The sequence below is a fragment of the Pituophis catenifer genome, unplaced genomic scaffold, assembly GCF_029215685.1.
Source record: "Pituophis catenifer annectens isolate HBS135680 unplaced genomic scaffold, rPitCat1.0.hap2 SCAF_10, whole genome shotgun sequence".
In the NCBI taxonomy this organism is placed as follows: domain Eukaryota; kingdom Metazoa; phylum Chordata; class Lepidosauria; order Squamata; family Colubridae; genus Pituophis; species Pituophis catenifer.
Genome location: NW_027256890.1, coordinates 29,809,004 through 29,930,899, shown reverse-complemented (window position 1 = coordinate 29,930,899; position 121,896 = coordinate 29,809,004). Strand labels below are relative to the sequence as shown.

Genomic DNA, 121,896 nt, shown 5'->3' with positions numbered 1-121,896 from the left:
CAAACTATGTTTTCAGATGTGTGGACTTCAACTCCCAGAATTCCCTAGTCAGCATGGAGAATTCTGGGAGCTGAAGTCCAGAGGTCTTACAGTTGCTGTGATGGAGGAACTCTACAGTAATGCATTCAAAACCTTCTGGATGGTTCTAGGGAAGGAAGGTTGCATGAAATAAAAAGCAGTTAAAATTTCTTACTTTTCCCCTCTGTCAATAAAAATCACTTTTCAACCAGTTTCACGTTGTACATATATGTCTCTGCATGCATTTGTACATTTGTTTGTGTGTGTGTGTCCAGCCTGTGATCTCCTATCCCTGGTGAGATGCTGATTTTACTTTAATATGTTTAACCCAAAATAAATAAATAAACACATCTATTTTAAAATTATTTTTGTATTTGTTTCTTAGCCAGCTCAGCTGCTTTTATGGGATGCAGGGAGTGCCTCTAAAACGTTTGGCTTAACTCTCTGGCGGGGCGGGCAGGTGCTGTGAGTGCAACCACAGTGGGTTAGTCGGCTGGGGGTCACCTTGGTGCATTGTGAGAATCCCTCTCAGGTGGTGGTCAGTTCCTCCTCCTCAGGGATTCAGGGAGACCCTGGGCGTTAAGCCCCCCTTCTTTGCCTCCCAGAAGCCTTCCAGCCCCTCCCCCCAAGGCTCACCTGTCTGGCCCCCCTCCTTCTGCTCCTCCTCCTGGGTGCCAGGGATCTGGGGGGGGGCAGTGCCTTCCCCCCTGTTGCCCCCATCATAGGCGATGAAGAGGATGCTCCAAGCACAGAAGCCCCCCCGGGAGGGTCACTGGGGACACCCAGGAGGCCTCCCCCTGCAGGGACTCCAGCTGCGGGTTCTGGGAGGGCAGCTGCTGCTCCCAAGGGGGCTTTGGACCCCCCACCAAGAAGGACATGAGCAGGAAGAGGAAGATGTGACCAAAAAGGCTTTGGGCAGCCATGATGGCACTTTGGGCAGGAGGGAGCTGGCCTGGGTGAGGAGGGCTGGGTCTTCCCTGACAGTTACAGCCCCTCCTGCCCCCTCCCCAACAGGTCTCTAAGCAACAGCCACTGGGTGGGCAGGCACGCCCTTGGCAGGCAGGTTGCTAGGAGATGCCCCCTGGGCTCAGGTTCTCTGAGAGTTGGGAGAGGTTGGCACCTGCAGTCCCTCTACGTGGCAGCCAATTTTGTTTAGAGGGCAACCTAGCGAGCTAGAAACCCCAAGATGGGGAGTTCTAGTCCTGTAATAGGCAGGAGGGCCAGAGGGAGAGCTCTACTCCAGCAATAGGCACCATGAGTTCGAGTCCTGTGTTAGGTCACTTGGGGAGTTGTGTTTCCATGCCCCTAAATACTGTGTGGAGACGTGGTGAGTGCAGGAGTCAAGGACATCCTTTATCTCAAAACGTTGTAATGGGAGTTGGAGGTGTGGGTAAAGGGGGCCTGATGTTTGAAATGGTTTCTGGTTTGAGTAAGCTGCAGTGAAACGCTGGATGAACCCGTCTAAGTGTTTTAGGAAGGAGCAGCTCTACAGTGAGGGGGTTAATGATTCTTGTGATGGGGAATGGTCCAATAAACTTTGGTCCCAGCTCCTTAGAGGGTTGAAGTGATTGCAGGAACTTTGTGGATGAATATACATGGTCTCCAACCTTGAAAGATGTCAGGTATGCTTCCTTCAGTATCCAGGAAAGAAAACCCCAAACTCAAATTTTGAAGAATTTGGTACTTTTACTGAATATGAAAAGATTAACATCCCAGTGAAAAGCTGGAAGTGACCAAAACGCGCGAAATGCATCTACTAAGCTTCTTCCCCCCCTCGTGTTTATATTTTCTCAGCCAATCTAAAGGTCTTCCAAAGGTCAGGTGGCAACACGTCTGGCAGCGTCATCCATCAGGAATGTCGAGACAGTTGGTCGCTCATCCCCTTCTGAAATCCAGTTTCGATTCCCACGAAGTCCCCTCCTACAAAGACAAACCCCCTCCTGCTCTCTTCCCCCCCTTTGGTCCATACCTAATCCCTCCCCGTTTCTTATGGCAGCTAAAGCAGGAAAGCTGATGCTGACATTCGGCCCCTCTTGCAGAAGAGACGTTAGTCCTAATTAAAAGGAAAAGAGAAAGAGAAACAGAATATATACAATGATCAAGGTTTATCAGGGTATTTGGCATAGAACTGTTGTACTTTCTTGGGAGCTCGGACATCCCGTTTATTCACCCATTCAGCCTGAGATATTGGAAAATGTTTCCAGGCAATCAGATATTGGACTTTACCATGGTGTTTTCTAGAGTCCAAGATTTCCTTAACCTCAAAATGTTGCTCCCCTTCTATGAGGATGGGAATTGGGGGGTTGCTATGATCAACCCTTAGGGGAGATGAGTGTTCAGGTTTCAATAAGCTAACATGAAATACAGGATGTATCCGTCTCAAGGTTTTTGGTAATTCTAATTCAACTGTCACTGGATTTATCAGTCTAATCACCCGGAATGGTCCTACATACTTAGGCCCCAGCTTTTTAGATCTCTGGGTGGTTTGTAAGTATTTGGTAGACAAATAGACTTTATCCCCCACTTTGTAAATGTGAGCTGGGGACCTTTTCTTATCGGCTTGTGCCTTATGAGCTCGGTGTGCCTCATCTAATGCCTTCCGAGTCACTGTCCAGGTGCTCCTTAATTGTTCCATCCAATCTATCAAAGAGGGATTTTGGGGATCATCTTGAGGTAACTCGGGAATGGGTACAAAATCCTGGCCCGTTGCAACCTTAAAAGGGGTGAATCCGGTGCTACTATGCACAGAATTGTTATACGCCACTTCTGCAAATGGCAACAAGTCTACCCAATTGTCCTGCTGGTAATTCATGTAACACCTAAGGTATTGTTCGAGCACCCCATTGGTTCTTTCACAAGCACCATTTGTCTGAGGGTGGTGACTGGAACTCAACCCCTGTGCGGAGCCTATCAATCTTAAAAATTCTCTCCAGAACCTGGAAGTAAATTGCACACCCCTATCAGAAATTATTCTTTTCGGAGACCCATGTAGTCGGTAAATCTGCCGAATAAATAATTTTGCGAGGGTTTTTGCTGAAGGGATCTTTGAGCAAGGGATGAAATGCACTTGTTTGGAAAACAAATCAGTTACTACCCAAATGACAGTGCAGCCTTCACTGTCGGGTAAGTCCACCACAAAATCCATAGATATTTCCTTCCATGGGGCGTTCGGTCTAGCCACACTTTGCAGTAATCCAGGGGATTTTCCTGGAGGTCTTTTAGCCGAGGCACATACTGGACAGCTAGCCACATATGCCTGTATGTCCTTTTTTAGTGCAGGCCACCAAAACTGTCTCTTAACAAGATGTAAAGTTTTGACAAACGCAAAGTGTCCTGCGGCTTTGGCATCATGCGCATATTGCAATACGGTTGGTCTTAATGTGGCCGGAACATACAATTTTGATCCAACCCAAGCTAGTCCATCGCGAAGTGTGCATTCATTCGAGTGGATTTTAAACCACTCGTCAGCTTTTAGTGCTTCTCGTAACTTTTCGAGTAAATCCCCTGAGAGTTCTGGATCGGTTTTACTCTGCGCTCTGGTAGTGACAGGTGTTGCCAATTGCAGAAGTGGCGTATAACAATTCTGTGCTTCCAGCTTAATGTCAGGTATGCTTCCTTCAGTATCCAGGAAAGAAAACCCCAAACTCAAGCATTTTGAAGAATTTGGTACTTTTACTGAATATGAAAAGATTAACATCCCAGTGAAAAGCTGGAAGTGACCAAAACGCGCGAAATGCATCTACTAAGCTTCTTCCCCCCCTCGTGTTTATATTTTCTCAGCCAATCTAAAGGTCTTCCAAAGGTCAGGTGGCAACACGTCTGGCAGCGTCATCCATCAGGAATGTCGAGACAGTTGGTCGCTCATCCCCTTCTGAAATCCAGTTTCGATTCCCACGAAGTCCCCTCCTACAAAGACAAACCCCCTCCTGCTCTCTTCCCCCCCTTTGGTCCATACCTAATCCCTCCCCGTTTCTTATGGCAGCTAAAGCAGGAAAGCTGATGCTGACAAAAGGTCTGGCTTCACTCTGCTTTTTATCTGCTTGAGCTTTAAAAGCTGCTCTAGCCTCCTGCAGGGCTAGTCTGACCACTGGCCATGTGGGTTGTAAATTGTTTGTCCACTCCTTAAGGGAGGGGATGTCAGGTTCCTGAATGGGCAGTTCTGGCATGGGGTTGAATTCTTGCCCTGTGGTGACCTGGAACAGGGTGAAACCTGTGCTACTGTGTACAGAGTTATTGTAAGCTACCTCAGCAAATGGCAAAAGGTCAGTCCAATTGTCCTGTTGGTAATTAATAAAACATCTTCAATATTGTTCCAACACTGCATTCCCTCTCTCAACCTCCCCGTTCATCTAGGGGTGGTGCAAGGAGCTTAAGCCCTGGGTGGAGCCTAACAGATTCAAAAAAGGCCGTCAAAATTTGGAAGTGAATTCAACAGCCCTATCTGAAATAATCCATTGGGACGCTCCATGTAGGCAATAAATGGGTACTAAAAACATTTTTTCTAGTGCCTTAGCTTTTGGGATCTTTTGGTAGGGTATAAAATGGACATGCTTTGAAAAAAGGTCCGTGACAACCCAAATGACTGTGCTTCCTGCAGTTTCCGGTAGCTCCACAATAAAATCCTTAGAAATATCTCTCCAGGGTGCTGAAGGCTCTGCCAGAGTTTGTAAAAGTCCCGGGAATTTTCCTTGCCGTCTTTTTGCAGCTGCACAGGTGGGGCAGCTAGCAATATAGCTTTCAATGTCTTTTTAAAGGGATGGTCACCAAAATTATCTCTTAACGAGGTGTAGAGTTTTTACAAATCCAAAGTGTCTGGCTATTTTGGAGTCATGGCATTATTTCATGAGGTCCAGTCTTTGGCTGGCAGGGACATAAAGTTTGTTCTCCACCCAGGCTAAACCATCTTTAAGTAAGCAATTGTTTTTTTTTTTTTTTTTTTTTGAAAAAAAGTTTTTATTTTATGATCAAACAAATATACAATATAAGCAATTATTCAATATATCATCCTTATCACTTATCATTTAATATAACATTTTTACTTATCTGTTTAAACATTTATGAACCCAGCCTTCAACCCCCCCTTCCCACCCCCCCACCCCCGACTTCCCAGAACAAAAACAGGGTATAAATTTTACCAAACATACGCTAAAATATGCTAACTTAATGCAAGATTTAAAACTCCCTAGACCCCTTAACTCCCCTTCTACAGATTATTCATCAGCCTCCCTTTTTATAAACTCAAAATAACATATAATCCTTTAACCCTAAGAATTTTAAAAACATTAACAAACACTAATAGATCATTCAAACCCTAAAAATCTCGTAATACATCTGTAAAATATTCTTAGTTCATTTACTTAATCATTTTACTCTTCCTCCTACTTTTATTCTCAAAATTCAAATATTTTAAAAATCTTAATACAACAATAAGTAAACCTTAATTAATCATTAATTGAATTTCTATATTTTCTTAATTCATTTACTTAATCATTGTAATTAATCATTAATACATTAATAGTTAGACCAGAAAAAGTTAATCTTCCATTCTTCCTTTCTTTCTGTATTTTTTCCAGTCTTTCTTCCTCCCTCCTGCTTTTATTTTGAGGAGGTTTTGAATTTTAACTTGAGGTTGATGTATCTTTAAAACTTGTCCCTTTCTTGGAACCATTTCCTCTGATCTAGAGCCCCCATATCGACTCTATTTGCTTATATAATCAGCCAGTTCAAAGAACGAAGAATTAACTCGATAAGATTTATCAGTTTGCAAAGAAAAGTCCAAAACCTCGTAGGGCTGGTCAGTTTCTACTTCTTTCTGCTCCAAAATATATTTTTGAAAAGTTCTGTCAGTTAATTCCAAAAGAGCAGGAAGAAAGTTTGAAGATTCTTGAGAGCCAGCCAATTCCAGGTTCTCTGTTTTGGTCAAAATGTCTCCTGCATTGTCATTGTGCTTTCCTTCAAAAACATCCTCAATTGCTTTTATATCCTCCACCAGTTCTGTAAATTTTCGTTCCATGATTGCTGTTTGGTTATTAATAATTGCAATTTGGTTATTCATGGCTTCCTTTATAAATTCTGTAAGTTCTCTAAAAAAAATCCTCCTGGCTCTGTGAATCAATTCTCTGTATCATTTCTGTCACCATTAGAGAGCCTCCACCACTTTCAGGAACTCCTTGCTTGGAAGCCATATTATTATAAAAGAATTTTTCTTTTCACAGACATAAAGTCTCTTGAACAGCTTTCTCAAATTTATTTGTGATTTATCAAGCAAGATAGTCTTTTCTACACCCAGCTCTCAAATCCCAGCAACTTAAATCCAGTCTCTGAGCACAAATCTGTTAACAGGCACTTTCATTTCTAACTTTCACTTTTACACCCACAACGAGGACGCCATTTCCACCTCCAGCTCAGAAAAATCAAGTAGAAACAATGTATCCCAGGGGTTAAGCACAATACTTGCAAAAGCTTGTTCTCCTGCTTCCGTTCTGTCTGCTTTTGAATTCAATTAATCTTCTTTTTGACAGCAGAGTTGGTCGTGACATCTGGCTCTGTTTAAAACGGAGTCGCCTCGGATCCGGAGCTTCAGTGGGCTGAACGGGGAGCTCTCACCCTCCAAGCCCCTGGAATTGTTCCAGGGGCTTCTGGGGAGCTCTACCCTCGCCCACCGGCTCTCCTCTCCTTCTTCTCCTGAAGGAGAGGTTTTCAAGCCATCTGGCAGCAGATTAACGCTGTCAGAACGGCTCCAACGGAATCGTGGGGCTGGCGGTCCGAAAAGACCGTCCGCGACACCAACGGTGCCAACCGGAAGCCAGTAAGCAATTATTTTTGTGTGCTTGGAACCAGTCATCCTTAAATAGTGCCTCCTTAATCTTTGATGCCGTTGTGTTGTTAGCAAGTGGTTCATCTTTGGCTTGTGCTTGGGTGATTACTTTAGCAGCTAGCTGGGGCATTTGGAGCATATGCATAACAATTTCAGTTCTTTTGCTGTTGTATTGGGGTTTCCTGGACAAGGCATCAGCTAAGAAGTTTTTTCCCCCTGGTAGGTACTTGAGGGTGAAGTTAAAACATTTAAAGTATTATGCTCAACGTACTTGTTTGGGGGAAAGTTTTCTTGGGGTTTTTAGAACTTCTAAGTTTTTATGATCAGTCCAGACTTCAAATGGGATTTTGTTTTCTTCCAGGAAATGTTTCCATGTAAGAAGCACCCATCGTTCTGCATATGCCTCTTTTCCCCATATCACCCATCTTTGCCCAGTTTTTTAATTTCTTGGAAGTGTATGCACATGGTTGCAATTGTCCCTGTTCATTGTTTTGGAGTAGGACCGCTCCTACTGCCACGTCGCTGGCGTCTGTTCCAGTTGAGGGGTTGTCTCAGTTTTGGTCTCCCCCCATTTTGTTTTCAGCAAGTTTGTAATGGGGAGGATGATTTTCACAAAAGCCGGAATGAATTGGCTGTAGAAGTTAGCGAAGCCCAGAAAACTTTGTAGTTGTTTGTGTGTTTGGGGTGGCTCCCAATCAATGATGGCTTTTACTTTGGGGGTCCATCTCTATGCCCTTGTGGGATATTCTATATCCAAGGTAATCAATTTTTTCCTGGTGGAACTCACATTTAGAGAGTTTTGCATAGAGTTTGGCTGCTCGGAGTTTTTGCAGAACTGCTTGGACTAGTTTTATGTGCTCCATTTTTGTTTCTATGTAAATTAAAATGTCATCAAGGTAAACTAGGACCCCTTTGTAAAAAAGTTCATGGAGCACCTCGTTAATTAGTTGCATGAATAAGGCAGGGGCCCCTTGCGGTCCAAAAGGGAGCACTTTAAATTGGTAGCACCCCAATGCAGTGTTAAAAATGGTTTTCTGTGGCAAAAATGGTTGGCTCCCCAACCACTACTGTTCCGTTTAGTTGGCAGAAAGCGATGGGGGTTTTCATTTTTCTCAGGGGTATTCCCAGTCTCCCCACCAGGGTTGGGCTGATTAGGCATCGGGTGCACCCTGAGTCCAGTAATCCCCCCCTTCCTCTCAACTGGGGATAAAAAGTCTGAATGTGAGCAGTTTGATTCAGTCACTTACCAGCAGGTTGTCCTTCAGGTTGCTTTTGGACTGGCTCAGGTCTTCTCCTCGGGCTGCCAGAGTTCCTTCCTTCGCGGTTGAAGGGGAGTGGAACTCCATGGCTTCTCGGCTTCTCAGCATGGTTTCTTTTCCTTGGGGTGTGGTTTTTGCAGGCTTTCCCTGACAGGTGATCAGGCTTCCTGGTGGGGGATTTTGAACAGCACTCCGTGGTGTGGTGCCCCTCCTTTCCACACTTAAAGCAGCCTGACGGTCTTGGTGTTGTGGCAGTTTGGGGCTTGAACGGCTCCCGTTTCCCCTGGGGTGGGGATCTTCTCCAAGCTTTGCTGGTGCAGTACTGGTACCACTTGTGTAGGAGGTTGGGGGCCCCACGGGCCAGGCATGCAGTGTACAGATCATCATTGAGCCCATCTTTAAACCACCACACCAATATATTTTCTGGCCAGTCTACTCACCCGGCTAGAATTCCTCAGTGTATTTGGGTATGGGTTGACAGCCTTGCTTTATGACTCTAATGTAGTCTCTGGCTTTGTGATCGATGAGGAGGTCTTCAAAGCAGTGACTCAGGGCTGTCATGAATTGATCAAAGTTTCACAGCTCTGGAGTGTTAGCGTTGTGGAGGGTTACCATCCACCTGGCAGCTGCCCCTTCCAGAGCTAGGGTGATGACTCGCACTTGCACCTCCTGGGTTGGGAAATTCTGCCTGTACTCTTGCATATAGGTGAGGAAAGCCTATAGGTGAGGTGAGCCAGGAAAAAGCCCAACTTCAGGGGGTCTCCATCGAATTTCACCCCAAGGGAAGGGGTTTCCCTCTCCAGCTGCGGTCCCCTGGGTTGGCTGGGAACAATCGCCTGGGCTGGAATGGCAAGGGGCTGGATCCTGGGCATGGCTGCTGCTCTCCCCGCTTGGTTGGGTGCTTGGTCCGCTGCGGCTGGATCAGAGCTGACTTCTAAGCTCCTTTAGTGGCTTGTGGCTAACCCACTCTCCTCCATTGGCACCCCAGCTCACCTCGAACGTTGAGTTTTTCCAGGGCTTCTATCATGAGATGATGATGATGATGATGATGATGATGATGATGATGATGATGATTATTAATTGATTAAGTTTGTATACCGCCCTACTCCTGAAGGACTCAGGGCAGTGAACAGCCAAATGATAAAATATATATAATACAAATGTTAAAAAACCATTAAAATACAATTAAATAATTTGGCCCAGAAAAACAAAATTTAAAACACCCCAAATTTATAAGACAAATTTAAAATTTAAAAATCTAAAAACAGTTTAAAAAGAGGTTAGGCCAGGCCGGCCTGCTGAAATAGGAATGTTTTGAGGGCACGGTGGAAAGCGCGCAGGTCTGTAATCCTCTGTATCTCCGGGGGGAGCTCATTCCAGATGGCAGGTGCTCCCACAGAGAAGGCTCTTCCTCTGGGGGCCGCCAGTCGACACTGTTTGACTGACGGCACCCTATGAAGCCCCTCTCTATGGGAGTGTACTGGTCGGTGTGAGGCTACTGGTGGCAGAAGGCGGTCTCGTAGATACTTTGATGTGCCACGGACGATCCCGGACTAGCGAACTTTTCGCTGGGCCCTAAAGACTTTCTTATTTCATCAAGCTGGGCTGGCCTAATTTTTAAATTTTTTAAATTGTTTAATTTTAATCTGAATTTTAATGGGGTATTTAAACTGTTGGGCCAAATTATTTAATTTATTTTAAATTGCTTTTGAATTTTGTATTTTGTGTTTTTACCTTTGGCTGCTCACCACCCTGAGTCCTTCAGGAGAAGGGCGGTATATAAATTTAAATAAATAAATAAATAAATGAATAAATAAATAAATAAATTGGTCATTTCCCAGTGGTTCCTCCTGATCGGACAGGGCTGCCAGTTCCATTTTCCACCCAGGCTTGTGGCTACTGCGGGTGGGGATCACCTCCCTGGTTCTTCCATCCCAGATGTCCCTTTTTCCTATGCCGACTGGCTTTGTGGAGCTTTTGACGTCCTTGATGGGACCTATGCAGCCGGTGTCAGGCTGGTAGTTGTCCAAGTTTCTCCCCAGCACTCAGCTTCCCCTTGCTTGCTGCTCTGTTTGGACATTGTTGCAGGGCCCCCTCGGTAGAGTAGAAATGAAAAAGGAAAAAAAATCCTCTCCGGGTTGACGACTTTTGCAGAGCCTGCTTTATGTAGGGCCCAGCCTCGCCCCCTTATCCAAGAAAGTGAAGACTCTTGAAACTTTGTATTTCAAAAGGAACCTTTTATTGAAAAGGGGTGAAAGCAGGACAGACTCAGAGCATGCAACTAGGATAAAGGAAAGTAGGAACCCCTCCCAACAGTCCCATGTGGATTCCGCCAATCCCCAGGTGTTAACATGTTATTGTACTGGCCTCTCTGAGAAAGAGATAGGAAAAGTTTCTTAGGGCCATCTTCTGGAGTTGCAATCCACATGGCCCTCCTTCCCCTTGCATTCCCCAAGAGGTGAGAATTTTACAGGCATCTAAGGCGCCAGGCAATGCTTATAAATCAGGTGAAAAGTTATACAAAGAGAAGGCAAGAAATAGAATATCATGGGTACATACCAAGGAAAGAGAAACTAAATGTATCACAATCCAAACTCCCCCCACCCTTCCCCCGAAGAATGGCAGATAGACAGATCTGTCAGTTTCCTTGATTTTTTTTCTTGTTTTTTTTCTCCACGTTAAATTTCATGCTGTTGGATAGGCCCGTTGTTCAAGTCTGTCAAGATCTCTTTGGATCCTGAACTTGTCTTCTGGGGTGTTGGCTATTCCTGCCAGGTTAGTGCCATCTGCAAATCTGATGAATTCCCCTTCTATTACCTCATCTAAGTCATTTATGAGGGTTCCACCCTCTGGAACCAACTGTCCCCAGAGATAAGGAGAATCCAAGACCTCGGTGCCACCCGCCGTGCCCTTAAAACCCTCTTTTTTCAGCAAGCCGGGCTGGCTTAACTTTTTTTTTTTTTCTTAATTTTTTAAATGTTTTAAATGGGTTTGTTATTGTTCTTAAATTACGGGGCCAAATTTATATATATTCTTTTAATACTATTTTAATGTTTGTAATTTATGTTTTTATTCGGCTGTACACCGCCCTGAGTCCTCAGGGAGAAGGGCGGTATATAAATTGGATATAAAATAAATAAATAAAAATAAAATAAATTGGGCCTAAGATGGAGCCTTGTGTTACCCCACTACTTACTTCCCTCCATGTAGATGTAGTACCATTAAGGACTACTCATTGAGTGTGGTTTGTCAGCCAATTAGAGACCCATCTGGTGCTGGGATAAATGTGGTTTATCCCACATTTTCCTAGTTTACCAAGAAGTAGGTTGTGGTCTTCTTTGTTGAATGCCTTGCTCAGCCATGGAAGCTTCCTCCGCCTCCCTCACAGGGACATGGTGGGGGAAAGAGCAGGAAACACTGTATGGGAAAGAGCAGAAGACTTGAGCTCCTGGATATTAACCAACCAAACAAAGCAACTGAACATGGGTTTCTTTGGGGCCCAGACAAGGCAGCAGCAAAAGCAGCTTGTGGGGATGCAGGAGAGGCAATGGGAAGGCCACAGGGAAACCACATGCTTTGTGCCCCTCACACTAGGCAGATTGAGAATAGAACTTGTTGGGTAGACCACAGAAGCTCCCTTGTTCCAAAGATTTGTCTCAAAAGCCAAGAGGAAGTCCATGGAAGTGAAGTCCTGGAGTCTAATTTCTGGAGTCCATCAGTTTCGGCCAATGTGGGGCTGGGACAGCTGTGGGCTCTGACCTTGGGAGGTGGAGATGGGCTCCTCGGGCAGGAATCGGACCGGAAGCCTCTCTCCTCCAACTGCTGGGAAGGAAACCAAGGAGACCGTTGAGCTTTAGGAGACAGAAGGAAGAAAAGGCAGAGGTCCAAGGGGCTGCCAGATGGAAGAGGACAGATGGTGCAAAAGGAGGAGGGGGAGATTGGTCACAGCAATCATTTATTTATTTTGAATCCATGTCTTCCTACTACTGTGAAGGAGGTGGGCTCAAAGTGGAACTCTGGGTTGAACCTAAGGATTGACTGAAATGGCTGAGGTGACAGAGGCTTTGTGTTGTGGGGGTACTTGGGATCAGCCTGAGCATGTAGATCCTGAGAAAAAGAGAAGATGCTCTGGGCTCTTAGCTGAGCCATCTGTGAATTCAAGCCCAGACTTACTGGTTGGCCAGAGTGATCAGGGAGAGGCTCGGGGGCTGGACGCAGGTGATGGTAAATACTCTCCAACCTTCCCTTTCGGAGATGCCGAGATGGTGTTTGGGCAGAGACCTGGACAAAACAGAACATCAGGATCTCTAAGTCAAGAGTCAGAACTGGGTGTGGGACTGAAACCACACCAGTCACGCACCGATGACCTTTGGTGAGGCCAGAATGGATGGAGGGCAACCATACTGGATCACTTGGCATCTTCAATTCTAAGGCTACTCTCCTGGACTGACCAGGAGGCATCTTGGGATCACTTTTGTCCATATCAACAGACTTATATTGCAAGATCCTGTTCTCTGGGCTTCAAACCTTCTGCCAGGAACTGAAGCCATGGATCTCTGCACTTAGCTCAGATGATTAGATAGGAACCATCAGCTTTAAGAGCTGTCCGTGTCCTGGTGGCCAATGGCTCTGCAGCAAGAGACAGACGTCTTGGAGGATTTCTCCAAGGGGGTGGGATGGATATCAAGCAAACCCTGATACTTTGGGATAGGAGATGGCATCTGGCAGAACAACCTGGCATTCAGCAGCTGGGGGGACCAGGGGAGCTGAGGCTCTGATGACCAGGCCTTGCAAGTGAGCACAAGGGGCAGGATTGTGGCATGGATACTAAACCTGAAACCCTCAACCCTGGGTTCTAGGTTGCCATAATTGAAATGACCACTGGGTGGCAGCAAAGGGAGTCTGATAATTCCAATAGCTACTCTGATCTGTTTCTAGGTCTGGCAATGCACTGCAAGGCAAGCAAGGCAAGTCAATGCCAAGGCCACATATTCAGCAGCTCTGGTAATGTCTATTCTCTATTCTTTTTTAGTGCAAAGACAACTCCACCCAGTTCCCCTGGATAACCCATTGTCCCTCAGTGAGCTGGAAAAGAACAGAAGAGTTCATCTTCTTAGAAATCATCCTTAGGAGGGTACCTTTCCTGGATTTCACCACCAAAATGAGCCCCAAACAGCCAAGAAGGAGAAGACTTCCCACTTTGCTAAGGCACAGCAGGGTCAAGAGAGGCAGCCTGTAGAAGTTCTTGGTCTGACCTGTGAAAAAGAGCCACAGAGCCTGTTAATCCTTTCAGAAGGTCTCAGAGTATGGACAGTTCATGGACCTCTTGCAGCAGAAAAGCCACCAGCCCTACGTGGGAGCTGATTCCTTCTCTTGGGGCTCAAAAGGAAGATCTGCCCCACTAGAGAGAGCTAAAGCTCCCACCAAGCCTCAGGCAGACCAGGCCACCTGAAAAATATATATGGAGGACACTTGAGTGTCATTCAAAATACCCCTGTCAGCTGTCCAGCTAGAGGGATAGGGAGGGAGAAATAGAGATAGCTGGGGTTTTGTAGTCAAATTAAAATAGTTTCCTGTGGGAACCAAGGACATTCCAACAGATGCCTGAGAGAGAGGAGGAGCAGAGTAACTAAGTAACCAGCCAGCACCCCTATTGGACAATGTGACTGATAACTCCAAAGCTTCTTGGGATTTGTGAACTTTTACAGACAGTTCATCCCCTATTTTGCTAAGATCACCCTCCCTATTACGGAGTTTTTTTTTTTTTTAATTTGATTTATATGCCGCCCTTCTCCAGAGACTCAGGGTGGCTTACAATGCGTTAAGCAATAGCCTTCATCCTTTTGTATATTTATACAAAGTCAGCTTATTGCCCCCACAAACTGGGTCCTTATTTAACCTACCTTAGAAAGAATGGAAGGCTGAATCAACCTTGAGCCTGGCGAGATTCGATCTCACTTTAATTGCAGACAGCTGGTGTTAAATTACAGAGCTCTGTCTGTTGAGCTATCCAGGCTCCTATTCCAACCTGGAATCCAGGTTGGAATAGAAGACCTCTAGGATCCCTTCCAACTCTGTTATTCTCTATTCTAAATATTCGAACCTGCAGTAATTGCAGGCAGCTGTGTTAATAACAGGGTGCTTTAAACCACTGTACTACCAAGGCTCTGTTGCTAAAAACCAGAGGTGGGGGGAGTAAAACCATGACCAAGTCAACCTCTAAAGTGGACCCTAGAGTGCCAGAGGGCTTTTGAAACACCTGAACCCAGAGCAGCCCTTCATCATCCAAGCCAACACCAGTGATGTGGCTGTGGCTGCAGTCCTTCTCCAAAATAACTCAGAGGGTAGCCTGCAGCCCTGTGCCTACTACACCTCCCAAAAATGATCAGAGATTGAAAGGAGGTGGGCAGAGTGGGAAAAAGAAGCCTGTGCAGTCCGATGGGCTCTGCTGACTTGGAGCCACTTCCCTTAGTGCCCTTCGAAGTATGGACCAACCACAAAAACCTGGAGGCACTAAGTCCGGTGGGCACAATACTTTAACCAATTCAACTTTACACTAAAATACATCCCTGGGAGGTGGGAGGAACCTCCTAGCCGACACTTTGTCATGGAAGCCGCAGTACAACAGTAAACGTGAAGAAGTGGTCCATGTCATGCTTCCCCCTCCCAACCAGCATACAAGTCACCACCCGAGGACAACCGCAGTGACAGAGAGCCAGGGAGGGAGGAGGCTTGACTCAAAAGCTAAAAACAGAGCTGCCAGCTGACCCACAGTACAGGGGCAACAAAGGGGTCTTAACCCTCAAAGATGGATTAGCCTGGAAGGGCTCTAAACTGTATGTTCCCGCTAGCTGCATCTACAATACTCTAGAGAAGCCACGACTCCAAGCAGGGAGGACATTTTGGCTTCCTAAAAACCTTGCACCTGGCAAGGAGACAATTTTGGTGGCCAAAAATGAAAATGGACATCGGGGACTATGTCAAAAGCTGTGTGACCTGTGCAGCAATGAAGAAGAGACCAGGAAAACCCCCAGGATTACTCCCAAGAGGTGGTCGGTCTGTCCCAGCCATGGGAAGAGATTGCCATGGACTTTATAGTGGAGCGCCCTGACAGCAGGGGAAACATGGTCATTTGGACCATCATAGACCTGTTCTCAAAGCAAACCCACTTCATAGCATGTTCAGGTCTCCCATCAGCCCATAAAGTAGCCAAACTATTCATAAAACACATTATAGCACATATATATGGTGTTCCTTGCAGGATCATCTCTGACAGAGGGGTCCAATTCAGGGCTAGGTTCTGGAGAGAGTTTATAAAGTCCATTGGATCCTCACAGGGGCTTAGTTCTGTGTTTCATCCGAGTACTAACAAGGCTGCAGAACGTGTGAATGCAATGATTGAGCAATATTTAAGATGCTACGTAAACTATCAACAGACTAATTGGGCAGAATTACTGCCTTTTGCTGAAGTGGCATACAATATAATAATGCAGTGACAGTAGCACCGGTCTAACTCCTTTCCAGGTCATCAGTGGCATGGAATTTGTCCACATGCCTGAGCTCCCTAGGAAGCCACCCTCCTCTATGTCTTTAAGTGAATGGATGGAGCCCCTGAAAAAAGCATGGGAGAATACAAAGCGAGCCCTTCAAGAAGCGGCAAAAACCCAGCTGACAAACACTGAACTTCCCAAAAACCTTTCCGAATAAGAAGCAAGGTTTACCTTTCAACCAAGTACTTGAAGCTGAGACTCCCCCACAAGTTCATAGGTCCCTTCCTAATAGTGCAAGTAATTAATTCGGTTACAGTGCAGCTGAAACTCCCCCACCTATTAGGGAAAGTGCATCTGGTCTTCCACAGCAGCCTGTTAAAGCCGGCGATAGACTCCCAGCTAAGGCCAGTGGACTGGGCAGCCCTGAAACCAATCGTAGTGCAAGGGGAAACACATTATGAGATCAAAAGGGTTTTAGATTCCAGGTTGTACAAGGGAAGGCTGCAATACTTAGTACAGTGGAAGGGATACCCACTTCCTGAAGCTATGTGGGTAAAGAGCTGGGATGTAAAGGCAGACAGACTAGTCAGGCAGTTCCATGAGAAATAACCTCAAAAGCCAAATGGACCCCTGGGGGGGAGGAAGAGCGGGTTGATTGAATGCTAATTGACCTCTATCTGATTTTCTTTTCTTTTTCAGAAGCTCCTCACCAATTAAGGGGGAAGGTCTGACTGTCAACCCTGAAATGAACCTGGCTGAGGCCATCTTGGAGGCTTCAGGGTTGCCACAAGGCAGACGAGGGGATGGGGGGGGGGAATAGATAACGGGGTTTGGTCACCAAAACAAAAAGTTTTCCTGTGGGAACCAAGATCATTCCATCAGGTGCCTGAGAAAGAGGAGGAGCAGAGTAACCAACCAACCAGCCAGCACTTCTATTGGACAATGTGACAGATGACCTGGGGGGGAAAGGGGGGAACTTTCACTTTTTAATTAGGTGAAAACCGCGGGAACTTTCAGAGTCGGTTTTCACCAGTTGTGCCGATATGATGTATCCAATAAAGCTGTTCTTTGAGGAAGCTACCTGCCTCGGAGTTCTGCGGTTCCAGGTAATGGGTGCATTACTTGGAACGCTGACAGTAACTTTGAATAGTGAACGAGTGACCTGTTGTAAGTCGAGGACTACCTCTATAGGAGACTTATTAGTTTTAGTTCCTCCTCCCCCCTCCCTCCTTCAAGGGTGGTCACGAGGGGTAGAATCCTTTGGAAAACTGCCAAGAGGGAGGGGCAAGGAAGGGTAGAAGCTAAAAGGAGGGGGTGGAACTCAGCGTTCTCTTGGGGGGCCTCCATCTCAGGTGTCTCCTCTGGGGTTCAACATGATGGCATAAGGGTCTTGGGGTTTTTAAAAGCAGTTCCTTACACTCTTTTTTAATTAGGTTTTTAAGGGGATTAGGGAGAGGGAGGGGTTATGATACCTGGTGGGTGGCTGGGGGGGCTTCCCCAGGTAGTTGTCAGTCCAGGTCAGGGGAGGGTCGCGGTGAGGTTGGAGCGGGGTTGGGGTCCCCTGGGACTCCGAGGGAGGGGGGAGGGGCACAGATCCCTGTTGTGATGGGGAATGGCCGTGGAACGGAGGGCCGTATTGGAGGTTGGGAGCGCACCCCCGCTGTTGTCGAGCGGTGGCCCGCTCTGGCCCTCCTGGTTCTGCCTGCCTTCCTGGGGGTTTGAGAGATAGGGCCTCTGGGCTCAAGCTGGTTTAATTTAACGCCAGATCCATGGTTAACAAAGCTCCCCTCATCAGTGAGCTGATCGAGGAGGAAAATGCGGACCTGGCTTGCATTATAGCTGGGCTGGGCTCGGAGGGAGGTGTCCCCCTGACTGAACTTTGTCCGCCAGGTTTTCGGGTGCTACACCAGCCGAGGACCCAGGGGAGGGGTGGGGGGGGGTGGCGGTTGTTGTTATTAGGGAGGCCCATAGTCCGCGGGAGGTCACTGCTCCCCAGATGGACGGGTGTGAGTCTGACCGAGCACAGTTAAGATCCTTTACGTGTTCTTATCTAGTGGAGATGGAGGCAGCGAAGCGTCTTTACTTCTCTGCCCTCATCGCGTCTGCAGATAATCGCCCAGCTGCCCTGTTTAGGGTGTCCCGCTCCCTTTTGAATCAGGGAGCGGGGGATGACCCTATGTGTGGGCGGGCCGAGGAGTATAACCAACATCTGCTGGACAAGATTGCTCAGATTCGGGATGGGCTGGACTCTGACTGGGCAGGGTCGATTGAGGGGGTGACAACGGGTCTGGTTATCTGGGACGAATTCGATCCTGTTACTCCTGAGGAAGTGGACAGAATCATGGGGAAGCTGAGTACCATCACGTGTTTGTTGGACCTGTGTCCCTCCTGGCTTGTTTATTCGGCTCAGGAGGTTACACGTGACTGGATCCAGACAGTGATTACTGCTTCCTTGGATGAGGGGAGCTTCCCTGCCACCTTGAAGGAGGCGGTGGTGAGTCCCCTCCTCAAGAAACCTGCCTTGGATCCAGCTATCTTGAACAACTTTCATCCTGTCTCCAACCTTTGCTTTATTGCGAAGGTTGTTGAGAGCATGGTGGCACATCAGCTCTCGTTGGCCCTGGAGGAAGCAGTATACCTGGACCCGTACCAGTCGGGCTTCAGGCCCGGGTATAGCATGGAGACGGCATTGGTCGCACTGGTTGATGATCTTTGGAGGGCTCGGGACAGGGGACATTCCTCTGTCCTGGTCCTGTTAGATCTCTCTGCTGCTTTTGATACCATCGACCATGATATCCTACTGCGAAGCCTTGAGGGGTTAGGGATGGGAGGCACTGTTTTACGGTGGTTCCCTTCCTACCTCATGGGTCGTTCACAAGCGGTGTTGGCAGGGGGAAAGAGGTCGGCCCCGAGGCCCCTTACATGTGGGGTGCTCCAGGGGTCGGTCCTCTCTCCCCTTTTGTTCAACATCTATATGAAGCCGCTGGGGGAGATCATCCATGGTTCTGGGGTGGGGTATCATCAGTATGCTGATTATACCCAACTTTTTCTATCCACCCTGAATCAGCCCAGTGATGCTCTTGACGTGATGTCCCAGTGCCTGGAAGCAGTGCGGCTCTGGATGGGGAGGAACAGGCTTCGGCTCAACCCTGCCAAGACGGAGTGGATGTGGGTACCGGCATCTCGGTTCCATGGGGATGCTCCACCGCTGGTTATAGGGGGTGAGGTTTTGCCCCCTGTTGACAGGGCACGCAACTTAGGCGTCCTCCTGGATTCACGATTGTCTCTGGAAGATCATGTTATGACCGTGACCAGGGGGGCATTTGCCCAGATTCGTCTGGTGCACCAGTTGTGCCCCTACCTGGACTGAGATGCCCTACACACAGTCACTCATGCGCTGGTCACCTCCTGGATTGACTACTGCAATGCTCTCTACATGGGGCTGCCCCTGAAGACCACTCAGAGGCTTCAGCTGGTGCAGAATGCGGCCACGCGGGTAGTGATAGGAATGTCCCGACGCTCTCATGTTACACCCCTCCTGCACGACCTGCATTGGTTACCGGTTGCCCTCCGTGTGAGATTCTAGGTGCTGGTGATTACCTATAAAGCCCTACATGGCTTAGGACTGGGGTATTTGGCGGACCTTCTGCGGCCAGCAACAGCTCCCCATCGCCCGGTGCGTTCCCACAGAGAGGGCCTACTTGGGGTGCCGTCGGCCAGACAGTGTTGGCTGGCGACCCCTAGGGAGCGAGCCTTCTCTGTGGGCACACCTACTCTCTGGAATCAGCTCCCCCTGGAGCTCTGGATGGCCCCCGACCTTCGCTCTTTCCGCCGCAAACTAAAAACGTGGCTATTTTGCCTGGCTGGCCTGGACTGATGGGGGTTTTTAAAATGGATTTTAATTGATTTTAGGGTTTGTATGTGTAATTTTTAACCCGGAGTTTTTGTTTTATTTTTCTGTTTTATTGTTCTAAGCCGCCCTGAGTCCTCTCGGAGAAAGGGCGGCATATAAGTCTAAACAAAAAAATAAATAAATAAATGATGGACAGAATGCAAGAGCAGATAGAAAGGAAACAGAGATCAGGCACTGAGAAATTGGGCATCTCTGGTTTGGTGAAGCCATCCGATTAACAGCTACCAGGCGTGATTAACCCTCTCTGAAGCATATTGTTAAACCTAGTTAATTTTACAATCATTTTCTCAGGTCTTTTAACAGATTAACAGAGTTGGAAGGGACCTTATAGGTCATCTATTCTAACCCCCCACTCAAGCAGGAGACCCTACACCATTTCTGACAAATGGCAGTCCAATCTTTTCTTGAAAGTCTCAAGTGATGTAGCTCCCACAACTTCTGAAGTCAAGCTGTTCCATTGGTTGATTGTTCTCACTGTCAGAAAGTTCCTCCTCATTTCTAGCTGGAATCTCTCCTTGGTCAGTTTCCATCCATTATTCCTTGTCTGGCCTTCAAAGGTGCTTTGGAAGACAGCTTGACCCCCTCCTCCTCTCTGTGGCAGCCCCTCAAATATTGGAAGATGGCTAGCCTGTCTCCCCTGGTCCTCTTCACTAGACTAGCCAGGCCCAGTTCATGTAACTGTTTTTCATAAGTTTTAGTCTCCAGTCCCCTCATCATCCTGGTTGCTCTCCTCTGCACTTTTTCTAGAGTCTCAACATCTTTTTTATCGTGTGGTGACCAAAACTGGATGCAGGACTCTAGGTCAAAGCGTCTTTCTTTACTACAAGCACAAAACAATGTGCTTGTCAGAAGGTTGCAAAAGGGGATCACATGACCCCGGGGACCGTCATAAATAGGGATCAGGTGCCAAGCATCTGAATTTTGATCACGTCACCTGCAAAGATTGTAAGTGCGTAAAATGGTCATAAGTCACTTTTTTCAGTTGTAACTTTGAATGATCAATAAGGAACTGTTGTAAGTTGAGGACTACCTGTATAGGAGACTCATTAGTTCCTCCTCCTCTCCCCTCCTTCAAGAATGGGTCTATTAGGTGCTTTTTTTGGGGGGGGGGCTTTGGAAAACTGCCAAGAGGGAGGGGCAAGGAAGGGTGGAAGCTATAAGGAGGGGGTGGAGCTCACCGTTCACTTGGGGGGCCTCCGTCCCAGGTCTCTCCTCTGGGGTTCAGCATGATGGACAGAATGCAAGTACAAGAGAGCAGATAGAAAGGAAACAGAGATCAGGCAGTGAGAAATTGTGCATCTCTGATTTGGTGAAGCCATCCGATTAACAGCCACCAGACCCAATTAACCCTCCTTGAAGCATATCATTAGGCCTAGTTAATTTTACAATCATTTTCTCAGTCAAAGCATTTTTCTCTATTCTTTACTACAAGCACAAAACAATCGCAAATGAAAACTGGAGGAAAGAGAGCAAAAGTAGGGCAGGAAATGCACGCAATGTGATCATTATCATGTGTCTGAGTTAAGGCTTGCAAAATGAATGGAGTAACTGCATTAGTCAAATGCCACTCAGCAGCCTGAAGCATTAATATCCCTGTCAAGTATTTGCAAGCCATTGGCACGTATATCATACAGAACACTAGTGGAGGCAGAAAGTGCCCCCACCCCTATGTGGAGAGGAGGGGCTTACACTGAGTATAAAACCCCCTCTAACCTTTCCACCACGCTCTCTTTTACGTTTGTTCTCCATGAGACATGATCTTTGATAGGGGTGGTCACACACGCTGTGTGCCCCCTATCCTAATGGATATTAAGACAGCCTTTGTATATAGTTAATATGTTTTGTTATATGAATAAATACATTTATCACATTTATTCATGCATCTGCCTTTGGACTCTTCTATGCTCCTGGGTGTTTCTACGATCCCAATTTCCACAGAATGGTAGCAGAGGGAATGGTAGCAGAACTCCATTCCAGGAGCTGTTGAAAAGGCGAGATGCCCTCCAAAATAACCTGTGAGAGAAGCTCCCCTGTTGTGACCAGAGGCCTTCAACGGAGGAGAACTTCACAGCAGCCCCAGTCTGAATCAACGATGGAAAACATTGAAGGGGGTTTCCATCCAGCTACACCCTGGCAGCCAGAGGCCACCCAGATGCAGCAAGAGATCCCAGGGGCCGAGCCAGGCAATGTTGGAGAAGGCTTCTTCAGCACTGACGAAGAGGGGGCAGAAGGACCGGATGAAAGCCTGGACAGGCAAGTGGCTGAGATGTCAGAAGAGGAGTGCCGAGCAGCGCTCGCCTTCCTCCTGAAGACAAGGGCAGCAGCCAGAGAGAGGCCTGAGGAGGCAGCACCAGAGATGCCTGCCATCCCGGTAAGGACTCCCCTGCCTGATCTCTCCAAGATGGCGCCTGCCACCAGAGAGACTGCCCCCCCACCCAGTTTCCCGCCAAACAAAATGGCCACCAGGCCACTTCCGGAGGCAACTTCCTCCAAGATGGCTGCTCCCCTGGGCACTTTGCCAGCACCACGAGCCAGGCCCTCCCCAGCTCCACAGCCCAGGCCTACAACGCCAGCCAGTCAGTTCAGCATTCCAGCGGCCCAGAGGACCACTCCGAACCCACAAGCCCCTTGCCAGGCCCCGCCTGCCACGGCAAACATCAAAGAGGCCATAGAGGCCCTGGTCGCTGCCCTGCAACTTATGGAGCAACCACCCACTGGCCCTCCCGAGGTCCCAGACCCAGCTGCCCACTCAAGGAGGGCCCCAAATCCAACCTCCCACCCCCGGAGGAACCCAGATGGACCTGCAGCCTCCCACCCCCCACTGCAGAGGCGCTCACCATTCACTGAATGCTCCAGGGAGGCCCAGGCTGAGGCCTCCGCACCTTTCCGGCCCTGCTGGGATGATCCGGAGCTGCAATCCTGCTCCTCTGATGGAGAAGAGGAGATCCAGAGACATTTCCAGGCCTACCCAGCCCATGGACCTCATCTGATGGGCCTCCAGTCTCCAGAAAGATCTCCAGGCCTTCTTCCCACTCCTCCAAGGCTTCCCCGCCACCCAGATGATGTTCGGGCCTACCCTGAAGCTCCAGCCAGACCTGACTTCAGAGCTCAGAGAGGGAGATCGGAGCTCCAACAAGAAAAGGCTTTGGACCATGCTCCATTTCCTGCACGTGCCCAGTTGCTTCAAACTACAGAAGGACTACAAAAAGGAGCCAGACCTAAGCAATCGATCCCAGGCTTAGGGATCCCAATGCCATTCACAACAGGCTCTTTTCAGCCATTTGAACAACTCCCCATGCAGTTTAATGGCAATAATTTTGTAACTTTGCCAAATAATTTTGAAAAATTACATTTAAGTGGTCAGAATTTTAAAAAATGGTGTAAAGAGATTCAGATAATTCTCTTAAGAGAAAATACTCTGGACATGATCAAAAGACCATCCCCTTTACCTTGGAGCCCTGAAATTGAGTTCCTGCATAAAAGAGCTTACACAACCCTGTTAAGTTCTATAGACACAGCTCTGTATGCCAGTCTTTCAGATGGCCTCACAGCTCAGGAAGTTTGGACTGCCCTATATAATTTGTTCCATAGTGACAATATGGCTGCAACCAGCAGATTGTCAAGAATTTTCCACAACTATAAACTCAAACCTGGTGTCAAAATGGGGGAACATTTGGCAACGCTTAAAGCCATGAGGGATGAGCTTATACAGAGGGGGGAGCCTGTTTCTGAATCCACTTTAATTAGTGTGATGTTGAACTCCCTAGACAAATCCTGGAGTCCCTTTATTATTTCTCTAGAAGGGGTTTCTAGGGAACAAAGAAATATTGAATACTTTTCTGGCCACTTTATTGAGGAAGACTTAAGGCGCAGAGATGAGGAACAACAAGAAATGAAGGAGGCATATCACAGGCCTAGGCCTCAGAGGAGGCGCCAGGACACAAGTGAAAGGATTAATACCCTTCCCACCTGTTTTGACTGTGGCATACAAGGTCACTTTAAAAGGGAGTGCCCTCGCTCTAGGGCCAACACGGCTGGACTTAAGCACAATAAAAATAAAAGAGGCCGTGGAAGAGGGGGAGGTGGTCATAAAGGATACCAATTCTGTAGTGTCACTAGTGACAATCACACCTCCCAGGTAAAGGATGCTGAGGGGCTGTGGCTTCTTGATTCAGGTGCATCAACGCATATAGCCAACATGAAGCAACGATTTAAGGTTTTACACCCACTCAAGTCCTCAGTAAAAGTTGCCACTGGGGACAAGGCAGAGGTAACTGGGGAAGGCGTGATCAATGTGCCTGGTATAGGAGATGTCACAGGGGCACTGTATGTTCCCTCAATCAAGAACAACCTTTTAAGCATCTTAAAATTGACTGAGGATAAAAATGTAAAACTGGTTTTTGAGAAGGGTGGAGGTTATGTTTCCGAAAATGGGGGTGTTGTTGGCGATATTGTAAAAATCAACAATTTGCCTTATTTTTCCCCAAAAGCACAGGTCAAAAGGCACAAGAAACCTAACAAGAGGGCTCAGGGAGCTAACGCCCAGATAGAGCAGAAAGCTTCTGTGCCAGCCCCCAGGTTGTCCAAACTCAAGGACCCTGGACCTAAAACCAATGAAGTTTTTAAACCAGCTCCTAGGACATCCAAAGCCATTAAGGCTGAGCCCATTAAGGTCACAACTCCTCAGCCAACCCTGAGGAACTCTAAAGTGACCATTAATCCAGTGCCTACTCTCATTACTGAACAGACCAAGGCTTGTAATGGTAAGATACATAAGGTTGACAAAGTATGCATGGGTAAACCTTTACATTTGGATTGTGCTCATATATTACACCGCAGGCTTGGCCATGCCAGCTTCCCGGTTATCAAGAAAATGCAAGATTTTTCTGATGGGCTTAAGATAAAGAATTGTAATACCTATTTGGAATGTGCCATCTGTAAGGCAGCAAAATCTAAAACCGCTGCTATACCTAAGGTCTCTTCCCGTCGTGCAAGGTACCCTTATCAGCTGGTACACATGGATTTGGTTGGTCCTTTTAGACCCTCCCTTGGTAGGGGGCGTTATTTTTTAACGGTAGTAGATGATTACTCTCGTTATGGCCATGTATTTATTTTAAAGGACAAAACTGAAGTCTTTACCAACTTCAAATATCTTTACAACCAGATCCAAACGCAACACAAGGTGTGCATTGCTCAGGTGCAGAGTGATAGGGGGACTGAGTTTACATCTAGAACTTTTGCAAAGTGGATGAAGGAGAGAGGTATTCTCCATTTTAAATCATTGCTGCAAACACCTTCAGAGAATGGCATTGTAGAAAGGAGAAATGGCATGCTGCAGAATGTCATGAACTGCCTACTTGCAGATGCTGACATGAGCCAAGTTTTTTGGGCAGAAGCGGTCAAAATGGCTAATTATCTAGTCAACAGGACGTGGAGTAGTGCCATTAACCAAACCCCATACTTCCTAGTCCATGGAAGGAAACCTAGCCTCTCACACCTGAGAATTTTTGGTTCCTATGCCTGGGTCCATATTCCCAAGCACCTCAGAAGAAAGGGGGGCAAGGCATCAAGGAGGCTCAGATTTATAGGTTATGCAACCGGCAGCAAGGCCTCTAGGTTTGTAGACAAAAATAACTTTGTCATTGTCTCTAGATCAGCTTCCTTTGAGGAGGGGTCAAATTGGTCAAAAATTCATTCCAATGAACCCGGTTATTCCCCTATTAGAAGCGACACTGAACAAGCAGCACCACCTGAAGAGGATGAACCAACAAACTCCAAGCAACTGACCAGCGAAGATCCAGATGGTGATGAATCCCTACCTGACTCTGACGATTCAGACAAGGAATCCCTGGGTGACTTCACACCTCCTGCCTCACCTAAACGACCATATCTTCGCAGCGCCTGGGACAGAGGCCCGCCCCATTTTGATTGGAAAGATACCTCCGGCAGCTCCAATTCTGACACCGATGCTCCGGATGACAACGATGATGGTGAGTGGCAATTTCCCAGACGATCAAAACGTTCCAATAAAGGGGTGCCACCCAAAAGGTTGGACATTGGCTGTGTTGCCTCGGTCAACAGCGTTACCATGGCCCCTAAAATGTACTCAGATGTCCTCCAGCTTCCCGAGGAAGAACAGCGCAGGTGGAGGGTGGCAATGGAGCGGGAAATGGACAGTCTCAAAAAATTGAAAGTCTTCATCCCCATGGAAGTCCCCAAAAAGAGGAAAGCAATTGGCACCCGTTGGGTCTACAAGTTCAAGCCAATGCCCAACAACAAACTCCTCTATAAGGCCCGGCTGGTAGCACAAGGCTATGCACAGCGCTACTTGCAGGACTTTGATGAAACATACTCCCCCACCATGAGAGCGGAAAGTGTGAGGGCTGCTTTGGTCACCGCAGCAGCACATGGGGAACACATTTTTCAATTTGATGTGCAAACTGCTTATTTACACGCACATCTAAAACAAGAAATTTACATCAGAGGTGCCCCTGGATTTCAACGGCAGGAAGGCCACACCTGGCTTCTGAAGAAAAGTTTGTACGGCCTCAAGCAATCAGGCAGACTGTGGTACAAATGCCTGACTAAAACTCTCAAATCACTGGGTTTCCATCCATCTCCAGCTGATAAATGTACCTTCACAAGGAATACCAAAGGGGGGCTGGAGAAAGTCCTAGTGTATGTCGATGACCTTTTATATATAGGGCCTGACAAGGGGGGAAGTATTATATTTGCCAGGACCCTACAAAAAAAGTTCACTCTAAAGTCTTTAGGATATGTGGACAAGTACCTAGGCGTACAAATCATCACTACACCAAAAGGTTTTGCTCTCTCCCAAAAGGAAAAGATAGAGGAACTCTTGGTGAAATGTAAAATGGAAGATAGCAAGCCAACGGCTATCCCAATGCAGACCGACTATTATGGATTGGCACACAAGGATAGCCCAGAGTTCCAAAATAATACTCTATTTAGGTCAGTGATAGGCTCATTACTATATATAAGTAACTGGAGCCGTCCAGATATTGCCCTGGCCGTAAATCTGCTATCTAGACAAGTGGAACATCCTACCCAGTTCCACTGGTTGGCCATTAAAAAGCTATTAAGGTATCTCAAGACCACAGCAGATTACGTGCTTCGCTTAGAACCTGAGAATAGAGACAAGGCCCAATTAAAATGCTTTGCAGATGCGGACTGGGCCGGAGATACCAAGACACGTAGGAGTACTTTGGGCTTCTTGGTACTATTAAATGAGGCACCCATCCATTGGCATGTGGGGCAACAGAAATTTGTTTCGTGCTCCACCGCTGAGGCCGAATATGCATGCTTATCAGAGGCAGGGAACGATCTGATATGGTTTGATGCCTTAATTTCTAGCATCTGGACACCACCGACTTTGCCCATCCAAATTATAGAAGACAACACCGGGGCCATAGGCATTGCCAAAGCCTATGCGGTGGGAAAAAGGTCCAGACATATTGATATCCGCTATCAAAATGTTAGGCAACTAGTAGAGATGGGGTTTATATCTTTATCACATTGTCAGACCAAATATCAAACAGCTGATATTTTCACAAAACCTCTACCAGCAGATAGGCACAAAGATCTGTGTAAAAAGTTATGTCTCACAGGGTAAAATCTGTTGTGCATTGCATTTGTATGTTTGCATGCCATTGGCTCGCAAGGAGGGGAACTGTCAAGTATTTGCAAGCCATTGGCACGTATATCATACAGACACTAGTGGAGGCAGAAAGTGCCCCCACCCCTATGTGGAGAGGAGGGGCTTACACTGAGTATAAAACCCCCTCTAACCTTTCCACCACGCTCTCTTTTACGTTTGTTCTCCATGAGACATGATCTTTGATAGGGGTGGTCACACACGCTGTGTGCCCCCTATCCTAATGGATATTAAGACAGCCTTTGTATATAGTTAATATGTTTTGTTATATGAATAAATACATTTATCACATTTATTCATGCATCTGCCTTTGGACTCTTCTATGCTCCTGGGTGTTTTCTACGATCCCAATTTCCACAATCCCTCTTACTTTAAATGAGCCGAGGTGACACAGTGGTTAGGGTGCAGTACTGCAGCTACTTCAGCTGACTGCTAGTTCAGCAAATCAGCAGATCAAATCTCACCCGCTCAAGGTTGACTCAACCTTCCATCCTTCTAAGGTGGGTAAAATGAGGACCCAGATTGTTGGGAGCAATATGCTATTTAGTATACTGTCTTTGGTATAAGCCACCCAGAGTCCTCGGAGAGTGGGCAGCATAGAAATATGACTAATAAAAATAAATAATAATAAAAAAATAAACATGAGACATATGCATCATTAGCTATCTTGAGGTAAAACCATCTTCTCTACCAAACTGTAAAATATATTTCTATCCAACAGCTTTGCAATTTTGGAAGTAGATTTAACTAGGTAACATATACTCCCAATAACTGGAATGTCTGTACAGGGTCATCGTCACCTCATCATCCAGAGATCTGTCCAGCAAAGAATCAAATGAGAAATTTTGACTCCTTGTTTGACAATCCTTCCAGGTTCCTAATCCCCCTGATTTGGTTTCCCTGTTGGAGAGCCACTGTCCCTGTTGGGAGGGGGCTCAGGTGGGGAATTAGCCTAGAGTAACTCACTACAAAAACACAAGAAGGCAAAGGTCTGAAGCCTTCTCTGTCCTTTCCCAGGTGAAAGCTGCCAGTCAGGGGAGATTCCTGTATTATAGGCAGAGGACAATAAAGTTGCTAGCTTGAACTCTATACGTGTGGGTCTGGTTGCTCGCCATGGACCCTACAATCAGGGTAAACCAAAGGAATTTGGCTACATTCTCCCAAATTAATTGGTCAGCTTGGCCGGAAGCTTGTTCTGCATTCCATTGGCTGTATTTCTTTTGCTTAGAAATGGCCTGTATGGGATTTGCTTACAGAATCATCCAAATGAACCTTTGCAGGTGGGGCTTCTTCACCCACAAGGGAAAGATGCACCTGGTGTGCCTCGATTGGGAATCTCAGAAGAGCTGAGTGCTGAGTAGCTTCAGAGACCAGAGGAATTCAGCAACCAGCTGCTTTCTTAATGCAAAGTATGAGGTCAATGGAAGTGGAAATCTAGAGGGCCAAATAAGATTTCCAGTGCCAATTGAAGATTCCTCCCCCTCCATAAAAAGAGGAATTATAAATTTAAGGAATATGATTGGTGATGGTGGTTAATGGCTGTAATTTGTATGTTTGCACTGAATTCTTATTTTTCTGATTTGTTGTGGCAGCCCAACCCCTTTCCAACTCCCAGGGAAGTTCTGCCTTCTGTAGGACTTCTTCTCTTCCAGCTAAATGTCAGGTTCATCTTTGGTCCCATGGACTCTTTCAAGAAGAGGAAAACTTACCAGCACAAACTTGCTTTAAGGACACTGTTGTGGATGCCTTGCTAACCGGATTTTCTGCTGCACAGGTGACATTGAGATTAAGATCTTGGGAGGTGAGGATTGAAGAATTCCAGAGGGGGAGATCCTTGCTTTGGACAGCTGAGGTCCAACTGAATTTCACCCCGTCTTCCCAAGTCCCTGTAGAGCAATTCAGCTTCCAAGTTCCATTTCCAGCTGCATCAGGAGTGCAGGTCACTCTCATCTCAGAGTCCAGCAAATGTCCTGAGAAGAAGACAGACAAATCACATTGTGGAAGACCACAAAAGCACAGTGAGGCCAAGGAGGAAGGAGAACAACAACAGCAGTGGCTCAGTCAATGGTTTTGCTTAGGTTAGAGCAGGGAAAATACTTCTAACCTGTTTCTGTCGCAAATAACAATCCCAGAACAATCCCCCTTCTTACATGGGAGACAGATTGTGAAGGGAGAGGCCCCCCAAGATAGAGGAGAGCAAGCACCCCTCATCCTCTGCCTTCCCCCAATTCCTCTTTACACCAAACCATGGATTGAGGGGAAGAGGATGAGGCTCCAGGCTCAGCTCCTCAAGGACTCCCTGACTCTTCCCCAAAGAGTTTGTGGATCCAGCTAGTCCCACCAGATCCATGAAGAGTATCCTGAACTGCCTCTCTGGAGATTCCAGCCTCAAAGGCCACCTGCTTCTCTCTTCCTCTCCTCTCCATCTGGGAACCCACTTTTGGCTTGGCCCAGTCCAGCCCCAAGGAGAGGGAGCCTGGAGGGAGCTGTGATGGGCCTCCACAAGCCCCCTTCCAGAGAGGAAGTGTGTGCAGGACATGGCTTGAGCTCCATTCTAACCCATTGCAGAAAGTCCTCAGATATGTCAAAGCTCCAGGCATGGACGATGATGGGCAGGGGGGAACAGGGGGGGAATTTGGGGAGGGGGGGAGGGCAAATGTGAGCAAGACTAGGCCTGATGAGAACATGCTTAAGCTATCAGGTTAATATGTTTGCAATTTAATATTCATATCTGCATTTTTTTTTAAATCCAAATTCTGCCCATTTGAAGGGAGATTAAAAAGGAGGGAGCAGCAGGTGAGAAACTCATGGCTGCCATTCTGCTAGCATCACTTCGCATCCTGCCAGGCTGACATTTCTGGAATTGGGGGAGGGAACAGGTTTGGAATGGGGTGGGGGGAAAGGGAGGGCTGAGAACCCAAGCAGAGCTGGCCTGGGGAGGAGACCTTCCCATACAGCCCAAGGTCACCCAAAGGAATGTGCAGATGGAGAAGGTGCGAATTGAGGTCCATTACCCAAACAATGGTGATACTTCTGCCTGGACAATGACTGATAACAAGGGGGAGGCCTGGGAAAAAGGAAAAGTGAGCTGTATCTTTTGTTTTGCACCAAAGCAACAGACTCCATCCTGCTACTTCTGTAGTCACTTCTGCTCCAGTAAAGTAGACTCTTGGTCAGATACCCTTGGTCACCCTAACCTAAGTGGGATGGATGCTACTGGGCTCCATCCAGAAAGTGCATCATTGCTTCAGATACTGGACACCCAAAGCTCCCCTGAAAAGCCTCCCATCTCCATATGGCACAGTGGTTAGAGTGCAGTACTGCAGGCTATTTCTGCTGACTGTTGGCTGCCTGCAATTTGGCAGTTCGAATCCCACCAGGCTCCAGGTTGTCTCAGCCTTCCGTCCTTCCGAGGTGGGTAAAATGAGGACCCAGATTGTTGGGGGCAATTGGCTGACTCTAAACTGCTTAGAGAGGGCTGGAAAGCACTGTGAAGCAGTAGATAAGTCTGAGTGCCATTGCTATTGCTATATCACTCTGGGCAAAGGAGGGAGGCCTGGAATTTACTACCATGATGGGTGGGATACTTACGGAATATTTGCAGATCAAAGGACTCATCCACCTTCTCTGCATCTGATGGAATAATCACTGCTATGAATCTGCCAGTATCCTCTTTCCTGAGATGGCTGATATTTAATCCTTTGCAGTCCTCGGGGATGGTCACTCGCTTTTCATAGGCTGGGTCGGGGACCAGACGGCCACAGGGCTCCCCAAAGGTCACCACAGCAATAGTTTCAGATTTACTGCTGGCAATTTTACTCCAGGAAATTGATTTAAATGGTAGAGAGGACTTCACTTGGAATGTGACAGAGTGTCCCAGAATGCCATTCACTTTTGCTTCAACGTCTTCTGTAAAGTCAGAGAGAAGAGAGAGGAGGCCTTCAAAATTGGGTTACAAGAACCTTCTGACAGACATTTAATTTCTCACCTTTTCTGAGAAGGGACAAAATGGCTCCAAAGGACATGGTGGGGCCTCTCTGGGCAATGGCCTGCCCCTCTTAGAGTAACAGGAGGGGTTCAAATGTCCTCCCTAGGAACTGAGTCCTTCCCTTGGGGTTCAAAAGGAGGATCTACCTCACAGGAGAGACCCAAAGCTCCACCAAGCCTCTGGCCAACTGAAAGACTGACTTGCAGGAGATCCAATGGGGTCCCTCAAAGTATCAGTTGGGTTTAGCCTCTCTCTGTCACCAGGTTGGTCCCTTCAACTGTGACCCCACGTGATGCTGCTTTGATTTCCTGCCACTAATTTGTATTTCCCCCCTTAACCAGGATGGCAAGAGTGGATTTAGGACCTTCAGGTTCCCAACCTTGGCTGCACCTCCTTTGCCTCCCGCCTCCCACCTCAGCCCATTTATAGCCAGTTTTCCTCCTCTGCTGGCCCTCCCCTGGCCATTCTCCTTGGCGAATGGACCTCCATCCCTCCACCCCATGCCTTTTGGCACAGCTCATTTGCCGAGACACTGTTTGTCCCAGACCTTTGGCTGTGCAGGACAGTTAGCTGCCAGCCAATTGGGTGGAGGTCTGCCATGGTGTTGCGGGGGCGGCATACAATTGCCGATAGGTGATCGCAGGGGCTGTGGTGCTATGGTAGGAGGTGTAGCAGGAGAAAGGCAGTGACACGGCTTCTGGGGCGGGGGTGGGTGTGTGTGGCAGCCCAACTGCCCTGTAAGGTCCTGCCTCTCCAGCCTTCTCAAAAAAAGCAGAACTCTTGAAACAAATGGCATTTCAAAAGGAACTTCTATTGGAAGACAGTGATAGCAGAGAGAGTGTAGCAGGGGTGAAATGCTCCTGGTTCAGACTGGCTCGGGCGAGTATGTAGCGATGGCGGCGGGCAGTTCAGAGAACCGGTAGCAAAAATCCCTGCCCCCGCCCCCCATGCCCAGCTGAACCGCGCGATCATCAGAGCCTTTTTTTCTTTTAAATGGCTCTGACGAGCCAAGCTGATTTGCCTGCTAATCGGTAGCAAAAATCCCTCCCCCTCGCCCCCTCATCTTGCTTACTTTAGCTGCTGGTCGCAATGCCTTGCTGTAATCCCTGCAATCTATTGCATCAGCAAGCAACTGAATCTCCCTGCCTGCAATCAAGCAGGCAGGGAGTTGTGGACTTCAACTCCCAGAATTCCTCAGCCAACAAAGCAAAGCTGGCTGAGGAATTCTGGGAGTTGAAGTCTACAAGTCTTAAAGTTGCCAAGGTTGGAGACTCCTGTTCTATTGGGTAAGTTTTTTTCCCCTTTGGGAGCTTTAAAAAAATAGTTAATTGAGGTGTTTTTTTTAGTTGTTCTTTTTTTAGACCTAGCCACTTTTTTAAAAATTTTTTATTTTTTTATTTTTTTATTTGATTTATATGCCACCCTTCTCCGGAGACTCAGGGCGGCTTACAATGTGCTAAGCAATAGTAATTTAATAATTTAAAGTTTAGGAAGTTTTAAATTTAACTGCTTTAATATAAAAATATAAATAAATTAAAATAAAATAATATTTGTGCAGCTTTCTAAGATTTACTGTGTTTCTGTAGTGTTTCACTCTAACTACACAAACACACAAAATCTCACAAAGCTGTATGTGGAATTTTGTGTAAAGTGTGAAAGTTGGTTTTTTGGGCTTTGTGGCTGTGTGAGGTTCCTGCTTGTTGCAGGGGCCATTTTGGGTCTAGCACAGCTGCTTTTATATATACCCTCTTTTCTAGGGTATACAAAGAGTTGTTCAAGAACATTAACAAACCATAGTCCAATCTGGATGGAACTGGAGTATGGAAAGGGGCTTAGGAAGTCCTGGAGGTTAAATGATAATTTGTTTAGATATGAAGAAAATGTTAAAGAGTAAAAAATTTATGAAAGAATTTTTTGTTATGAATATGCAAAAGGGTACATCGATGGAAATGGTGTGGGATGCAAGCAAAACATATATGCGAGGTATTTTGATATATTTGAACAATAAGTACAGAAAAAAACAGGGGGAAAAAAGAAAGGAACTAGAAGAAGAGATTAGAAAACAAGAACGAGCTTTGATAGTTAATCCAACAGATAAGAGAATTAAAGAAGCAATTAATTTACTGAAAGGTCAATTTAACATGTTAATAGCAGACCAAGTGGCAACTAATTTACAATATGCTAAACATAATACTTTTAGTAATGCCAATAAACCTGGCAGATGGTTAGCATATTTGTTAAGGAAAAAGCAGAAATCAAGGACTATAGAGAAAATAAAATGCAAGGGTAAAGAGGTTTATGAGCAAGAACTGATTAAAAAAATCTTTTCTAGAGTTTTACTCAAGGCTGTATACTGGTGATAAAATTCAAGATACAGATATAGATAGATATTTGCAGAAAGAGAACATTTATATAACTTCAAAAGAACAGAGGGATAGTTTAAATGAATTGATAACTTCTGAGGAAATTTTGTTTGCAATTAAGCAGTTGAAAGTGGGTAAAGCTCCTGGGACGGATGGTTTGACAGGTGTTTATTATAAAAGTTTACAGGAGGAAATGTTGGAGAGGTACCTCCAACTTGGAAGACAGCTTTTATTTCTTTGATCCCAAAAGAGGGTCAAGATCATACAGATCCAAAAAACTACAGGCCGATTTCACTTTTAAATACAGATTATAAAATTTTTGCTAAAATATTAGCAAATAGATTAATGATAGTTATGCAGCAAATGATTTGTTGTAGCGCGGGAATAACGAGAGGCACAAGGTGGCTAGTGACAACAGCTCTTTAATTCAGGGTGAGACTTCAGCAAAAACACACAGGCAACAGTCCTCTTTATATACTTTAAAGGGGCGACCAAGAGCCAATCAGGATTCAAGGAACATTTGAATTTCCCACACAAATTAGATACATACATAACACCCCTCCACTCCCAGAAGGCACTTATCCTATCTATTTACATATTTACATACAAAATCATGCAGGTGACCAGGGCGTGTCTTAGTCCTGGTGGACCTGCGCAGTTCAGTTGTTGGCAAGGCGTCGAGCCGGTCGGAGGGACCTCCTGTCTCTCCTGGCTCCACCAATGGAACCTCCTGGATTTCTCCGGAGGTGTGGTTATCCCCGGCTGGGAGTGTCGACTCGCTGGGGCAGTGCTGGAACTCTGGCTTGCTAGATAAGTATTCTGGCTTACTCGGGCTTGAGGTAGCTGTGTCAGGAAGACTTGGATAGTTAGGATTTACAGACAAAGAATTTTTGTGTTGCAATCGTTTACGCAATTGATCAATATGTCTCCTCCAAATTTTACCATGCCCTATATATCATATACCATGTATATGACTTTGGACCAGTAATTCCTACGATGGTTCCCTCTACCCACAAGGGCTCATTAGTGTAGTTTCTAGCAAACACTGGTGTTCCCACTTGGAATTGCCTTAGGCCTCCCCCTTCCCCCTTGAAGTTATCGGGGGAGTAATTGGGATGCAATCGATCGAGAATGCACCTTAGTTTTCTGCCCATTAGGAGCTCGGCTGGGCTGTGGCCCAAGGTTGGGCACGGGGTGGCGTGCTGTACAGCTAAGAACTCATCTATTCTGGCCTGCCAGTCCCCTGCATCGAGCCGGGACAGGGCTTCTTTTGTCATTCGCACAAATCTCTCTACAAGGCCATTTGAAGCCAGATGAAAAGGAGCGGATAATGCATGTCTTATGCCTAACTCGGCTAGATAGCCCTCGAATTGTGTTGCCGTGAATTGGGGCCCATTGTCGGATAGCAGGGTATCTGGTAACCCGTGTGTTACAAAAAGTTTTCTGAGTACTCTGATTACGGCCTCAGAAGTGGTGGAGGACATTAGGGCAATCTCGAGCCACTTGGAGTATGCATCCACAATTATTAAGAAGTTTTGGGCATGGAACGGGCCGGCGAAATCAATGTGAATCCTCCCCCATGGTCCCTTTGGTTTTTCCCACTCCCGGACGGGGGCTATGGGAGGATCTGGGCGGGATTCCTGGCAGGACCTACACTTCCCCACCCACTCAGTAACATCCTGGTCGAGATGTGGCCACCACACATAGCTACGAGTTAGGCCTTTCATGCGAACAATACCAGGGTGTCCCTCATGCAGCATTTCAAGAACCCTGTGCCTTAACCACGAGGGAATGACCACCCTGTCTCCCCACAACAAGCAACCACCCAACATTGACAGTTCATTTTTCTTGTTAAAATACAATTGAAATTCCCCATTGTCCACCTTGGTAGACCAACCCCGCATCACCCAGCCCATTACAGTGCGCAAAACAGAGTCCCTGGCAGAAGCCTTTGCCACCTCGCTTGATGAAATGGGCCCTGGGGATACAACGTCAATGAGTAGCACTGGGGTTTCCGGGGTTGGGTTGTCCAATAGTTCAGGCAAGGGGCATCGGCTGAGGGCATCAGCATGTCCCAGAGTCTTGCCCGGCCGGTGGAGCAGTTTGTAGGAATATGCGGCCAAGAAAATGGACCATCTGGTCATCCAGGGAGAAAGTGCAGCCGGGGTTGGTTTATCCCCAGCCAAAAGTCCCAAAAGAGGCTGGTGATCCGTAACGAGTTCAAAGTTGCGGCCAAACAGGTACTCGTGAAATTTTTTGACCCCAGCTACAGCCGCTAAAGCCTCCCTGTCCAATTGGCTATAGTTTCTTTCAGCACTGGACAAGGTGCGAGAGTAATAGGCGATAGGCACCTCTAACCCGTTCGGCAGTCTATGGCCTAAAACCGCGCCTACGCCAAAGGGGGAAGCGTCACACACTAATACAAGAGGTAGTTCAGAATTGTATTGAATGAGGAAGCTGTCCTCAGACAAAAGTCTTTTTACTGCGCTGAAAGCCATCGCTTCACGCTTGCCCCACACCCAGGGAACGTTTTTTCCGAGGAGCCTGTGCAGTGGCTCCGCTATGGTGGCTTTGTGCTTCAAGAACATAGTATAGAAATTAAGCAGCCCCAAGAAGGCCTGTAGCTCGGTCTTCGATTTAGGTGTGGGCACATTCTGGATGGCCCTGACCTTGCTTTCTGTGGGGTGGATTCCCATGCCGTCGATTCTGTACCCTAAGAATTCCACTGATGGGACCGCTATCTTGCATTTTGCTCGTTTGAGTTTAAGTCCTGCTTCACGGAATCTGTTTAGGACTTGTCTAACTCTCTGGCCTAACTGAGTCTCGTCTTGGCCACTAATTAGAACGTCGTCGAAATATGGGACGACTCCTGGGAGGCCCTGTAGAAGGCGCTCCATGGTACTCTGGAAGAGCCCTGGGGCAATGCTAACCCCAAACTGTAGTCTAGTGCATTTAAAAGCACCTTTGTGAGTTACTATGGTCTGTGATTCTGCCGTAGCATCATCTACTGGCAGCTGCTGGTACGCCTGCGCAAGGTCTAGTTTTGCAAATAGCTTGCCAGGCCCCAGGGAGTGTAGTAGATGGTGGATGATTGAAACGGGATAGGCGCTCTGCTGCAACGCCTTATTGATCGAACACTTATAGTCAGTGCAAATTCTAATTGATCCGTCCGATTTAACTGGCGTGACTATTGGGGTCTCCCACTTGGCGTGATGTACGGGAACTAACACCCCTTGTTTAATGAGCTTGTCGAGCTCTGCATCAATTTTTGGCTTTAGAGCGAATGGAACTCGTCTTGCTTTTAGTCTGATTGGTGCTACGTTGGGGTCTAAATTAAAGGAGATAGGGGTCCCCACGTACTTGCCTAGAGTCTCTTTGAAAACGTCCCAAAATTCGTGTAGAATGGTTTCTTTGAGGGATGAACTGCCGATGCTGTGAACGCCGGTGAAGCCCATGCCGAGGGCTCGGAACCATTTCATGCCCAGAAGACTCGGTAGTGGCTTGCTTACGATGGTCAGGGGCAGCTCTCTCTGGAACTCACCGTAGGTGACCCGGAACGTGCCCATGCCTTCTACGGGAACTCGGTTTCCCTGGTAGCTGAGGAGGCGAATCTTCTGTCAGGCCAGCTGGGTTTTCTGGAATTTGGGCAGGAGTGCCTTGAGTGTTGTCCAGGACATGATCGATAACGTAGATCCGGTGTCGATTTCCATTTCGCACGATCTGCCATCGATCTCTACTTTCGTGTAGACTTTCTCATCATCGGTTGTGCTGGCTTGGCCGATTCTCGTGCTGTAGGTTTCCCGCTTTTGAAATTCACGCCATTTTCATGCAGCGTCATCTTTGATTGGTTGTTTTGAACGAGCCGGTTCTGGTTGGTCGCGGTAGTCACGTGGCTTGCGACTATGCGGAAATTGTGCTCTGCAAACTCATGCTAGGTGGCCTTTTCTCTCGCAACGCCTGCAAATGGTGTCTCTGTATTTACACGATTGTCTCTCATGATCTCCGCCACAACTGAAACAGTTCTCGTGGTGGTGGCTTTGCTCGCTCTTTTTCTTTTCTGTATGGAAGACGTCCTCCTCCGACTCTTCCTCTGTGCTGGTTCGCACCTCTTCTCTGTGAACAGGGGCTGTTTTCAGCCTGTCTTTGCTTGATAGTGGTCGCTGCAGTGCCTCAGAAGCTTTCGTTGATGCTTTGTGTGCTCGGGCTTCATCCAACGCACCGGCTAGTGTTAGGTCTGGCTTGGCCAGGAGGCGCCTCTGTAAACGAGTATCTTTAACGCCGCAAATTAATTGCTCGAGTAATGCATCGTCTAAGTCTCTGTAGTCACAATGCGTTGCGGCTTTTCGAAGCGCGGCCACATATGCGCTGACCGGCTCTCCTTCTTTTTGTACACGCTGTCGGAGTTCGTAGCACTGTATGAATTTCGAAGGTACTGGAGCGTAGTGGGCTCTCAGGTTTGCTTGAAGGACGTCCCAGGGGACCGTCTGGACTGGGGTTGGCTCGCATAGGGACTCGGCCATCTCAAAGACGTCTGGCCCGCAGTGGCTTAAGAACAGGGCTCGTTTTCGGTTCGCTGATAGCCCTTGCATCTCGCTAGTTTCCAGGGAGCACTCGAACCTGGTTAAGTACGATCCCCATTTTTCTCGGGTCGGGTCGAAGGGTTTAGGCGGAACGTAGGCAGACATGCCGTGTCTCCGTGTTTGCTAGTCACCCTGGCTGAAACTCCGAGCTCTTTTGGTTAGCTTCTTGTGGCCTCTATCCCATCTTCGTCGCCAATGTTGTAGCGCGGGAATAACGAGAGGCACAAGGTGGCTAGTGACAACAGCTCTTTAATTCAGGGTGAGACTTCAGCAAAAACACACAGGCAACAGTCCTCTTTATATACTTTACAGGGGTGACCAAGAGCCAATCAGGATTCAAGGAACATTTGAATTTCCCACACAAATTAGATACATACATAACATGATTCATCATGATCAAACTGGTTTTATAAATGGTAGACAAATGAAAAGTAATGTAAGGCAAATTGTTAACTTACTAGAGTATTTGGGGAGGAACAACCAGGTTCCTGCAGTGCTAGTATTTTTGGATGCTGAGAAAGCCTTTGATAGATTGAATTGGCATTTTCTATTGAAATTAACAGAAAAGATGCAACTTGGAGAATATTTTATACAATCTATTAAGGCAATATATCAGAAACAAACAGCGCAAATAATAATTAATGGTGGTTTAACAGATATTTTTAATATAGAAAAAGGAACAAGGCAAGGTTGTCCCTTGTCTCCATTGTTGTTTATTTTGACGCTGGAAATTTTACTGAGTAAAATACGTGGGACAGATACAATAAAGGGAATTAAAATCAGACAGCATGCGTATAAGTTACGGGCATTTGCGGATGACCTGGTTGTTACCTTAGCCCAACCAGCACAATCGATTGCAGCCTTGATGGATATAATTAACCCATATGGACAAGTATCTGGTTTTAAAATAAATACAGCTAAAACAAAGATAATAGCTAAAAATATGACTAGAAGCCAAAAAGAAGAGATAGAAAGGGTAACAGGATTTGAGATAGTAAAGAAGGTTAAATATTTAGGGGTTTATATTATGACCACAAATATGAAACTATATCAGCACAATTATGAACCGTTGTGGCAAAAAATACAGAAAGAGATGGAAAATTGGAAAAAATTACAATTGTCTTTGCTGGGAAGGATAGCGGCAGTAAAAATGAATGTCTTACCGAGGTTTTTATTTTTTTTTCCAATGATACCTATACTTAAAAAAGATGAAAATTTGAAGGAATGGCAGAAGGGCATAAATAAGTTTGTGTGGGCAGGGAAGAAACCGAGAGTAAATCAAAAGATAATGCAAGATACAAGAGAAAGAGGAGGTCTTAAAATGCCCAATTTAAGATTGTATTACGAAGCCGTTGCCCTCTCAGCAGTTACTGATTGGATAAATTTAATGGAGGAAAGGATATTAAACATTGAAGGATATGGTCTGGTCTACGGCTGACATGCTTATTTATTTTATTTTATTTTATTTATTGAAAAGTTTTACAAAAAAAAAAAAAGAATTTGCAGCTTACCCCTTTCCAAAAGAAGAAGCTCTTTATAAGTAATCACCTCTGTTTTTTGCTCTATACTTATATTTTCTATTGCATGTCTGGGATTTGCCCATATGGGTATCTTATAGTTTAACTTATATTGATATTTTTTCCAAACCCTTAACAACGCATTTCTAAGTATATGACCCTTAAACACTTTATCCACTTTTTTTTCATATAACAGATAAGCATGCCATCCATATAACAAATCATAGCCTTCTATGTTTAACATTCTTTCTTCAGTTAAGTTAAACCAGTCGCTAATTTGTGATAAAACAGCAGCTTCATAGTACAATCTTAAATTAGGCATTTTAAGACCTCCTCTCTCACGTATTTCCTGTATAATTTACAGTATCACTCTTGGTTTCTTTCCACCCCAAATAAAAGTATTAACCCCTTTCTGCCATTCCAACAAATTTCCGTCTTTCTTAAGCACTGGTATCATTTGAAACAAAAATAAGAACCTAGGTAAAACATTCATTTTTATTGTTGCTATCCTTCCCAGTAATGATAGTTGTAGCTTTTTCCAATTTTCCATTTCTTTCTGTACTTTTTGCCAAAGAACTTCATAATTATTTTTAAATAATTTCGTGTTTGAGGCTGCAATATATACTCCTAAATACGTAACCTTTTTAACTATTTCAAACCCCGTTATTCTCCCTAAGTCTTCTCTTTGAGATATGGACATATTTTTAATTATCATCTTTGTCTTATGTTGATTTACTTTAAATCCAGATACCTTACCGTATTGACCTATTATGTCCAACATATATGGAACCACTTTTATAGGCTGAGATAAAGTAACAACCAGGTCATCTGCAAACGCTCTTAATCTATAATCCTGCTGTCTAATTACAATTCCTTTTATTTTATCAAATTCACGTAACTTATTCAACAAAACTTCTAAAGTTAAGATAAACAACAATGGCGACAAGGGACAACCCTGCCTTGTACCTTTCTCAATTTTAAAGACTTCTGTTAGGCCTCCATTAACTATTATTTGTGCTGTTTGTTCCTGATATATTGCTCTAATTGAGTGTATAAAATACTCCCCAAAATGCATTTTTTCAATTATCTTAAACAAAAATTGCCAATTCAATCGATCAAATGCTTTCTCTGCATCCAAAAATATGAACGCTGCAGGGACCTGGTTATTTTTTTCCAAATATTCCAATTTAGGGGGGGAAAAGGTGTATCTTATACTCCGAAAAATATGGTAGGTTATATCCTTCTAACACTTTTCTTTCATTTGTCATTTCTGTAGTCTAATTCTCTATCTACAATCGCATTGAAATCACCAATTATGCACCAATTATCGCATTCTAGGTCTCTAATCATGTTATACAGTCTTATAAAATAGTTTTTGGCCCTCATTTGGCATGTATATTCCAACTAACATCAGTTTTTTCCCATCCACAGTTAATTCTATTATCACTATTCTGCCTTCTTCATTTTTATACATCTGTTTGGCCAAAATACCCTCTTTTACACACATTACAATTCCCCCTTTCTTCTGTTGTGATGAAGATATGAACATCTTTCCTAACTTAGAGCATTTTAATGCTGCTTTTTATGTGTGTCTCTTGCAACACTATTATATCCACATTTGTCTTATACAGTTTACTAAAGAAGTTTTTCCTTTTCCCTGGAGAATTTAACCCATTAACATTTAATGATAGAATTGCTAATTCTTCTTGAAAACCTCTACTTATACTTAGGTCTTGTTGCCCTCGTTTGTCTGACTTCTTTATATTCCTTGCGTCCACCATCATTGTCTTTCCCATTGTCCACATTCTCTCCTTTCCCATTCTCTTTTTCCTTGATTTGGGATTCCCCCCTATTTGGTGACTGTCCTCCTAGTTCTCCTTCTTCCTTTCTTTCTCTTTCCTCCAATTCAACCTCACTACCAAAATTTTGTCTATAAAACTCTTCTACTTTGTCAACCATGTCCAATCTCTACCTTCTTTCTCCCCAAGATACCATAATTCTTTCCAGAGTCAGCCACCATTTACGTTTTTCCTTGTTAGTTTTGCTGTAAGAATTTGGTAGGGTCATCTTAAGTCTCTTACCCTTCTCAGGACTTGTTTAACCACCACAAGCTGTCTTCCTTGTAACTCTAGTGGATCTTCTCTGGTCTTATGAAGAATCTCATCATGGATCAATTTTTTAACAAATCTAATATGCACTTCTCTAGGTAAATTATATCTATGTGCGTAATTCGTGTGGATTCTGTAAATTTCGTCCATTTCATTATTTCTTCCTTCCCAATTCCTAATGCTCCTGCCAATAGATTTGCCATCATCTCTGAAAGGTCCTCATTCTTTTCTTCCCTCACGTTCTGAAATCGTAGAAAATGGGCGGCCTTATCCAATTTCAATTGGATTATTGTCTGTTTGAGATCTCTATTGGCTTGAATTAATTTTTCTTCCATCTCTTTCACTTTTTTCCCTCCCTTCCCATTCTATCTTCCATCTCCTGTAATATTTGTTCAGTTTTTAGAATTTGTTGCTGGAAGCATTCAAATTTCTCATCCATCGATCTCATCTTTTCTTTCATTTCTCCCATGTCACTCCTTACTTCTCCTATCTCTCATTTCAAATCCTCCTGGTTCTTTAACATAACCTCCTGCATTGTTTGTAGCATCTGTTGTAGATCCTTGAATGAGTTTGATCTCTCTCTCTCTCTGTAGCATTCCATCAATTTGCCCTGCTGGACTTAGTTCCATTGTTGTAGTTTGAGCTCCTTGCCTCCCTCCTGTACCAATTCTTGTCAGATTGGAGATACTTGTTATCTTTAATACCGCTTTAAATTGACTTCCCCACTTTCTTATATTTCTCTTAGTTTCCTCCAGCACCCTTCAACTATCACTCTCTCAACTAGTTAATTCTCAATGCTTAATTTTGCAGCTTTTACTCTCCATTTTATATTTTTAAATGTTTCTTATTTATTCTTTCACTTCCTTTCTTGATCTTTCCTCCCCAACTACAGTCTGCAAACCTTCCCCTTAGTCAACAATTATTTAATAACAAAATCTATAATTGAATCACTTAATAATATCAATAATTAATGCAGTAGGTGGTGAAGCTAATAAAATAGTAGTCCAAATATTGCATAGAAAAAACAATAATTCGAGAGATGATTCCCTCTTAAAAGTGTTCCACTACGACTATTTCATTAATTTTTTTCACATCCAAATGTACTCCTTAAGTTTCCTCGATTTATAAGTCAATTATTGGCATACCATCCAAAATAGGTCTTGTTTTCCTTTAGATTGCCTCTTCTTACTTAAATTGTCTCCAGTTTTTTCCTTGGCCAGTAGGTGTCTCTAGCTCTCTATTATCCTAGTTGACAGTCTTTCTTCAAAATGCCTGTGTTCTCCGATTAATCAGCACTTTTGCTCACAAACTAAATTGTCTACTTAAATCAGCAATAATGGCAAGTTCTCCCACCCCCTTTTTTTTGCTTTAATTTATATGCCGCCCTTCTCCGGAGACTCAGGGCAGCTTACAGTGTGTTAAGCAATAGCCTTCATACTTTCGAATATTTATACAAAGTCAGCTTATTGCCCCCACAATCTGGGTCCTCATTTCACCTACCTTTTGAAAGGATGGAAGGCTGAGTCAACCTTGAGCCTGATGAGATTTGAACTTGCAGTAATTGCAGGCAGCTGATGTTAATAACAGGGCTTTAGTTTGCTGTGCTACCAGGGCTCTTTTTCCTCTTTCCCCTCACGCCACCAGTGATATCTATCGCGTTGAAGTGGTCTCTTTTTTTTTTGCCGCCACTTGCCATTCACCACTTTACTACGGAGGAAATTTCCTCCTTCCTTGGGCCTCCTTCTGACTCTTCCCTCTTTGCAATCCCCTGAGAAGATCTTCACCTTGGGTCACTCACAGAGGGCTGCCAAGATCACTTTCGCCCAGGTCCATTTCTCTGTTGTCCAGCTATTCCACCGCTAATGTTGTCCAGCTGCCTGTTGTTGTTTCTTCACGGCCACCATTATGGGCCGCCTTTCTTCCCCCGTTCGACTTCTTCAAGGCTTTCCTGACATCCGCACTCTCAGCTGCCACCAAGAGCTGCTCTGCAGGGCGCCCCTTTCTTCCGATTGCCCTCCAAGGAATCTGGGACTCTGAAGAACCTGCTAATCGGATGGAAAAAGCTGTGTATTTGACTCTCTTAAATGGAGCGCCATTCTGCACAGCTTTCCCTCTTGACAGCTGGCCCTGCCCCCCCCCCCACTTCTGCTTCATAGACTATGCTAAAGCCTTTGATTGTGTGGATCACAACAAATTGTGGCAAGTTCTTAAAGTGATGGGAGTACCAAACCATCTTATTTGTCTCTTGAGAAACCTATATGCAGGTCAAGAAGCAACAGTGAGAACTGGACACAGAACCACCGATTGGTTCAAAATTGAGAGAGGAGTCTGGCAAGGCTGTATACTGTCGCCCTGCCTATTTAATTTATATGCAGAGCACATCATGAGAAAGGCGTAGCTAGATGAATCAAAAGTTGGAATTAAGATTGCCGGGAGAAATATCAACAACCTCAGATATGCAGATGATACCACTCTAATGGCAGAAAGTGAAGAGGAAATAAAGAGCCTCTTGATGTGGGTGAAGGAGGAGAGTGCAAAAGTTGGCTTGAAACTCAACATTAAGAAAACTAAGATCATGGCACCCGGCCCTCTCAATTCCTGGCAAATAGATGGGGAAGAAATGGAGGTAGTGACAGATTTTATTTTCCTGGGCTCCAAGATCACGGCAGATGGGAACTACAGCCAAGAAATTAAAAGACGCTTTTCTCCTAGGGAGGAAAGTTATGGCAAATCTAGATAGCTTACTCCCTTGGACTGCAAGGCGATCAAACTGGTCAGTCCTAGGGGAGATTAACCCTGACTGCTCTTTAGAAGGCCAGATCCTGAAGATGAAACTCAAATACTTTGGCCACCTAATGAAAAGGAAGGACTCCCTGGAGAAGAGCCTCATGCTGGGAAAGATTGAGGGCAAAAGAAGAAGAAGGGGACGGCAGAGAATGAGGTGGCTGGACGGAGTCACTGAAGCAGCCGGCGTGATCTTAAATGGACTCCAGAGGATGGTAGAGGACAGGAAGCCCTGGAGAAACGTTGTCCATGGAGTCACGATGAGTCAGACATGACTTCACAACTAACGACAACAAATCCAGACTATGGTTTTGAAAGAGAAATATATAAGCAGAAGTTATGTTCCTTTGTATAATTATTAAAATATGCGCAGCCTGTCCTTACAAATCAGCAGGACTTTGCTTTGAAAAACAGTAAAACAAGTAATATTTTTTCATTGCAACAGGAAATTAAATGAACAGATATTTTAGGTGACATGTGTGTGAGATCTCAGAGGCAACAAAGATTCTATACAATCTTCCTATTGATGGGGAAAATATTTGGGATATTGCCGTTTTTACTTATATGCTTCCATTATTATTAACTTTTGTCTGAAATTGGGTTTTTACTCCTGTTAATTAAATCTGTATTGTTGAGTAACATAATATATCCATATGAAACATAGATAATGGCATCATCTTTATGTTTCTTATGTTTTGTAAAGAAAAGAGGGGAAAATATCATCTATTTCTTATTATAGAATTTGTAATTTTAATCTTATCTGCCTTTTTCTTAAATTTGTTCTCCAGCTCAGCAGTTTTGAATGGGATTCAAGTACCTCCAGAGTTTTATATCTATTCCAGTAATGATCCAAGCTGGAGTCAAGGAAACAAGCTGTGTTTTGAACCCCAAATTTCAGTCCTGGTTTGAAACTAAAGCTAGAAACATAGTAAAACAGACACAACTTACCAGCTCTTAAGAGAACGAGTGATAACCACAAGCTGAGTATGGTCTTGTAGGACATGTCGGTGGCTGCTGTTTTAAGAGGAAGTGAAGAGAAGTCTAGATAAACTTCTGCTAAATATACAAGGACGGCCTCTTTGGTTGGAGAAACATCACAGCTGCAAAATTGTGCAGCCCTCTTATTACTATGCTTGCAATTTGTTTTGAGCAATTCATTTATTTATTCAGTTGATAGAAGGTAATATTACTCTCATATTCTGGGCAGCTCACAAAATCAGACCATAAACAATACCTTCTAGAACAGTGGTTCTCAACCTTCCTAATGCCGCGACCCTTTAATACAGTTCCTCATGTTGTGGTGACCCCCAACCATAAAATTATTTTCGTTGCTACTTCATAACTGTAATTTTTTATTACCGGTTCTGTGGGCGTGGCTTACTTTGTGGGCGTGGCTTGGAGGTCATGTGACTGGATGGGCATGGCTATGTGTATAGGGACTACTAGAGGGCTGAAAAAAGTAATTTCTGACAGGTCCTCGCACTTTTGACTGGTCCTCACACTTATGACCATCCTCACATTTTTCCCCTTGCAGCATTCTTAACAACCATGTCACTCATTTCACAACTGCTTCTCTTCACCATGGTGATAAGATAGGGCAAAAAAGGATAGTGAGGATAGTCGTAAGTTCGAGGACTGGTCAAAAGTGCGAGGACCAGTCAAAAATAACTTTTTCAGCCCTCTGAGTAGTCCATGTGCACAAAAGGACTACCCAGAGGGCTGAAAAAAGTGATTTCTGACAGGTCCTTGCACTTTTGACCGGTCTTCGCACTTATGACTGGTCATCATTTATGCCCATTGTAGCATTCTTAACAATCATGTCACTCATTTCACAACTGCTTCTCTTCACCATGGTGACAAGATAGGGCAAGAACGTAAAATGTGAGGACAGTCGTAAGTTCGAGGACTGGTCAAAGATGCGAGGACCAGTCAGAAATAATTTTTTCAGCCCTCTGAGTAGTCCATATGCATAAAAGGATACAGCAATAGAGAGGGATGAAGAAAGGGAAGGGAAATTAGAGTAGGAGTGAGGGTAAGAGAGGGAGGAAGAGAGGAGGAGAAGGAGAAAGGAAGAGGAAGTAAGAAGGAAAGAAAAGAGAGAGATGGTAGGTTTGAGGAGAAAGATTGCTGTACAAAAAAAAAAGATGAAAGGGAAGAAAGCCAACCCCAAACAAATATAAAGATATTAAGATAAAGAATGAATTGTTAAACTTTAAAGAATAAAAGAGAACAAATATGAATAAATAGCAATAATTAGAAACACACATACCAACATGCAATGTATTTTCTTTGAACAGAGTATTTGGCCGGTTCACAAATTTAAACAGTGTTTAGTCATTTCAATTAAATTTACAATTTCTATATTTCCTTTTTGCCATATTTATTCCTCATCTATTTTTTTTAAAAACCAATATTACTCTTCATCCTCATCTCTAATCTTAATCAAATTCAATTTTTCCCTTCTATTCTATATTATACCCCTTCGCATTGTCAATTTTTATATCCATCCTCACATTGGTTAATTATGTAATTATGTAATACAGTTGTTTAATACAAATTCAACATTTTAATATAAATCAATTAGTTACATAACTATCTTTTTTTGTATATTAATCAATATGAACATGAATATTCAAATTATTTCCATGCCATCCAATTTCTTACAAATCAATTAATTATATTTACCAATAATAATAAATCAAATAATTTCCCCCATATATTCCTCCAAACCACAACTTAACTATTTTCTGCTTTCAACAAAATATACAATTAATAGTATCTCAATTATTACAATTCCCTAGTTAAATAGAGCTTTTTTTTCTTTTGTGTTTTAAAATCTTGAACCTCCTCTTTTGCCCTAAATTTCCCATTGTTTGCAGTTTTGCACCTACCTTTTTTTGGTGAGGAAAAAGAAAAAGAAATCTTTCTCTGCCTCATTTTGTCACGTTGCAGCAAAGACCCTGTTTTACTTTCAGTTTCGCTTTTCTGCATAGCTGGGGGGGAAAATCTGCACCTCTTTGCAGCTAGCAACAGAGCCCTGCGCAAAACAGCTGATAGCAAATCAGCTGAGAGTCGGGAGGCTGATCAAATCAACTTATGGTAATTAACCTATGCTGAAGCTGAAAGGGGCAGGCACCGGTCTACTCATTTGTTTTCTTTTAACACTGATCAGCTGTAGGGTGGCCCTTTGAAGCCCCACGGCAAGAATTTAAACAGTTTTGGACTTCCGGGTTTGTCTGCCACCGGCGAAGACGGTCGCTTTTGAAGGACCGCCAGCCCCGCCGCCTGTAGAGCCGCTCCGAGTGAGGGGAGTGGCTTGAAAACTCCAAAATCCTGAGGATTTGAGGAGAAGAGTGAAGCAAGAGGCAGGTCGAGCCCCCGTGAACCCCCAGAAGTCTGCTACTGGGGAGGAAACGGGCGCGGCTCCCTTTCAACTTGCAGAGACGGCGTGGGATGACTCTGCCTGTCAGAGCAAGCCGGCTGCAGCAAACATCTAAATTGATTGGAAAATAATTTTGCTATAACACAACCTCAACCCCTAAACCAAGAAACTGCAAGTATTTCTTTGTTTCTGAACTTCTGATTTGGGAAAAGTTAGAGCGAGCGGAAACGGCTTGAAAAAATGGCGCCGTTCCAGTGTTAACGAGCTGAAAGGGAGAGTGATCTCGCAAAGCTATTTCAATAAGCTACATTGTAGCACTGCTTGTAGCAAGCGAACAGAGAAGAGTGGAAGAAAAATTCCTTTTTAAAATAAACCTAAGCTTCCTTCAGCTTATTTAATTTCTAATTTGATCAAATCTGGGGGACTTTTTCAAAGGACTTTGTGGAGGTGCAAAGGGAAAAAAAAAAGACTTCCTTTTTTCAGAAAAGTTAATTTACGTGGCAGAATGGCTTCAAAGAAACAGGAAGGAAAGGCTGCAGGGGAGGGATCTCCCACTCACAAACCGGAACAGCAGCCCCCTCCCAGTCAGCAGAGTGAGGGAAAGGATTTTGATGTTCAAAGTTTGAAAGACTTTATTACCCAGGCTCTGGATGATAAATTTCAAAAATCACAACAGGAAATGAAGAAAGAAATTAATGAATTTAAAGAGGCAATGAAAGAGAATTATGACAAGGTGTCTGACAAATTGTCAAATGTGGTTTCTGATTTGGCAGAAACCATTACCAAAGTGGATTCCAAACTGGAAGAATTCAAATCAGAAGTTAATGTTAAAATGAAGGATACTGATTTTAAAATTGTTGATGTGGATAATAAAGTGCAGAGAGTTGAAAATGAAATTACAATGATACAGTTTCGATCCATGGAATTTGCTATTAGGCTTCGAGGAATAAAAGAGAATGATAGGCAAGATTTGAGACAGATTTGTTCTGATGCCTTGGCTGTATTGTTAAAAATTGATCCAGCAGATGTGGTCTATAAAATAGACAAAATTTACAGAGTGAATTCATGGGTGGCTAGACAAAGAAAATTGCCCAGAGATGTGGTGATATATTTTACTGACAGAAGAATAAGAAATGATATTTTGCAAAGATCCTTTCTTTCCTCTGTGCAAGTGGAGGGAGCTCAAATTGGAATCTACAAGGAATTACCACCTAAGATGTTAAAAGATCGAAAAGAATATAGGTTTCTAGTGAATGAATTGCAAAAGCAAGAAATACCATTCCGGTGGGATGCCCCAACTGGTATAATTTTGAAATATAATGGAGAGAGCCACCGATTGAATACTTTTCAGAAGGCGGAATATTTTTACTATAATATTCTTAAAGAAAGATCATCATCCCCACGTACATCTACAATGTTGGAGACAAAAAGTGATAAGGAAAAGCAATCTCAGCATGAGAGGGAACAACAGTCCAAGCAGATGGAATTAGTGGAAATGCAGGGAGCTGTTGGAGGAGGAGGCCTTAAGGAGGAATCCCTGTTAGAATCTTCACCAATTTTGTCAACAAGAGATGCTGCTTTGGATCTAGCTCGGATGCCTGAAGTTAAGGACCAGCGTATAACTCGTGCAATTTCCAAGCAAATAAAAGAAAAACAACAACAAGAAAGTCAACATAAAAGGGGAGCTAAAAGCACCACACAAAGTGAAGCCATGGGGGGAGCAAGGCCGAAGACCTCAGAAGAAGCGAGGCAAGGCAGCTCATCGCTTCAGAAAGGTCAAGATGACAATTAGGCTTTTATCTTGGAATGTTAACGGATTAAATTCATCACAAAAAAGGAAGAAGTTATTTACATATTTGAGACAATTTAATAATGACATAATTTGTCTACAAGAAACTCATATTCGAACTCAAGATCACAAATACCTGATAAATTCTAAATTAGGAACACATTTTATAGCTTCAACTTCGGAAAAAAAGAATGGTGTGGTTATTTATGTAAATAAAAGATTGTCTGCTAAAATTATAGAAGCAGATGAAGGTGGTAGGTTTATCGCAATTGAATTGCATACAGCAAACGGTCAAATTCTTCTGATTGGAATTTATGCTCCGAACCAACAACAGGATCATTTTTATAAGACTTTACATAATAAAATATTGCAATGGGATTACAGATCTATTTTAATAATGGGAGATTGGAATGGAGTAATTGATTCTAAACTAGATAAAAAGAGTTTGGCGAAAGTAAGGATCAGACTACCACAGACTTTTTTTGATATGAAAGAAGATTTGGAATTAAAAGATATTTGGAGAATTTATAACCCAAAAGAATTGGACTATACTTTTTTTTCTGATAGACATAGATCTTTTTCCAGGATTGACTTTATCTTGTTATCAGACGATTTACTTGTTAAAACAAAAAGAACAAAGATATTTCCAAGAACTTTAACTGATCATAGTTCTGTATGGATAGAAATTGAGATGGGAAAGACTGAGAGAAGGTCATGGAGATTAAATGAAAATTTGTTTAGATATGAAAAAAATATAACAGAACTTAAAAAACAGATGAAAGAATTTTTTGAGATGAACTTGAATAAGGGCACCCCAATTGAAATTGTATGGGATGCGAGTAAAGCGTATATGAGAGGGGTACTCATTTATATGAACTCTAAACACAAACAGAATCGACAAAAGAAAAGATTCGAATTGGAAGTAGAAATAAAGAATAAGGAACAGCTACTCATTAAAAACCCAACAGATGAAAGAATATCTGGTGCTATAAAACTTTTGAAAGATCAATTTCAAATGCTCTTGGCGGAGCAAGCTGCAACAAACTTACAATATGCAAAACATAATACGTTTTGTAATGCTAATAAACCGGGAAGATGGTTGGCCTACACCTTAAGGAAGAAGCAGAGTATACGGACTATTGAGAGTATTGATATTGGAGGGAAAGAAATCTCTCAACAAAAACTGATTAAAGAAGTCTTCGTAGACTACTACACTAAATTATATGCTAAAGATGATATACAGAATGGACTTATAGAAAAATATCTAGAAGAGAAAAGAGTCTCAAAAATTACTAGCCAACAAAAAGAAAGAATGAACTATCCTATAACAGTTGAGGAAATAATCGCAGCAATTAAACAATTGAAAACAGCTAAAGCTCCTGGAACAGATGGATTGACTGCAGTGTATTATAAAACTTTACAGGCAGAAATGGTGGAACAACTTAGAGATTTATTTTGCAATATGCAACAAGGGGGTAAAATACCCCCATCATGGAAATCAGCATATATTACTTTGATACCAAAAGAACAAGTAGGTCCTAAAAAACCGGAAAATTATAGACCAATATCTCTTTTAAATAATGACTATAAAATTTATGCAAAAGTATTAGCCAACAGATTGATGCCAGTAATCCAAGAGGTGATTCACGATGACCAAGTGGGATTTATAGAGGGCATGAAGGACAATGTAAGGCAAGTTATAGATTTATTGGAATATCTTGAGAAGAATAAACAGATCTCTGCAGTGCTGGTTTTCTTGGATGCGGAGAAAGCCTTTGATAGAATGGACTGGAATTTTCTACTAAAGACTTTAAGAAAAATGGGATTTGGAGACCAATTTATACAGGCGGTCTCAGCAATTTACCAAGAACAAAAGGCACAGATTATTATTAATGGAAGTTTGACATCAGAGTTTAATATTGAAAAAGGGACCAGACAAGGCTGTCCGTTATCCCCATTGTTATTTATTTTAACACTAGAAGTCTTGTTGAACACAATACGGGATTCGAATAACTTGAAAGGTATAGTGATAAGGCAAGAGGATTACAGAATAAGGGCATTTGCAGATGATCTGGTTGTTACCCTAACACAGCCGATGGAATCAATAATCCAGATGAAAGACATTATACAAGATTATGGTACAGTATCAGGTTTTAGATTGAATCAGAAAAAAACTAAGATGATAGTTAAAAATATGACACAAGATCGACGACATGAATTTCAAAACAAGGCAGGTTTTGAGATTGTACCAAAGATTAAATATCTAGGAGTTCAGGTTGCAGAATCAAACATTAAATTGTTTCAAAATAACTACGAAGTACTGTGGCGAGTTGTACAGAAAGATATGGAGATGTGGAAAAAACTGCAGCTGTCTTTACTTGGGAGAATAGCAGCAGTTAAGATGAACATTTTGCCAAGATTTCTTTTTTTGTTTCAAATGATTCCGGTGCTTAAAAGTGATAAACAATTGAAAGTCTGGCAAACTGGAGTGAATAAGTTTGTCTGGAACGAGAAAAAACCGAGAGTGAAATTGAAAATCATGCAAGATGTTCCAGAAAGGGGAGGTCTTAAACTTCCAAACCTACAGTTATATTATGAAGCAGCAGCTTTGACTTTAGCAAGTGATTGGTTTGGAAGGAAAAAGACTGGAATACTGAATATAGAAAGTTTTGATCTTGAATTTGGATGGCATGCTTATTTATTCTATGATAACAAAGTGGATAAAGTATTCAAAAGCCATATACTTAGAGATTCTTTGATGAGAGTTTGGAAGAAGCACCGATTCAAATGGGATTATAAAATACCGCTATGGCTGGATCTTGGTCATATTATGTGGAATACAAATATAATGTCACTCGGGGGGTTTTTATACAAAGAGGTTCTTTTTACAGATGCGGGCAGATGGCAGTTGAAGACATTACAGACACTGTTGGACGAAGGGATTAATTTAACTTGGTTTCAATATAATCAACTACAATTGAGATGGAAAGAGGACCAAAAAATTGGTATTATGTTGCATGAGGAAGAACTGGTTAGACATATAAAAGAGAAAGGTCCAATGCATATTAAAAGACTTTATAATGTTTTGTTAGAAAGGGACTCAGAAACTGAACTAGTTAAAGACTGTATGATTAAGTGGGCACAAAATTTTGAAGAACCAGTGATGTTGGAAACATGGGAAAAAATTTGGGTTCAGAATGTTAAATTTACACAGTCGCAGAATTTGAGGGAAAATTTTTACAAAATGTTTTATAGATGGCATCTAGACCCTAAGAAATTGTCATGTATGTACCCTAATGTTCAGCCAAAATGTTGGAGGTGTGATTGTACAGATGCTACATATTATCATATTTGGTGGACCTGTAAGAAAGTTAAGGCTTTTTGGATAAAAATTTGGTGGGTCATGCAGAATGTTTTGAAGAAAAAAATTCAATTTTCTCAACAATTGTTTCTATTGGGTATAGCTAAGGGTTTTACAGTGGACGAAACAAAGTTGATTTTGTATATGATTACAGCAGCGAGATTGTTGATAGGTAAATATTGGAAAAATGAAGCTTTGCCTACTGTTCAAGAATGGATTTTGAAGATGGCCAGTTTCGCTGAGATGGCGAAGATTTCAGCATATTTAAAAGACCGCTCACAAGAGACTTATGAATGTGAATGGAAAAAGTGGATAGATTATGTCCAGAACAAATATCAAACTAGGAAGTATCAAATAGCTTTTTATTGATAGTATTATATTATATTATATTAAGATAGAAATATTTGAACTATGTGAAGATGAAAAATGATATGGGGGTTGGGGGGGTTTAGAGTTCAAGGTTTTTTTATATAAAGGGGATAATGATGGGGTACATTCTATGGAAGTCCGGGCGGGAGGGGAGGGTTAGGGGGGGTTAGGGAGGGGGGGTTGGGGAGTTTGGTGTGGGTTAGGGGGGCGAAAATGGGGTGAAAATGTAATTGTAAAACTTTTACAATAAAAAAAAAAAGAATTTAAACAGTTTTTTCCCCTCTAGCCATCAGCTGGGACTCAGAAGGCAGCAATAGATTGGGAGTGGGTGGGGTAAGCGAACTGGCGACCGGCAATCCAACAGAGGCAAAGGATGAGGGTGAGTGAAGGCGTGGGGGGGGAGCGAGAGAGGGCTTTGGCGACCCCTGTGAAATGGCCGTTCGACCCCCAAAGGGGTTGCGACCCCCAGGTTGAGAACCGCTGTTCTAGAAGATCCCACAACTTCTGTCCTTTCTTGTCCCTGGAGTTGGGGGGGGGCATCATGAACTGCTCTGATTTCCCTGACTGACGTTGCCCCTCCCTGCAGGACTGGCTGGGACCACCTGGCCCAGGATGGAGAAAGGGCTGGGGAAGGCTTTCCTGGCAGCATCCCCAAGTTCCTTCTTCCCCCTGGTACTGACAATGTGATCAGGTAAGAGTATAGGTGCTTTGAATGAAATAACCTTGGAGTCTGTAATAACCATCAATAATCACAATCGACCTGTAGACAGATAAACAAAAATGTTCTATTGAGGGAAGTACATTGAGGGAAGTTCACCCCCCCCCCAAAAGACAGTGCCAGGAACCCCTAAAACAGTGCAGAAAATAAAAAAAGCCATTTTCCTTAAAAAGAGAAAGACCCTGAAGCAAGCACTCAGGCTGAATTGGCATGCTGTCAAAAGCCACTAGCCTAACCACAAAGCAGCCCCAGAATTCCTCCCTGATAGGATTAACTCCTAGGATAGGAAATATAACCCAGTAAAGCAGGAAAACAAAAACCCAGGGCAATCACTTCAGATAGAGGACATCAAAACCCATCAGACTGTAGGAGCTTCAAAGGAAAATCAAGTCTAAGAAGGCATGGGTTTGCTACCTGGACTCTCTATTAGGTCGGCCCATTTTTCCATCACTACTGACTCTGGGACTTTATTATCACCCTCCTGGATTTTTATGTTTGTTCTCTATCTCCTTCTGCTGCTGGCTAGTTTATTCCTGCCGCCCGATTTCCACCTTTAGGCCTTGGCTCGGGGGAGGAGAGATTGCAGGCTGGAGGGAGAAGCTGAGAGTCCAGGTCAAGGACTGCTGCTCCATCTGCAGGGAGAGAGTGACTATTGTTGGCCTTTTACATCCAGCCGCGGTGAGAGAACGGCTGTGGCCATCCGCCTGCACTGCAACCATCTGATCTGGTCGCCCCATCACTGTGAGAGAGTGAAGGGGCCCCAGCTTCATCCTGGCCAGCCTCTTTTGCCATCTCTCACCTCAATGACTATCTTTAAATTTCGCTGACATCCAAGGTTCCCCTTTTCCATCTCATCATACTTGTATGGCTTATACCTCGGCAGATTTGCTTGCGCTGCGAGATGCCCCCCTCTCGCGGCGATGGCCTTCCACTCTATCGAAGGCCTACCTTAAGGACGGGCTTTGGAGCCCCGAGAGGTGGCATGTTTTAAAGCAGGGATTGAGGGGTTTTTTAATTAGGGTTTTTAATAATCTTTTAAGGGGAACTGGGAGGGTGACCAAAGGGGATGGGGGGGATAATCCACCTAGGTCAGGGCCCAGCCTGGCACAGGGTAACGGTCTGGAGGGCGCAGGACGAGGGATTGGGGATGTCATCAGCACGGTGGATGGGAGGGGCAGATATGGCGGGAGCAGAGGACCTTATCTTGTGCCGGGGGTGCGCACTCGCTACTTGAGAGCGATTGCACGCCCCGGTCCTCAAGGCTCCCCTCGGATACTAGGTGGCTCAGATACTCAGGACCTGGGCCTCCGGCTGATGCTGTGCAACGCCAGGTCCGTGGTAAATAAGGCCCCCCTCATTTACGATCTTATTCAAGAGGGGGGAGCGGACCTGGCGGGTATTACGGAGACCTGGTTGGGCCCGGAGGGAGGGGTCCCTCTGGTTGAGATGTGTCCACCAGGCTTCAGAGCATTCCATCAGCTGAGGGCGCAGGGGAGGGGCGGGGGGGGTGGCGGTTATTATTAACGAAGGTCTGGGTCCGAGGGAGACCACTGTGCCACAGATTGCTGGATGTGAGTCCCTCTTTGTGAGATGGGGTCATGGGGTTCAGATGGGCTTGCTGCTTACGTACCTGGCTCCCTGCCGCGTGGCAACGGCCCTGCCCGAGCTACTCGACGTGATAGCCACGGTGGCAGTTGATACACCCAGGCTTATGGTCATGGGTGATTTCAATCTGCCGTCCGTTGGTGAAACGTCAGAGATGGCTCGGGAGTTCATGGCTTCCATGACGGCCATGGACCGACCCAGTTAGTTCATGGCCCCACTCACAGGGGGGGACACACGCTGGACCTGATTTTTGCCTCTGGCCAGTGGTTGAGTGGTCTTATTATAGGGGATATAGACATGAAACCCTTGTCATGGTCAGATCACTCACTCCTTCGTCTGGACCTTCGAACCGCTACACCCCGCCGCAGGGAGGCGGACCCAATTAGATGGATCCGCCCCAGGCGCCTGATGGATCCTGATAGGTTCCAGACGGAGCTTGGGCCAATTCCTGAAGATCTGGCACACGACTCGGCCGAGGACCTGGTAGCTGCCTGGGATCGGGCGGCTGGTGGGGCCTTGGATCGAGTCGTGCCTTTGCGGCCTCTGACCCGGTGTCGATCCCTCGCGGCTCCTTGGTTCACCGAGGAGCTGAGGGAGATGAAACGCCGGAAAAGACGCCTAGAGAGCGGTTGGAGGGCCAGTCTCGCTGAATCTGACCGAACACTGGTAAGGTCGCATATTAAGACCTACCTAGTGGCAATAAAGACGGCAAAGTTTAACTACTTTTCCGCCTCTATTGCGTCATCAGGGAATCGTCCGGCCGCCCTGTTCAGGGTAACCCGCTCCCTGCTCCATCCGGGAGCGCGGGAGGATCCCTTGGAAGGCAGGGCGGAGGATTTCGGACAATACCTGTATGACAAAATCGCTCAGATCCGGGGGGATTTGGACTCTGACTGGGTAGATCAGGGCAGGGTGACGAGGAATAGTCTTGAGAATGTTACCTGGGAGGAGTTTGATGCTGTGACTCCGGATGATGTGGACAGGATTTTGGGGAGACTTAGTGCGGCCACATGTTTACTGGACCCGTGTCCCTCCTGGTTGGTACTGGCCTCCCGGGAGGTTACACGAGGCTGGCTCCAGGGTGTTATCAACGCTTCGTTGAGTGAGGGTCACTTCCCCGCCGCCTTGAAAGAAGCGGTGGTGAGGCCTCTCCTCAAGAAGCCGTCCCTGGATCCGGCAATATTGGCCAACTATCGTCCTGTCTCCAACCTTCGCTTCCTGGCGAAGGTTGTTGAGAGTGTGGTCGCGCGACAGTTTCCACAATTCTTGGAGGAAACATCCTATCTAGATCCGTTCCAGTCGGGTTTCAGGCCTGGACACAGCACGGAAACGGCATTGGTCGCGTTGGTTGATGATCTCTGGAGGGCTCGGGACAGGGGTTGTTCCTCTGTTCTGGTCCTGTTAGACCTCTCAGCGGCTTTTGATACCATCGACCATGGTATCATGCTGCACCGGTTGGAAGAGTTGGGGATGGGGGGCACCGTATTACGGTGGTTCTCCTCCTTTCTCTCCGACCGGTCGCAGTTCGTGTTGGCAGGGGTGCAGAGGTCGACCTCAAGGCCTCTTATATGTGGAGTGCCTCAGGGGTCGGTCCTCTCGCCCCTCCTGTTCAACATTTATGTGAAGCCGCTGGGCGAGATCATCCGTGGCTTTGGGGTGAGATACCACCAGTACGCTGATGACACCCAGCTGTACATCTCCACCCCAGGCCACCCCAACGATGCCCTTGAAGTGATGTCCCAGTGCCTGGAGACTGTGCGGATCTGGATGGGGAGGAACAGGCTCAGGCTCAACCCTTCCAAGACTGAGTGGCTGTGGCTCCCAGCATCCCGATATAGTCAGTTGACTCCATCACTGACTATTGGGGGCGAGTCGTTGGCCCCCACAGAGAGGGCTCGCAATCTGGGAGTCCTCCTGGATAGGCAGCTGTCCTTGGAGGAACATCTGACGGCTGTAACCAGGGGGACCTTTTGTCAGGTTCGCCTGATCCGCCAGTTGCGGCCCTTTCTTGATCGGGATTCCCTGTGCACAGTCACTCATGCCCTCGTCACCTCTCGCCTTGACTACTGCAACGCTCTCTACATGGGGCTCCCCTTGAGGAGCACCCGGAGGCTCCAACTGGTCCAGAATGCAGCAGCGCGGGTAGTGACGGGAGCAGCCTGGCGCTCCCATGTAACACCGCTCCTGCGCGAGCTGCACTGGCTCCCAGTGGTCTTCTGGGTGCGCTTCAAGGTGTTGGTTATCACCTTTAAAGCGCTCCATGGCATAGGGCCTAGCTATCTTCGAGACCGCCTGCTGCCACCGACGATCTCCCATCGACCCGTGCGCTCCCACAGAGAGGGCCTCCTCGGGGTGCCATCAGCCAAACAGTGCAGGCTGGTGACCCCCAGGGGGAGGGCCTTCTCTGTGGGGGCACCTACCCTCTGGAATCAATTGCCTCCAGAGATAAGGAGAATCCAAGACCTCAGTGCCTTCCGCCGTGCCCTTAAAACCTTCCTTTTCCAGCAAGCCGGGCTGGCCTAATTTTTTAAGTGTTTTTAAGTGTTTTGTTTATTATTTTTAACTAATGGGGCCAAATTTATATATGTATATTTTAACTGTATTTTAATATTTGTACTTGATGTTTTTACTTGGCTGTTCACCGCCCTGAGTCCTCAGGGAGAAGGGCAGTATACAAATTCAAAATAAAATAAAAATAAAAATAAATGCTTGAGCCGTGTCACTACTTTTCTTGTCTTCCTTAATGAAACGATTCCACTTTCTGGCAGCTTGCTTCCGTGTCTATTCCTTCTCAGCATCAGTGACTGCTTCCCGGATGGGAAACGAACCAGGGAAATTTCTTCTAATGATATGTAATGTCATGATAGTTCAGGTAGTCCTCAAGTTATGACCACAATTAAGCCCAAAATTTATCTTTCTAAGCAATACAATTGTTAAGTGAATTTGGTCCCATTTTACAACTTTTCTTGCCACAGTTGTTAAGTGAATCACTGCAGTTGTTAGTCACATAGTTGTTAAGTGAACCTGGCTTTCCCATTGGCTTTACTTGCTTGGCAAAAGGTCACAAAAGGGGATCACATGACCCTGGGACACCGCAACCATCATAAATAGGAGGCAGTTGCCAAGCATCTGAATTTTGATCACATGACCACAAGGGGCTGCAACAGTTGTAAGTGTGAAATATGGTCAAAAGTCACTCTTCTCTGTGCTGTTGCAACTTCGAATGGACACTAAATGAACTGTTGTAAGTCAAGGACTGCCTGTAATATTTGGTTACCATTAGCTTCAATGGTTTCAAATTACAGCCTTGCAATGCAATAGCAAATACATTCTCAAAAAGAAAAGTGCTATAGCTTTAAAAGTCTTTATTTTCACCTTTCAACACTCAGCTGTTCATGCTTCCAAGTTCTTTCCATTTGTGGTGTAAAAATGCATTGTGAGTTTTATCGGAGCTCTGCCCACGGGCGTTCCTTTGCCTGCCCTTGATGGGGTTAATTTTGGTGCTTCTTGACCAAATTATGAGGAAAAAGACACTGTTACAAATGGTTGCTGAATTGCAGGGAGATGCCCAACACTACCATTGGCCCAGTTTTCTTTTCTTGTGTGTTCTTTTCACCCTCTCACCCAAACCATCAAAAGTTTCAATTTGCAATAATTAAACTTCCCCATTCTGGCCAAATTTTCATAATTATCCAAAAATCTCTGCCGGTTTCTGTAAAGAAAAATAGCTTACTCTTTACCTACTCCAAGCTGAACTAAAACTGTTTTGGCTTCCCAAGCTTGCAGAATTTTTCTGCATTTGTACCTATATTTATCGTAAAAGCTGTGGTTGTGTCAGCTGCTTTCAGTTCTGCAAGCTCTTTGGGAGGTTCCCCCCGCCTTTGTCTCCGCAGTCTATAGCTGATTTTCCTACAGAGTAGGGAACCTCAGAGGTTTTTCTCCCTTCACACCAGCTCATACGCTCCTTCCTGAAGACACAGTCTGCTGTGTCAGGACTGAATTTGCTTCCTTCTCCAGCGGGCGAAGGTTTCACACACTCCTAAATGTGGCAGTGGGAAGGGCCATGGGAACAAATTCACCACAACACCCAATCTATAGGATGCCCTGCTGTCATCCCCAATCGCAACTAGAAAATTGTGAATCCCACTTCTGGCACCAGCCTCTGTGGAATCAAATGCTGGTCCCCAAATCCAACAATCAAGGTTCATTGCAGTATTTATGTATTTATTTAATCAAGGTGGACCTTGAGTAACTTCACTACTCTTCTATTGTTACTTTCTTCATAAGAGAATTATTGTTTTAATAAAAAAAATATCAGTTGCATTGCCACAGAAGTGATGACAAAGCATACTAATATCCTGCTCACCTAGCAGTTCAAAAGCTTGCAAATGTGAGCAGATAAATAGGTAATGCCCTTGCTTTGAACTGCATAAGTGTCTTGGCTGGGAGGATGTGAGGAAACCTGGCCCAGACAGAATTGTATTGGTATTTTCTGTTCTGGTTTTGTATAGTTTGGTTTGGCTTTTCAGTAGGAGAGGTGAAGGTTGATTGTTCCTCTCACTTTGCCCTTGTGGGGTTGTGTGAATGGCCTCTGGTCAGACGGTGGCCACAACATGGATCAGGAGAGATTAGGGAAGGAGGTGAGGGAAGCTATCAAACTACTTGTGGGAGCTTCATCACTTGAGACTTTCAAGAAAAGATTGGACTGCCATTTGTCAAAAATGGTGTAGGGTCTCCTGCTTGAATGGGGGTTGGACTAGATGACCTATAAGGTCCCTTCCAACTCTGTTAATCTGTTAATCTGTTACTTTCACTTTGTTTTGTTTTTTTTTAATTTCCCACCCTAACTTGTTCAATAATTCCACATAGATTGAGGATAGCCACAACCTCACCCTTGCTCTTTCATGGCCAGACTTTCTCCATTTTTCATCCTTGTTTTCTTAATCTCACCCTGAATATTAAATAATGAAGCAAATATGGTGCTGGGGGAGTCTTTCGAGGCCAGACAAGGCAGCAGTGAAAGCAGCCACAGAGAAGCAAGATGGACCCTCCCTCAAGCCCCTCCCTCTAGCCAAATTGGTAATAGATCTCATTGGGTTGCCCATGGAAGCACTCTTGTCCCAAAGACTCCTCTTCAAAGTCATGGAGGAAGACCATGGGCATCTGAAGTGAAGCAGCAGGAGGGGGACAGATCTCAGGCATCCGTCAGGCATCTTTAACATGGGCCTGGGGCCTGGACCGCCTTCTTCCTCCTCCATCTGCTGGGAAGAAAACCAAGGCCACAGTTGAGCTTTAGCAGATACAAGAGGTCCAAGGGGCAACCAGCTAGAGCAGATTGGAGGGTGCAAAAGGAGAAGAGGGAGCTCAGCTGCCACAATTATATTCATTCATTCAGCCATCCATCCATCCATCCATCCATCCATTCATGGTCTTCCTGCTACCATGAAGGAGTGGGCTCAAAGTGGAAACCTATGTTCATCCTATGGAGTGATTTTGTGCAACCGCTTTTCATAGGGTTGCCAGGTCTGCTTCCAAAAAATAGCGGACAAGCCGGGGGGAGGGGGGGGTTAAGTAGTAAAAAAAAATTAAAAAAATTACAATTAAATTATATATTTTCTTACAAACATTTTAACACTTATTAAAATAATCACTTCAAAACTTTACTTAAAATTCAAAACATCAAATATATTATAATAATATGTAAAATATTAAATTACATTTTACTTTGCTGTCGTGTGTATTTTTTATTTGACTGCGCAGCTTTGATCAATTCTTTGTGTTTAAGGAATAATTCTTTAATTTCAGTACAACGTTGAGAAATATTAAAAAATATACAAAGTTCACTTCGAACTGATACAAGCAATCGGTTACGTTCATCAGTCCACAAATTTCCCATGACGCTGAAAATTCGTTCAACGTTTGCATTTGATACACAATACTGGAACAGTTTCAGTAAACTCGGAGCTGGCTCTTTTTTGAAAAAGTACGTCCACTTATCAAGGGATGAATCGCCCTGCAGATGAACATAAACTTCTTCTAAGGCAGAAATTTCATCGAAGAGAGTGTTGGGTGGAAGTTCTTCTTGCCATGGTGATAATAACCAGATGTTCGTCATTTCTTCTAAAGTTGGAGGATTATTGCGATCAATTAGATTGAAACCATTTAGTGTCTCATATACTGAATCAGTGAAATTATACTACTTTTCTAGGAACGCAATGGCTCTTTGATACACGTTGATGGCTTCTTTCTTGAACTTTTGCATGGCATTCTCAGGCAAATGTTTTTTACGTAAGGCAAATAAAAGTTTCATTCCAAAAAACTGCTCATCGTATTTTTTTTTGAAAAGAATCACACAGCTTACACATGATAATGTGAAGATCACATGCAAGAATTTTCTTGCTTTCCAGCTTCAGTAGGGTGTCTTGCATTATTGACATGAAGAAGTGCGTGAAATATAAATACAATTCTGAAATTGTTGGTTCATCGTCCTTTGCGAGTTCATTTTCCTGATCCGAAATAATGGAGATGCTACCATGGTCGTAAGTGTGAAAAACGGTTATAAGTCACTTTTTTCAGTCCTGTTTTTCAGTACAGTAACTTTGAACGGTCACTAGTAATTTGAGGAATCAAATTCTGAATCAAGGCTTGTAAAATGAATTTTTTAAGGATTCATCAGGTGTAACTGAGCTGCCCACTGCAGAGAGCGGAAGCAGCTTCACAAGTGCTGCTACAATAATATTAACAGGAAAAATTTGAATGTATAATAATTGTATATTGACAAGGGAGTTTGGCTGCTTTCTCCCAAATTAACTCAAATTAAATAAGCAGGGGGCCAGAAGCTCTTTCCAAGTTTTATTGGCCATGGGATCAGTTCTCCTCGCAGAATTTCTGTATTCACATTTTTATTTATTTACTTAGTAAATTTACATGCCACTAAATTCAGTCTGGCTTAAGAAGAAATTTTTAAATTCTTTTAATTAGTCTGTGATTCTTAACTTTCGGGCCAAAATTTATATATATTTTTAAATGTTTTAATATTTGTATTCTATGTTTTTTATCTTGGCTGTACACCGCCCTGAGTCCTCAGGGAGAAGGGCAGTATATAAATTGGAAATTAAATTAAATTAAATTAAATTAAATTAAATTAAATTAAATTAAATGTTGTGCGTAGCACTGCTTCAGACACAGAGACAAGTTGTGCTTTGTTAAAAGCTCCTGCTGATGGATTTTAATCCCATAAGTGCTGAATTAGTGGCTAGATTCAGCCCTTTCTAGCCATTAATGATTGAAATGAAATTCCCTGCTGATGGGAATCGAAAGATCAACATGAGATTTCCAGTTCTAGTGGGAGATCCTGTCCCCTCGGCTTGATTGAAAAAGGCAAAAAGAAGTCTAAGAATATTATCAATGGTTGTGGACAGGAGAGCTTAATGTCTCTAATTCATATCTTTTCCGCCATTCCTGTGTTTGTATGCCTCTCCCTGACTGCATCTTCTCATCCCATCAGATCCAGCAGAAAGGGCCTGCTGTAAACCCCCAGGATTTGGGGTCGTATCCAGTGTAGTGAACTATTTCTGATGGGAAATAGGGAGGGGGGATTGACAGGTTGACGAAGGCCAGAGAGGTGTGGAACCAGTTTGTGCCAGCACTCAATGCCATTCACCCTGAGAGTAAGGTGACCAGATTTTAACATTGGTAAAGAGGGACATTGTGGGCGTGGCTTATTTTGTGGGCGTGGCTAGCTGGTCATGTGACTGGGTGGGCGTGGCTAGCTGGTCATGTGACCGGGTGGCCATGGCTATGTGTATAGGGACTACTCAGAGGGCTGAAAAGTCATTTCTGACAGGTCCTCACACTTTTGACTGGTCCTCACACTTATGACCATCCTCACATTTATGCCCGTGCAGCATTCTTAACAACCATGTCACTCATTTCACAACTGCTTCTCTTCACCATGGTGACAAGATAGGGCAAAAACGTAAAATGTGAGGACAGTCGTAAGTTCGAGGACTGGTCAAAAGTGCGAGGACCAGTCAAAAATAACTTTTTCAGCCCTCCGAGTAGTCCATATGCACAAAAGGACTAACCAGAGGGCTGAAAAAAGTCATTTCTGACAGGTCCTCGCACTTTTGACTGGTCCTCACACTTATGACCATCCTCACATTTATGCCCATGCAGCATTCTTAACAACCATGTCACTCATTTCACAACTGCTTCTCTTCACCATGATGACAAGATAGGGCAAAAATGTAAAATGTGAGGACAGTCGTAAGTGCAAGGACTGGTCAAAAGTGCGAGGACCAGTCAAAAATAACTTTTTCAGCCCTTTGAGTAGTCCATATGCACAAAAGGACTAACCAGAGGGCTGAGAAAAGTCATTTCTGACAGGTCCTCGCACTTTTGACTGGTCCTCACACTTATGACCATCCTCACATTTATGCCCATGCAGCATTCTTAACAACCATGTCACTCATTTCACAACTGCTTCTCTTCACCATGATGACAAGATAGGGCAAAAATGTAAAATGTGAGGACAGTCGTAAGTTCGAGGACTGGTCAAAAGTGTGAGGACCAGTCAAAAATAACTTTTTCAGCCCTCTGAGTAGTCCATATGCATTAAAGGATACAGCAATAGAGAGGGATGAAGGAAGGGAAATTAGAGTAGGAGTGAGGGTAAGAGAGGGAGGAAGAGAGGAGGAGACGGAGAAAGGAAGAGGAAGTAGGGAGGAGAAAAAGAGGGTGGGGGAAGAGAAAGTAAGAAGGAAAGAAAAGAGAGAGGTGGTAGGTTTGAGGAAAAAGATTGCTGTACAATAAAAAAGATGAAAGGGAAGAAAGCCAACCCCAAGCAAATATAAAGATATTAAGATAAAGAATGAATTGTTAAACTTTAAAGAATAAAAGAGAACAAATATGAATAAATAGCAATAATTAGAAACACACATACAAACATACAATGTATTTTCTTTGAACAGAATATTTGGCTGGTTCACAAATTTAAACAGCGTTTAGTCATTTCAATTAAATTTACAATTTCTATATTTCCTTTTTGCCATATTTATTCCTCATTTATTTTTTAAAAAAACCAATATTACCCTTCATCCTCATCTCTAATCTTAATCAAATTCAATTTTTCCCTTCTATTCTATATTATACCCCTTCCCATTGTCATCTATTTTTATATCCATCCTCACATTGGTTAATTATGTAATTATGTAATACAGTTGTTTAATACAAATTCAACATTTTAATATAAATCAATTAGTTATATAACTATCTTTTTTGTATATTAATCAATATGAACATAAATATTCCAATTATTTCCATGCAATCCAATTTCTTACAAATCAATTAATTATATTTACCAATAATAATAAACCAAATAATTTCCCCCATATATTCCTCCAAACCACAACTTAATTGCTGGGTCGCCCGCCCCTCGCCCTGCCCCGCCTCCCATCCGCGCGGCATTAGCCTACCCTAGCCCAGGGCTGGGCAATTGTGGCTCTTTTACAACCTGTGGACTTCAACTCCCGTCGAGCCCATTCTGGGGAATTGTGGAGAATTCTGGGAGTTGAAGTCCACAAGTCTTAAAGCTGCCAAGGTGGGAGACATCAAGCATGAGGCTGGCCAAGTATCCTCCTTGAGAGACAACAGTTGAACATCAGGAGAGCTGTAAGAGGGCAGGGCTACATTTGGAAATTTTTGCATTTTTGCAGGTGGTGCATTACGATCTGGTGTCTGCAATGGAGAGCAAAATCCGGCTTCTTCTCTCCGCTGTAAGGGCGGCATCAGGATTCCACCTTGGTATATTTGCAGCGCAAGGCAGCCCTCCTCTCCTGTCGCTTGGGACTCGGAGCGGTAAACAGCGTCTGGTTCGGGGAGCAGCCGGATTTTGCTCTCCATTGCTCTCTCGGCCCCCTGCAAGCTCTCGTCTCTCGAGGAGCGCTCCCTGAAATGGCGCGGGAAACTTTGGTTGGGCTTCTCGAGAGATGAGAGCTTGCAGGGGGCCGAGAGAGCAATGGAGAGCAAAATCCGGCTGCTCCCCGAACCAGACGCTGTTTACCACTCCGAGTCCCAAGCGACAGGAGAGGAGGGCTGCCTTGCGCTGCAAATATACCAAGGTTTTTTTTTTTAACACTGATCAGCTGTAGGTTGGCCCTTTGAAGCCCCGCGGCAAGAGTTCAAACAGTTTTTTTTCCCTCTAGCCATCAGCGGGGACTCGGGAGGCAGAATGAAAAATCGGGACTTTTTTAAAACGCCGCGGGATGCGGGACAAATTGCTCAAAAGCGGGACTGTCCCGCCAAAAGCGGGACGTCTGGTCACCTTACCTGAGAGTGGAATGTGGATTGTCCCAAACATCTCAGTGATTCTCAAAATACCTGTGCAATTTTCTGTTGGCTGAAGATAAACTGATCAAGGGGGTGGAGGGGGTGGAGGGCTGGGATGAGGGGGGAAATTGTAAACTTTTGCACAGGAATCTTAGCTCTAGCCTGACTTTATTACAATCAGCAATCTTTAGTAAAACAACCTATCACTTCGCCTGAATGGAGTCAAAGATCTTTCTTTCCTAAGGAATCGGACTGGGGCAGGTCTGACACCTTCAGGGAGGATGATTAACTGCTCTGGTTGCCCTGGGCTGAAGCTGCCCCTGCATGAGCAATTCGTTGTGGCCCGCCAGCGGCCTGCATGGATTGTGGCTGATCCCAACGATGAGGAGTCTGGTGTGGGGTCGTGCCAGCAGCCGGCGCAGCCGGCCCTTGCGTCAGACAGCGAGGAGGCTGAAGAGGATGTGGTGCCAGCGGCAGAGACTCAGCCAGGCCCTTCAGAACCTCCAGAGGCTCCTTCAAGTGGAGAGAGCGAAGTGGAGGAGCCTCTCCTCAATGCTCGAGCACACAGGGCTGCCAAAAGGCAGGAGTGGCTACTCAGGAGGAGGAGGTCTCCTCGAGAGTAAGGTTTGAGGATAATTGGCCACTCCCTTAGCCTATTTAAGTTGCACGCAGTTAGTAATTTCTTGCTGGAAACAACGTGTAATTATTACAGAGCATTTTGGAGAGTGAGTGTCTTATCATATCTTGTTTTCTGGACTGGTTGCCAACCTTTGCCGGACTTTGTTTATTCTTGGTATGTTATAACTTTGATAAGGACCATTGGTGTGTGTCACAATCCTTGGGAATCCGGAGCTGGGGCAGAACACGATTGGGGTGGCAGGATGCAAGGAGAACTTGGCCCAAGGGCAGAATTTGGGATGGGGAAGTATCATCTTCCCTTTGGTACTGAGTTGGTATTGTCTGTTCTGTTGTGGTTGTACACTTTCGTATTATTTGGTTTGTCCCTTCTGGATTTGGTGGGTAGAAGTAATGAAGAATGGCTGTTCCTCCCACTTTGCCTTTGTGGACTTGTGCGAATGGCCTCTGGTCAGAGGGTGGTCAACATCTTTTTTGTAATGTGGGGACCAAAACTGGTTGCAGTGTTCCAGGTGTGGCCCTTACTCAGGCTTTATAAAGTGGTACGAATACTTCATGTGATCTTGATTCGATGCCTCTGTTTATACAACCCAGGATTGTATAAGGAGAAATTTTCTGAAAGTGAGAAGTTGTGGGAGCTTCATCACTGGAAGCTTTCAAGAAGAAACTGTCAGGAATGGTGTAGAGCCGTGATGGAAAATCTATGGCATGCATGCCAGAGGTGGCACTCTCTGTGAGCACGCATCGCCATGCCAAGTTGCTTTATGGCCAACAGCAGACTTCCCATTGAAAAAAAAGTGGCTGAACCGTTTGTTACCTTTTTGCCCAGTTCAGCAAACCACCTTATTGTACCACTGGCTTGCCCCGCCCCTCCTAGCCTCGCCTGCCTTTGCCGCTCCCCAATCAAGCCCGCCACCCAGCTATCCCGGACCTTGCCCGTCATCGCTGATCGCCCGGACCAGGTGGTCAAGGCCCAACTGCTCCCAGACCTCACCCAATGCTTCTGGATCTCACCTGCTGCTCCTGGACTTCACCTGCTTGCCTGCCGTCACTGAAGTAGCAGTGAGTACCGGGACTGTGTGACCCCCCCTCACTTGCTCGCCGCTCACCCTGACCAAACTTGGGCCCCTTGAGCCTTTGGGACAATATGTCCAAAGCTTTGCTCCCCAGGGAGGGCTGTGTGTGAGCCAGGCCCAAAAGGCAGCCGAGCCTCACCATCTCCCCGTTGCCAACTCGCCTCCCCGGCCTGTGCATTTTTGCACAAGGCTTCCCCGCCACACCCTGCTCTGGCTGCTTCCCTGAATGGTGCTCTTGTGCCAAAAAACCTTCCCTTACCCTCCTCCTCCCCGCACGTGTCTTGTTGCTTACAACTCCACTTCACCTTATTTATGCAAATTCCCAAGAGCTAGGTCCAAATTCTTGGTGAAGAAGGTGAATCAAAGGTAGGAAATGCACTCAGATGCCCTTTTTCAGAGCAGGCCAAAAGTTGGTGGTCAGTGGAACACTGTCCCCTTGGGCTGGTGGTCAGCAAATTCAAAAGGAACCCAGCTGAGAATCACTACCGTAGATTGTTGATTCAGGGAATACCCATTTCTTTAGCGTTAACTAATAGTGTTAGTTATTTTTAGTACATTTTAATACATTTTTTTTTTTAAATGTGTTTTTTGTAGACTCCAAGTCTTGAACACCCAAAATGAGTGCAGCAAAAAAAGCAAAAACAGATAGTGGAAGATCATTCCAAGACCCTGGACAGAGTCATTTAGAGTGATTGAACAGAGTGGGAAAGTGTTATGTACTTTGTGTAATGAAAGTGTTGTGTATTGCACGTCAAGTGTCAGATGACACTTTGACACCAACCACAAAAGTGTTGCCAAACTTGGTGCAACTGAAAGAAAAGTGTTTCTTGAAGGGAAATTGAGGAAATATTGTTATGGGGTTGTGTTGCTTTTAATCTTTATTTCTATTTGCCTCTATGAGGTGTTTCCGGTTCCTGGGTGTTCCCTTTGAAGATGCTTTATAAGCGTTGTTTGTTAGTTTAACTTTGTTAATAAAAGCTTATCCAAAACATGGTGTCAGAAGTGGTTCGGCCTTGAAAGTTCAGCATTTGAAGTAAGAAATATTGCACCATGGCAGATAATATACCACTGCCGCAACCCATGCGAGTAAGTGAGGACTCTAGCACTAATTGGGAAAACTTTAGGGCAGAGTTTGAAGATTACTCTTTGGCGACAGGCTTAAATGATAAGCCGGCAGCAGTACAAGCTGCCACATTAAGAAGATTGATGGGTGCAGAATGTCTTCATGTTTATAAGCATAGTTTAACTCTTACAGAAGAGCAGAGGACTGATACTAAGGCTATTTTGGATGCTTTGGAAGCTTTCTTCAGACCGCATAAGAATGTTATATATGAAAGATATCTTTTTGGCAGCTGCACGCAGGAAGAAGGGGAGATGATAGACGCCTTTGTAACACGCTTAAAGGAACGAGCAGCAACCTGTAATTATGGTTCCCTCAGAGACGACCTCATCCGAGACAAAATAGTTTTAGGTGTTGTCAAGGAAAGTACACGCCGCCGTTTATTAAGGGAACATGGTTTAACTTTGCAATTAGCCATAGAAATATGTCGGACTACTGAACTTACAGATAAACGGCTGATGGCATTGGAGCGAGATAAACAGACCAACTGTGTTAATGTAGCTTCCAGGCACCAGCCAAATATGAGGAATCGTCAGCAACAGCAGCAGTTTAAACAGAAGCCTCGCAATTTGTCAGCAGACAACCACACACTGTGTAAATACTGTGACAATGTGCATGCATGTGGGAAAGATCGGTGTCCAGCGTATGGTAAAATCTGTAGGATGTGTGGGAGGCTGAACCACTTTGCTGGGGTGTGTCTGGCAGCATATGGTCGAGCAAACGTCGGACTTAGAGGATGTATCGCTGTTTACCACAGATGCAATCTATACGAAAGAATGCATTGGTGCAGTACATTCAAAAGGCAAAAAGTGGTTTGTTAATCTTCAATTTAATTATATAACTCAATCTTGTCAGTTGGACTCGGGGGCAACATGTGATGTGATGAGCCTAAAGGATAAAAGGAAATTGGCACCTGAGACACCCCTTCAGCCTAGTAGTGCCACGTTAAAGTTATATTTGGGGGAACTGATGAAGTCGCTAGGCTTATTTTATACACAGTGTAACATACGTGGGGTTACTCACAAATTGGAATTTGAAATTGTGGATGCAGATCAAAAGCCGTTACTGTCAGGCTCAATGTGTGAGCGTTTGGGACTGATGCAATTTACCATTCCGAGGGAGCTGCATAATGTTGAAACCTATTCCTCCAAAGCCTCGGGGGAGACCCCTGATAAAGCACCAAGTCCTCCAAGTTCATAGGGAGGCGTTTGAGGGCCCTATTGCATCCGTTCCAGGAGAGGTTCACTTTCAACTTGATCCCGCTGTCCCTCCAGTACAAAGTGCCCCGCGCAATGTCCCTATAGCCATTAAGGCACAGGTTAAAGCACAGTTGGACAAATATGAAGCAGAGGGACATATTGTTTCAGTAGCCGAGCCAACCGACTGGATAAGTAATATGGTGGTGATTAGGAAGTTGGAAAAGATCCGAATTTGCATCGATCCCAAGTTTTTGAATATGGCTTTGAAGCGATCGCATTACCCAATGCCAACGTTAGAGGATGTTTTGCACAAGCTGCCTAAGGCACGGGTTTTTACACTTGTTGATGCCAGGGATGCCTTCCTACAGTGTAAACTGGACGAAGAGAGCAGTTATATGACTACGTTTTGGACTCCTTGGGGCAGAAAGAGGTGGCTTAAACTGCCCTTTGGTGTCTCCGTAGCACCAGAGACGTATCAAAGGAAGCAGCAGGAATTATTGAGTGGCCTCAGCGGAATTGAGCCTATAGCTGACGATATCCTTATAGTTGGGTGTGGCGACACTGATGATGAAGCGGAGCATGATCATGACGGGAAATTGATGGCACTATTGGAGCGGTGTAAGCAGGTGAAGCTGAGGCTCAGTATAAAGAAGCTGCAGTTTAAGGTGCGAGAAGTCCGCTTTCCTGGACATATTTTAACATCACAGGGGTTAAAAGCGGACCCAGACAAGATCAGAGCTATTGTGAACAGGCCACCGCCCACTGATGCTACAGCAGTGCAGAGATTCATTGGCTTTGTTACATATCTAGCAAAATTCTTGCCATATTTATCTGAGGTGTGCCAGCCATTGAGATGTCTGTTGGATAAAGACACAGTTTGGCACTGGCTCCCTAAGCATGACCAGGCAGTGCAAGAGATAAAATGCTTGGTCACTACTGCTCCAGTATTAAAATACTATGATGTTACAAAGATGGTCACTATTCAAAGCGACTCAAGTAAGAACGGTCTGGGATGCTGTCTGTTACAAGAAGGTCAGCCAGTTGCATACGCGTCCAGAGCGCTTTCGCCAGCAGAGTTAAACTATGCTCAGATCGAGAAAGAATGTTTAAGTATTGTATTTGCTTGGCAGCGTTTCCATTATTACCTTTATGGTAGAGATATAATTACAGTTGAAACTGATCACAAACCATTAATAACTATATTCAAAAAGCCTCTTCTGTGTGCCCCGAAGTGTTTGCAAAGCATGATGCTCAGTTTACAGCAGTATAATCTTGATGTGGTTTTTAAGCCAGGACGTGAAATGTATATCAGCGATACCCTGAGTAGAGCCACAGTAGATCAGACAGCTACGGGAGGAGAACATGAATATCAGACGGTTTGTTGGCTGCGACAGGAACAAATATGTTTTGCTGAAATTAACCAAGCAGATTATCTTAATGTTACGAATCAGCGGTTACAGCAGTTGAGGCAACATACGGACGCTGACGTGGCCCTACAGACACTAAAGAAATTTGCTGCTGTGTGGGAGTTTGATCATATTACTTCATCGCCACGTCATCCGCAAGCGAATGGAAAAGCTGAATCAGCTGTAAAGATTGCTAAGAACTTATGTAGGAAAGCACATGGCGAATGTAGCGATCCGTGGAAGGCTATTTTACATTGGAGGAATACTCCAACTGAAGGTATGGACAGTAGCCCAGCACAAAGATTAATGTCACGGAGATTAAAGACGTCCTTACCCGTGGCAAATAAGTTGCTTGAGCCCATGGTGATACAAGGGGCCCCGGAAAGGCTACGGCAGAAGAGGCAAGTGGCAAAGGCCAAATATGATAGATCTGCAAGAGACTTGCCAGAGTTAAAGGTGGGAGAACGAATTCGGATGAGACCACTGCCTGGAGATCGGACTGGCCGTTGGGAAAGGGGTACCTGTTTACAACAAACGGCACCTCGCTCCTATTTGGTGGAGGTTGGAAGAACCCGATATCGGCGGAACTGTGTGGACTTGCGTGTGGCTGAGCAACCAGACTCCTCATATTCTGTAGGTGGGTCAGAGCCAGTTGCCAAGCCAAACCTACTTAAGGATAATGATGAACGCTCGTCTGACATTGATGACAGTCCTGAGCAAGTTGGTGTGTCTGGTGATAGCCAAACATCCGAGGCTTCAGAAAATGGCGAGCGAAGAGATCCGGCCTGCGTAAGAGAGTCAGGTGTGAGAGAGCCGGTCATTACTCTGAGTGGTAGATGCTCACGCCCCCCCCATAGACTCAAGTTGTAGAAAGTGTTGCTGTTATTAGAAAAGGGGAGATGTTATGGGGTTGTGTTGCTTTTAATCTTTATCTCTATTTGCCTCTATGAGGTGTTTCCGGTTCCTGGGTGTTCCCTTTGAAGGCGCTTTATAAGCGTTGTTTGTTAGTTTAACTTTGTTAATAAAAGCTTATCCGAAACAAATATCATTCCCAGTCTCTTAGTTTTCCCAACACTATCTTTCCAGAACAAATCATCTGACAGCTGCCAGTTTTCAAATTTCACTGTGCCTAGCATCAGAGAGGGGTAAGCCCCTCTCTGATGGGGATATTATCAAAACAGCTCTGTTGCCTGGGAGTAACTCCCTTTTTCATGATTTCTCAAACAGGGATACAATTATTAAACACATCTCTGAGGTGCCACTTAGCAGAAATACTGTTAAAGATCGAGCCCAGCGCATGGCAAGTGATATTGGTCAGCAGCTCACCACTGACCTACAACAGGCAGCCTGTTACTCCATGTGCTTGGATGAAAGCACAGATGTAAATAATCATGCAAGGCTAGCAGTACTTTTGCGTTATGCTGTTGGTGACAAAATGAGAGAAGAGCTGGTGAAACTGGTGTCTTTGCCTGAAAGAACACAAGGGATAGAGATCTGCAGTGCTCTTCCGGTTGGTGATTTGCAGCGACAGGGTGTTGAGTGAGAGCTCGCTGCTCCTCAACACCTTTTAACATCGTGGGGCATCCCGGGGGACGCGGGACCCGGAGAGCCCTGCGGGCAAAAGAGGAAGCCAGGCAAGCAGGAAGTGGGTGCGATCACCTCTTGCTGGACCAGGCGGCTCTGTCTAGCCAACGCGGTGAGCCGGCCATTGATGGTGGGCGCGAAGCAGCAATAGCCAACAAAGACGGGAAGCTAAGAAGAAGATCGGAGGTGCGGTGACAGATTTAAGCCTATTTCCCTATACCTACGATCGTGCGGTAGAGAGGGGATCGGTGGTGTCGGGAGAGGAGTGCTCGGAGCGGCGAGAGGCAGAGACGGAGAGGGTGGAGCAGCTTGTACTCCCGGCGATCCGACAAGCCGAAGAGCAGACGAGAAAACGGGGGGAGTGGATTGCGTCTGTAAGGAGCTTTGGAGAGTGTGGTGTGGCGAGAGAGTAAAAGAAAAAGGAAAGATCATTGGTGTGGCTGGCTTTTGGTATTGGGATTGAGTGGAAGAAAGCAGAAGAAATACAGTGATTAGCTGTTTGAGGCTTTCAGCAAACAGGAAGTGCGTCCATTGAATCGGAAGAGTGGAACAGCAGTGGTTGAACAAGAAGACGCTCTGGCAGAGACTATTACCATCGAGTTTGGTTGGAGCCCAGCAAAGTGGGAAATTGAAGAACTCCTATTCATACTTTAAAACTCCGTAAATACTATAAATACTATAAAACAATATACTTATACCCACATATTTATATGTTTATATTTTTCCTATCCTTCTCTTGAGTATCTGTGATATTAATAAGTGAACTCTGTTTTTCTCTCTAACTTTATAACTTTATAATTAATATTAATTAGACCTGTTAAGCCATCTTATAGATATATATATATATAAAAAAAGAGGTTGATTATATATGAGAATTTAGATTTCTATAATTATTACTAGTTAAAGGAAAAAAAAAAGGGTTGGATTTGTATCCTACTAATTAAATTATTATATAGGATTTTATATTTATTTATATTTATTGTAATCTATTTATACCTATTTATACTTATTTATATTTATTATATCTATTTATATCCAACTTTTATTAAGATCTGAACTTAGAATTTATTAGTTCATTAACTTATTGTGGTCAACTTATACAATTTAGAATATCTATCTGTATTTATCTATATCAATACTATCCATTAGGATCTGAAATTAGAATTTATTAACTTAAAACAATTACTTGTACTGCTAGCCTTTAACAATTTACATATATTACTTATTCTTTTCTAAGATTGAATTTAGATTTTATTAAGTGATTAATTGATTTGTATCGATATTTTGTCTACCTATTTGGAGGAGAATTATATAATTATATAATTAGTGATTGTTAATTGCTGGAAACTTTATAGTAGCCTACTACAGTAGTTTGGAAATTTAGAACCTAGTATTAATTGGAACTTATTGAGAGTGTAGAGAGGACCAATAAAGGAGCGAAATAAAGGTCTAAGAAAGCTCCTCAGAGAAAACGTGGCAAGTGCCACTGGATGAGAATTTGGAGAAAGATAGAGGAGATAATAAGAGACCAAAAATCGGTTCTGAAAGAAATGGCAAGTCTGACCTCCACAATTGCAAAAACTGGTAAAAAAGTGACATCTATACCTACCTTAGCGATGTCTTCCCCAGCCACCCAGAAATCAGTAGAAGGTCTCCAGAAACTAGACAAACCCCCTATAACTCCTACACTGCAAACGGTACAAACATCTCTTTAGTCAATCCAAGAAACAATGCTTGCGATGCAAGAAAAACTTTTGAATAGTCACTCCGAATTAAAATCAGACATCCATGCTCTTGATTTTAAAATGAATGAGATTCAAACTGCTATTGCTAGTAACGAAAATAGAATTTTAAAAGCAGAACAAAGAATTGAAAAAAACGAGAAAAAACTGGACACAGTAGACCAAACTTTGTCAGCACAAAACAAAGAAACGGAAGACGCGCTGATCCAACTTGAGATGGACAAGGCCTCGTTTTTCTTGCGTTTCCAAATTTCTATTTCTATTTCAAAATATACCGATATCATTAGATAAAAAAATTTTTTTGGATTTGAATAAACATATCAGGAATTTTTTGTGGGAGGGTAAGAAATTGAGGATTTCTCTCAAGACACTTCAAGGGAAAAGAAATTTGGGAGGGTTCGGGCTCCCTGACTGGGAATTATATCAAAAGGCGGCAAAAATAATTTGGATAAAGGAGTGGATCAAATTACAAGAAGGTAGAATTTTGACACTAGAAGGACACGATCTCCTTGAAGGATGGCATGCTTACCTCTGGGATACAAAGGATAGGAGGAAAATTCATTTCTATAAACATAAAATTAGAGAGACATTGATTCGTACGTGGCTGGAAATTAGACAGAAGATATATACCAAGGTTCCTAGTTGGTTGTCGATTATGGATGCTCTAGTGGCCCCAAATAGAAGAGGGAACTATAAAATGGGCACATATAAGGATATCTTGGATGAAGAAGGGAAGCTCAAACCCTTGGAAGTATTGAGGGACCAGGGGTTTATTCTGGATTGGTGGAAATATCTCCAGATCAAGTCTAGATTTCAAGAAGATAGAGATAAATGTGGTATGATAAATGAATGATGGATAAATGAAATATGGATATTTTGACAAAATTATTTGGGGACCAGATAAGAAAATGCTATCGAAAATCTAAAACTTTATATTAGATGAGGATAGAGCCGAGACGATAGCTAAAAATCAGCTAAGCATTTGGGAGAAAAACTTAGGATATGGCCTTAATTTCAATGACTGGGAGATAGCTTGGAACAGAAATTTCAAAATAACGAAATCGGTAACATTCAGGGAAAATCACTACAAAATGTTGCATAGGTGGTACCTAGCCCCGGACAGGCTGGCCAAAATATTTCCAAATTCCTCTGCTTTATGTTGGAAATGTGGAAAGACGGTCGGCACCTTTTATCATCTGTGGTGGACTTGCCCTGAGACCAAAAAGTTTTGGTTAAAGATTCGACTCTGGCTCTCGGAAATAATGGGACAGGAGATAGCCCTGGCCCTGGAATCCTTCCTCTTAGGTATGATTGAAGATGGTCTCGACAACAATAAAACCCAACTGGCAATTCAAATTTTTACTGCGGCTAGATTAGCCTTTGCGAAACTCTGGAAATCCAACTCTACCCCCTCTGAAGAAACATTAATAAATAAAATTCTAGAGTGCGCAGAGATGGCTAAATTGACGAGTGAGCTAAAAAATGAAGAGAACTCTAAGTACTACGAAGTATGGGGAATTTGGTATAACTGGTTAAAGAATAGGATAAAAATATGATAATAGGCTATGATTTGTTAGACACCCGAAATGGACTTAATTGTATAGAAATGTAGAGAATTGTATAGAACTGTATATTGTATAGTTATGGATGGAATTCACTTAATGTTTGATCTATGAAATGTGTAAACATTGCACCTCGGATCAAGATTGTGATTGTACATTGTCTTTTTAAAAATTGGAAAATTCAATAAAGTATTTAAAAAAAAAAAAAAGAGATCTGCAGTGCTGTGATGGAGGCTTTTTTGTCACATAACATAAGACCAGAAAAAGTGGTTTCAATTACTAGTGATGGGGCACCTTCTATGGTGGGGGCAACATCTGGTTTCAGACAGTTGTTTGTTAAAGAAACAAAACATCAAGTCATTTAGTTCCATTGTATTATACACCAAGCAGCTCTTTGTGCCAGGGAAAGCAGCAAAAAAAAATTGAAGATGTCCTCAAAGATGTCACAAATATGGTGAATTACATCATGGCTAGTGCTCTGAATTTTCAACAGTTTAAAGCACTTCTTGAGGAGGTTTCATGCATAGAATAATTGTTTACTTATGTACAATAATATCCAGTGGCTGACAAGTCCTGGAGAGATTTGTAGGCTGCTTGGATCAAATTAGGCTGTTTATGAATGAAAAAGGGCAGGAATATCCTGTCAACGAACCATCCATCTTCATGAGATCTCTCACAAATCTAGATTTTTTAGATTTGAAGAATGGTCATTTTTCTAGATAGGCTGTGTGGTGTTCTAGATTTTCTAGGCGGACAGCTGGTTTGGTGAAGCTGAAGAGAGGGGCAACCTTCCTTCTCTTCCACCTCCTCTGGCACTTCTCCAGCTCTCTAGAAGGGCTCAAAGATCATCTGCAAGCTTACACACTGTTTCAGATCAGCACAACAGAGTTGTTGCTGAGCTATTTCTAAGCGTTTTTGATAACATTAGAACTTTGCAGATGGTACCCAGGCCACCTTTCTGGGAGAAAGAGAGAGAGAGAGAAAGAGAGAGGGAGGGAGAAGAGAGAGAAATAAAGAGATGGAGGGAGAGAGGGAGGGAGGAGGGGGGAGAGAGACAAGGTGTGTGTGAGAGAGAAGGTGAGACAGAGGAGATGGAGAGGGAGAGAAAAAGGGAGGGAGGGAGACATAGTGAGAGAGAGGAAAGGTTAGAGGGGAAGAGAGGGAGGGAATGGGAGAGTGAGAAAGAGAGAGGGAGGGTGAGAGAGAGAGAGAGGGAGGGGAGGGAGAGAGGGAGGGAGAGAAAGAGAGGGAAAGAGAGGGAGGGTGAGAAATTCTCTAAATGGAGTAATTGAATTCAGATCATGATTTCTCTAGCTTGGTGAAGCTTCTCTAGCTTCTTCTCCCTAACCAGCAGATCTTGTCTGAGCTCTCCATGTTTCCTCTTTTAGGAACTTATTCAGCTACTCTAAACTGGGGCTGAAGGTGATGTTCAGAGAGGCCAACACCTACCTGCCCCGTCCCGATCTAAGAGAGAAGACCATCGGGAAGCTTTTCTTCTCGGGGGTGAGGAGACCTTGGGATGCACCCCAATATTCTGGACAGCCATTTGTCTGACGTTGTAGAGCAGGGGTCCTCCAACGTTTTAAAGAGGGGGCCGATTCATTTTTTTTTGCCTTTCTCCTTCCTAAGCCCCCGTTTAAATTGCTTTTAAAGACTTTTAATTTGAAGGAGTTCTTTACAAGCCCACAGCTGCTTTTCCAGGCTGCACCGGCGAGATCACCCCTCAGCTGGCCCTCAGCTGGCCTTACAGCTGGCTCGCTGGGAGATAAGGCAGTTAGGGGCGGGGCAAGGGGCGGGGCTTAATCACACCACTCCGCGAGCCGTATTCTTTGCCCGTGGGCCGTAGTTTGAGGGTGCCTGTTGTAGAGGGTCTGCTGCTTGAGCAGGGGGTCTCCAAGGTCTTCTGCTAGTCTGTTAATCGGTGGAAGGGCTTCCCTCCAGAAGTTGTTGGTGGGGAGGGAGGGAGGGAGGGAGGGAGGATGGCAGGAAGGGAGGAAGGAAGACTCAGTGACCCCAAATTCCTTTTATTCTTTGCATTATAGGCAATTTTTTATTCTTACAACTATCATTTACACTACCTTTTGCCATAGTAGTCCTCGATATATGATGGTCATAGAACCTCCAGTGGTCACTAAGTGATTGCAGCAGTTCTTAAACCAATACCGTGGTCAAATATTTAGGATAAACCAGATCTTTCAGGTTTGTTTTTTTTTTTAATTTGATTTATATGCCGCCCTTCTCTGGAGACTCAGGGCGGCTTACAATGCGCTAAGCAATAGCCTTCATTCTTTTGTATATTTATACAAAGTCAGCATTGCCCCCACAAACTGGGTCCTCAATTTACCTACCTTAGAAAGGATGGAAGGCTGAGTCAACCTTGAGCCTTGGCGAGATTCGAACCTGCAGTAATTGCAGGCAGCTGGTCTTAATAACAGGGTGCCTTAGACCACTGTACTACCAAGGCTCAATCACTGTACTACCAAACCACTCAGACCACTGTACTACCAAATCAATCAGTGATTTCCTTCTAAAGGTTGTCTTCAACATACAACCACAATTGAGCTCCAAATTTCTGTTGCTAAGTGAAACAGTTCTTAAGCAAGTTTGCCTCATTGTTTGACCTTCCTTGCCACAGTTGTTAAGTGAATCGCTGCAGTGCAGTTCTTACGTTACTCAATCTGGTGAATTAGTGAATCCGGTTTCCCCATTGACTTGGCTTATCAGACAGTCACAAAAGGGATCACATAATCTCGAAACACTGTGACCGTCATAAATATGGAGTGGCAAATACCCAAATTTTGATCACATGACCATGAGGATGCTACAATGGTCATAAGTCTGAAAAATCAACATGTAACTTTTGTGACTTTTAGCGGTCACTAACCGAGGACTGTGTTTATTTTCTTTTTCTCTCCCCGTAATGGCTGAAAGTGGCATCTCTTAGTAGAGGCTCTCAGGGAAGTTCCCTTCCTTTGCTTGGCTAATGCTCCGTATCTCCACCCTTCTTCCTCAGCTGCTGTAGCACCCGGAGGTCGGGCAAGTCTTTGTCCTTGAAGACATCCTGGAGGTGCTGAAGGAACGAATGACCCAGTCCCATCTGCTTATCAAGATCTTCAGCGTGAGGGGACTGGGTTACCTTCTTCAGCACCCTTCGAGGTAAGAGACGGGGGGCAGGAAGGGAGTGGCTTCCAAGGTAGTAGCAGGTGTGGCCTCACTCTCTGGGAAGTCTTCAAGGCTGGGAAGGATAGAAGTGACCATGTTTAATTGCTCGTTTCTTTCCCTGCTTCCTCAGAAGAAGATCTTAGAGCCCGTATTAATGCCGGTCATCAATTGTTCTTGTCACCCAGAAAAGAATGTAGCTAAGGAAGCTATACAGACCCTTCAATTCCACTTTCGACACCTGGATGTTGACACCTATGGACCCAAGGCTGTCAAACTTATTCCTCTCCTGTTGAAATATTTTCCTGACGTAAGTCAACCAAATCTCTCTCTTCTCCCTCTCTCCCTCCTCCCTCCCTCTCTCTTTCTCACTCTCCCCTTCCCTCCCTCTCCTCCCCTCTAATCTTTCCTCTCTCTCAATTTCACCTTCTGTGTCTCCCTCCCTCTTTCTGTCCCTCTCCTCTCCCTCTCCTCTCTCTCCCCTTCCCCCCCCGCCTCGTTTTCTTCCTCTTCCTCTCCCTCTCCTTTCCCCTCCCTCTCTCACCCACTGCCACTCGTAGCCAAGCTCTTTTGACTTTTAATTTCTTACCCGACCAGGTAGAAAATGTCTTCACACAAACTATCAGGAGTCACCAGAATATCCCTGCATCCAAGAATCCCCAAATTGTTGAATTCCTCTTGATAGCCAGCACACAGGATTAAGTTTTTGATGGCTTGCACTGTGTTGCTAAATCAAAAAAAGGAAGAAGAGTTGGTGCCAATCATTCAGCCAATCCCCCCTGCAATGTCCAGGCTTGCACTGACACCAATTGGCCTCCCGCTGCTATTCAGAATAGTACTTCACGGCTTGTGAAGCAACAGCTCCCCCAGGATGGGACCTCATGGGATTAAGAATTTACATCCCCCACCCAAACTCTAAGGACAGGACAGGACCTTTAGGACCTAAGAGGATTTACCCACCACCTTTAGAATAGCAAAAGACACAAGGCTCACTACTATTTCACAATCCCCCTGGAGCATCTCAAACACAAAACCCCAGAACCCTATGAAAATCCACCCATTCAATCAGCCATTTTGTCAGCCACTCCTTAAACATTGCTGTGGTCACTGCACTTTCTGGAAACCAAATAAACAGAGATCTTCTTTCTATGTAGCCTGCCTCCATTTCATTTTCAGGGTCTTTCGCCCAGCTTGGAACAGGACTGGATTTTTCTTCCCACCATTTTTTTTCTTCTTCTTAACTCCAGGAGAAATAAACAACAACAACAGAAGCCACAAACATCTGGCCCAGGAAGAGGTAATGACAATTACAAAATAAAGATGTTGGGGAAAAAAAGGTTGCACATTCTGAAGAGTGTGTGACTACACAACAGGGATTTCCTAGCTGGTGAGATGCAGGCAACGATGAATCAGTTTGGAAAGCAGCCTGTAACCCAGAGGTCATGGTTTGCACAGGCTAACATGAACTTGGGATAAAAGTGGGCTTGAACTGCCCACTGGCCCCAATATCACCCAACTGAACAGCATAGGTTATGACTGTGATCTTGGCTTACATTGACTCTGCTCAAAAAGCATTCCATTAAAACCATGATTGAACCAAGCCATGATGGTTGCCAGTGTCTATGGGCCAATCAGGGGTTGATTGTGGCTGAGCTGGCTTACTATGACTGACAACAGTTCATTTAGTGACCGTTCAAAGTTACAACACCACGGAAAAAGTGACTTATGACCGTTTTCTACACTTACGACCATTGCAGCATCCCTATGGTCATGTGATCAGACACCAAACAAAAGGGAGACAACGAATAGCACAAGTGAGGCAGAACTGCCAAAAGCGCATTAAGAGTTGTTAACCTAATCTTGCGTAGCTTCTTCTGTGGTAACATTGTACTGCTAACTAGAGCATACAAAACCTTGGTAGTATAGTGGTCTAAGGCACCCTGTTATTAAGCTGGTTATTAAGACCAGCTGCCTGCAATTACTGCAGGTTCGAATCTCGCCAAGGCTCAAGGTTGACTCAGCTTTCCATCCTTTCTAAGGTGGGTAAATTGAGGACCCAGTTGCGGGGGCAATAAGCTGACTTTGTATAAATATACAAAAGGATGAAGGTTATTGCTGAGCACATTGTAAGCTGCCCTGAGTCTCCGGAGAAGGGCGGCATATAAATCAAATTAAAAAAAAAAAACATTTGCTATACCAATTCTTGAATACAGCTCATCTGTCTGGAATCCGCACTACATATCAGATATTTCACAAGAAATGTACTCCACTCCTCTGCTCGCAACAGAATACCTTATGCCATCAGGCTTGAAATTTTGGGCTTAGACAACTTAGAAATATGTCGCTTTCGGTCTGACCTAAGCATAGTACACAAAATTATCTGCTACAATGTCCTCCCTGTCCATGACTACTTCAGCTTCTACCACAAGAATACACAAGCACACAATAGATAGAAACTTAAGGTAAACTGCTCCAAACTCGATTGCAGAAAATAGGACTTCAGCAACAGAGCGGTCAATGCCTGGAATGCACTCCCTGACTGTGTGGTTTCATCCCCAAACCCCCAAAACTTTAACCTTAGACTGTCTACTGTTCACCTCACCCCATTCCCAAGAGGTCTGTAAGGGGGGGCATTAGTGCACCAGCGTGCCTACCATTCCTGTCGTATTATCTCCATTTGTTCCTATCCATTTCCTGTACTCACAATCATGTTTATACTTATACCTGTTATCTTATACATGCTTGACAAATAAATACATAAAAATAAATAAATAAAAAATAAAAATAGAACTGGGGACAAAGAGATTGGTAATCTCAAATTTCTTTCATGGTCTTCATTCCTTCATTAGGTTATTGGAGGGGTCCTTGGTGCTGTCTGAGCATGTGCTATTTTTGTTGCAAATGTTTCATGACCCAACTAGGTAACATCATCAGTGCTAAAAGAGTTAGGCTTAGAGTTAGGCTTAGATAACCCCCCCCCCCCCCCGCCCCAACTTCTAGCACTGATGATGTTAACTGGTTGGGTCATGAAACATCTGCAAGAAAACCACCAAGCTCAGTAAACACCAAGGGCAACCACAGTCCTCCTCCTCCTCCTCCTCCTCCTCCTCCTCCTCCTCCTCCTCCTCCTCCTCCTCCTCCTCCTCCTCCTCCTCCTGATATTACTTGGTTGGGTAATGAAATGTCTGAAAGAAAGCAGCCAAACTCATAGAGCACCAAGGACCTCACAGTCCTCCTCTTCCCTCTTCCTCTTCTTCTCCCCCACTCCACAAATCCCACTCCATTCTAGCCTTGATGATGTTACCTAGTTGGGTCATGAGATGCCTGCAATAAAACCAGACAGCTCAGAGAGCACTAAGGACCCCACAGTTCAAACTTGGACTACAAAGATTCTCTTCTATTGGTCTTAATTAATCAAATTTCTACACTGGCCATCTGAGCAATCTGACACTGGGCAGTTGTATTTCATGTATTTTCTTAAATCAAACTCTTTTTTAGTTATTTCTGTAAGAAATAAGAAATGAATGAAGGAATCAATAAATACATGAATGAATGGATGAGTAAAGGAATGAATAAATGAAGGAATGTATGAATAAATGAATAAATAAATAAATGGATTCATGAATGAATGGATTAATGAATACATGAACCGATGGATGGATGGGTGGCTGGATGGGTGGATAGATAATAAAGATGGATGGATGGATGAATATCAAAGCTGTTCTGGTGAGGAAGCCCACAGATGCCTCTACTTTCAATGGGGCATTTTGGGGGGAAGGGGGGCTTACGTCAAATTTTGCTCCGATTTCAGCCCCCACCAGTTTGCCCTCTGCCTCCCTCCAGCCAGGGCGTGCCTGCTCCTGATGAGGAGACCCCCGAGGGTGACTCTTCTGCTCAGCCCCTTCCCCCCTTTCCTCAGGCCTGGCCCACCTGCAGATCTAAGGAAAGGAGAGCCACCGGTTGAGGGCTTACCGCAATGGGCATGATGCATCTCCTCCCAATAGCTTCGGTGCTGGGGCCTTGGTCATCAAGCCTTTTGAGGAGGGGCTTCATGATCTTCAGGTTAGCATAGGGGTCTGCAGCCAGCGCCCTCCACAGCTCCCTGGCACTTCTGTGCAGGTGGAAAAATGGATTGGGGAAAAAAATCAGATTCTTTCCCCATTTTCAAAGAGACGGCCATTCCAGATAGATTAACCCCCCCCCCCAATGGAAGAAAGGATTAGAAAACTGATGGCCAAATGAACCGCTTTAATGCTATAAAATATATATTTATATATACAGGTAGTTCTCGACTTGCAACCATTTGTCTAGTAGCCATTCAAAGGAACAACGGCATTGAAAAAAGCCACATGCCCAGTTTTCACCCTTTCCAGCATCAGACGCTTGGCCACTGCTTCAGATTTATGACCGTTGCTGTGTCCCAAAGTCAAGCGATCACAGTTTGCGACCTTCTGACAAGGAAAGTCAGTGGGGAAACCAGATTCACTTAACAACCATGTTTCTAACTTGAGAGCTGCAGTGATTCACTTAACAGATGTGACAAGAAAAGTCCTAAAATATCTTTAAAAGGTCATTCTTATCTCCTCTCTCCTCCCTCCCTCCTTCCTCCCTCCCTCCCTCCCTCTCCTCCCTCCCTCCCTCTCCTCCCTCCCTCCCTCTCCTCCCTCCCTCCCTCTCCTCCCTCTCCTTCCTTCCTCCCTCCCTCTCCTTCCTCCCTCTCCTCCCTCTCCTCCCTCCCTTCCTCCCTCCCTCCCTCTCCTTCCCCCCTCCCTCCCTCCCTCTCCTCCCTCCCTTCCTCCCTCCCTCCCTCTCCTCTCTCCCTCCCTCCCTCTCCTTCCTCCCTCCCTCCCTCTCCTCCCTCCCTTCCTCCCTCCCTCCCTCTCCTTCCCCCCTCCCTCCCTCCCTCTCCTCCCTCCCTTCCTCCCTCTCCTCCCTCCCTCCCTCCCTCCCTCCCTCTCCTTCCTCCCTCCCTCCCTCTCCTCCCTCCCTCCCTCCCTCTCCTTCCTCCCTCCCTCCCTCTCCTCCCTCCCTCCCTCCCTCTCCTCCCCCCCTCCCTCCCTCCCTCTCCTTCCCCCCTCCCTCCCTCCCTCTCCTCCCTCCCTTCCTCCCTCCCTGTGGAAATTGGGATCGTAGAAACACCCAGGAGCATAGAAGAGTCTGAAGATGGATTCCAGCACAGGTCCATAAACTCAGAAGACTGACCCAGATCGGACCTTGGAGATCCTGGGACTCCCAAAGGGTTTTTTTCCAGAGGCAACCGGACTTCCGGTTTTCCTTTGAAGACATTTCGCTTCTCATCCAAGAAGCTTCTTCAGCTCTGTTGGATGAGAAGCGAAACGCCTTCCAAGAAAAACCGAGAGTGTCCAGTTGCCTCTTGAAAAGGCACCTTTGGCACAACCGTGACTTGGATGACTGAGAGTCTCCATAGACATTATCCTGGGACGCATAGATTTGCCTTCATTCAATCAACATTAACCTTTCACTTCCTTCTCTTTGTCTTTCCTTAGCACCGACAGAGAAGGAATTAGGGAGAAATTGAAGGCACGCTTCCTATTATGTCCCCTAAACTGATGTCAGAATTCTCCTAGGAGGCACTCCCAACATTCCTCTTCCGAGCAGTTTTTCTGAAATATAATTTGGTTTCCAAGTGGTCTCTTTTTCAGCAGATGGCAGCACCCATCTGCCTTTTTCTGGCCTTCTAAAATCACAGCCTGGTCAGGAAGTCTTCAGGGGCTGAGAGACCGACAACCAGGAAGTAGTTAAAGAGGTCAATTTTAAAAAAGAAAGAAAGAAATCTGGAAGGAGGCAAAGAAAAACCAATCATGCTGAGAAACTGACCAGGACATGTTCAGAAAGTCCAAACAAGGTATGCCGTATATATCGGGAAATTCCAAAATTGCAAAATCAAATTCTGATTATTATTTTTTTACAGAACTTGGCTGAGGAAAGACTCGTAAGATTATGCCACCATCTGCTGGAAGAATTTGGAAAGACTTGGCAGAAAGTGGAGAACGAAAAGAAAGGAAACGGAAAGTGGAGAATGAAAAGAAAGGAAACGGAAAGTGGAGAACGAAAAGAAAGGAAAGCCTTGGGGTAAGGTAGTCCTCGACTTACAACAGTTCATTTAGTGACCATTCAAAGTTACAACGGCACGGAAAAAAGTGACTTAGGACCGTTTTCCATAGCATTTCCCACGGTCACACGATCCAGATCCAGACACTTGGCCACTGATTCACATTTACGATGGTCGCAGTGTCCCTGGGTCATGCTATCAACTTTCGTCACTTTCTGATAAGCTGAGTCAATGGGGAAGCTGGATTCGCTTAACGACGGTGTGACTAATTTAACAAGTGCAGTGATTCAGTGGCCGGAAAGGTCGTAAAATGAGGCAAAACTCACATAACAAATATCTCACTTAGCCACAGAAATGTTTGGCTCCATTGTGGTCGTAAGTTGAGGACCACCTGGGTTAAGTATCAGGCAGATCTCGACTTACAACCATTCATTTAGTGACGCTTTGAAGTGAAAACAGTAAAAAGAGTGGCTGATGACCATTTTTCACCCTTAGGACCCTTGAAATATCCCCACGGTCAGGTGATCAAAAGATGCTTGGCATGTACCTATGACGGTTGCAGTGTCCCGGGGTCACATGATCCCATTTTGCGACCGTCTGACCAGCAAAGCTAATTCACTTAACAACCTTGTTACTGATTTAACAACTGCAGTGATTTACTTAACAATGGTCTTAATTGTCTTCTTAACAAAGAAGACAATTAACCAGTGGAACAGCCTGCCACCAGAAGTTGTGGGTGCTTCATCAGTGGAGGCTTTTAAGAAGAGAAATTTATCTGAGATAGCATAGGTTCTTCTGCTTGAGCAGGAGTTGGGCTAGAAGACCTCTAAGGTCCCTTCCAGCTCTATTCTATTCTTCTTCTTCTATTCTTAAAAACAATTTCCCCTAGGAGAGGCAGATGAATATATGATTATTTGCAACGTCTGTACTTTTGAACAACTCCCATAATAACTCCCATTCAAAGGTCATTCAATCGATCACGGACGCAGGATGACCTGGTCCAACTTACAACCTATGAGGCTGGGCTCATTCAGGGCTGAAAGTTGAATGGACTGCCAGGAACAGATATGAGGAGGGGACCAGTGCTTGGCCACCTTCTGGCTTAACAAACTAAGTTGACAAACATCGCATGATTTCCAAAGGAGATCAGGGCCCATGGGAAGACACTTTTTGGAGGACATTAGATCTCCCCCCAGGGGAGTGTTCAGATCTCTGCATCTGCCCTACTCTAGGCATTCGTTTTTCTGTTGGAAGACGACCAAGAGTGGAGATGTTCCAGATATCAACGATGGTTGATGGTTGCTACCATCCTTCTCCATTGGCACCTGTGGCTCTGTGACCTTGTGGAACCTTCTCCTCTCTCTGAGATTAAATTGTTCTGTCTTTCTCCAGAGACAGAGTGCCCAAAGGGTCATTGGTTGCCCCCTCCCCACTTTGGAAGAGCTTTATAGCTCCCACCTCCTTAAGAAAGTTCAAAACATCCTTAAGGATACATTTCATCCTGGGCTTTGGTGGCGCAGCAGACTAAAGCTGTGGAAATTGGGATCGTAGAAACACCCAGGAGCATAGAAGAGTCCAAAGGCAGATGCATGAATAAAGGTGATAAATGTATTTATTCATATAACAAAACATATTAACTATATACAAAGGCTGTCTTAATATCCATTAGGATAGGGGGCACACAGCGTGTGTGACCACCCCTATCAAAGATCATGTCTCATGGAGAACAAACGTAAAAGAGAGCGTGGTGGAAAGGTTAGAGGGGGTTTTATACTCAGTGTAAGCCCTTCCTCTCCACATAGGGGTGGGGGCACTTTCTGCCTCCACTAGTGTCTGTATGATATACGTGCCAATGGCTTGCAAATACTTGACAGTTCCCCTCCTTGCGAGCCAATGGCATGCAAACATACAAATGCAATGCACAACAGATTTTACCCTGTGAGACATAACTTTTTACACAGATCTTTGTGCCTATCTGCTGGTAGAGGTTTTGTGAAAATATCAGCTGTTTGATATTTGGTCTGACAATGTGATAAAGATATAAACCCCATCTCTACTAGTTGCCTAACATTTTGATAGCGGATATCAATATGTCTGGACCTTTTTCCCACCGTATAGGCTTTGGCAATGCCTATGGCCCCGGTGTTGTCTTCTATAATTTGGATGGGCAAAGTCGGTGGTGTCCAGATGCTAGAAATTAAGGCATCAAACCATATCAGATCGTTCCCTGCCTCTGATAAGCATGCATATTCGGCCTCAGCGGTGGAGCACGAAACAAATTTCTGTTGCCCCACATGCCAATGGATGGGTGCCTCATTTAATAGTACCAAGAAGCCCGAAGTACTCCTACGTGTCTTGGTATCTCCGGCCCAGTCCGCATCCGCGAAGCATTTTAATTGGGCCTTGTCTCTATTCTCAGGTTCCAAGCGAAGCACGTAATCTGCTGTGGTCTTGAGATACCTTAATAGCTTTTTAATGGCCAACCAGTGGGACTGGGTAGGATGTTCCACTTGTCTAGATAGCAGGTTTACGGCCAGGGCAATATCTGGACGGCTCCAGTTACTTATATATAGTAATGAGCCGATCACTGACCTAAATAGAGTATTATTTTGGAACTCTGGGCTATCCTTGTGTGCCAATCCATAATAGTCGGTCTGCATTGGGATAGCCGTTGGCTTGCTATCTTCCATTTTACATTTCACCAAGAGTTCCTCTATCTTTTCCTTTTGGGAGAGAGCGAAACCTTTTGGTGTAGTGATTATTTGTACGCCTAGGTACTTGTCCACATATCCTAAAGACTTTAGAGTGAACTTTTTTTGTAGGGTCCTGGCAAATATAATACTTCCCCCCTTGTCAGGCCCTATATATAAAAGGTCATCGACATACACTAGGACTCACTCACCATCATCGTTGTCATCCAGAGCATCGGTGTCAGAATTGGAGCTGCCGGAGGTATCTTTCCAATCAAAATGGGGCAGGCCTCTGTCCCAGGCGCTGCGAAGATATGGTCGTTTAGGTGAGGCAGGAGGTGTGAAGTCACCCAGGAATTCCTTGTCTGAATCGTCAGAGTCAGGTAGGGATTCATCACCATCCGGATCTTCGCTGGTCAGTTGCTTGGAGTTTGTTGGTTCATCCTCTTCAGGTGGTGCTGCTTGTTCAGTGTCGCTTCTAATAGGGGAATAACCGGGTTCATTGGAATGAATTTTTGACCAATTTGACCCCTCCTCAAAGGAAGCTGATCTAGAGACAATGACAAGGTTATTTTTGTCTACAAACCTAGAGGCCTTGCTGCCGGTTGCATAACCTATAAATCTAAGCCTCCTTGATGCCTTGCCCCCCTTTCTTCTGAGGTGCTTGGGAATATGGACCCAGGCATAGGAACCAAAAATTCTCAGGTGTGAGAGGCTAGGTTTCCTTCCATGGACCAGGAAGTATGGGGTTTGGTTAATGGCACTACTCCACGTCCTGTTGACTAGATAATTAGCCATTTTGACCGCTTCTGCCCAAAAAACTTGGCTCATGTCAGCATCTGCAAGTAGGCAGTTCATGACATTCTGCAGCACGCCATTTCTCCTTTCTGCAATACCGTTCTCGGACGGAGTTCGAGGGGATGATTTAAAATGGAGGATACCTCTCTCCTTCATCCACTTTTCAAAAATCTTGGATGTAAACTCAGTCCCCCTATCACTCTGCACCTGAGCGATGCACACCTTGTGTTGCGTTTGGATCTGGTTGTAAAGATATTTGAAGTTGGTAAAGACTTCAGTTTTGTCCTTTAAAATAAATACATGGCCATAACGAGAGTAATCATCTACTACTGTTAAAAAATAACGCCCCCTACCAAGGGAGGGTCTAAAAGGACCAACCAAATCCATGTGTACCAGCTGATAAGGGTACCTTGCACGACGGGAAGAGACCTTAGGTATAGCAGCAGTTTTAGATTTTGTTGTCTTACAGATAGCACATTCCAAATAGGTATTACAATTCTTTATCTTAATCCCATCAGAAAAATCTTGCATTTTCTTAATAACCGGGAAGCTGGCATGGCCGAGCCTGTGGTGTAATATATGAGCACAATCCAAATGTAAAGGTTTACCCATGCATACTTTGTCAACCTTATGTATCTTACCATTACAAGCCTTGGTCTGTTCAGTAATGAGAGTAGGCACTGGATTAATGGTCACTTTAGAGTTCCTCAGGGTTGGCTGAGGAGTTGTGACCTTAATGGGCTCAGCCTTAATGGCTTTGGATGTCCTAGGAGCTGGTTTAAAAACTTCATTGGTTTTAGGTCCAGGGTCCTTGAGTTTAGACAACCTGGGGGCTGGCACAGAAGCTTTCTGCTCTATCTGGGCGTTAGCTCCCTGAGCCCTCTTGTTAGGTTTCTTGTGCCTTTTGACCTGTGCTTTTGGGGAAAAATAAGGCAAATTGTTGATTTTTACAATATCGCCAACAACACCCCCATTTTCGGAAACATAACCTCCACCCTTCTCAAAAACCAGTTTTACATTTTTATCCTCAGTCAATTTTAAGATGCTTAAAAGGTTGTTCTTGATTGAGGGAACATACAGTGCCCCTGTGACATCTCCTATACCAGGCACATTGATCACGCCTTCCCCAGTTACCTCTGCCTTGTCCCCAGTGGCAACTTTTACTGAGGACTTGAGTGGGTGTAAAACCTTAAATCGTTGCTTCGTGTTGGCTATATGCGTTGATGCACCTGAATCAAGAAGCCACAGCCCCTCAGCATCGTTTACCTGGGAGGTGTGATTGTCACTAGTGACACTACAGAATTGCTATCCTTTATGACCACCTCCCCCTCTTCCACGGCCTCTTTTATTTTTATTGTGCTTAAGTCCAGCCGTGTTGGCCCTGGAGCGAGGGCACTCCCTTTTAAAGTGACCTTGTATGCCACAGTCAAAACAGGTGGGAAGGGTATTAATCCTTTCACTTGTGTCCTGGCGCCTCCTCTGAGGCCTAGGCCTGTGATATGCCTCCTTCATTTCTTGTTGTTCCTCATCTCTGCGCCTTAAATCTTCCTCAATAAAGCGGCCAGAAAAGTATTCTATATTTCTTTGTTCCCTAGAAACCCCTTCTAGAGAAATAATAAAGGGACTCCAGGATTTGTCTAGGGAGTTCAACATCACACTAATTAAAGTGGATTCAGAAACAGGCTCCCCCCTCTGTATAAGCTCATCCCTTATGGCTTTAAGCGTTGCCAAATGTTCCCCCATTTTGACACCAGGTTTGAGTTTATAGTTGTGGAAAATTCTTGACAATCTGCTGGTTGCAGCCATATTGTCACTATGGAACAAATTATATAGGGCAGTCCAAACTTCCTGAGCTGTGAGGCCGTCTGAAAGACTGGCATACAGAGCTGTGTCTATAGAACTTAACAGGGTTGTGTAAGCTCTTTTATGCAGGAACTCAATTTCAGGGCTCCAAGGTAAAGGGGATGGTCTTTTGATCATGTCCAGAGTATTTTCTCTTAAGAGAATTATCTGAATCTCTTTACACCATTTTTTAAAATTCTGACCACTTAAATGTAATTTTTCAAAATTATTTGGCAAAGTTACAAAATTATTGCCATTAAACTGCATGGGGAGTTGTTCAAATGGCTGAAAAGAGCCTGTTGTGAATGGCATTGGGATCCCTAAGCCTGGAATCGATTGCTTAGGTCTTTTTGTAGTCCTTCTGTAGTTTGAAGCAACAGGGCACGTGCAGGAAATGGAGCATGCTCCAAAGCCTTTTCTTGTTGGAGCTCCGATCTCCCTCTCTGAGCTCTGAAGTCAGGTCTGGCTGGAGTTTCAGGGTAGGCCCGAACATCATCTGGGTGGCGGGGAAGCCTTGGAGGAGTGGGAAGAAGGCCTGGAGATCTTTCTGGAGACTGGAGGCCCATCAGATGAGGTCCATGGGCTGGGTAGGCCTGGAAATGTCTCTGGATCTCCTCTTCTCCATCAGAGGAGCAGGATTGCAGCTCCGGATCATCCCAGCAGGGCCGGAAAGGTGCGGAGGCCTCAGCCTGGGCCTCCCTGGAGCATTCAGTGAATGGTGAGCGCCTCTGCAGTGGGGGGTGGGAGGCTGCAGGTCCATCTGGGTTCCTCCGGGGGTGGGAGGTTGGATTTGGGGCCCTCCTTGAGTGGGCAGCTGGGTCTGGGACCTCGGGGGGGCCAGTGGGTGGTTGCTCCATAAATTGCAGGGCAGCGACCAGGGCCTCTATGGCCTCTTTGATGTTTGCCATGGCAGGCGGGGCCTGGCAAGGGGCTAGTGGGTTTGGAGTGGTCCTCTGGGCCGCTGGAATGCTGAACTGACTGGCTGGTGTTGTAGGCCTGGGCTGTGGAGCTGGGGAGGGCCTGGCTCGTGGTGCTGGCAAAGTGCCCAGGGGAGCAGCCATCTTGGAGGAAGTTGCCTCCGGAAGTGGCCTGGCAGCCATTTTGTTTGGCGGGAAACTGGGTGGGGGGGCAGTCTCTCTGGCAGCAGGCGCCATCTTGGAGAGATCATGCAGGGGAGTCCTTACCGGGATGGCAGGCATCTCTGGTGCTGCCTCCTCAGGCCTCTTTCTGGCTGCTGCCCTTGTCTTCAGGAGGAAGGCGAGCGCTGCTCGGCACTCCTCTTCTGACATCTCAGCCACTTGCCTGTCCAGGCTTTCATCTGGTCCTTCTGCCCCCTCTTCGTCAGTGCTGAAGAAGCCTTCTCCAACATTGCCTGGCTCGGCCCCTGGGATCTCTTGCTGCATCTGGGTGGCCTCTGGCTGCCAGGGTGTAGCTGGATGGAAACCCCCTTCAATGTTTTCCATCGTTGATTCAGGCTGGGGCTGCTGTGAAGTTCTCCTCCGTTGAAGGCCTCTGGTCACAACAGGGGAGCTTCTCTCACAGGTTATTTTGGAGGGCATCTTGCCTTTTCAACAGCTCCTGGAGTGGAGTTCTGCTACCATTCCCTCTGCTACCATTCTGTGGAAATTGGGATCGTAGAAACACCCAGGAGCATAGAAGAGTCCAAAGGCAGATGCATGAATAAATGTGATAAATGTATTTATTCATATAACAAAACATATTAACTATATACAAAGGCTGTCTTAATATCCATTAGGATAGGGGGCACACAGCGTGTGTGACCACCCCTATCAAAGATCATGTCTCATGGAGAACAAACGTAAAAGAGAGCGTGGTGGAAAGGTTAGAGGGGGTTTTATACTCAGTGTAAGCCCCTCCTCTCCACATAGGGGTGGGGGCACTTTCTGCCTCCACTAGTGTCTGTATGACATACGTGCCAATGGCTTGCAAATACTTGACAAAAGCACTGTTAAGTAACACCAGATGCCTGCAATTACTGCAAGTTCAAATCTCACCAGGCTCAAAGTTGACTCAGCCTTCCATCCTTCCGAGGTAGGTAAAATGAGGACCTGGTTTATGGGGGCAATAAGCTGACTTTTTATAAAAAAGAACACTGCTTAGGGGGCCCCCGAAAGCCCTATTAAGCAGGTATATACAAAAGTATGAAGGCTATTGCTTAATGCTTCTCTGGAGAAGGGTGGCATATAAATCGAACAAATAAATAAATAAATAAACATCTTTAGGGATCCATTTCATCCTGGGCCCCCTTTTTTGAACTATTACCATCTAGCAGATGGTACAGGACAATAAAAACAAGGAAAAATAGGCTGAGAAACAGCTTCTATCCCAGAGCAGTAACTCTATTGAATTCTACTGTAGAGTGCAATATTATTGCAATATCAGGGGTTTTCAATTCAATTGCATACAATGTGAGGGAGGTGTGTTTTTGTTTTATTTTTTATAGGGTATAATATATATATATATATACATATATATAATATACAGTGAAGATGGCACTTAATTTCATTCTATGAGGTGCCATGACAATAAAGAAATCTATTAAATTATTAAATTATTTGTCAGTGCTCCAAACTATGATTTCCCCAGCGCTGACATGAATGAGTGGGTAAAAAAGAATGAAAGAGAAAGAAGTAGTAGCTTGACTTTTCACCCAGTTCTTTCCCCTGGCAGATAACGTCACCTAGGTGATGGGGGGAGGGGGGAATTCCTGTGACTTGAAGTAGTTGAGATGAAAGATGGACTTGGAAGGTGGCCAATGAGACACTGAGATTTGAGGAACGGAAAGGGAGGGGTTTGGGATCAGAGGATCAGTTTCGGCTGCAAATGAGTTCAGGACTAGATCGTTATTCTTCAATAAATAAGAGATTTCATCAAAGACTTTGTGTTTGAGAATGAAATTTATTTGAGATAACATCGGAACCTGACAGACAGCCGAAACTCCTTTCCAAGCCAGGCTGGCTGACCTCCAATCCTCCAGTTCCCTCCCAGACGTATGGACTGAATGGAGATCTTCGCCTGACACCATGGCTGGAGCTAAACTGTCTGAGGAAAGTCTACTTCAAGCAACTAAAGAAGAGCCAGCCGTGATTCCAGCCAGCTTGGAAACTACAAAGTCTAAACCCTCCCCGTCTCCCCCGGCAAAGCTTCAAGCCAAGAAGAAGGCAGATAAGTATCCGGGGATTTTGCCAAAAGCTGCAGAGGCTGAGTTTCCCTTCCCGAACGTGCAGGAGAAGGGGAAACCCCTAAGTGAATTGGGGAGGGCAGACTGGCTATGGGACTGGCAGCAAGCCAGGCACCAAGAAATTTTAAGGAAGCCACTTGATAGCCCCATAGATGAATTGAAGGAGAAATTTGACCGTGCCATCCTTCGAGAGGAGGAGCCATCATGCAGACCAAAGGAAAAGAGGGAACCAGTTTGGGCTGCTGAACTGAGAGGCCGTAGGCTGAAGCTGATCTGTCCCCGTCCCCACACACACACACACAGCCAGTCGAGGGTTAAGGAAACACTTTGGAACGCACCCAGTTCTTATCTCTGACTTGGCAGCGATAGACACACCGTCTGCCAAGTTACTTTATTTTCACAAACAGACAGATAAGATACGAACGTTCAAGAAAGTCCAAACAGAAATAATATTCCTCCCAGCAGTTCCGGACGAGGCTTTAGTGACTCCAAGGTTTTGCTTTGTTCGTCACAAGGATCCTTTGACCACTACCCTCTATTATATAGTCTCTGGGGTGTGGTCCAGTGACTCAGTTCTAATCCCTAGCACGCCTCCCAAGCTGCTGCAAACGTTTATCACGCCTTCGAAGGCGTGCGTCCAGGAATGATGTTTCATTATCACTTTGACTCGAATCAGCTGTTTCCTCTCCCTCAGCCGGCACTTGAAACAATGCCAGAGGGGAGGGGCCTGGAGAGGGAGGCCTGGCTGACTCCTCTTCCTCATGCTCGGAGCTTTCTTCCTCCGATGGGACAGGCTCAGAGGGCAGGGCCACAACACTATCCCCCACCGCAGGGCCCTTCCCCCGGGTCTGACGGTCGGGATGGGGTCGGGACGGGAACTGTTCGTGGAAAGCCCGCACCAGGTCAGGGGCCTGAACGGCAGATGCGTCCACCCAGGTGAAATCCTCGGGCCCGTACCCCTTCCAGGCAATGAGGTATTGGAAGCGCCCCTTCAGCCAACGGGAGTCCCGGATACTGTCCACCTCGTACGTCGAGGCATCGTCCTCGTCGGCTGCGGCTGGGGGGGCAGGCGTCGGCGGGCGGCGGAGATGGCTCGCGGGGGCCTCAGGGACCAGGAGGGACCGATGAAAAACAGGGTGGAGCCGCATGGAGCGGGGTAGAGTCAACCGGTAGGCCACCGGATTGATGACCGCCTCGATAGGGAAGGGACCGATAAAGCGTTGGGCCAGTTTCCTCACCGGCCGGTCCGTGGGGAGGTGTTTCGTGGACAACCACACCCGATCTCCTACTTCCAGCGGTGGCGTCGCCCGGCGGGCGCGATCGGCGAACCGTTTATAATCCTCTTTCGCCCGGATCAGCTGCCGCCGCACCAGTTGCTGCACTGCCTGCAGCTCCGAGAGGAAGTCCCGGGTCTCGGGAACAGGGGAGTCCATGATGGTCAACGGGAAAAGCCGTGGATGGTATCCGACGTTGGCATGGAACGGGGTCATCTGGGTGGAGGTGTGTTGGGAGTTATTAAAAGCGAACTCCGCCAGGGGAAGGTACTCGGCCCAGTTGTCCTGCTGCTGGTTGACAAAACAGCGGAGGTACTGCTCCAGTATGCCGATGACCTTCTCCGTGCCCCCGTCAGTCTCCGGATGGTGCGACGATGACAGGCACACCTGCACCTCCAGCGCGGCCATCAGGCTTTTCCAGAAGCGAGCCGTGAACTGGGCCCCGCGGTCCGAAACCACCCGGTCCGGCAGGCCGTGGAGGCGGAAGATATGTTGCAGGAACAGGCGAGCCGTGGTGCGGGCCGAGGGCAGGCCGCGGCACGGGATGAAATGTGCCATCTTCGTGAGCGCATCCACCACCACGAGGACGGTCGTGTACGTAGCGGACAGGGGCAGGTCTGTCAGGAAGTCCATGGAGATGGCTCCCCAAGGTCTCTCCGGTGTCGGTAGCGGCTGGAGGAGTCCGGGAGGGGGGGCGGACGCGGCTTTGGCCTGTCGGCACGTCACACAGGACGTCACGTAGGCGTGCACGTCGTGCCGTACCCGAGGCCACCAAAAAGTCCGCGTCACCAGGTTCAAAGTCTTAAAGAAGCCGAAGTGCCCCGCCGCGGGGTTGTCATGACACTGGTTCATGACGAGGGCTCGGAGCGGACTCGTGGGCACGTACAGCCGACCCCGATGTCTGAGCAAGCCCTCCTCCACGGTCCATGGGGACGCGGGGCCGACGTCCGCTCTCCGCTGCTGCGACCAGTCGTCCCGTCGCTGCGCTTCCAGCACCCGAGCCCGCAGGTCCACCGGTTCCTGGACCGCGGCCAAGGAGTCTGCTGGCAGCACCGTCCGGGGGGGAAGGGAGTCCTTGGGGCAAAAGTATTCCGGCTTACGGGATAGCGCGTCCGCCCTCTGGTTGAGGTTGCTCGGAATGTAGGTGACGTGGAAGTTGAACCGGGCGAAAAACAACGACCACCGGATCTGCCGCTGGTTCAACTTCCGTGCCGTGGTGAGGTGCTCCAGGTTCCGATGGTCCGTCCGCACCTCCACCTGGTGTCGGGCCCCCTCGAGGTGATGTCGCCAAGCCTCGAACGCGGCCTTGATGGCCAGCAACTCCTTTTCCCAGATGGTGTAGTTGCGCTCGGAAGGGTTGAGTTTCCGGGAGTAGTATGCGCAGGGAAAAAGAGTGCCGCCATCCACCGGAGCCTGTAGCAGCACCGCCCCAATCGCCACGTTGGACGCGTCCGTCTCCACCACGAACGGACGGTGTGGATTGGGGTGCCTCAGGACTGGCTCCGTGAGGAAGGCCTGCTTGAGGACCTCGAAGGCCTGCTGCTGCGGGGGCCCCCACTGGAACGGGACCTTCTTCCGAAGGAGCTGGGTCAACGGCAAGGTCAGGGTGGCGAAGCCTGGGATGAAGGTCCGATAGTAGTTGGCGAATCCCAACAGACGCTGGACGTCCTTCACCCGACGCGGGGGTTCCCAACTGCGCAAGGCCTCCACCTTGTGCGGGTCCATCGCGATGCCCTCGGGGGTGATGATGTGCCCGAGGAACTCTATGGAAGTCTGGAAGAAGTAGCATTTCTCCAACTTCGCATAGAGCTGGTGCTCCCGCAGGCGCTGCAGGACCTGGCGGACATGCTGGAGGTGACTTTCCGGGGTCCGGGAATAGATCAAAATGTCATCCAAGTAGATCACCACGAACCGATCCAGCATGTCCCGGAACACATCGTTCATCAAGTGCTGGAAGACCGCGGGGGGCGTTGGTCAACCCGAACGGCATGACGGTATACTCGAAGTGTCCGTACCGCGTGCCGAACGCCGTCTTCCACTCGTCCCCCTCTCTCACGCGCACCAGGTTGTAAGCCCCTCGGAGATCGAGCTTAGTGAAGATCGAGGCCTCCCGCAACCTCTCCATCAGCTCCGGGATCAGCGGCAGGGGGGTAGCGATTTCGCACTGTGATGGCGTTCAAGCGCCGGTAGTCGCAACACAGGCGCAAGTCCCCCGTCTTCTTTTTAACGAAGAGGACCGGGGCCGAGAGCGGGGAGGTCGAAGGCCGGATGAACCCACGGGCCAGGTTCTTTTCCAGAAAGTCCCGTAAGGCGGCCAGCTCGGGCTCCGACATGGAGTACAGGTGTCCCGAGGGCAGGGGCGCGTTGGGCATTAGGTCCACCGCACAGTCGTAGGGTCGGTGCGGGGGCAAGCGGTCCGCCTCCTTCTCGCTGAACACGTCGGCGAAGGGCGTCAGCTCCGGAGGCAAGGAGACGTTTGGGGCAGAGACGTCCTGGCCGGCGCAGGTGTGGCGAAGGTGGTCGACACACTGCAGGCTCGGGAACGAGATGGCGTTTCTCGACCACGCCACCTGAGGGTCGTGCGCCCGAAGCCAGGCCATCCCCAGGACCAAGGGAAAGTGCAGATCCGCCGTTACGTAAAACTGGATCGCCTCCTCGTGGTTTCCAATGGCGAGGCGCAAGGGCTGGGTAGCGGTTTTGATGGGCCCCGCCACGAGTTCCCGCCCATCTATAGTTTCAACCCTCAACGGAAGGTCCTCTGGAACCAAGGGGACTTTGTAATGGGCCACAAAGGCCTGGTCCATAAAGTTCGTGGTGGCCCCTGAGTCCACCAGCGCGTGCGCCTGGAGCCCCTCCGACCGGTTAGCCAACAACACCCGGGTGTTCAAAATCAGGTGCCGAGGGGGCTCACAGTCCACAGCCGCCGACTCCGGCGGGGCATGGTCACGTGCCTGACCCAGAGTTTCCCCTAGGCCAGGCCTGGCCCGTTTCCCGGCAGGTCACGCCGAGACTCCGGAACAGGCTTGAGCGGTCCACTCCGCTTCCGGGGACACGAGGCGGCAAAATGTCCCGCCTCGCCGCAATAGAGGCACAACCCCCCTTGACGTCTCCGCATCCGCTCCTGGGCCGTCAGTTGAGGTCTGGCTGCTCCGAGCTCCATAGGCTCCTCAGCCGTCGCCACAAAACGCTGTGCGGTCCGGAGCGCTGTCGGTGCGAAACGCGGGGGTGCCGACGCTGTCGATGGTTCCGGAAGAGCCCGACGGGGCCGTCGCCGTTGCAAGCGGGCGTCGATGCGCAGGCATTGGGTCACCAGCGCGTCGAGGGTCGGTGGCGCCTCCACACGAACCAGCTCGTCCTGCATCTCGTCAGAAAGGCCGTCCTGGAAAGCGTCCATCAGCGCCACCTCATTCCAAGCCGAATCCTGGCCTAGCAGTCGGAACTCTGCAATATAGTCCTGCAGGGGGCGCTTGCCTTGGCGGAGGTCCTTGATGCGCCTCGCTGCCGTCTGCACCCGGAGGGGGTCCTCAAACATGGTGCGCAGGTGTTGTAAAAAGCCCTGAAAGTCCAGGAGCAAGGGGCTATCTTGCAACAACAGGGGCGTGGCCCATCGGGCGGCAGTGCCCGAGAGGGAGCTGATAACAAATGCCACCCGAGCCCGGTCATCCGGAAAATCCTCCGGCCTCATTGCCATAAACAGTTGGCATTGTCCCAAGAAGGCCGGAAACATCTCCTGCTGCCCAGAAAACCTATCTGGCACATTCACTGGGCATCTCGGACGGGGAGGGGGAGGAGGTGGAGCTGCAGGAGCATTTCCCAAAGCAAGTTGGGCAGTTAGCTGTGCTACTTGCTGTTGCAGAAGCTGATTGGCCTCCAGCATCTGCTGTATCTGCTGCTGCAGCTGTTGGTCCATCGTGGGTTAACGATGGAGTATGGGGTGACGAACAAGATGATCTGTCCCCGTCCCCCCCCACACACACACAGCCAGTCGAGGGTTAAGGAAACACTTTGGAACGCACCCAGTTCTTATCTCCGACTTGGCAGCGATAGACACACCGTCTGCCAAGTTACTTTATTTTCACAAACAGACAGATAAGATACGAACGTTCAAGAAAGTCCAAACAGAAATAATATTCCTCCCAGCAGTTCCGGACGAGGCTTTAGTGACTCCAAGGTTTTGCTTTGTTCGTCACAAGGATCCTTTGACCACTACCCTCTATTATATAGTCTCTGGGGTGTGGTCCAGTGACTCAGTTCTAATCCCTAGCACGCCTCCCAAGCTGCTGCAAACGTTTATCACGCCTTCGAAGGCGTGCGTCCAGGAATGATGTTTCATTATCACTTTGACTCGAATCAGCTGTTTCCTCTCCCTCAGCCGGCACTTGAAACAATGCCAGAGGGGAGGGGCCTGGAGAGGGAGGCCTGGCTGACTCCTCTTCCTCATGCTCGGAGCTTTCTTCCTCCGATGGGACAGGCTCAGAGGGCGGGGCCACAACAGAAGCGCAGCCCTTCCCCCCTCCCCAGCAGAAGGAGAAGGAGCCCAACAGTGCATCCATGGGTTCCCTCCTGGCCCAGCAAGTAGAGCAGCCTAGATGGGACAGCACCTCCCTACCCTAGAATGAGGAATGAGGAAGAGGACCATCAGCACCGAGGCCAGACTTACAGAGCCCTGCACAGAGAGGAGAGGGCAGTGAGGGAGGAACCACCCCGGTTCAGAGGGAAATTCGATGGTGATCCAGACCACCTAGCCCAATTCCTCGACACCGCTGAGATCTACATAGAGCGTTTTGGGCACCTCTATCCATTCCCCAGAGCCTTAGTGAGTGCTATCTCAGAAGGGTTGGAGGGAGAAGCAAGGAGGTGGTCAGCAGCCCTCTACAAGAACAGCCCCCCCCAACTGCAAGACACAGACGGGTTCTTACAACTACTACGAGCCCATTTTGAGGAGGCGGAGGAGGACCCCTATGTGAAAGATGAGCTCAGAAACCTAATGCAGAAGGGGAAGCCCAACAGGGAGCTTATCTGCGAATTCAGGAGAGTCATTGGGACCCTGCCTCCCCTACCAGAGCGACTACTGGTGTACTTCTTTAGGACAAGCCTAGATAAGAGAATTGCCCAAGTGACCGCTTATCGAGACATCCTGAACTGACTCTCCGAATGGTTCCGGGTAGCGATAAAAGTCGACAGAGGGCTGCGGGCTAATGACATGTCGAAGCAACCAGATAGCAAGGAGAGAGGCCAACCGGACCAGGGGCCACCCAGCAGACGAGGAACCCCAGCACCACAGCCCACCCAGAGGCCAGCCGCCCCACGGAACCCGCTGAGGTGCTACAGATGCGGGGGGATTGGTCACCTGGCAGCAATGTGTGGAACCCCTAGACCAAGACCAGATCCACCGCCCAAGGCATGACCGGAACGAGGGCCCAAACATGCCACCCACGTGCCATGGAAAGCTCCCCAGGGCCCGGAGGTCTTCGCTCACCTGACCGAAACAAGAGGAATCCCAGATGAGGGAGATCAATCCCCCGAATCTTATGACAGCGAGGACGAGGGTGAAGACGACCCGATGGCGAGTGGACCCGTCCATCCTTTTCTTTTCCCCATATGCCTAACAGCGCCGAAAACAGGGACCCAAGGGACTTTCCAAGCTCTAATAGACTCTGGCAGCACGAGGTGCCTGATTAACCTACCCACAGTCCTAAAATTGGGGATCCAAGCTAAAAAGCTCAAACACAACGAAAACAATTCGTTTTGAGCAAGTTGATGGGTCCCTAGTGGGGGGAATTTATGCCACACACTTGACCGAGCCCATGAGGCTGGAGCTAGCAGATCACTGGGAAATGATTCGGTTCATAATAGCCCCCAAGATGACAGACCCAGTCATATTGGGACTCTCGTGGCTGGACAAATGGGGCCCAATCATCTGGTGGCAAGAGGGGACCCACAGGTTGAGGATAGCAAAGGGCCCCCAACCCCTACCTCCCCAACCAGGGGAGATCCCCCCCCATGCAGGGACCCCAATCCCTCCTGCCTCAGAAAAAGAAAACACCACCAACACAAGGGCCCCTCCCTGAGGGTACAGCGAAGCAGCTGGCAGCCGCATCCGACTGTGCTTATGACACAGATCAGATCCCAGGGGAGTACCAAGATCTTGCAGAGGTATTCAGCGAGGCCGAGTGTGACGTTCTACCCCCCCACCGCGAGGCTGATTGTGCCATCAAGATCATCCCTGGAGCGAAACTGCCCAAACCTAAACTGTATGCCATGACGCCCCGTGAAATGCAGGAAATGCAGAACTACAAAGACAAGAACTTACGAAGGGGTTTCATTGAGCCAGCTAAACCACGGGTAGCGGCACCGGTCCTTTTTAAAGAGAAGAAAGACAGCTCTATGTGCCTGGTGGTTGATTTTAGAGATATCAACACCGTTTGCGTACACAACTTATATCCCCTTCCCCTCATGAAGGACATGCTAGCCCACCTGGCTAAAGGGAAAGTTTTCACCAAACTAGACCTTCGAGAAGCTTACTACCGAATACGCATCAAGGAAGGAGATGAGTGAAAAATGGCATTCAACTGCCCCCTGGGGAGTTTCCGGTTCAAGGTAATGCCCTTTGGACTGCAAGGAGCCCCAGCGGTGTTCATGTAGCTGATAAATGAAGTCCTACATGAGCACCTTTACAAAGGGGTCCTCGTCTACCTGGACAATATTCTCATTTACACCGAGACCATAGACCCATGAAGGCGAACCTATGGCACGCATGCCACAGGTGGCACGCAGAGCCCTTTCTGCTGGCACGCCAGCCGTCGCCCCAGCCCAGGTCCACTGCACATGCATGCACCTCCCATCAGCCAGCTGGTCTTCCGTTCTCTGCCGCGCATGCACGAAAGCAGAGCGTTCCCTGATCTCTGCAGGTTCTACCCTCTGCAGATGCCTCTGCAGGAAACCAGGAGAAAGCTAACACGCGATGGGGGGAGAAACTGCAAAGATCTGAGGAGTACTGGAAGGCAGGAGGCACTCAATGGGGGAGGAACTTTGGAGATCATGGAAGGCAGGAGAAAAGTAGGATTCGATGGGGGAAGAACTTTGGAGATCGTGGAAGGCAGAAGAAAAGTAGGATTCGATGGGGGAGGAACTTTGGAGATCGTGGAAGGCAGAAGAAAAGTAGGATTCGATGGGGGAGGAACTTTGGAGATCGTGGAAGGCAGAAGAAAAGTAGGATTCGATGGGGGAGGAACTTTGGAGATCGTGGAAGGCAGAAGAAAAGTAGGATTCGATGGGGGAGGAACTTTGGAGATCGTGGAAGGCAGGAGAAAAGTAGGATTCGATGGGGGAGGAACTTTGGAGATCGTGGAAGGCAGGAGAAAAGTAGGATTCGATGGGGGAGGAACTTTGGAGATCGTGGAAGGCAGGAGAAAAGTAGGATTCGATGGGGGAGGAACTTTGGAGATCGTGGAAGGCAGAAGAAAAGTAGGATTCGATGGGGGAGGAACTTTGGAGATCGTGGAAGGCAGGAGAAAAGTAGGATTCGATGGGGGAGGAACTTTGGAGATGTGGAAGGCAGGAGAAAAGTAGGATTTGATGGGGGAGGAACTTTGGAGATCGTGGAAGGCAGGAGGCAGCTCTTTAGCACAGCTAAAGCACAGCTCTTTAGTCAGGCAAGAGAATGAACATGTGTAGCAGGAAGCTCTGGTGTTGCCTGATCATCAGCCAAGCTCATCAGAATTTCGGCTCTAAAGCCATCCCAAACCCTACAGCCCATGAGCGAGGCGGAAGAAGGGAAAAGCCCCTCTCTTTTCAGTTTCCCATCGGGCTGGCTCCGCCAAAGGCTGACTCCCAATCTCGGAGCCAGTACCCTCCTAAAGTTTCAAGGGCCACCACATGATTTCCATGAACTTGAGCTGAGCAGAATTGTGGGGCAGAGCGAATATGGCGGCTCCTGTTTTTCCCAGCTGTCGAGTGCTCATTTAGAGAAGAGGAGCTGGGGAAACAGGCAAGGCGCAGCGGTGGCGGCAGGCAGGTAGGTGTCGGGGTAGGTGTCGGGGAAGCGCTGAGGGCAGCATATGCATCTTTGGGCTTTCCACTTAGGTGGCAATAGGTGCAGCCTGTCCCCTGTCCACCACCTGCTCGACCTGCAGCTCCCAGTGGGAAGGAGCCCAGGCAAGCCTCGCATTTGGAGCTTCCTCGGGGGGCAGTCTCAGTCCAGCCATCTTGGCAGCGCCATGCACCAGGTGGGGAACAGCTGTCTCACCAGGGAACGGGGCCGGTACCTAGTTGTCCTCTGGTAAGAGGTATGCCGGCCCACTTGGAAAAAGTGGGGGGGCGCATGGGGGGGCACGCATGCTCAGTGTGGGCGCATGTGTAGAGGGAGCGTGAGGGGTGTCATGCACGCATGCGTAAATGGGAGCGTGCATTGCATTATGGGTTCCGGCACACGGGAGCGCAACAGCGCTCGCCAGCTCAGATTTTTGGCACGCAATGCCAGAAAGGTTCGCCATCACTGCCATAGATGAACACATACCCCTCGTCCGCCAAGTGCTGGAAAAACTACTGAGGGTGAACTTGTATGTCAAACTGTCAAAATGTGAGTTCCACTAATCACGACTAGACTACCTAGGCTACCGAGTATCAAACGAGGGAATAGAGATGGACCCAGCCAAAGTCCAATCAGTTCTACAGTGGCAGCCCCCTCGCACCCGCAGACAACTGCAAAGCTTCCTAGGGTTCGCGAACTTCTACAGACAATTCATCCCCTCGTTCGCAAGAATTGCCAAACCTCTGATGGACCTCCTAAAGACAGGAAGTCCGGCGACGAAACCCCACCCGGGACAACCCCTACAGTGGGACCTGACCTGCCAATGGGCATTCGAGACACTAAAAGAGATGTTTGCAAAAGAATCTGTCTTAAAGCATCCTGACCCTGAGCAGCCCTTCGTCATCCAAGCAGATGCAAGCGATGTGGCAGTGGGGGCCATGCTGCTCCAAAAGAACAGCCAAGGTAATCTACAACCTTGTGCCTACACCTCCCGCAAGCTCACCAACACGGAGAGGCGATGGACGGCATGGGAGAAGGAAGCGTTCGCGGTGAGATGGGCGTTGTTGACCTGGCGGCACCTACTAGAGGGAGGCCAGAGACCATTTGAAGTTTGGACTGATTACAAGAATCTGGAAGCCCTCAGAACCCTACGGAAATTGTCGCCCAGGCAAGTCCGGTGGCCTCAATACTTCAATTGCTTCAACTTTGAGCTCAAGCACATCCCAGGCAGGAAGAACTTTCTGGCTGATGCCCTCTCCCGGATGCCCCAATACAACAGTGAGCGGGAGCAGGTAGTGAATGCCATCATCCCCTCCACCCAAGCAGTGGGTCAGGTGGTCACCAGACGGCAACGACACGACCAGCAGGGCCAACCTGCAAGTGACTTAACTACAAGACTCAAAACTGAAACAGCGGCAGACCCCTGGTTCTGAGACCTAGTACGAAGGCAGTTCTGGTGGCCCCACATGAGAAAGGACGTAGACAGTTATGTAAAAAGTTGCACCATTTGTGCCACAATGAAGAAAAGACCAGGATGCCCTCCTGGACTGTTGCAACCAGTAGCTGAACTGACAAGACCATGGGAGGAGATTGTGATGGACTTCATAGTAGACCTACCGAGGAGTAGTGGTAATACAGTGATCTGGACTGTAATAGACTTATTCTCCAAACAGGCACACTTCATTCCTTGCAGTGGGCTGCCCTCAGCCCGCCAGTTATCCAAACTGTTCCTGAAACACATCTACCGCCTGCATGGAGTCCCCAGGAGAATCATCTCTGACCGAGGGTTCCAGTTCACAGCAAAATTCTGGAGGGAGTTCCTACGATTCATAGGGTCGTCCCAAGGCCTCAGCTCAGCGTTTCACCCGAGCCCCAATGGGTGTGTGTGTGTGTGTGGAGAGACTGAATGCTATGATAAAGCAATACTTAAGATGCTATGTCAACTACCAACAGTCCAATTGGGCAGACCTCCTATCTTTTGCGGAGGTCGCGTACAATAATGCTGTCCACAGTAGCACGGGGTTAACCCCGTTCAAAATAGTGAGTGGTATGGACTTCATCCCCATGCCAGAGTACCTGAGGAAGCCCCCTTCCTCAGTCAGTTTGATTGACTGGATGGCAATGTTGAGAGAAACCTGGGAGAACGTTAAGAGGGCGTTCCTCTTAATCCTATAAGAAACAAGCAGACAAGCACCAAACTCCCCAAAGACCATTTCGAGTGGGAGAGAAGGTCTACCTCTCCACCAAGTATTTGAGACTTAGACTCCCGAGCAGGAAATTGGGCCCGAAATTTATAGGACCGTTCCCTATAGTAAAAATAATCAACCCGGTTACAGTACAACTGCAGTTGCCCCGGCTCCTAGGGAAGATACACCCTGTTTTCCACAGCAGCCTCCTGAAGCCTGTAGTGGGGTCTACTTTAAGGCTGACACCACGTGACCCCCCCGGGGTTGGGGGCCAAACTCATTATGAAGTACAGCGAATTCTCGATTCAAGATGGCACAGGGGCCGCCTCCAATACTTAATTAAATGGAAGGGTTACCCATTATCAGAGGCTTCCTGGGTGAAGAGCACAAACATCCAAGCTGACCGCCTTATAGCCAAATTCCATGCAAATCACCCAGGGAAGCCGGGAGGGGGGGGAAACACACCCTCGGAGGGGGTAACGATACTTACCGTATTTTCCGACGTATAAGACAACTGGGCGTATAAGACGACCCCCGAATTTTCCTGTTAAAATATAAGGTTTGGGCTATACTTGCCATATAAGACTACCCCTCTTCCAACGCACACCAAATAAAAATTAAAAAAACATCAACTGGCTCACCCACAATGTAAAAACAGCTGTGCTAGAGCCAAAATGGCCCCTGAAACAAGCAGGAACCTCACACAGCCACAAAAAGCCCAAAACCCCCCCCAACTTTCACACTTTACACACACACAACACAACACAACACAACACAACTGGCTCATCCACAATGTAAAAGCAGCTGTGCTAGACCCAAAATGGCCCCTGCAACAAGCAGGAACCTCACACAGCCACAAAAAGCCCCAAAACCCAACTTTCACACTTTACACACACAAAATTCCACATACAGCTTTGTGAGATTTTGTGTGTTTGTGTAGTTAGAGTGAAACACTACAGAAACACACTAAATCTCAGAAAGCTGCACAAATATTATTTTATTTTATTTTTATTTTTATATGAAAGCTAAATTTAAAACTTCCTAAACTTTAAATGGCTAGGTCTAAAAAAGAACAACTAAAAAAAAACCCAATTAACTATTTTTTTTTAAAGATCCCAAAGGGGAAAAAAACTTACCCAATAGAACAGGGGTCTCCAACCTTGGCAACTTTAAGACTTGTAGACTTCAACTCCCAGAATTCCTCAGCCAGCTTTGTTTTGCTGGCTGAGGAATTCTGGGAGTTGAAGTCCACAACTCCCTGCCTGCTTGATTGCAGGCAGGGAGTTGCTTGCTGATGGAATGGATTCAGGCAAGCGAAGCAAGGCAAGCAGCTAAGGCAGTGGTTCTCAACCTTCCTAATGCCGCGACCCTTTAATACAGTTCCTCATGTTGTGGTGACCCCCAACGATAAAGTTATTCCTAAAACCATCAAAAATATGTGTTTTCCGATGGCCTTAGGCCAGCGGTCCCCAAACTTTTGGACCTCAGGGACCACCAATTCATAATTTTAATTTCACGGACCACTAATATGAATCCAGTGCGCTGCTTGCTGAAGCACCTGGACTCCTAGTACGGGATGGGGTCCTTCAGGCACTCTCCCTCCTCTCTGTCTCTCCCTCTCTGTCTCCCACTCTTTCTCTCTCATTCTCTCTTTCTCTCTCTCTCATTTTCGCTTTCTCTCTCTCTCTCCCTCTCTTTCTTTCTCTCCCACTCTTTCTCATTCTCTCTTTCTCTCTCCCCCCCTCTCTCATTCTCTCTTTCTCTCTGTCCCCCTTTCTCTCTCCCCCCACTTTTTCTCTCTTTCTCTCTCCCCCTCTTTCTCTCTCTCTCCCCACTCTCTCTCTCTCATTCTGATTCTCTCATTCTGATTCTCTTTCATTTTATCTCTCTCTCTCTCATTCTCTCTCTGATTCTTTGATTCTCTTTGATTCTCTGTCTCTTTCTCTGTCTCTCACTCTCTCTCTCTGATTCTCTGTCTCTTTCTCTCTCTGTCTCATTCTGATTCTCTCTCTCTCATTCTCTCTTTCATTCTTTGTCTCTTTCTCTCTCTGTCTCATTCTGATTCTCTCTCTCTCATTCTCTCTTTCATTCTTTGTCTCTTTCTCTCTCTGTCTCATTCTGATTCTCTCTCTTTCTCTTTCATTCTCTCTCTCTCTCTCATCTCATGGGCCAGCCAGTGTCTTGGGGCTGAGAGGAAGTCAAGCATCTCCCTGAGAGACTGAGGGCCGGAAGAAGTGTGGGAGCGAAGCACTACTTGAACTTGTGTGGCATGAGCATTCGCCTTGGTATATTTGCGCCAGCCGATGGCCAAGGCAGCCCTCATCTCTCTGCTGAAAGTGCAGCATCAGGATTCTGCCTTGGTATATTTGCGGCGCAAGGCAGCCTTCGGTTCCTGCTGCTTGGGACTCAGAGCGGTAAATGGTGACTGGTCCGGGGAGCAGCTGGATTTTGCTCTCCATTGCGGACGCCAGATCGGCCCCCTGCGAGATCTCATCTTTCGAGGAGCGCTCCCTGAAGTGGCACTGGAAACTTTGGTTGGGCTCCTCGAGAGACGAGAGCTTGCAGGGGGCCGATCTGGCATCCGCAATGGAGAGCAAAATCCGACTGCTGCCCGGACCAGTCACCATTTACCGCTCCGAGTCCCAAGCAGCAGGAGATGAGGGCTGCCTTGTGCCGCAAATATACCAAGGCGGAATCCTGATGCCGCTCTTACAGCAGAGAGAAGAAGCCGGATTTTGCTCTCCATTGCAGACACCAGATTGGCCCCCTGCAAGCTCTCCTCTCTCAAGGAGCCCAACCAAAGTTTCCAGCCCCGCTTCAGGGAGCGCTCCTTGAGAGACGAGAGCTTGCAGGGGGCCGATCTGGCATCCGCAATGGAGAGCAAAATCCGACTGCTGCCCGGACCAGTCACCATTTACCGCTCCGAGTCCCAAGCAGCAGATGAGGGCTGCCTTGTGCCGCAAATATACCAAGGCGGAATCCTGATGCCGCTCTTACAGCGGAGAGAAGAAGCTGGATTTTGCTCTCCATTGCAGACACCAGATCGCCCCCCTGCAAGCTCTCCTCTCTCAAGCAGCCCAACCAAAGTTTCCAGCCCCGCTTCAGGGAGCGCTCCTCGAGAGACGAGAGTTTGCAGGGGGCCGATCTGGCATCCGGATTAGAGAGCAAAATCCAGCTGCTCTCTGGATCAGACGCCATTTACCACTCTGAGTCCTAGGCAGCAGGAGAGGAGGGCTGCCTTGCGCCACTGGCTGGCACAAATATACCAAGGCGGAATGCTTTTGCCGTACAAATGAAAGTAGTGCTTCACTCCCACAGCTTCCAGCCATCGCAAACGCCGCTTCTTCCCGCTTCTGCCGCCCCCTCCCCCACCGCCACAACAGCACCATTCATTCCGGATGGCGAGGGCTGCACTCGTTTTTCTGTATTGCACCACCTGCAAAAATGCAAAAATACAAAAATTTCTCCGCGGACCACCAAAGGACCACCGGTTGGTGACCACTGTCTTAGGCGACCCCTGTGAAAGGGTTGTTTGACCCCCAACCACTGAGCTAAGGTAAGCAAGCTGGAGGGGGAAAAGTTTTTCCCTTCTCCATGGCTCTGGCGATCCCAGCTGAGTTGCCTGATTAACAGATCGTCAGAGCTTGGATCGCCAGAGCCATTTAAGGCTCGTCAGAGCCTTTCGGGCTGGTCTGCCTGGTTACAGGAGAACGACACCCGGCGTATAAGACGACCCCCGACTTTTGAGAAGATTTTCATGTGTTAAAAAGTCATCTTATACGCCGGAAAATACAGTAACTTGTTGTGTTTTTTTTCTTTTACGACAGGCCGCTCTGGAGAAATGAAGGGAGAGCGGCCGGATGTTAGCGCTCTAAACTATGGTTTCCCCAGCGCTGACATGAATAAGTGGGGAAAAAAGAATGAAAGAGAAAGAAGTAGTAGCTTGACTTTTCACCCAGTTCTTTCCCCTGGCAGATAACGTCACCTAGGTGATGGGGGGAGGGGGGAATTCCTGTAACTTGAAGTAGTTGAGATGAAAGATGGACTTGGAAGATGGCCAATGAGACACTGAGATTTGAGGAACGGAAAGGGAGGGGTTTGGGATCAGAGGATCAGTTTCGGCTGCAAATGAGTTCAGGACTAGATCGTTATTCTTCAATAAATAAGAGATTTCATCAAAGACTTTGTGTTTGAGAATGAAATTTATTTGAGATAACATCGGAACCTGACACTATTATTGCTTGGTCTCGGAGATCCTCCTGATGACTTTGGAGGGGAGTTGACTACTAACAAGACCCGGCTTGATCAGATGGCCACACTGCCGAAAGATTTCTTGCATTGAGTCAGCTGCAGCCTGAGCCACTGAGGCTTCGGAATCGCCTTGCAGATCCTGGAGACCTGAAACGAATCCAGAAAACAAAGGATTTCCGGGATCAACCCTGAGAACCAGCCCTGATCAGCGAAAGAGCTTCTGGAGAAAAACTCCTTGTTTCAAGCGAGGGAACTTTGAAACTCACCCAGGAAAACTTCTTTCATTTGTTTTGAAGTCATCACTTCCGGTTGCATGTATTGCGCGCAGCAGCCTGGGCACGTAAAAAGAAAACGTTGGTGGGGTTAGCAGAGACGGCTAAATCGACTGATTCAAGAAAAAAAAAACACAATTCAGACAAAAAACCACGGCTGTGGGGTTGCCTATACAATAGAGAGGGAAATAGGCCACGTAGTCCTCGACTTCTAACAGTTCATTTAGTGACCATTCAAAGTTACAACGGCACTGAAAAAAGTAACTTACGACTGCTTTTCACACTTAGAAGCGTTGCCACATCAAGATCAAAATCCGGATGCTTGGCAAACCGACTCGTATTTATGATGCTTACAGTGTCTTGGGGGTCAAAGATCACTTCGGCTGAGCCAAATCCGGGAGGAAGCCAGATTCACTTAACAACCATGTGACTAACTTAACAACGGCAGCGATACCCTTAAGAAAGAGGGCAGGAACTGCCTGAGAAACTGTTGCGCGATCGTAGCAGTTCCGGAGAAGCCACCCGGTATAAGAGCAGCTTCCAGTCTGATTAAGCGACATGGCTTAATTCGGCATAGATTCTTTTGGTGATAAGGCCGCCCGCCTGTCTTGGGTTTTCCTGCCCTCCTTCCAGAGTTGGCATTGGTGATTACCAATTAAGAGGGCAGCTGCCTCGCGATGGGAAGAGTTCCGGCTCCTCAGGAATCCCAGCATCTGATCCAACATCGCAGGAAGGTTTTGCTTGCATTTATTCATCTGGGGAAAACAAGGCAACAAACAAGCCAATGAACTAGAGAGCTTCCTTTTTTTTTTTTTTTTTTTTTTACAAAGGGGCCGCTTTCTTGGTAAGGTTTCTAGTCCTCATGTCCACAATAACAATGTCTTCTATAACATATTATATTATATTATATTATATCGTATCATATCATATCATATCATATCATATCATATCATATCATATCATATCATATCATATCATTATATCATATAAACTATAATGTTATTATACTATATTATACTTTACTATACTCATTGATATTATTCTACTATACTGGACTGGACTGGACTATCCTACTATACAGTACAATACAATGGAATGCAGTGTATTTAGTCCTTGTCTTTACAGCAAGATTCGTTGCCATTTTAATGGCTGCCTGGTTATCCTCATAAACCGTAATAGGATAATCCATTTTGAATCCAATATCTTCCATCAACTGTTTATAATAAATCAGTTCAGTACATGTAAGTGATAGACAAGAAAATTCCGCTTCCATGGTAGACAAACTGATGTGTTTCTGGCGAATTGATCTCCATCCAATCAGGCAGTTATCCAACATGATTGCTATTCCAGACGTAGATTTTCTGGCAAAACTGGCATCAGCATATGCCTTTAACATCATATTGGCATTTGGTTCTAAATACATAGCAAAATGCAATGTTCTTTTAAGATATCTAAGAACACGTTTAGCAGCCTGCCAATGCCTATCAGTAGGCTCTGAACTATATTGTGCTAGTTGATTAACACTAAAAGCTATATCAGGCCGTGTCCAGTTGCTCAAATACGACAAACTGCCTATTAATGATTGATACAGTTCTTTACTGAACTGTGGACTCTGCAAACTATCCTGCTGGAATTCTTGTGTCATAGGAGTCTTGGCAGGTTTACATAATTCCATCCCATATTTTGTCAACAATTTGCAGATCTTATTAGATTGTGATATTTTAAATCCTCTAGATGTTTTCAGAATATCCAGCCCTAGATAATGCCGTATATGTCCTAGATTTCTAAGTTTAAATTTTGTTTGCAACTGACCGATAATCTCTCTGGCCTCAGCGTCAATTCTGGTAATTATGGCAATGTCGTCTGTAAAGAGTAACAAGAATGAAACACATCCATCCTGTTCTTTTTTAAACAGACATTTATCTGCTACGCCCTCATAGAACCCAATGTTATGCAATTCCTGCACTATACATTGGTTCCACTCGTAACCTAATTGCCTTAAACCATATAGGCTTTTTTGTAGCCTCCAACACTCAGTTCTATCCTGTGTATCATAACCAGGAGGTTTCTTCATATATATTGTATGCCTCAACGGAGCGTTCAAGTAAGCTGTCTCAACATCTATATGAGTAATAGAGCATTTATTTCTAGCTGCCCAAACAAGCATCGTTCTCAAAGTGCTCGCTCGTAGACTTGGAGCAAAAACCTCATCATAGTCTCTATCTGTCTGTGAGAACCCCTGTGCAACAAGCCGAGCTTTATGGGTTACTACCCCATCTACACTTTTCTTTACCTTATAGACCCACCTACAGCCTATAAGTTTCTCATTTGGTGGTATCCTTACAACTTCATAGACACCAAGCCTCTTCAAAGAATCAATTTCTCTATCCATTGCCTCTTGCCAGGCTTTTTGCTCCTTTTCTGGATATAATTTTATATCATGATAACTGGATGGTTCGATATCTACTTGGCAAACCACTGTGGCTTTATAGCGATCTGGTGGATGCCGGTCCCTGGAAGATCGTCTAGGCATAACAGGACTAACATCAGGTATATTGGGTTCATCCTCCCCTAACCCTGATTCCTGTTCCTGTTCTTCAACCTTAATAGATGGTTTATCATCCATCTCAGATGAACTATCATCAGGAATATGGTCTATCTTAACATCTACATCTGTAAAACCATAGTCTGCTTTTTCTAACCTGTCCCAGCCTTCATGTTCTAGGAATTTAGCATTAGCGCTACACAAAACTTTTGTTGTTCCTTTTTCCCAGAACCTATAGGACCTATGGTTAGCTTCATAGCCAACAAAAATCATTTTCTTTGCTCTCTGTTGGTCCTTCCTTCTCTGACTAACTGGTATATGCACCCAGGCTGGTGCACCAAAAGTATGTATATAACTTAAATCAGGCTTCCTCCCATGCCATAAAGTAAAAGGAATTTTTCCTGTAGAGGAGTGCACCACATTATTTAAAATATGATTGGCACATAGTATTGCTTCTCCCCACAATTTATCAGGTAAACAAGCATCAGCCAGCATAGTCCTAGTCATAGCTTGTAGGGTCTGGCCTCTTCTTTCAATATATGCATTATGTTCTGGCCGAAAAGGGGCAGAACGTTTATGCTGTATCCCAGCATCCTTCAATAACTTAGCCAACTGATGGTTAGTAAACTCAGTTCCATTGTCAGTAACAATGCATTTCACCTTAAACCTCTGCTTCCTTTCAACAAAACGAAGCCAATTTGTGATACATTGAAACGTATCACTTTTGGACTTCATAAGGTAGCAAAAACCATATCTGGTAAAGTGATCAACTATACTCAAAATATAGCATGCTCCCCCTAAACTGGGTTTCTTTGGCCCTATTAAGTCTAAAAAGACTACCTCCAAAGGTTTAGTTGTTTTAAACCCATTGCAGCGGTTTGCAGGTGTAACTTTACTTTTATGCTGGTTACAAGTATTACAGTTCAGGTATTTGCTGCAAGCCCTTAATTTTATGCCTTTAGACTGCTTAACAGTCAAATTCAACAACCTGAAATTCAGATGACCAAGCCTTCTATGTAGTAAATGTACGCATTCATCATGAGGCTTTACATTTCCAAATTTAGCTTTTGACTGAACTAACAGTAATGACGTATCCCTAATAACAAATAAGTCGTCTTCTAATTCTGCAGTAACTACAGTGCCTTCACATTCCAGCAAACATTTGTTGTTTTTAAAAGTTACTGTAAACCCAGAATGTAGTAATGACTTTACAGATAAAAGGTTATATTTCAAACTAGGGATATAAAGCATGGGTAAAGGGTGCTTACTAATAGAACATTGTACAAGTCCCTCCCCAGCTACAGTCACATTCCAGCCATTAGCTAATTTGACCTTTTTAGTACTTTTCTTCATATTTAGAAACAGTTTTCTGTTTTTTGTTATTGATTGAGAGGCACCGCTATCAATCACCCACCAATCATCTTTTATATTATTAGATGAACTGGTTGCTAAATTACACCCTTTCCTGGGTTTAGCAGAGTTTCTAGCAGATACTTTCTTATTACAATATTTTGCAATGTGCCCCTTAGCCCCACATGCATAACAGCGTTTAACAATATTGACATTCTCATATACAGCTTCCACTTTTGGTTGCTGTTGCATCTTTAACTGGTCTCGTTCTTGCCTACGTTTGGCCTCATCCAGTAACCTACCAGTTATACTGGCCAATGTTAGTTCATCTCTAGACAATACTTCTAATGATGAAACAAAAGAGTCATAACTGTCATCCAACGATGAAAGAATAATATAAACTTGTTGCAGTTCAGTAAACACAAGGTCTTTCTCATGTAGCTCCTGGAAAAGCCCTGTCATGGAGTCCAGGTGAGCCATCATGTCTCCTCCTTTCTGAAGATGTAAGCGAAATAATTTCCGTGTCAGGTAGATATGGACACCCACAGAGTCACGAACGTAGAGCTTCTTTAGCTTTGTCCAGCACCTCGCAGCAGACTCTTCGCCCCGGAAATGGACAAGTTGCTGGTCACCCAGTGTCAGGCCAATGATGCATAAAGCACGCTCGTTGTCCCTGTGAAACTTCGCTATCTTTTTGGCATCTTCTTCGTCATCAGCATTCAGTGCAGTTATGTCCGGTGGATTATTAACCATGTCCCACAGTCCTTCTTTTCGCAAAAGTAGACAGCATTTTGTGGACCAGGTTACATAGTTTGTACCATCCAACCGGGTTATGGTAGAATAACTTGTACCTTGCTCAAAAGCCATCATCTTGACTACTACACCCACTGCCTGTACTTCTCACTTCCACAAAAACAAATTAAAGAGCCCTGGAACGTTCTGGGCCCATAACCAATGTTAGGGTGTGTGTAAAAAGTATTTGTTGCTTGTGCAACGAGCAGAGCAGAAACACACAGGGAAGGAGATAAACGTCCAGCTCATGTGAGAAAAATACTTTATAGATAACAGTCTCGGTGTAAGTAAAACAGTCCAAGGTCATAAACAGTAATATCAGTCCAGTAAGTATCTTCCCTTACCAAAGCAAACAGACTTTAGTAACTCTTGGTATACAGTACCATACGCAGTAAGCAACAGGATACAATCAGGTATCAATCCAGAAGAAGCAGGAAGAACCAGGAAGAAGGAACGCTTCTCTGTGCTGCTTATTTATGCACTGTAGCCTAATTACAGGGTTCAGCAAACCCTGATTACATGGCTCAGTTGTTTCTTAAAGAAACAGATATATTGCCTGACCAACAAGTTAGGAGTAAGTTGCAAGCTGAACCTAACAGCAATAATAGTATTACATCATATAGTATAGTACAGTATACTATTGTATTATGCACACACAAACATTACAGGTGTTGTGATTACAGGTAGTCCTCCACTTACGACTGCAACCGAGCTCAAAATGTCTTTTGCTAAGCAAGAGAGTTGTTAAGTGAATTTTCCCCCATTTTACGACTATTCTTGTCGCAGTTGTTAAGGGAATCTCTGCAGGGGTTAGGTTAGTAGCAGAGCTGTTAAGTGGATCTGGCTTCCCTATGGACTTGTCAGACGGTCACAAAAGGGGATCACGTGACCCTGCCTAATAAGGAAAATAAAAGGAAGAAAACAACACTCCCTCCAACACTGAAATGCCCAGCCACTTATATAGAAACAGAGACCCCACTTCCTTCTGGCACTGATGATGTTATCTACTTGGGTCATGAAACGTCTGCAAGAAAATATCCAAGCTCAGAGAGCATCAAGAACCCCACAATCCTTTTTCTTTTTCTTTCCCCTCCTCCTCCTCTTCCTCCTCCTCCTCCTCCTCCTCCTCCTCCTCCTCCTCCTCCTCCTCCTCCTCCTCCTTCTCCTCCTCCTCCTCCTCCTCCTTCTTCTCCTTCTCCTCCTCCTCCTATGTCAGGTGTGCTTCCTTCAAAGTCCAGGAAAGAATGACCCAAACTCCATTGTTTATAGAGAAAGTGCATATAGAAAGCATCCCCTCCCACTGTCCACCGTAAATCATCCAATCCAAAGGTCTCCCAGGGGTCAGGTGGAAGCACACATCAAGCAGTGTCATCAATCAGGAATGCCATGACCATTGATACACGACTGTATCAAAGATACAGTCCGGTGGTTTAACTATCGGTTTCGTTTTCCTCAAGGATGCTTCCCCCCCCATGCTACCTGCTCTCCCCCCTCCCGTTACTATGGCAGCCAAAGCAGAAAAGGCGGAGGCTAACATTCGGCCCTCTGCAGAAGAGATGTTAGTCCTAAATAGGGAAAGAGAAAACGACATAACACAGAAATTAGGGTTTATCAGGATATTTGGTGTGAAACAACAGAACTTTCTTTGGTGGCCGGACATCATGTTTATTCACCCATTCAGCTTGAGACAATGGGAAATGCTTCCAAGCCACCAAATACTGCACTTTACCATGATGCTTCCTAGAATCCAAGATTTCCTTAATTTCAAAATGTTGTTCCCCTTCTATCAGTATGGGGACCGGAGGAGAGTCCTGGTTCGGACGCAAAGGGGACGAATGTTCCGGTTTCAGTAAGCTAACATGAAACACAGGGTGGATTCGTCTCAAATTTTTTGGCAATTTCAATTCAACTGTGACTGGGTTGATGAGTCTAGTGATTGGGAAAGGCCCCACATACTTTGGTCTGAGCTTTTTTGATTTCTGGGAGGTCTGTAAATATTTGGTGAAAAGATAAACCATATCACCCACTTTGTAAACGTGTGCCGGACACCTCTTTTTGTCAGCTTGGGCTTTATGTGCTCGGTGTGCGTCATCTAAAGCTTTTTGAGTTACTGCCCAAGTACCCCGTAGTTGTTCGATCCACTCAATTAAAGAGGGGTTCTGTGGGTTATCCTGTGGTAGCTCTAGGATTGGCACAAACTCTTGGCCAGAGGTCACCTTAAATGGAGTGAAACCGGTGCTGCTATGTATGGAGTTATTATACGCCACCTCCGCAAATGGCAATAAGTCCACCCAGTTATCTTGCTGGTAATTTATGTAACATCCTAGGTACTGTTCTAACTCGGCATTGGTTCTCTCACAAGCCCCATTTGTCTGGGGGTGGTGGACAGAGCTTAACCCCTGGGCGGACCCTATTAACCCTAAAAACTCCTTCCAAAAGTTGGAGGTAAATTGCACACCCCTGTCCGAGATTATATGTTTTGGAGCCCCATGTAATCGATAAACATGTTGAGTAAACAGTTTTCCAAGGGTTTTAGCTGAAGGGATTTTAGAACACGGGATGAAGTGCACTTGTTTGGAAAACAAATCCGTTACTGTCCAAATGACTGTGTCAGACTTCGATGCTATCTCAAAATAAATGAATTTCCAAACTGCCAATCTTTAAGGAAATCTTTTCTTTAATTGAGCACAGCCACCGGATCATGACTCGATGCGGACAAGACTGACCTTTTGCCCCCCAATCCCTCCCTTTCCAATCCCCAAATATCTGCTTCTCATTGGCTATCTTCCAAGTCATTCTTCAGACTCATTGTCATTTCCCAGGAATGTCTCCCCCCTTCATTTCCACGACAACCGGACATCAAAGGGATTTAGCAGGCAGAAGTTCAGAGCTTATCTCTCTCTCTCTCTCTGCTCTCTATGCCAGCGAAACGCTGACAGACTGTGCACCCCCCCACTCTCTGGCAGGTCTACAATAAAATCCATGGATATCTCTTTCCAAGGGGCATTTGACCTTGCCACACTCTGAAGTAAACCAGGTGGCTTCCCCAGAGGTCTCTTAGCTGAGGCACACACTGGACAGCTAGCTACATATGCCTCTATGTCCTTTTTGAGTGCAGGCCACCAGAATTGTCTTTTAACGAGATGTAGAGTTTTAAGGAATCCAAAGTGTCCCGCCGTCTTGACGTCATGAGCTTGCTGCAACACCGCTACTCTTAAACTGGCCGGAACATACAATTTGGTCCCAATTCAAGCTAGTTCATCACGGAGTGTACATTCATTTGAGTGGGTTTGAAACCATTCGTCAGTCTTTAGAGCTTCTTGTAGTTTCTGAAGCAAATCGCCTGAGAGGGCTGGATTGGCCCTCGACTGTGCTCTGGTAGTTACTGGCACTGCTAGTTGTGTCATAGGTATGATAGGCCGAACCACTTCCTCCTTGGTACTGTTGTATTGAGGCAATCTGGAAAGTGCATCCGCCATGAAGTTCTTTCCACCAGGAAGGTAGCATAAAGTGAAATTAAAACAGTTGAAGTGTTGAGCCCAGCTTTGGTGCTTTGGTGACAGCTTACGCAGTGTTTTCAAAGCCTCCAAGTTTTTATGGTCAGTCCAAACTTCAAAAGGATGCTTAGCTCCTTCAAGAAATTGTCTCCACGTTAACAATGCCCATCGCACTGCAAAAGCTTCCTTCTCCCATATGGCCCATCTCCTTTCGATCTCTGACAATTTGCGGGAACATATAGGCACAAGGTTGTAATTTCCCTTCTGCATTCTTCTGCAGAAGTACTGCTCCTACTGCCACGTCGCTCGCGTCTGCCTGTACTACAAAAGGCTCTTCCATGTCCGGATGTTTGAGGACTGGTTCAGCAGCAAACAACCGTTTCAACTTTTTGAATGCTGCCTGACAGTCCATAGTCCATTCAAGGGCTTGTGAGGGCTTTGGTCTTACTTCACCTTTTGTTTGCAGATGATTTGTTATTGGCAGCGTGATTTTGGCGAACGAGGGGATAAACTGTCTATAGAAGTTAGCAAATCCGAGGAAACTTTGTAGTTGTTTGCAGGTGCATGGCGCGGCCCATTCTAATACTGCCCGAACTTTTCCAGGATCCATCTCTATTCCCTCATGCGATATGCGATATCCAAGATAGTCAATTTTGCTTTGGTGGAACTCACATTTAGAGAGTTTAGCATATAGTTCAGCAGCCCTGAGTTTTTTCAGGACAGTTTGCACCAATTTCACATGGTTGTCCATGCTCTCAGAGTAGATAAGAATGTCATCCAAGTAAACCAGCACTCCCTTATACAGGTGCTCATGCAGTACTTCGTTAATCAATTGCATGAACACAGCAGGGGCTCCTTGTAGTCCAAAAGGGAGCACTCGAAACTGGAAACATCCCAGGGGCCACTTAAACGCAGTTTTCCATTCATCCCCCTCCTTACTTCTCACTCTGTAGTATGCCTGTCGTAAGTCCAGTTTGGTGAAAATTTTCCCCTTTCCTAGGTGTGCTATCATGTCCTTCATGAGCGGCAGGGGGTAAACGTTTTCCATGCAAATAGCGTTGATATTTCTATAATCAACTACCAAACGAAAGGAGCCATCTTTCTTTTCTCGGAACATTACAGGTGCTGCCACCCTTAGTCTGGCTGGTTGGATAAAGCCCCGTTCTAGGTTTTTATCAATGAAGTTTCACAATTCCCCTAGTTCTCGAGGGGTCATGGGGTAGATCTTTGGCTTAGGGAGTTTCACCCCGGGGAGTATTTCAATGGTACAGTCCGTAGCTCTGTGGAGGGGTAGCACATCCAAGGCCTTTTCACTAAAAACTTCTTGGAGATCCCAATACTCCTTTGGAATCTTTTCCTCCCCTTCGATGTGGCCTATTGCCACTTCCTCCCTTTCATGTTCTACTCTGTCCTCCAAGGGGTTTTCTTCCCTCTCTAGTCTCGGTTTTCCAGTGCAAATGTGCAAAACCCCAGTTTTCCAGTTAACCCGTGGGTTCCATCTACGGAGCCAGGACAGTCCAAGTATGAGGGGTCATTCCATGCTAGGGGCCACAATAAACCTGAGGGTCTCTACGTGATCCCCCAATTGCATTTCAATGGGTTCGGTCACAAAGTTGGCTGGGTCCCCTCCTGCAATCGATCCATCCAATTGATAGAATGCCATGGTCCTTTTTAATGTTTTTAGCCTCAGGCCCATTTTCTCCACGACTTTTGGGCTGATTATGCACCTGGTGCACCCAGAGTCTAATAGGTCTAACATCTGCGCATGTGCCCCTGTAGACGGCACCCTTATTTCTATGGGGATGAGCATGGGGCCCTCAGTGTGACTCACCAGATCTTCGGAGTCGGAGTCGGAGTCGGAGTTGGAGTCCGTCCCGCTATCGTCAGCGGTGGTCGGAGTTCCCAACTCACCCTGGTTTCGGGGAGCGAACTCAACAACTTCTCCTTTTAGAGCGGTTTTGCGAGCTTTTGCGGGTGCTTTGTCAGCCTTCTTTGGTCCCAAGCCGGTAGATTTTGGCACTGGCTTGGAGAAACATTTGGCGGCCCAATGGCCTTCCTTTCCACATTTGAAACATGTGAAGGGTTTCGATTTTGGTTTTAATTCCGCTCTCCCCGCGCCCGCGTTTGGCGCTCCTTTGCAGTAGAAGGGGGATGATGGGAAAACTCGTAAGATTATGCCACCATCTGCTGGAAGAATTTGGAAAGACTTGGCAGAAAGTGGAGAACGAAAAGAAAGGAAACCCAGGCCGCCTTGGGGGTAAGGTAGTTCTTGACCTACAACAGTTCATTTAGTGACCATTCAAAGTTACAACATCACTGAAGAAAGTGACTTAGGACCCTTTTCCACAGCACAGTCACGCGATCCAGGCCTGGCCACTGATTTACATTTACGACGGTCGCAGTGTCCCTGGGTCATGCTATCAACTTTTGTCACTTTCTGATAAGCCAAGTCAATGGGGAAGCCGGATTTGCTTAACGACGGTGTGACTAATTTAACAAGTGCAGTGATTCAGTGGCTGGAAAGGTTGTAAAATGAGGCAAAATTCATTTAACAAATGTCTCACTTAGCCACAGAAATGTTGGGCTCCATTGTGGTCGTAAGTCGAGGACTACCTGGGTTAAGTATTAGGCAGATCTCGACTTACAACCATTCATTTAGTGACGCTTTGAAGTGAAAACAGTAAAAAGAATGGCTGATGACCTTTTTTCATCCTTAGGACCTTTGAAATATCCCCACGGTCAGATGATCAAAACTCAAGATGCTTGGCAACTGGCATGTACTTATGACAGTTGCAATGTCCCGGGGTCATGTGATCAGTGGTGGGATTCTTCTGGTTCTAGGCGGTTCGGCCGAACAGTTTGTTAAATTGCTGGCTCACCCCACCCCTTGCCCCGCCCCTCCACACCACTATTTATTGCCAATAAATAGTGGTGGGCAAGGGGCCGGTGAGCCAGCAATTTAACAAACAGTTCGGTATTTTTTTGTAATTTTATTGGCCCGCGGAGCTTCAGCATAGGCTAATTAGTCCGTTGATTAGATCGGCCTCCCAACTCTCAGCTGATTTGCTCTCAGCTGTTTTGCTCAGGGCTCTGCTGCTTGCTTGCTTGCTTGCTTGCAAAGAGTGCTGGAGCAGATTTTTTCCCCCCTAGCTATGCTGAAAAACAAAACTGAAAGTAAAGCAGGCTGTTGGCTTTGCTGTTGCTGCAACATAGGAAAATTAGGCAGGCAGATTTCTATTCTTTTTCCTCACCAAAAAAGGTAGGTGCCAACAATGGGAAATTTAGGGAAAAAGAGGAGAGTTCAAGATTTTAAAACACAAAAGAAAAAAAGCTCTATTTAACTAGGGAATTGTAATAATTGAGATACTATTAATTGTATATTGTGTTGAAAGCAGAAATGGTTAAGTTGTGGTTTGGAGGAATATATGGGGGAAATTATTTGGTTTATTATTATTGGTAAATATAATTAATTGATTTGTAAGAAATTGGATTGCATGGAAATAATTGGAATATTCATGTTCATATTGATTAATATACAAAAAA

At 45.9% G+C, this 121,896-nt stretch overlaps 1 protein-coding gene across 1 annotated transcript; it reads right to left on the bottom strand.

Annotated features, from left to right (window-relative positions):
- Positions 1–11,763: 11,763 nt before the first annotated feature.
- On the bottom strand, positions 11,764–45,515 carry LOC139321934 (SLAM family member 5-like). The gene is made up of 5 exons (XM_070950883.1): positions 45,461–45,515; positions 30,764–31,081; positions 28,882–29,142; positions 13,233–13,349; positions 11,764–11,916 (listed from the first exon to the last, which is right to left on the bottom strand). Exons 1-5 carry the CDS (start codon positions 45,513–45,515, stop codon positions 11,810–11,812), a joined length of 858 nt encoding a protein of 285 aa, XP_070806984.1. The 3' UTR covers positions 11,764–11,809.
- Between the last annotated feature and the right edge of the window lie 76,381 nt (positions 45,516–121,896).

Coding starts and splice junctions, on each gene's coding strand:
- LOC139321934 (XM_070950883.1), bottom strand. CDS start 45,515: ATGTCCTACAAGACCATACTCAGCTTGTGGTTATCACTCGTTCTCTTA. Junction 29,143..30,763: donor CTTTGATCTGCAAATATTCC/GTAAGTATCCCA, acceptor TCTTCTTCTCAG/GACATTTGCTGGACTCTGAG. Junction 13,350..28,881: donor CTTAAAGCAAGTTTGTGCTG/GTAAGTTTTCCT, acceptor TCTTTTTCACAG/GTCAGACCAAGAACTTCTAC.